Genomic DNA, 142,577 nt, shown 5'->3' with positions numbered 1-142,577 from the left:
ACTGCTAAAATATGTTATTGCAAAATATTCTGTACTCTTTCAAAAATATGTCCAAACACATTTGATAAATATGCAGAGCAAGATAATTACATAATAATAATTACACCAAACTTATGGTCATATATTTAATCGATGTTATAATATTAAATTTAATTGTTTAAATAAAAGAAAAAGTAAAAATCAGATTTAATAAATGAATATAAAATTTAAATTAAAATGTAAATAACAAGAACATAATGGAACGCCCAATTAAATGTTTTCACAGGGTAAACAAAGTAAATAAAATAACCTCTCCAAAATACTACATAACAGGCATCATACACATTAATATAAAACTAAAAAAGCCAAGCTACTTAATCTATTGGCTTCATACTGCAATTACGGATGTGTTTACTCTCTTGTTTTTAAATGACAAAAACTTTATAAACCTTCCCTTTGTATCTACATTGTTGACAAAAACAACGAAATTCTTCTCACTAAATCCTGAGTTGGAATTTGAATCAGAGTAGAACCGATTAACTCTCATTTACTGCCTATTAGTATCTAAACATAATAATATTCGAATTATCGTTTAAAAAGTTTATTTTTGAAGCTATAGCATCAACAAAAGCATTATTTTTAATTTTATTTATTCAGATAAAAAATCTATGAGGATGGAGAAGAGAGTTAGATTAGATCTAATTTATTACTTAAATTTTGAGTAGCACTATTACTAGAAATTATAGGAGGATGAACATAATTAAGCAGTTAAAAAAAGCACTCTGTCTTCAGGCCATGAGTGGCCTACTGGGACCATCTGACTGCCGTGTCATCCTCTGAGGAGGATGCGAATAGGAGGGGCGTGGGGTCAGCACACCACTCTCCCCATTGTTATGATGGTTTTCTTGACCGAAGCCACTACTATTCAGTCGAGTAGCTCCTCAATTGGCATCATGAGACTGAGTGCACCCCGATAAATGGCAACAGCACATGGCAGCTGGATGGTCACCCATCCAAATGCTAGCCATGCCCAACAGTGCTTAACTTCGGTGATCTCACGAGAACCGGTGTGTCCATTGTGGCAGATGCATTAAATTACAAAATACTGTTCAAATAAAAATTTTATTTTATTGTATTAAAATAAGAACACCAATTTTCACAATTATTTTTCTAAGTATTATTATTTGAGCTTTTGGAGAGTCACTTCAAACATTAGTATGAGCAACTATGATGAATTATTGGTTCACTACTTGTAAGAGAAAATGTTAGTGATCAGTATTGTATAATAATTTTTAAGACTAATTATAGTCTTTGTATTTAAACAAATGGTTTACTACATGAATTAAATTTACTCAGCACGAAAAAAACAGAAATAAAATTTATAGCACTTTTAAGCTTACTATCATTTGATGATTAGCCATCATTTGTTTGATCCTCACCAAAGTGAATTTTTATATGATCATCAAAAGACAATAATTTAGTAAGCATAAAACAATTATAGAAGTATTAATGCCTAAAACATCATACTACAGTATATGAATGCTGCTTTTAGCTCTTAATATATTATATACAAGAAGTTCATGAACAGTAAAATTTAAGTCTCAAAAACCAAATTTTTTATAGCAAGGGCCTAAGTTTAGCTACTGGTGGTTTTTAGGATTATTGTTATAATATTGCTCTTAATAGCCCTAGAAAAATTTACACCTCTAGAATTGCAGTCAACAGTTATAACCAAATATAAGACCTAGTTAATGATAAGAGAGACAAATTTCTTACAAAAGGATTTACAGTGTTTTGCCTAATATTGAAGCCACCTTTCTGCAGAAATGACTGTTCTCAACAAACTAAATAGACATTGTTACTTCATTTTTTATTTATAATATAGACAGAAATGTCAGTATCAATAAGCATACTTGTTTGAACCAAATTATGTCAGTTCAGAACTCTAACTGGAGGTGTAAAATATATAATGCAATTATTACAGCCCATTCATTTTTGATCATTATGTTTGTAACAATACCAATTGTAATTCATGGATCTTATAATTCACTTGTAGCATCAATATATGATTTAGCACTTTTTACATTCTCTGTAATAGGTACATGATGAATCACTTCTCCACCAATAGCAGATGCTCATAGAGGAGTGTAAGTACATTTCATATTATTATTATTAAACATAGAAGGTATTCATTTTAGGTAAAGTCAATTTCGTTACAACAGAAATAAATATATGACCAGAAAGCAATCTGCTACATCAAACACATTCCATTTTGTATGCTCAGTAACCCATTGTCTTCCACTTTCAATAGCTGCATTTGCAAGGCATGACTTCAGGCAATGGCTGGTAGTGATTAACGGAATTCTGCCAACACGACAGTACATAACAAACATTTTGCATCCCCATGTGACAATATTGTGGTGCAGTATTTAAACAGGGCAACGCTCATCCACACGTGGCACTTGTCTCTATGAACTGTCTGCGTGATGTTGAGGTATGCAGGAGATCTTATGCGAAGTTGGGTAGGTAGGATATGATGTACAAGATGTGCAGATATGTTCATGATAGAAGATGTGTGGGTCCAGCTCAGAAATCAACTCTGTTGCAATGCTGAGGGTATCAAGGATCAGTTCCAAAGTTATGAGCCAGCTTGTCTCAGGAGATGGTTCAATGGCTTTATGACACCCTTACCAACCAAATCAATGCATGCAGCCATGCCAGAAAGGGGTGGATGTAGCAGCAACATTCTGATAAGTGGGCTCATACTGCCAAGTGCTTTGTAAATCTGACTTGATAGTGTAATAACTGAAATAACACCACATATCCTCTCAATCCATGAAGTTTCATTATGTTGCCTCCACCACTTCTGGGTATTTCACTGTTTCCTCAGTCAGTACAAATTATTAATATTATGACAGATATTTTGCAGTGATAAATAAAAGTAAATGTAAAAACTTGGACTCTCTGCAGCGTAGTGCTCGTTAAAATAAATAGTCCTGGTAGATTAAAACTGTGTCTTCTGCTAGGGTCTGAACTGGGGCCTTTGCCTTTCATGCTATGCTATCCACATGTGACTCACGACATGGCCTCACTGCTTTACTTTCGCCAGTATCTCAACTCTTACCTTCTCAGTTTCACAGAAGTTCACCTGCATACCTCACAGGACTAAAACTCCCAGAACTGATGCTGCAGAGAGATGGCTTAGCTTGATCCAGTAAACAGTTTTAATCTGTCATGAAGTCTCAAATCACCACAAACTCCATTACGTGTGAAAATTCATTCTGGAAACAATGCCCCAGGCTGTGGCTAAGCCATGTGTCTGAAATACCCTTTTTCCAGGAGTTCTAGACCACAAGTTATGCAGGTGATGACGTGGAATTAAAGCTGTGAGTACTGGTCACAAATGGTGCTTTGCTAGGTTAGTAGCTGCTGGCACAGTAGCTCAGCATGTTTGGGCAGTGGACTAAACCACCCTCTGCAGACGAAAAAGACCTCAGTGAAATTCTCATTGATGGAATTTGACTGATGTCTTGTGACATCTTTACGGAACCACTAACAAGAAAAGATGAAGAAACGGATTGGAGAAATACTTGGCAGAGCATTTGTACATGAAAGGCGAAGGACCCAAATTGAAGTCCCAGTCTGGACAGTTTTAATCCACCAGGAAATTATTGTTGTGCATAAACTTTGTAACTTGCCACCAGAAACTTCAGTAATATCCCACTTGAGGAGTACCGACAACAGATTTATGGTATATGCTTCTTGCAAATACTTATTTTGGTAGGCATATCGAAAGAAAGAGGCTGAGTACGTACAGAAGGAAGAGCCAGCTGGTACCCGAGAGGAGGCTTAATAGAGTTAACACCTTAATAAGAGAGCTTTGTAGCTTCAATGTCAAGGGGTGGCGGAATTTATGAAATAAATAAATAATCAGGGTAGTCAAAGCAGAGGAATCTTTTGAGACCAGAAAGGACACAGAAATCTCAATTTATTGATGAATGCTTAATTATTATTAACTTTGTGTGTGACGCTCGTACAGAAGAGAGATACTAAGTAGTTAGTGACACTACGTAAGTATAGACTAATCGTAATTTCCACAAGTATGGTGTTTTCCGTTAAAAATAAGCCTTTATGGGAACCTGAACATTTCCTCATACACTGCAGTGCCAGAGAAACTGGTATAAGGTTGCGTATTCAAATACAGAGGTATGCAAACAGCCAGAATACGGCGATGCGGTCGTCATCGCCTATACAAGACAACAAGTGGTTGGCGCAATTGTTAGATAGGTTACTGCTGCTACAATCGTAGGTTATCAAGATTTAAGTAAGTTTTAACGTGGTGTTACAGTCGGCGAACGAGCGATGGGACAGAGCATCTCCGAGGTAGCGATGAAGTAGGGATTTTCCCGTTCGATCGTTTCCATTTAGTGAGCGTACCGTGAATCTCAGGAACCCAGTAAAACATCAAATTTCTGACATCGCTGCGGCCGGGAAAAGGAACGGGACCAACGACTGAAAAGAATCGTTCAACGTGACAGAAGTGCAGCCCTTCCGCAAATTGCTGCAGATTTCAGTGCGAGCAAGCCATTCAACGCGACACCATCGACATGAGCTTTCCGAACCGAAGGCCTTGATGACTCTACGACACAAAGCTTTACACCTCACCTGGGCCCGTCAACACCGACACTGGACTGTTGATGACTAGAAACATGTTGCCTGGTCGGACGAGTCTCGTTTCATATAGTATCGAGAGGATGGACGTGTATGGGTAAACAAACAATGTCATCAATCCATGGACCCTGCATGTTAGCAGGGGACTGTTCAAGTTGGTGGAGACTCTGTAATGGTGTGGGGCGTGTACAGTTGAAGTGATATGGGACCCCCGATACGCCTAGATATGACTCTGACAGGTGACACATACGTAAGCATCCTGTCTGATCACCTGCATCCACTCATGTCCATTGTGCTTTGCGATGCACTCGGGAAATTCCAGCATTTTTAAGCACCTTGTAATACTGTTTGTAATGGGCTACTGTAGCTTGATTATGACTACTTCTAACATTTTGATATAATTTGTTCTACAAGATATCCTTATCCCACTAGTCAGCCACCCGGGCTGCCTATTACTGCTAGTAAACCGTTTAGAACGTTCTAATGAACAGCAGCTCTCTATCTGCATATTGGTCGGAAACGACTCAGCGAGGCATAAGAGACCAACTAATCAGTTTACCCAATTTTGAATACTCCGGTTTTCCAACTATCACCCAGTTTTTTGAGTACATGGACCAACAAAACCAGTACCTGACCAAACTGTATAGTCAATCTGCGCTCATACAATTATGCATCTCGATACTACCACGTTCATTACGAGTTGCCCTTCTCACCGGATAGCAAAGAGAAAGTATTTCAGCATTCACAGACTTATTACAATTAATAGAAATTCAGCAATGGGACTACTGATTTGCAAATAAGAACTTGAACAACGGCAATCAAGGGAATAATTCATTGGCTTACAAGGAGCAAGCCCGCCCATTCCATAACAAGAGAAATAAAAGTTTTGATTCCGATAACGATCGTTATGGACATGCTACTAAGAAACAACATTTTGATAACCAGTGCATGCAGCAGCAGCAACAGTATCAAAATTTCGACGCCCCCAATCACAGTTTCCAGCCGCAATTCTTGCCGCAGCCGCAGCAGCCCGGAAATATTCAACAACATTACGGTGTACAAGCTCAACCGAAGGTTAGTGTGCCACTGTCTAGTTTCGCCAGTACATCCAAGTTTAGTAATTTTACGCAACTGCAAGGGAATAGCTTCTCCGAAAAAAACCAGTGGTCGCAGTCACACTGAAACGATGAACAGCAAAGAAATTTTCACCACGAGCATGATGGGAATAATCAACAATTTAAGCGTAATTTTGGCAACAGCAACCTTCGTCACAATCAGTACAGAATGAGACTTTCACTCTGCAGCGGAGTGTGAGCTGATATGAAACTTCCTGCCAGATAAAAACTGTGTGTCGGACCGAGACTCGAACTTGGGATCTTTGCCTTTCGCCTCCTTGCAGAGTGAAAATCTCATTCTGGAAACATCCCCCAGGCTGTGGCTAAGCCATGTCTCCGCATTATCATGTCTTCCAGGAGTGCTAGTTCTGCAAGGTTCGCAGAAGAGCTTCTGTGGAGTTTGGAAAGTAGGAGACGAGGTACTGGCAGAATTGAAGCTGTGAAGATCGGTCTTGAGTCGTGCTTGGGTAGCTGAAATGGTAGAGCACTTGCCAGCGAAAGGTTTAGGTCCCGAGTTCGAGTCTCGGCCCGGCACACAGTTTTAATCTGCCAGGAAGTTTCACAATCAGTACAATTCATATAACTGAACCACCACAGCAACCTTCTTCCGTCAACCAGCCCACTAGTAAAGCATGACTATGAACTACTGACGCTGTTCAACAGGAAAACGCACATTGTTATTCTGCTACTCATGATACCATTCAGCAAAACGTCATAACTTTCGACAACATAAGGGACACACTATTACAAAAGAGGCACCAGACTCAAAAGAATATTTCTCATTCCATACTTGAAATTAAAATTGGCTGATAGATGCAACAGCATTTCAAAATATAATGCCGACAATACCTGTCCTACTTTTCCACTTGGTAAAACTAAAGTTCGAGGCGCAGTCTCCAACAAGGTAGTAGATGAGAAACTGCAAACTCATCTATCTTTTATACTTGCTGATCACACATTTCATGCTAATTTCTGGATCGTTCCTCTCTTAACAACCGGCGTCATACTTGGCATGGATTTCCTTGTGGAACATGACGCTGTTATCAACTTTAAGAAGTCATTACTTACATTGAAATCCGATACGCAACAACTATCTGTCACTTTTCAGGATTCTTTGTCAGCTGAGGAGCGAGTACAGGTCATTTCAGCATCTAAGAATACTAATTGGCATGCAACATTGTTTACAGACCGTATTTCCTTAGTAACAATACCCCTGATGAATTTGGCTACGACGTTGTGCAGACGATCAACAGTAAGGTAAATGAATGTAAAGCTTCGACCGACGATGAGCGCCAACAGTTACAGAATATTCTTTTACAGCACTCTGAGGTATTTAACAATGTACCGGGAACCATGTTCAGTTTTGTTTACGAATTCCTAGTAAAACTGCATTATACATTTAAGGCAAAACATTATTCCATTCCGTTCATCATAGAGATCAAGTCAAGCAAGACCTTCAGGCTATGTTAGAGGTATCATTGAACCAGCCGTTATTCAATATATTAACCCTCTTCACGTTGTTAACAAAAAAGATGGCTCACTTCGTCTTGTGTTGGATTCACGTCAGATTAACGAAATCATTATTACTGAAACCGATCGTCAGCAATGGAAGAGCTCTTGCAAAAATTTCATGGAACGTCAATCTATTCTACTCTGGATCTAAAATTTGCATTCCGGCAAATTCAACTGCATCCTAGTTGCAGAAAATACACTACTTTCCTTTTTTCGGTAACTGCTATCAGTTATGTAAATTATCTTTTGGTTTAACAATTAGCTCTTCTGCTTTCATCCTTGAGATGAATACTATTCTTCCAAATGAATTAAAAGACAGAATCACCACATACATTGACGCCATTCTAATTGACGAACCTTCTTGGTTGGAATCTAATTTTGTTCTTTGCATGCTATAGCAAACTTTTTTTTTTTTTACAGATGTTGTCGTGAACCTTAGTAAATCCATTAAATTTCTAGGTAACATAACTTCGTCCCGACAAACTACAAGCCATCCCTGACATTACAATTCCGTCTACAAAAAGGCAACTTAGCAGGTCCCTCCGTTTGATTACTTTTTTTCGCCGTTTCATGCACAACTCTGCACTAGATACCCCTACTTGTGTCATCTTACTGGTAAAAATACTATCTGGTAGTGGGACGACCAAGCACAGTCTGAGTTTCTCAATCTGAAAAAGACTTAACGCTTCTTACTTCTATCACATTCTGTCCCGACAAAGAATTTTTCGATTGCTACAGACAGCTCCAAGACTGCTCTTGGTGTCCATGTATTTCAGTAAATAGAGGAAAATGGTACAGCTGTTAAGAAAAGCATTGCGTTTGCTAGTCGCATCCTCACATCGGCTGAAAGAAATTATTCAATCACCGAACTCGAAACGTTATCTGTTGTCTGGACTTTCACTAAATTTCGTCACTTTCTGTACGACAGACACACAACAGATCTCAGAGCTATTCAATTTCTTTTATCAGCTAAATTCACACGTGACAGACTTAGTCGTTGGAAACTGCAGGAATTTGATTTTACGATTGTCCACATCCCAGGAACCTAGAATACTGTAGCAGATGCGCTTTCTCGCTTACTGTGCAGTAACCAGCAAGAAATCGGTGCTAGTTTCCGTCAAACTAATTTCAGCATTAAACAGATAGCTTTTGAAATTTTTATTTCGGCATCATTAAAAGACATCGCCATAGAGCAGAACAAAGACGACATCTGGAAACAGAGTGTGACACGAACCAGACAACAATCAGAACTTACTACACTGTCCACAGTAACATTGTTTCGCGGTGCTCGCCCTGAGAGCGATAATTGGACTCTCTGCATACTTGAAGAACACTGGTATACACACTGGAGCTATGCCCATAATGGTGCCCGCAAATGCTTTTAGATACTTCGACAGAACTGTTACTTCACAAATATGGAAAAGCGTATTCGACGAGTCTTAGCGACTTGCAAAATTTGTCAAAAAGCTTTATCTTTCACAGTATCTCACACTGCCCCTCTTTACCCGATTGTACCCACGACATTAAGACATATGGCAGCTGCTGATCTATTTGGATCCATCCAAGAACGAATGAAGGTTTCTGTTACATTTTAGTTGCTGTAGAACTAACTTCGAAATTTGTATTTTTTTTTTTTTTTTATTTATTTGTTCTTTGCCCATGGACTCCAGCTGAAAATCCAGCTGAGAGTATTGGGTGTGTCATACAATAGCCTATTAACATCAAACTTGATTTCAATATATATATAAATGAAACAAATGATTAAACAGAAATAGTCCATAATCATACAAAGGTTTTACATGTTTCACATTATATGTACACACAAATCAAAAAAACATACAGAAATGATAATTTTTACAGGTACATTTCAGTAATGATATGTTTAAACACATCTTAGTATTCACTCAAACTGTATATACATTTCTCTGTGAGATATAGTTTCAAATGATTTTTAAAACATTTTAGATCTGTTTCTTGTTTAATGATTTTGGGGAGTTTATTAAAAAACCTTTTGCCTGCTTCTTCTGGGGCAGTCATAGACAGTTTTAGATTTCTGTTTATCATGTAGTAATTTTCATTTCCTCTTGTACCGTGTTTGTGTACATCTTTATTTAGGAGGTGTTTATCACTTGACCTTACCACCATAATGCTTTGGTATATATACAGTGAATATACTGTCATAATATTATAGTGTACAAAAGCTTGCCTACAGGTCTGTCTTGGTGGTATTTTTGCAGTGCATCTCACTGCCCTTTTCTGAATTGTGAATATTCTTTTTAGGTAGCCAGCTTGTGCATTTCCCCATATATGAACCGAATAAGACAAATGTGGGAAGACAAGTCCATAATACATTGATCTGAGGACTTTATCATCCACAGTCTTAGCTGTTTTATGCATGATGAAGATCTGTTTGTTTATCTTTTTACACAGTGCATCTATGTGCTCCCCCCATGCCAAATGTTTGTCTATTATAGTTCCTAGAAAATTTGTGCTGGTTACTTCTTTAATAGTGTTTCCATTTATATTAACATTTATATTATAATTTTCACTATGCTTGGTCTGAAATACTACATTCATTGTTTTAGACTGATTCATAAACAGGTTATTTTGTGTTAAATATTTATTTGCATTTTCAATAGTCAGGAGTGCTTCCTTCTCAAGCTCCTCCTTTGTGTCAGCTGTGCAAATGATTGTTGTGTCATCAGCATACATTATAAGTTTCTGATTTATATAGTTAGGGAAGTCATTTACGTAGAGTATAAATAGTATTGGCCCAAGCACAGACCCTTGCGGCACACCGTGTTTAACTGTTTGTAATTCTGATATGTAGTTTGTTATGTTTCCCCCACTAGTATGTCTGATTTCTGTGCATTGTTTCCTATTTGTAATGTATGATTTAAGTATGTCATAGCATTTTCCTCTAATTCCATACTGATATAATTTCATCATTAATTTTGAGTGGTTCACACAATCAAATGCCTTAGATAGGTCCATAAAAATCCCACAAGTCTTTTGTTGCCTGTCAAGTAAATTAAGAATGTGCTCAATTATATCTGTTGATGCTGTTTTTGTTGACTTCCCTTCTCTGAAACCATGTTGTGATGAATGCAGTATACTGTACTTTGTTATAAAACTTACAATTCTATTCTTTATTATCATTTCATAGATTTTAGCAAATGTTGAGATCAATGATATTGGCCTGTAATTTCCTAATTCATCCCTGTTCCCTTTCTTAAATATTGGCTTCACTTTACTTACTTTCAGTGAATCTGGAAATATACCTTCTTCTATCGCAGCATTCAGCATGTGTGTCAATGGTTTTAATATACATTCTCTGCATTCCTTTATGAGATGTGATGTGACACCATCCAAGCCAGAAGAATGTTTAATTTTAAGTTGTTTTATTAGGTTTGACACTTCTGCATCTGTTGTAGGTATGAAAACCATAGTATGATTTGTATGTGGGGGGTTTAACAATTTACTTACTGCATTTGTTTTATTTTGACTTATTAATTCGTCTGCTACAGTAATATAATATCTGTTAAAAGTATTGGCTACTTCTAGAGGGTTTGCGTTGCTTTTCCCACTCATCAGTGGGCAGATGTCCTCTGCCCGATTTGTTACTTTTCCTCTCTCTCCATTAATGAACGACCATAAACCTTTTGAGTAGTTCTTTCCCTTATCTATAGACATCCTGATGAATGATGCTTTAGTTTCTCTGATAAAACTACAGTACGCTTTCTTTTTTATTTTATACAGTGTGTTGTAGGCCTCATTATTTTTTTGTTTGGAGAGGTCATAATACACTCTCAGATTATTTCTGGCATGGATTACTTCTCCAGTCACCCAGCTTTTCTTTTTTTTGTTGCTGTTTGACAAGCCTTTTACTAACAGGACATGTAACATCATAATAATAATTGAATAAAGAATAAAACTGGTTCCATTTGGTGTTTGCATCTTTAGCTGCATATATTGTTTCCCAGTTTTCTGCCTCTAACATCTTTTTTAGCAGATTTATGTTATGTGGGTAGTTCTGTCTTCTCATTTCCCATATCTTCTGCACTGAATCACTAGTCTTTATATTTATGTCTATCATGATTGCAAAATGGTATGCTAATGTGGAGTTTATTACCTGTGTGTCACAATAGCATGTAGGAATATTTGTTATTACATGATCAATAATAGTCTCACTATGCTTTGTTACTCTGGTTGGTTTATCTATTTTTATTTTTAGATTGTATATGCACAATAAGTCCAGTAGGGTCTTAGTATTGTCTGTATTTTTACTCGTGTCTATGTTCAGATCTCCTATAATGATCAAATAAGCATATGTTTTTGAGAGGTGTTGGATTATATCTTCCAGCTGTTCAAAGAAGGTTTTAATTATACCATTTGGTGATCGATACAAACCTAATACACAACATAAATTCCCAGCAATTTTAGTTTCCAGTGCTGTAGCTTCAAAGCTCAATTCTATAGCATATTTTGTTATATTTATGGCTTTAGTTGATTTATAGTTAGAAAAAATAGCAACCCCACCACCTTTATAGGAAGTTCTGCAAAAACTGGCTACTTTCACATAATTCTTCAAGTTGTACATTCCTATGTGATTTTCTTTTAGCCCATGTTCTGTAACTACTAGAATGTTTGGCCTATACTCCTGTAATATTACCTCTAGTTCCTCTGTTTTATTGTTTATGTATTGAACATTTTGGTGAAGTATTCTAACAGTTGGCTTTAAATGTAATAGTTCCCCTTCCTGTAATATACTAAGCACTTCACTTGGTCCCTTTGCTTCTGGTACTATGCAGTGATTTTTTTCAGTTTGTGTCATTAAACCTGGAACGTATCTTTGTCCGGTGTTTATATTCCTCTCACTATTGTCACACTGATATTTAAAATGGACAGTTTTACTTACATCTTTTTCCATGTTCTCTTTCTGCTTACTCGGTACCATAAAAAATTTTCACTTAGTGTAGCAGATCTCCTAGTTCTCAGGCATCTGTCTTGATTGGAAGCTGCTTCTGCTGTTGATCTCCCAGGCCTCAGGCACCTCTTCTGTGTGGTTGCTGTTGCTGGTGGCTCCTGTGCTCGCCGACTTGGTGACTGCCCTTCTTTGTTAGCTGCTGCAGCTAATGACCTTCGTATGTTTTCCTCACATGCATTTTCATTGCCTTGAGGTAGTATTATGGGGTCTGCTGTTCTGGATGCTGCTGCTGATGACGACAGCTCTGCTGATGATTGTGGTGATTCTGCTGCTACTGGTTTATCAGACACTGCTGCTGAGAACATCTGAGCCTTTGCTGCTGCTGCTGGTGTTTGTTGTAGCTCTACTGCAGATAATGATGGTTCCACTGTTACAGACAACTCTTGTTTTGGCGGAATTGGGATTGGAGACACTTCCATTACAGATGACTCATTAATAAATTTAAGTATTTCGGCACTAATAATCTTTTTCCCTTTTACGTTCATGTGGAGACCATGTCTTGTGAAGTGCTCTCTGTGAACACTGTTTATCTCTACAAAAGTCGTATTCTGGAAACCTCGACATATTTTCTCAAATAGCCTGTTTGCTGTAACAATCTCGATGTTTACGCACGAGTTTTCCATCAGATCGTGCCTCCTGGGGATACTAACAATGTAGAAATGCACTTGAGGCATCCTTTTGATTGTTTCCTTTAGGATTCTCGTTGCACGCCAAGTTTCATTACAGTAAACATCATTTGCGCCTCCTATTATGATGCAGCTGTTACCCGTCGTTAATATGTTGTCACTGTTTTTCAGAATTTCGCGTAATGGCGCGCCTGGTTTGATGATGCCTGTTACATTAAGGTCTGGGTGATTTCTTCTCATAATTTCCGTAACTCCTCTCCCATGACTATCTGCAAAAATATATGTCTGTTGCTTGTATCCTTGCTTATGCATAACGTGGTTGTTTACTTTTTTTTCCTTACGAATATTTACCTTGTGTTTTTCTCCGTTTAATCCACTTGTATATTTTTGTGTGGATAGTTTGTTCATATTTTTATCCATAGATGCACTATTAACACTTTCTTTTCTTGCGTTTAATTCACTTGTGTATTTTAGATTGATCAGTTCGTTCATATTTCTAGTTACAGTCGTACTGTTTACACTTTGTACATTTGGTTGTGCATACCTACGAATTTTATGGCTAGCATTAATGAGATCTTGTTGCCTGGACGATTCAAACAGTTCCCGTATTGTTAGTACCACATTTTCCATTGTTTTTATATATTTTTTTATAATGTCAAGTTCTTTTTGAAGTTCGTCGTGCACGCTATCTTCTATTCCCGCGTAGCACTTTTCACTCGCGATCTCGCGGCCGTTACACTCTGTCACATTTACACTGTATTTGTAAATCTTCTTGAGCATAACAGCGTGAATGGCACCATTTATGTTTAAACACGCATATCCTAACTCCATTTAGCACTGTTTCGTCACAAACAACACACTTGATTGAAATTAAGTCCTCAAAAACTGCAGAGCGGTTTAAAGTTACGTGTACACTTGCCGCCATGTTCCAAACTTCATTCGGTTAAGAAAAGCCGCTACTATAACTGTTTCTAATGCTTTTACTAACAATTTTTTGCTTCATGTTGGACATGTTCAGAAGGCAATTTCGATAAGTAATATGGAAACACGCCCATTTTTTATTACGCCCATTTTTATTTCCAGGTATCAACCATTTGAGCGCATCTTGAAAGAGATTGGAAAACTTTGTCGTCACAAAAAATACACTCCTGGAAATGGAAAAAAGAACACATTGACACCGGTGTGTCAGACCCACCATACTTGCTCCGGACACTGCGAGAGGGCTGTACAAGCAATGATCACACGCACGGCACAGCGGACACACCAGGAACCGCGGCGTTGGCCGTCGAATGGCGCTAGCTGCGCAGCATTTGTGCACCGCCGCCGTCAGTGTCAGCCAGTTTGCCGTGGCATACGGAGCTCCATCGCAGTCTTTAACACTGGTAGCATGCCGAGACAGCGTGGACGTGAACCGTATGTGCAGTTGACGGACTTTGAGCGAGGGCGTATAGTGGGCATGCGGGAGGCCGGGTGGACGTACCGCCGAATTGCTCAACACGTGGGGCGTGAGGTCTCCACAGTACATCGATGTTGTCGCCAGTGGTCGGCGGAAGGTGCACGTGCCCGTCGACCTGGGACCGGACCGCAGCGACGCACGGATGCACGCCAAGACCGTAGGATCCTACACAGTGCCGTAGGGGACCGCACCGCCACTTCCCAGCAAATTAGGGACACTGTTGCTCCTGGGGTATCGGCGAGGACCATTCGCAACCGTCTCCATGAAGCTGGGCTATGGTCCCGCACACCGTTAGGCCATCTTCCGCTCACGCCCCAACATCGTGCAGCCCGCCTCCAGTGGTGTCGCGACAGGCGTGAATGGAGGGACGAATGGAGACGTGTCGTCTTCAGCGATGAGAGTCGCTTCTGCCTTGGTGCCAATGATGGTCGTATGCGTGTTTGGCGCCGTGCAGGTGAGCGCTACAATCAGGACTGCATACGACCGAGGCACACAGGGCCAACACCCGGCATCATGGTGTGGGGAGCGATCTCCTACACTGGCCGTACACCACTGGTGATCGTCGAGGGGACACTGAATAGTGCACGGTACATCCAAACCGTCATCGAACCCATCGTTCTACCATTCCTAGACCGGCAAGGGAACTTGCTGTTCCAACAGGACAATGCACGTCCGCATGTATCCCGTGCCACCCAACGTGCTCTAGAAGGTGTAAGTCAACTACCCTGGCCAGCAAGATCTCCGGATCTGTCCCCCATTGAGCATGTTTGGGACTGGATGAAGCGTCGTCTCACGCGGTCTGCACGTCCAGCACGAACGCTGGTCCAACTGAGGCGCCAGGTGGAAATGGCATGGCAAGCCGTTCCACAGGACTACATCCAGCATCTCTACGATCGTCTCCATGGGAGAATAGCAGCCTGCATTGCTGCGAAAGGTGGATATACACTGTACTAGTGCCGACATTGTGCATGCTCTGTTGCCTGTGTCTATGTGCCTGTGGTTCTGTCAGTGTGATCATGTGATGTATCTGACCCCAGGAATGTGTCAATAAAGTTTCCCCTTCCTGGGACAATGAATTCACGCTGTTCTTATTTCAATTTCCAGGAGTGTATATTAATTGGGAAGAGCACATTTCAGATTTTCTGGGCGTCATCAGTTCCACACCAAACGACTGTACCATGCTTTCGCCGTATCGTGTGTTAAAAAATATAGATCCACCTAACAAAATTCGTGAAATTGCTTCTTTTCTTTTGACAAGAAGATTACGTCACCATGAAGTTATAGACATCGCACTTACCAATATAAAGCGTGCAGCACAGCGCCGAAAACGTCAACAAAAACTGGTGAGTAACCTCCAGGAATTTTGCATAGAACCAAAGGTGTTGGTACACACTCACTACCTATCCAACAAAGGAAAAAGCCGTTGCAGTAAATTTGAAATTTTTATATTCTGGACCTTTCAGGATACGTAATCTTCCCCACCCCAATGTGGCTCAAACTGAAACTTTACGGACGAGAAAATCGCGAGGCAATCACCACATCAACAACGCCAAGCACTTTATAGAATAAATGTTGCTTTGAGGCAAGACATTATTACTGCTGACAGTTATGCTGTTGTCTGATGAATTATATTGCATTTCTTGTTAGGTTAGTCACTCTTTGTACTTTATAATGTTGCCATGTTTCATTTATACCCAGTCTTGTGCTCTAATTTGTTGTATATTTGTTGTACTTGGTCATGTCACTAGTTTGCTTGCTTTCACCTACGTAGATTTAAGAAATCAATGTACCCTGTAACTCATGTCCATTGCATATACTTATCCATTTCCTATATTTTGCAGAACCAATGTACTGAAGTCACATTGTTTCCAAACGAGACAATATGCTCATAAATAGAAACACATGGAGGAGCAGGAAATGCAGTACATAGAAAGCACGACATAAACAACTTATATGGAATACTGAACACCACTGACACTTCTCACACTGTTTCCTAGCAGTCTTTTTTAGCCATTTTCCTATTGGTGTAATAGGTAAATTGGGAAGATTGCCTATAAGATTTAGAATTAAGGATATTTTTTTCTGCATTTAGTGTTAGGTATAAGAATATTGTTAGATAATTTACTGAGTGTTCATGTCATGTGCTGCACCATATTTTTGGAATAATGATGGTATATTGATGTTTAATGAGTGTTCATGCCCTGAGCTGCACTCCAATAATGAGTATTATATTGATATAATGATGAGTTTTCTATAATGATATTGTATGTTGCTAGTACCTATTTTGTGTGTATTGTGTCCTTTCTAGGAAAGTCTGTCTTACCTTGTGCCACAAAATTGGAGGTGTTTGTGAGACTGTCACAGAAACTTTACACCTAAACATTTTTTTCGCCATTCCCTATGAGACTGCATATGATACTGCCTTCTTATGTTAGCATGCATAATTGTCTTTTTTTCCAGGTTACCACTCACATTTAGAGGTGCCAATATCTCTGCACTTCACCCCCATCTTTGCATATTTATCTCTTGATTTACTGTGGTATGTTAAATTTATATAGTCAGTAAACTATATTGCACTTAGTACTCCAGTCTTTACACTTGCATATACTATAATCAAACTTTTTTCTTTGCTGTGGCCATAGCAGTTCTTGATTCAAGACGAATGATGATACACTGTTAATAATTTTTTTTTACAGATCAAGTGCACTGCCCACATCAATCAATCCCATATCCTTCCCTGTAGAAATACGCATTGTTAGAGATATAGATCATTTAATGGATAATTTTATGAAGCCCCCAGGGTGCTACACAACCTATAAATATTGTGTCTTTTCTTGCATGATACCGTACTGTGACTCTATGATTCTATTTGTCTAATATGTGCTCTTACAGGGCATACAGAGCTGTACTCTTATATAATACTGCTATTTATGGACTTTGTTCTCTTAAAAGACATGCCGAGCTGTGTATTCTCATTATGAATTATGCACAAGCCTCTGAGTGCCACATAAAGTTATAGGTAAATGATATTTTATGATACTTTCTAAGCTTTGATGTTTATGCTACGTAAAACTAGGGCACCTTGAGCCAGAAAGATTTCTGTCACATTTGTTATTAAGGTCAGCAATTACTTCATGTAGAAATGCCACTTGGAGTCTCTGATTGATATTTTCTCTATAATTGTTACAGATATTAAGATTCGCATGTAATACTAGGCCACTTTATAGCTAATAAGATCAGTATTTATGTATTTAGAAAGGCCACTGGGAGCCTCTGATTGATATTTTCCCTACAATTGTTTTAGTTATTACGATATGAACGTATTATAAGTACACGGTCACCTGGAGCCACTCAGTTCTTGAGTTTTCTCTTTGATTTTCTTAAGTAATTATAATACAATATTGCATATAAAAGGCCACTGAGAGCTGCAGTATAATGTTATGAACCAGTGATGCCCTGTGTACTGTTAGGTTATTCTATGTCTAATTGACAGCCTGATGCCACACTTATTAATATTGTCTTATTCGGAATTCACTTTCAATTTTGCCTATTCACTCTGATGTAAAGCATTGTTGCTTCATCCAGCCTGTAATTTCATTAGGATGCTGAACTTTTTCTGATCAGATAGATTACTCGATGTTGACATAGGCAGAAATGGTTGTGTTCCACTACCTTACCTTCGCTACATTTTTGTACCTTCCATTATCCAGTCTCCTACCTCTGTTCATGGTATTGGAACAATTTACTACTGGTATTCATACTTCAACACAAGTGACTATATGTGTTGTTTGGGTCTCAGAAGAATCTCTGCTATGAAGACCAGAGATGATGCTGGTCATCATGTTCCTGATATTATGGTAATAGTCAACTGTGGTTGCTGGCAATCTGTTGCTGAATACTTCTTGTATCTCTGCACATGAATGAGGAAAATAATATGGAGTTCAGATGTATTGGTACACTGAATGTAATACACATCAGTCACTACTAAGTTGTTGAACCTGTACAAAATAAAAAAGAAATTGACTTTATGATGCAGTCACTTCAACATGCTCATAGGCTTCAGCCATGATTCTTCCTTTCCCTTGCCCAATCGTATACCATTATCTTGACGATTAGGATTGTATACTGATTCTGCTTTACATGACTTATTTGTCAGCAACCTTGTTTACAAGATGCTTTACTCATACTATAACCAGATTATGATTTATACTATCAATTCTTTCGAGTTTAATGAAGTTATAGAGTTAGATAAATTTACCACACATTTGTTGTACAAGGTACTTCCAAATATGTGTCAAATTTGTTAAACCCCTCTGGAGGGTTGTGAAAGGAGTACTCTGCTGCACATTTTTATGTGGCACCCGAATATGATTCTATAAGCGATGTATGTATTTGATAGGCTTTATATTGCAGACTCAGAGATACTGCTAGCGTTGGAGTAAAAGAGCACTTAGGGTACAGTTGTAGGTAGCTGTCTGTGAAGGTAAGACGATGGAGTAGGCAGTTTTTGTGGTGTGCTGTGGAAAGCCACCATGAGTTAGATTATGGAGTTCAGATGTATTGGTACACTGAATGCAATACACATTGGTCACTAGTAAGTTGTTGATCATGTACAAAACAAAAAAGAAATTGACTTTATGATGCAGTCACTTCAACATGCTCGTATGTTTCAGCCATGACTCTTCCTTTCCCTTGGCCAATCGTATACCATTATCTTGACAATATTGTTGAACTTGGAAGCAGAAGTCTCCATGTAAGCAAGGTAAAGATGTTAAATAATTATGATTTCCGTTTTTGCCAGCGCATTAGTATAGATGAGTTAGTTGATAATTTGTAATTGTTGAGTAACCCCAGAATGTACGTAAACCATTTTGATAAAACAGGCTAGTTAGATATTTCATTTTTGTAATGCTTCTAAGATTTGATAATAGAACTATATTTAATTTGATTTGCATTTATGTTGGATTAATGTAATTTTCTGAGTAATGTAACTTTAATTGTCAGACGTTTTTGAAAAACCAAACTTAACTTGCAATATAATTTTGCTAAACAAACTCAGTGTTAGTAATTCACCACACTCAGTACTGTGTCCCTTTCCAGGTCACATATTTTTTAAAGAAGTGAGTTTTCAAAAATGTTTTCGTTTATCAGACAAAAGAATTTCATGTGTATTTCAAGTGTTATGACAAAATTTGCACGCTGCTAAGCATGTAGCTAGCATATTTTTATGTTTCACGAGAGGCCACAATATATAGCGTTCTACCAGCGCTGCTCTAGAGATAAGACAATTTAATTTATTTGTTATGTGCACCAAAGTTATCAGTTTTGAACAGGGCCATATGACTCATTGCCTAAGGGGCTGAATGTATTTTTGCAGTGATTGTATTTCTTTTTGGTATTTGGAGTTGCATTGCCCAATCAGTTCACATAAAGTTTGCTAACAATCACACAGAGTAAGCACACCACTTGCACTTACAACACGCAACACGACAATTCGAATTCAGAACCCATTCCACAAATCAGAAATTCAAACAACGTAATCGTAGAGTTTATTATTTCATTTATTTAAAGGACGTTACAAGGTTTTAAATAGCACCCAAAGCTAGTGGTCGGTCTCAGTTCGGTAGTCTATTTTCTAAGGGGGATGCCAGTCTTCTACGTTTGCTTCAGTCTGTTTCCAGACCACATGGACCTACAGCTTAGGCAAGAGTACAACTGAATGCCTAAGAGATCAGAAGCTAAGGCGTAGAACTGTTGGTTTTGTCGAGCAAAACTATTTACAGCTATACCGCTCGTTAGTCATGACAGTTAAGTATAACGGAATTACGATGGTAGCTCGTAATCGAGGCCACACCTACACCATAGACGCCTCTATGCCGCCGCTAACATAGGCAGTCTTCTACATTCTATCCCTGACCTCGTAAGATCTGGTGCTCTGCTAGCATTACTAGACGTAATACATCTCCCTCGGCTTAATTTACACTTTAGATTTTTCTTATTCATCTATGTTCCATGATGATTTCGTGGGTGTGGTTTTTCTTTAATGACAGAGTGCTGTCCGTCAGTCCCTTGACCAATGTTTCTTTACAATAGCAGCACTTTTGTCATTTATTTCAGTAGTTCGTAATTTATTAAATGTGTGAGTCTTCTTATAAATGTATTTGCAGGCCTCTATGAACAATATCTTGTTTAAATGAGCCTTTAGTCAACTATTATTGTAGTGGATTCCTGCTGTCTGATTCTGTACTTAATTTAATCGTGCTAAGACACTATCACTGTGATCAAGGCGAATTAAACCTGTTGCACATAGGAGAAAATATGCTGATTTGGGCAATAATCACGACAGTGAGTTGGGATGGTAGGAATGCTTGTATTAAACCATGCTAAACGAAAACTCTGTCTTTACGCTTTTCCCATTATTTATTTCAATCTTTGGCGGTGTGAGTTAAAATTGTAGTGGTAGCTTGTTTCGCTTGTCGAGAATATCCACTACGATCGCCCCTACATTATTAAAAGCAGAAAGGGATTGTGTAAGCGTATTGGGACAGGAACATTTATTTTATGGAATGAGAGAGTAGATCAGACATTCTAAGTAACCGTTTATTTTATTACAACCGTCAAAAAATAAATAACCGAAGCACTGAAGCAAGAAGGTGTAGCTTAAAATCTTGACAGTGAACTATGATTTTGATTGGTACTATGACCTTCCGGAGGCTGCCCCCAACCTGCTGGTGGCTGTGCATGCACTTTCTAGTAATGTGGTTGTCTTTTCATATTTTACGAGCTGAGGGTAGGTCCAATACGACAATGTGTATTCATCCAGATTACATCCTTCACTTGTTGCCTTGGACTTGATACAGCATGTTGAAGAGAGAGTACGAGCCATTAAGAATCTGAAATATCAACATACATACACATAACGTAAAGTTTAGTAGGAAGGAAAATACAATTTATGGATGAGTGTGTGAAAAAGAATATTGGAAAGTGTCATTCAAGTGCGATTTTATACGTAAACATATACAGAAGTTTTAAATTAATTTATTTAGATAGTGTTTCACCAAATATTTAGATCCTATGTAATGCGCTTAAGGGGGGTACGATGTCAAACGTACCGACTTCGAGAAGGAGAGGCACCACAGGATTTTTTATTTTAATTTGCACTGTCTATACTTTTACAAATAAATACATAAAACTTTGTTAGCATGACAAGGAAGGATGCAGGAGTCACACTCATAGCAGTGGAAGTTCAAAAACATGACAAAATAATATTTTTTAAAAGTGAAATTTCATCATTTTTTCGTTTAGTATTGACTGCATTTGTTGCTGTAGGTACACTTTTCCTCATAAGTAAGAGAGATTCCTCGATGAATTTTGCACATCTTACAAAACGTACTTACAGGTGTATGAAACTCTAGAACTTATTTAATCTATGAAAAAATGAATGGGCTGTTACATTTTAAACTTCGTGTTTAGAGAAAACTTGAGTTTTATAGTTAATTGTCTAAATTTTTACCCAGTTTTTAACAGATTTGGGAAATTCTAGAGTGTCATACATCTGTAAGTATGGTTTGTATGCTGTGCAAATTTCATCGAAGAATCTCTCTTACTTATGAGGAAAAGTGTACCTACAGCAACAAATGCAGCCAATACTAAATGAAAAAAATGATGAAATTTCACATGTAAAAAAATTTGTTTTGTTATGTTTTTGAACTTTGTAAGTAGGCTGTTTAGGTTTTTTTATTGGTAACGCCACCTCTGTATGAAAATCACTGGCTGTTCTGTGTGCAGTCTGTGGCTGCTTTGCATTGTTGTAATACTCGCCATTGTAGTGTTGGGCAGCTGGGCTGTTAACAGCATGTAGTGTTGCGCAGTTGGAGGTGAGCCGCCAGCAGTGGTGGATGTGGGGAGAGAGATGGCGGAGTTTTGTAATTTGTGATGAACTGCTATATATATTATGATTATTAAGATCTATTAAATAATAATTTTGTAATCCACATTCTTAAAAAAAAGGAGCACTTGGAAAGGAAAGAACAATAAGAAGGGACTAGTAACAGTAACTGGACACATAATTTTCTTTTCAAGTACATGGTAATATTTTTTTTACAATAAGTTGTTGTGGTGCACCACTTTAATTACATAGACATTAAGATGTGAATATACATTTCCCTTGTCTGCATTGTTGTCTTTAATGTACTATTTTTTCTGCTTGAGCTTTGTCATGTTTAGATATAATTTATTACCTTTGCTTCTGCTGCTGGTTGCCAGGCATAGTGCTACTGAATTTTAATTTGTGTTACTCTGCTAAGCCAGATTTATTTTTCTTGTTTGCTGCGCATTGCCTCATATTAGTTGTAATGTTGAATTGCTTGGTAATTTAGATTTACTGTAGCTTGCTTTGCAAATTTCCATTTTTTTCATTGCTGTTTGTGTTAATTGTTTTGTGCTGCTGCATTGCCTCGCCCCTTAGTTTAACATCTGAGCTCAGTAGATTTAAGTTAGCTTAAGAGGGGGTAGACTATATAAGAGAATGAGTTGCGATGATTTGGAAGAAATGCATTGAGAAGCTATAAGAAACAGATTTGGCAAAAATGAGTATTGTGCACTAAGAAATAATTATTTTGCAAGAAATATAAATAGAATACAGAAACCAGGTATAGATAGGACTTTTTGGGAATAATGATGTATGAAGGGAGATAGTAAAGAAAATTTTGTTTGCAAAATACTGCAGTAAAACAAACCCTGTCCTTTCCTTTTGTATTATTATGCTATATGTTTGTGTACCCTTGTGTATTTGTCTTTTTCCTGTGTTTATGTGTTTAGCTAATAAGATTTATGTTGTAGAATTTTTCAAATACTATGTTATTTTCTTTGTGAAGATGTTTAGACATTATTTATTCTGTTTTGTTTTAATGCTCATGTGTGAAGTTGATGTTTCAAAAGTTATTCCGATCTTTTATGTATGTACTTATGTCATAATTCCTGTAACACTGATGTATATGTTATTTCGATACAAATGTTATCTGTACTGTTACGTTCTTTAATGATGTATTTTGTACCTTTGTAATTGTATTTTCATGTTGTAAATTTATAATTGTATAGACACCAGTTCTTCAAATTAAGTTACATTTCACTGCACACGTTTCTGTTGGTCATAGTATATGGACAATATGTGAGAAGTAGGGACTGATAGTGTTTGCATGTGTGTTAATAATTCAGCAAGGGACTGGATAACAGCATTGCTGGTTCTAAGGACAATTTCAAAAACTTTGTGAGTTCACAAGTGGTGGTTTATGGACTTGCTGTATTGTCCGTAAGATCTTCGATGGTGATTGTGCACCTGCACAGTTGCAACAGATGGCTGCTGGCCGTCTCTACAAGGACTGCAGTGGGTCTGCATCTTTGATGGCCCACCATTACCATTATTTCTACAAGGACTGCAGTGGGTCTGCACCTCTGGTGGCCCACCAATATCGTAATCTCTACTAGGACTATAGTGGGTCCACTCTGTGATGACCTATGTACCAATATTCTTCAAAACTTCGACTGACTCTGCGGTGGGTTAGCTCTGTTGTGGCCCATTACCTGTCTGCATGTCAAGAGTCAGTACTGTCTTTTCGTTGGAAGGACAACACTATTTCTTCAAGACTGCATGGAAAGCCACTACTTCTGTGTGCATTTTCTTTTACTACTCAGACTTTGAGAAAAAAAAAGACTGTAAGTTCACTGTGATGAATGATCAGGACTGTCTTTATGGACTGTGAGAAAGTTTAGCTTTTGACCAACATTGTATCAATAAGTGTGTGCAATTGATATCTTTGTTATTGTAATTATGAAAAATTTTATCAAATCATTATTGGCCACTGCCCAAAACAATTTGTAAAATTTTTTGTGGGGAGCATGGGGGCTATGTAAGTAGGCTGTTTAGGTTTTTTTATTGGTAACGCCACCTCTGTATGAAAATCACTGGCTGTGCTGTGTGCAGTCTGTGGCTGCTTTGCATTGTTGTAATACTCGCCATTGTAGTGTTGGGCAGCTGGGCTGTTAACAGCGCGTAGCGTTGCGCAGTTGGAGGTGAGCCGCCAGCAGTGGTGGATGTGGGGAGAGAGATGGCGGAGTTTTGTAATTTGTCATGAACTGCTATATATATTATGACTATTAAGGTAAATACATTGTTTGTTCTCTATCAAAATCTTTCATTTGCTAACTATGCCTATCAGTAGTTAGTGCCTTCCGTAGTTTGAATCTTTTATTTAGCTGGCAGTAGTGGCGCTTGCTGTATTGCAGTAGTTTGAGTAACCAAGATTTTTGTGAGGTAAGCGATTTGTGAAATGCATAGGTTAATATTAGTCAGGGCCATTCTTTTGTAGGGATTTCTGAAAGTCAGATTGCGTTGTTCTAAAAATATGGTATGTCAGTTTAAGCACAGTCATGTATAAATTGTTCAAAGGGAACGTTTCAACTTCCACTGCTATGAGTGTGAATCCTGAATCCTCCTTCGTCATGCTGACAAAGTTTTATGAATTTATTTGTAAAAGTATAGTGCAAATTAAAATGTCCTATGGTGCCTCTCCTGCTCCAAGGCCGCCCGTTTCACGTCCTACCCCCCTTAAGACTGACACAAATACCACGATTTCGCAATTATTTTCCTGAAAATTAAGGTGCGCTATTGGCAGTCAGAAACACATCTTTGATTAATTTTTTTTCTTAGTACGCCATTAGTAACACTCTTCTACACATACATACACACGAAGTGAAGTGTAGTAGGAAGGAAAAAACAGTTTAAGAACGAGTATGCGAAAAAGAATGTTCGAAGGTGTCGTGTAAGTTTCTGCGATGGCAAGGAAAATCACAGAAAAGTAATCAAGATACCACCTCGTTTCAACATACGAGATGAAGAAATTAAAACTGACCTGAAAATTACGAAGCAAATAACAGTCTCAACATTATTCAACTGCGGTGCAGCGTACTGATAAACGATTCCTGATACAAAATGACGCGTGTTCCGTGAGGCTGTTAACTCCCTTGCTGTGGCCGTTGAACGTCGAACGACGGTCGTAAACGGCTCGCCACGGAGTTCCCTGAACGTAGAAATTGACTCTACATCTAGGGGCGGAAAACTGCAAACTACAGGAATTTAATTGATATCTCAGTGCCAGTGAAGGCAGGCAGTAAACATTGATCCTACTTGCAGAGGAATCCTAATTAATTAGAAAATTGAGGAAATTTAACAGAGGATACAACTCTAATTAAAACAGAGTGAAGTGTAATAATGGGATATATTACCCTAAAATTTATAAACGTGTAACCGACAGCAGGCGTCACTGAAAAGATAAGCTACAGATGAAAAGAGACAGTAATCAATATATATAATTATAAAAAAATTAACGCACCCATGAATTTTAAAGAACAGGAAAGAGCTGAATTCATTTGGGGAGAATACTAGCATATCACAGAGACAGCTAAATATAGGGTCGACATTTTTATGATCTGCTCAAGATAATGTGCTGGCAAACATTAATCTGACTCAAGGCGGCAAGTGCTGACATTTCATTACGCCCGCGCCGAAGTGATCTTGGTGCAACAACTGGTCCGAAGAGAAGGTGGCAAACTGGGGCTGGGGCGGGTGCACTCTGAGATTTTGACATCTGTTACGAACACACGAACTCCGATCAGCTCCCGACCTCAAAAAGTGGGCCGTGTACCAACTGCAAGCAGAGGTAGTGGTAAACGACTGCCGGCTGGGACTTTGAGACCTGAGAAAGACTTTTGACCACAGAGGTTTGCCATTCTGCATTGACAACTGTCGAAACACAATCTTTTTGTAGCACTGCGTCCCGTATACAAAGAAGAAGAGAAGTTTTTTTTTTCCTGAAATTAACAGTTGCCGACATTTTGAGCGAATAATCAGATTCTCTCAAAATGAAAGCATTGGAATTTAGATTTTGGATTACTGACAGTATCTGTAGGGACAAGCTCTGGGATGTGCTGAACGCAAAAGGGATAGATGAAGAGATTACACGAAAAGTCAGAAAAATGTATGAGGGAAGTGAGAGTTGTGTGAAAGTGGGGAGGGAACGTACTGCATGGTTCAAGCTGGAAAATGGGCTGCGACAGGGAAGTGCACTTTCGCCTTTATTGTTTATTATTGTTATGGATGAAATCCTACAGCAAGTATCAGATGCAATTGGAGATCATAAAATGAAAGCAGTGCTTTTTGCCGATGACCTGATGTTATGGGGAAATTGCGTGAAGGAGGTGCAAGAGCAGTTAGATGCATGGGAGGCAACGGCAGCACAATATGGAATGCATTTCTCTGCAAAGAAAAGTGAAATAATCGTAACAACAAGGAAGAAGAATAGGCCAAATGTGGATATAACTTGTGGAGGGGAAAAACTACAAGTGGTAGAGAACTTCAAGTACCTGGGAAGCGTGATTGAAAGTAAGGGGGGAAACGCAATGGAAATAAATGAAAGGTGCAGAAAAGCAGGGCAGTTCTACAAATGCATTAGGGGGCTTATTTGGAGCAAGGAGGTGCCACAGAAATCCAAGGGAATTATATACCGAACCTACTTTGTCCCCACATTGACATACGGAAGTGAGACATGGGTAATGCACAAAAGCGACAAAAGTAGAATACAGGCTAGTGAAATGAAGTTCCAGAGGAGCAGGTTGGGTGTAACAAGACGAGACAGATTGCGAAATGTGTATGTGAGGGAAAGACTAAAGGAGGAACCAGTACAGGACAGGATAGAAAAATCAAGACTGCAGTGGTATGGACACATGAAGAGAATGGATGAGGGAAGAATTCCAAAGAGGATGTTTGATCTGCAACTGGAGGGGAAGAGGCCCAGAGGAAGACCAAGAGATAGATGGGTGAAGGGAGTGAAGGAATGTGTGATGAGAAGAGGAGAGAACTGGACGAAGGTGGAAGAGGGGAAATGGTGGAAAGACAGAACACGATGGAGAGGCTTGTGTTCCCGACAGACCCAGCCAGTGGCTGGAAACTGTCCAAGATGATGATGATGATTACTGTCCCCTTATTAGGGCTCTTTCCTCTCTGAATACTTAATCTGGAGAAAATTAGCATTTAATGTTTGGAGAATTTGAAATAAAGTGGGTTATACGGTAACAAGTTCGCCCGTGAGTAACTCATTAAAAATGAGTCGGGAATTGATTTTTGCTGATCTAAGTTTCTTTGTAAATGGCCTCTCGAAAACGAATACGCTGGCGTCCCCACGTCGACGCGCCTTGCTATGGTTGCGTTATAAGTTCGCGCACTCACGTTAATTGAAACAGGCCTCACCTGATGAAATGAAAAGCTGAGGAGCCAAATGTCCAAGTATCTTTTCGTTCAGAGAACGAAAACGTACAGCTTGGTCTGGAACTTATATGGACTAAGATGCAGGTCCTTTCCTACAATGTTCTAATGGTTGGCTAGCTCCCACATGCACAGCTAATTAGCATTTCTTTTGAGTCGAACTTATTTGGAACATATCTTTCACTTGGGATACGTTTTCTGGTGTTCACACTCGTTTCGGATAGTATTCCGGTGATCGCTTTACGTTTTGGATTACATTGGCTCAAAAAAAAAATCCTTTGGGACTATTTTTTAATGCCACATGTACACTTGCGGGCATTAAAATTTTAACACTATGAAGACGGAATGTTAGAAACTTCCAATTCGCATGGAGTGTACTAGATGATCGGATTTGCAAATGATTTACGACGACAGAAAGAACACAGGCGTAATGCCATCTAAATTATTATATAATGGAATACCACACTTGGCCTTTGTCATAGAGAAATCGCACTCTATTGTTGTTTGTTTGTGAGACGAGTGTGTTACGGCGTGTCCAAGGTGGAGAAAGGCATGAAATTTGAAATTGACGAGTTCAGGAGAACTACACTCATGCTCATAAATTAAGAATAATGCTGATACATGGTGAAACAACGCTCTGGTGGGCGGTTTGTGGGTTTAAATCACCTCGGGGTATGACCATGCGGTGCATTTAACCTGCGGTCGTCGCACGGTGGCGCTGGCAGCAGTCCACATACGCAAGGGTGTGTTGGGGCCTGTCAGTGTACGGTGCAGCGAGTAAGTTTGCAGACGTTTTCAGATGTGCTAATGGTGACTGTGTGTTGAAAATGGCTCAAAGAACACATATTGAAGACGTTATGAATATTAGGGCCACTGGAAGCTGGTCAAACAAAGCAGGTCGTAGCACGGGCCCTCCGTGTGCCACGAAGTGTGATCTCAAGATTATGGCAACGATTCCAGCAGACAGGAAACGTGTCCAGGCGCTACAGTACGGGACGTCCAAGGTGTACAACGCCACAAGAAGTCCGATATCTCACCATCAGTGCCCGCAGACGGCCACGGAGTACCGCAGGTAGCCTTGCTCGGGACCTTACCGCAGCCACTGGAACAGTTGTCTCCAGACACACAGTCTACAGACGACTGAACAGACATGGTTTATTCGCCCGGAGACCTGCAAGGTGCATTCCACTGACCCCTGGTCACAGGAGAGCCCGTAAAGCCGTAAAGCCTGGTGTCAGGAACACAGCACACGGTCATTGGAACAGTGGTCCCAGGTTATGTTCACGGACGAGTCCAGGTATAGTCTGAACAGTGACTCCCGCCGTGTTTTCATCTGGCGTGAACCAGGAACGAGATACCAGCCCCTTAATGTTGTTGAAAGGGACCTGTATGGAGGTCGTGGTTTGATGGTGTGGGGTAGGATTATGATTGATGCGCGTACACCCCTGCATGTCTTTGACAGAGCAACAGTCAGGTCAGGTGTATCGGGATGTCATTTTGCACCAGTATGTCCGCCTTTTCAGGGGTGCAGTGGGTACCACCTTCCTCCTGATGGATGATAACGCACGGCCCTACTGAGCTGCCATCGTGGAGGAGTACCTTGAAACAGAAGATATCTGGCGAATGGAGTGGCCTGCCTGTTCTCCAGACCTAAACCTCATCCAGCAAGTTTGGAATGCTCTCGGTCGACGTATCGCTGCACGTCTTCAAACCCCTACGACACTTCAGGAGCTCCGACAGGCATTGGTGCAAGAATGGGAGGCTATACCCCAGCAGCTGCTCGACCACCTGACCCAGAGTATGCCAACCTGTTGTGCGGCCCGTGTACGTGTGCATGGTGATCATACCCCACATTGATGTCTGGGTGCATGCGCAGCAAACATTGGCGTATTGTAGAACATGTGTTTCGGGACGGTTTTCTCATAAGTGTATTTAAACGGTCCCACGCTATTAGCGCCTGAAGGCTGTGGTGCGCCGAGTTACAACCATGTACATTGCAGGCGGCACTTCGTTGTCTCTTCAGACTAGTCTCGGTTCTGTATGGAGCGACACAATGGCCACACCCACGTGAGGAAGCTCCGAGGAGAGCGCACGTCGCCAGAGTAATATTAGACATCGTCATACTACAGTAAAACACTTTCGAGCAGTACTGACAGCTTCCGGAATCCAAAGATGGCATTGAGTATACACGTAACTTAAAAGTATTCCGTGTCAACTTTTTATTTGTAGTTTGTTTAGAGAACAAATAATGTGACGTCAGCATCTACTACTATCTTTTCTTTTGTTGGCACTCCTCCTGATTGCACATTTTGCAGAAGGTGGTTTCATTCTTTTTTGTATATTTTATGATAATTGTAAAATTAATGAGATGCAGTTGGTAATTACACATTATTTTAAAGATTTTCTTGTCATAAATTGTTTCTCTAAATGTTTTTACAGCAAAAGTTGTTTGAGAGTGTTAATCAAGTCGGTCGGCTTAATGCAGTAATGCCATTGGTCAGCCCTGTCATTATAGCAACTATAACTGCATATCGCAAGATCAGTGATAGAACCTGCCTTCGCTTTAAATTTTCATTATGAGGTCCGATATTATTTTGAACAGCCATTTTTCTACAAGGCCAATTTTGGCGCTGAGATTCTTAATTGTCTTCTCATGGTCACATATCACCTTATTAACGACTGACAGTTTACCATGGGTTACGCCGATTTTTCCACCCTCCTCATCAGTCATTTGTAAACTGCCCTTCCCTAATTTCTTAACTTTACCCATTGCTAACAATATTTCAAAAAATCGGTACAACAGGAAGTGTAGATTACAATAAAGGCACATCACCTTGGGTGATGGTATGGGGTGTCAGTACACAACACCATCACCCTTGGTTCGCATAGCTGTTAATTTGCAGAGTACCCGTTACATTTCTGACGTGTTAAAGTCGTTGGCTGAGCTCAGTCTTAGAAGTTATCTTTAAACAATAGTAAGACAAGAAGTGTTTCCCATGTTTTAATGACCTGCCTACGTACAGAGTTCTCTGCTGTTGCTCTGACCAGCACGTTCTCCTGAACTTTCACACACTGAACACATCTGTTCTTGGTTTGTCCCACCCCTTCACTCACGAGCCACTATGATTGGTAAATTGTGCGATACATCTATGTCGTCCAATCTCAGATCACACTCAACCTGTAAAGCTTCATTTCCTTTGCTCCTCCACTTCTGGGTGATTCACTCTTTCGGCAGGTGGTGTATACGCAATGACTTAGAAAATTTCATGGGACAGTGGGGCACCGATGGCGCAGGTAAGGAGTATGAGTACCGCATGGTCCCTGTGTCAGCTGCTATTGGATAGGAGACTTTCTGAGAAACGGTTGTGCAAGTGATATGTGTAACATGCAACATCGTCGTGAGCTGACGCCGCTCGAACGGGATATCGTGGTCGGTGACCGAGGGGTAGGAGTTTCGATATCGGCAGTGGTCCAGGAATCAGGCTTCACGCGTTCAACCGTGTCCAGGATGTATCGGAAAGGCTGAATGATGGTGTCACAGTCCACAACAGACAAACTACCGGCCTTCCAGCCGACCTCGATGACCGTCACCAGAGACATCTGAGATGGATCGTGAATAGTGACAGAAAGGCAACAGTGCAACAAATCACGCCTCAATTTGACACAGGACCTGCTAGACACATCTCCCAGTGGACAGTCCACAGGAACATGGGTGTTCCATGGGGTATGGGAACCGGCGTGACACACTGGTACCACTTTTTAACCCAACGTGATTGGGCAAAACGACTTGCACTTATCGCCAATCACCAGGGATGCGTACTGGAACACGCCGTAACGTGCTGTGGTCGGACGAATCGCTTTTCAACTGCACCATGCAGCTGGGAGGCACTGTGTGTGGTGCAAACGAAAGAGATCTAGTACAAGGCAATGGTGTCTCTGTTATGGTCAGGGATGCATTTTCCTGGCATGGAATGGACCCCCTAGTTTTTCTGGAGGGGAATTTGCACGATCCGCCGTATGTTGAGGTGCTCGGAGACCATCCATTTTTGCCCTTTCAACACCCTGACGGTTCTGCGGTGTTTCAAGATTATAACACACCACCACATTGCTTCCATGACATCTACATCTACGTCTACATTTATACTCCGCAAGCTACCCAACGGTGTGTGGCGGAGAGCACTTCACGTGCCACTGTCATTACCTCCCTTTCCTGTTCCAGTCGCGTATGGTTCGCGGGAAGAACGACTGCCGGAAAGCCTCCGTGCGCGCTCGAATCTCTCTAATTTTACATTCGTGATCTCCTCGGGAGGTATAAGTAGGGGGAAACAATATATTCGATACCTCATCCAGAAACGCACCCTCTCAAAACCTGGACAGCAAGCTACACCGCGATGCAGACCGCCTCTCTCGCAGAGTCTGCCCCTTGAGTTTGCTAAACATCTCTGTAACGCTATCACGGTTACCAAATAACCCTGTAACGAAACAGGCCGCTCTTCTTTGGATCTTCTCTATCTCCTCAGTCAACCCGACCTGGTATGGATCCCACACTGATGAGCAATACTCAAGTATAGGTCGAACCAGTGCTTTGTAAGCCACCTCCTTTGTTGATGGACTACATTTTCTGAGGACTCTCCCAATGAATCTCAACCTGGCACCCGCCTTACCAACAATTAATTTTATGTGATCATTCCACTTCAAATCGTTCCGTACACATAGTCCCAGATATTTTACAGAAGTAACTGCTACCAGTGTTTGTTCCGCTATCATATAATCATACAATAAATGATCCTTCTTTCTATGTACTCGCAATACATTACATTTGTCTATGTTAAGGGTCAGTTGCCACTGCCTGCACCAAGTGCCTATCTGCTGGAGGTCTTCCTGCATTTCGCTGCAATTTTCTAATGCTGCAACTTCTCTGTATACTACAGCATCATCCGCGAAAAGCCGCATGGAACTTCCGACACTATCTACTAGGTCATTTATAAATATTGTGAAAAGCAGTGGTCCCATAACACTCCCCTGTGGCACGCCAGAGGTTACTTTAACGTCTGTAGACGTCTCTCCATTGAGAACAATATGCTGTGTTCTGTTTGCTAAGAACTCTTCAATCCAGCCACACAGCTAGTCTGATATTCTGTAGGCTCTTACTTTGTTTATCAGGCGACGGTGCGGAACTGTATCTAACGCCTTCCGCAAGCCAAGGAAAATGGCATCTACCGGGAGCCTGTATCTAATATTTTCTGGGTCTCATGAACAAATAAAGCGAGTTGGGTCAAGAATGGTTCCAGGAACGTTCAGGGGAGTTCCAAAGACTGAGATGTCCATCCCAGAGCCCAGATTTGAACATTGAAGATATTTGTGCTCCATGCTACATGTCTTGCAACCATGAACAGACCAGAATTGGCTGCCGTTCTTCAAACAATTTGGTCAGCTGCTTCGAAAAGTGTACCAGGGACTTGTAGACTCACTTCCACTGCGTCTCATTGCAGTATACAGTGACAGAGGGGCCCCCACGCTATATTAGATGCCTATCCCCATGACATTTGCTAAGTCAGTGTACACTCTAGTGCTTGGGTGGGCGAAAGCGCTATTGTAGGTGCGGACTCCCGTGAGTGCCCACACCACCTGCCCGTGGGCGCTGTCAGCCAGCAGTTCCCCCTCCACCCCTCCGCTGACATCGATCGTTTGTTATCGACACTCGCGACGGTGATGCAAGACAGGCCTGCATACTTCGTGTTGTTAGTGTTGGTGGTGTCGAAGTCTCTTTGGCGATCGTGGTAGGACAATATTAGTGAGAGGAAAATGGCTAAGTAGACGTTAACGTCCTCAAAACTAAAATCGGTTGAACACCTACGCTCCAGGTCACAGTGGGAAGAATATTAATTTTTCATTGAAATGCAATCCGGCCCGCTGTCAGTGTCTGTTTTGTAATGCTAGTTTGTAGGGATGGGAGAAGTACCATGTGAAGCGACCGTTTCAACTCCTTCCTGAGAAATTAGTGATCACTTTTGATCATGGAAAAAGGAAGGCTAAACTTCTCGAGTTAAACAGGAAAGAGGGAAAGAAGAAAGTTCATGTAGATATATGTCACTTCTTGAAAACGTTACTATTATTTATAAAGCGTTATGTGGTTTTGACCTCGATTTTATCTTCACTTGTAATGGGACACCCTTTTGTAACATAATCTTTTTTTTTATAGAAATGACCGATACCATTTATACTATCGATCTCTGATCATTCGCGGAGCGTGACACAGAGTGTTGGAGGAAGTCCAATTACTGGCTCTTGGATGACTGGCACAGATATGAAGAGGTCACGATGTGGCTGGTGCACAATATGGGGATTCTCCATGTGGCGGTCAGACGTATTGGACCAGAACCTCGACGACGAATATGCCTGCCACCACGCTCCCATGCAGCTCATCATTGTGCGACTGTCTCTTCCTGATGTCCTATAACTCAGGTTATTGCACGATTCGACCAGCAGGCCAAACGGTGACCCACAACGAGATCCATTGCAAAATCTCATGCTCATAATGCTGTCTCTGACGAGTACATCTCCTCCACAGAGATCACTCAGTATCTGATGTGTTCACACTCATTACATATCCTACTAGGTATGGTAACAACACTAAATACGAAAAGCCCCAATGAACTCTGTCGCCATTCTACCTGCTACAGAGAATCACAACTCTAATAGTTTACTAACTGGCGATGGTGTGTGCGTTTTCTAAGTTACATTGATATCAATGAATCTCATTTTTCGTCAAGAAATGTAATTAATTTCAGCACTGTAAACAATGAGCAAGATAAGCTTTCCTCAAAGGCTGACCACCACAGTGTTTTCATAGGCATGATGTTACTGAATGTTGTCGAAAGGTAGTTCTCACAGCAGCAGCAGAACATTAGAGTACTGCGAGCTGACACAGCTTCTCATTAGAAGTGACTTATTTTAAATATCGTTAGTGTTCTTTAGCTCCAGCTCCTATATTTCGAGTGTGTTTGTATATTTATCAGGCACAGTTCTACGCCTTATTGACTGTTTACTGCACAGAACCGATGTTTAAATAGCACCAACCATTTGTTTTGTGTTTCAAGAGCCACTTGATAGCAGTTAGATCTTTCAGCCAAATGCTAACTTTCATAGCAGCAGCAGCCCATTAGAGTACTGGGAATTGACTTACTTAAAATTTCGTCACGTCTCCTCTGCTTCAACTCCTGTATGTCGTACATGTCTGTGTATTTATCATGCTGTCTTTAATATGGATATGAACTGTGACTGCTGTGTTCAGATGCGAGTTGAGCTGGTAACTTATTGCTCACAAGTCCAGGTGGTATTGACTTTGGTCACACATCTTGAGGCTGTTGCCAGTAGGCATCACTGTGGGAGGGGGGGGGGGGGGGTTTGGGCAGACAGGATAATCCGAGGGACATCCAGCATGACCCACATGTCTCCCAACTGGTTCACTACAGTGTTTGCCCTGGGTACTACCCGCACTGAAGTTGAACCCTGACCAGTAGTCAAGTTGGAGGTCATTCCAAGTTGTGGCTGGTAGTGAAAGACTTTCTGGCGGCCAATAGGAGGCCCACCCTGGTTCGTCTGACGAACAGGTTTGATATCTGTGATTGACGAAGCCCCTGAGCAGATGAAGTCGTTCGCATAGTTCCAGGGAACACCACTCAGCTGGCAAGGTCTGGGCATTCACAGAGAGTGGGATTCCTGGTAGGATTGTGTAGTTGCCAAAATTTCGATGTTGTCATACAACATACTGTGACCATTATCAATACAGTGATTTGCTGCTCCGAAAACCTGGAGTTAACAAAATTGCATGTGAATATGGCCTTTCTTACATCGGACAAACAACTCGTACTGTTCAAGAAAGATGTACAGAACAGCGGAGGTACACACGACTTTTACAACCTAACAAGACGGCAGTGGCAGAGCACTGTATTGATAATGGTCACAGTATGTTGTATGACAATGTCGAAATTTTGGCAACTACACAATTCTTTTGGGACTCGATAGTGAAGGAGGCAATTGAAATTCACTTGACGACGAATTTAATTAATAGAGATAGTGGCTTCAATCTTGATAAATCATGGAACCCGGCACTTGCTGTAATAAACTCACAAAGACATCGTCACAGTGTAGCTCACAATGATATATCGATATACCAACACAGATCGACTGTGGAGTCATAGATCCAACTTGCGCATTATGCACGTCTCTGCCGCCGACCAACGTCTCTGGCGCATTTGCATCTGTGGCGGCACGCGCAGTCGCGCGATACACGAGTATAAAGGGACGAAGCGAGCACTGGAGCGGCAGTCTTGCGGCTCACTCTAAAGATGGCTCGGCAGTATACACCCGAAACTTAATGGAACAGTCTTTGCGCCGCCAAAACCTGATGATTCACATCAAGTACCTCTGTATGGAGGAGATGCTTATGTGTGTTCAACGACTGGATAAGCTTCGACACTTGAAAGCAAGATTACTGAGCTCTAAGTTTTTTACTAAGGTGCCGTGACGAGGGCATAATTCCGAAGTTTGCCAGATTAGTACATTTTATAAAAACGACGTCTATGAATAAGATTTTACCAAAAGCTGGTTCTGCTATTGTTAAGGAGAGGATCCACTTTACTCGCCGAAAATTAGACCTGGTTTCTGAAGAACTTTATCGCCTGCACCTGAGGATGTCTGTGGAGATACTCTATGATTCTTGGAATTGGATTGATGGTACAACTTGGGCCAAATCAGACTGGATTTGTGAGGTGGCCACATCCCAACAGACTGCAAAATTTAGTCGACTGAAGACGACATCGCAGCGAGAAACTGTAATTCGACGCCCTGATATTAATATGACAGGTAGAGATTTGGACGTTGCTACGATGATGGTTTTGAGTAAGGGACTGAATTTTGCACCCACGCCACAGGTTCTGCCATTGCCTTCGTTTATCAGCGCCATGGAAGAAGCTATTCGACCACTTCCCTCGGATTCAGCAGAGGAAATAAGACGTGAAACATGCCGTGCAATTATGAAGGCTCGCCCACAAAGGAGCAATATATCTGTGGCAGAGAGGGCTGCTCTACGCAAGCTTCGCCTGGATACTCAGACGGTGGTACTCCTAGCAGATAAAGGTAATGCTACTGTTTTACTGTCTCGGGACGAATACCGTGATAAAATGTACAATTTATTGAGTGACAGCATGCACCGGAAGATCAGCAGGGATCCCACTAATCGAGTGGCGAAGAAAACTGTTTCGCTTCTGAATGATTCTCCCTTCCATCAGAAGTTGTTCGGAGATTGAAACCAAGTGGTCCGGTGCCTCCTACACTTTATGGACTACCAAAGGTCCACAAGAAAGATGTTCCTCTACGCCCCATAGTGAGTAACATAGACTCTCTGACCTATGACGTTGCCAAACATTTGGCATCAATGTTGAGGCCTCTTGTGGGAAAATGTACTCACCAATAAGAAACTCTGCTGACTTCATTAGTAAACTGAAATCATTGAAAATGAACCCGTCTGATATATTAGATAGTTTTGATGTGGTGTCTTTATTTACAAAGATTACCCTTCCAGAATCTCTACAACTTATTGAAAGAAGTTTTGACAAAGAGATTTCAGCTTTATTTAAACATCTTCTGACCTCCACATATTTCTTATTTAACAACGAATTTTTTGAAGAGACGGACGGAGTCGCCATGGGTAGTCCCTTAGCCCCTCTGGTGGCCAATTTATTTACGGAGGACTTCGAGGAGAAGGTGCTTGAATCTGCTGACTTGAAACCCACGGTATTCTGGAGGAATGTTGATGACACCTTTGTAGTTTGGCCCCATGGTGAAGACAACTTGCAAGACTTCTTAAGACATCTGAACTCCCTCCACGATCAAATAAAGTTCACAATGGAAACTGAAAAGGAGGGATGCCTTCCATTCTTGGATGTTTTGGTTTGGCACAGAGAGGATGGCACTTTGGGACATGAAGAGTATAGGAAGCCGACGCACACCGATTTGTATTTACGTTCAAATAGCTGCCACCATCCAGCCCAGACAATGAGTGTTCTCCAAACTTTGACCCACAGAGCGCATATTATTTCTGACGAAAGCAGTCTGCAAGATGAACTTTCCCACTTACAAAGAGTGTTTGAAGACAATGGGTACTCTCCACAACAAATACAGAGGGCACTGAAAATGAAACCGAAAGAGGCCACAAAGAAAGCAGATGAAGATGAAGAAACCTTTAAATCGATGGCCTTCCTGCCATATGTGGGTAGCCTCTCATCATAAATAGGACGGATTCTCGGCAGACACAAAGTAAAAGTGATTTTTCGTCCTCCACCCAATACAGCTGCACTCGTGGGCTCCGTCAAAGATGACTTGCTGCTCCAAAAACCTGGAGTTTACAAAATTGCATGTGAATATGGCCTTTCTTACATCGGACAAACAACTCGTACTGTTCAAGAAAGATGTACAGAACAGCGGAGGTACACACGACTTTTACAACCTAACAAGACGGCAGTGGCAGAGCACTGTACTGATAATGGTCACAGTATGTTGTATGACTATGTCGAAATTTTGGCAACTACACAATCCTTTTGGGACTCGATAGTGAAGGAGGCAATTGAAATTCACTTGATGACGAATTTAATTAATAGAGATAGTGGCTTCAATCTTGATAAATCATGGAATCCGGCACTTGCTGTAATAAACTCACAAAGACATCATCACAGTGTAGCTCACAATGATATATCAATATGCCAACACAGATCGACTACAGAGTCATAGATACAACTTGCGCATTATGCACGTCCCTGCGGCCAATCAACGTCTCTGGCACATTTGCATCTGTGGCCGCATGTGTCAGTCGCCCGATACACGAGTACAAAGGGACGAAGCGGGCACTGGTGAGACACCTCCTGTAAACTCGATCCTCCTCACCCGCTTGTCTACCCCATCCTCTCCCACCCCCACCCGCTGTCGCGCCTGTATTCCCACATCCCACCTGCTCTCCATCTTTCCACCCTCCTTACTCTCTGCCAAGGTGGCTTCTGCCAGCTCCCCCTCCCTGATGATGCCCTCCTCCCATCCATCTACCCCTCCTACCAACTTTGATCCTCGCTCCCCCTTCCTGTGTTTGTTCCTTTGGGCACCCTCCCTCCCTTCTCTCCCCCTTCCCTCCCTCCTCCATGTCTCCCCACTGCTCCCCCGGGCTTCCCCTCCCCTGTCCCTCTACTCCTCCTCCCATCTCGTTGGCATCTTTGTTCTCCCCTTCCTCCCCCCCCCTCACCCTTCTTCCCCTCTGGCAGGTCCTTGGACTCGCACACGCTACGTGGACATTCGCGTGCCGGAGATCATCGCCATCAGTGTCTCGTGTGTGCTGTCGTGTTTAGTGTTCAGTGTTCGCTGTCACACTCCATCATTCACCTGTGCCATCGACATCTGCAGTATTTGTGCGTCGTGTCAACAGTTTGTAGTGTGGTTTATCATCGAGTGTGATCGGCTCCGTGTTTGTATTTATGTGTCTACTGTTTTATAACCCGCCGTTATGTGTATTCTTTCTGTTTTTCTCATTGTTTATTCTATGGCTGAAGAGCAGCGTAGAATGCTGCTGACAGCCTGCCTGTTGTACAGGTTTTAAAATAACAGTAAAGAAAAAAAAACTGGAGCAACAGTCTTGCGACTCACGCTGAAGATGGCTCGAAGGTATACAGCCGAAATATTAGGAGAAGGAGATTTCTTGCGGCTGCACACTCGAAACTTAAAGGCACAGTCTTTGCGCCGCCAAAACCTGAAGATTCACATAAAGACTGCCAGTCTAGCTCGTGACATGAAGGTGGAGCTCACTATCTGTAGCATTGTCGACAGAACCGACTGTGTTTCTTTGGTACAGAGCTGAGTGGAGGGTATGAATCAGAGGCTCAGATGGTTCTGTGACCGTGTAGGTTAAGGATTCCTCGACTTGCCCCCTAGGGTGGTAAGCTTCCATGTTCCTCTATATAGGTCAGGAGTCTACTACATACAGAGAGGCGTTTCACAGTTAGCGGCGGCTGTGTGGTGGGGACTGGGCGGTTTTTTAAGGTTAGAGAGTCTTGAGAAAGTGCAGAAAGGGCTTCCGTTTCAAAGGGTGCAGGGTGAGTACAGGAAGAGGGTAGACATAACAACAGTCAATATCGTGGCTGTAAACGGTCGTAGCTGTGTTGGGAAAGAGCCAGCGCTCCAGATTCTAATACAAAGCACTGAATCTCAAATCGTTACAGGTGCAGAAAGCTGGTTAAAGCCGGAAAAAGTTCGGAAATAAGTTTGTACAAAGCATCTAACCATGTTCAGAAATGATAGATTAAATATAGTAGGTGGTGGAATGTTTATTGTTATCATATGTAGTTTACCTAGTAGTGAAATCGAAGTGGAGAGTTTCTGTGAATTAGTATTGGCAGAGGTTATACTAGACAGCCGGAATAAATTAATAACTGGTTTCTTTTACCGAGACCCGATTCAGATGATTCAGTTCCTGAACAGTTCAAAGAAAATTTGAGTCTCATTCCAAATAGGTACCCACCTATAAATTATAGTTGATGGTGACTTCAATCTACCCACGGCTTTCTAGAGAAATGCATGTTTAAAGTCCATGGTAGGCATAAAGCGTCTTCCGAAATCACACTGAAGGCCTTTTCAGAAAATTATTTTGAACAGTTAATTCAAGAGCTCTCCCGACGTGCAAATGGTTTCGAAAACATACTTGATCTCTTAGCAACAAATACGGAAAATGATGACAGAGACAGGGTTTAAGGAACACCAAGTTACTGTAACTAGACTGAACATCGTAATATCCAAAGCCTCCAAAAATTAATGCATCATACACCTATTTAAGAAACAGGTAAACATTCGCATGACAACAGTCTCGACTCCTTCCGATCTATGTAAGGGTAGACCAGATGTGGTTTAAATTCAGAGAAACAGCATTGACAGCAATTTCGAAATATATACCAAATAAATTACAGCTGGTACTGATCCACAATGGTACATAAAACAAGTCAGAAGACTGTTGCAGAAGCAACGAAAAAAGCATACCAAATTGAAACATCGCAAAATTACCAAGATTTACGAAATTTTAAGAAGCTGAAATTTAGCACGAACCTCAATGCAAGGTGCATCTAACAGTTTTCACAACGAAACTCTCTTTCGAAATCTTGCAGAAAACGCAAAGAAATTCTGGTAGTGTGGAAAGTACACCACGGCAAGATGCAAACAATACCTTTACTGCCCGATAACAATGATGATGTTATTGAAGACAGTGTCACTAAAGGGAACTGTTAGTAAACACAATTTTCAGAAATTCCTTCACAAAAGAAGGCGAAGTAAATATTTCAGAATTCGAATCAAGAAGAACTGCCATCATGAGTAGCTTAGAAGTAGGTATCCTCGGTGTAGCGCTGCAAATTAAAACATTTAATAAAGGCAAGAAGTGCAGTCCACGATGTATACCAGTCAGATTCCTTTCAGAGTATGCTGATGCAATAGCTCCATACTTAGCAATCCTATGCAACTGCTCATTCGTAGAAAGATCTGTACCCAAAGAATGGAAAGTTGTACTATTCACACCAATACCCAAGAAAGAAAATAGGAGTAAACCGCTGAATTACAGACCCATTTCACTAACGTCGATTTTCTGTAGGGTTTGGAACATATACTGTATGAATGAACATTATGAATTACTTTGAAGAAAACGATATGTTGACATAGAGCCAATAAGGATTCAGAAAATATCGTTCTTGTGAAATACGGCTAGTTTTTTGTCATCATGAAGTAATGAGTGCTGTTGACAGGGGACGTCAAGCTTATTCCATATTTTTAAATTTCCGGATGGATTTCAACACCATTCTTCACAAGCGACTTCTAATCAAATTGTGTGCCTATTTAGTATCGTCTTAGCTGTGTGACTGGATTCGTGATTTCACAGATCGTAATAATCGACAGAAAGACAACGAATAAAATAGAAGTAATATCTGGCGTTTCTCAAGGAACTGTTATTGGCCCTCTGCTGTTCTCAAGCTACATAAACTATTTAGGAGACAATCTGAGTAGCCATCTTAGATTTTTTTCGGAAATGATGCTGTCATTTAACGACTGATAAAGTCATCAGTGATCAAAGCGAATTACAAAATGTTATGCAGATGATATCTATGTGGTGCAAAAAGTGCCAGTTGAGTGTAAATAAAGAAAAGTGGCAAGTCATTCATATGAGTACTAAAAGGAATCCGCTAAATTTCGGTTACACGATAAATCACACAAATTTAATATTCAATTAAATACTTAGGCATTACAATTACACATAACTAAAGACTACAATTTATTAGCAGAACACTGAGAAAATGCAACAGGTCTAATAAAGAGACTGCCCCTACTACGTTTGTAAGTCCTCTTCTGGAGTATTGCTGTGTGGCGGGGGATCCACATCCGATAGGACTGACAGAGGACATCGAAAAATTCAAACTAGAGCAGCTCGTTTTGTATTATGGCGAAATAGGGGAGAGAGTGCCACGGATAAGATACACAAACTGGGATGGGAGTCATTAAAACAAAGGCGTTTTTCGCTTCAGCAGGACCTGCTCATGAAACCTCAATCACCAACTTTCTTCTCCAAGAGTAAAAATATTTTGTTGGCGCCTACCTACGTAGAAGAAATGGTCGTCATAATAAAATAAGATAAATCAGAGCTTGCACAGAAAGATTTAAATGTTCGTTTCTCCCGCGTGCTGTTAGAGAGTGGAGCGGTAGAAAATTAGCTGGAAGGTGGTTCGATGAACACTCTGACAGGCCCTTAAATGTGAATTGCAGAGTAATCACGTAGAAGTAGATGTGGTATGTTCCTCTGAACTGAATTAACTAGGCATCTATGGAGGGACCTACAGTTCAACAAGGACTCCGAACTACGGTACAAGTCGGCGTATTTCATGTATACAAGTCATTGGCTGAAACGAAAGAAGCTATGAGTGAGTGAACAATATCCTAGGATCATTTTGAGATTGAACCACAGATCTTTAGTCTCTGATTACGATTTTTGATAACATTAAGCCATTTCGTACAACCTTGGAAGACGTTACGATAGTATCAAAAATTGTATGGAGAAGAAATACACAGAAACGGATCTTATCTGAGCCACCTTTGATTTGCAGATGAAGCTGTTTTGTTTACTTCAGATCAAGAAGAACTTAACCGAAGGATGAGAGAAATGGACAGTGAAAGTTTGACGATAGGTCCATAAAATTAATTACAGTTAGAGTAAAACTATGTCCACTAAGTATGCCGGCAGGAAAAACATAAAAATTCGTGACGAAGTTATAGAAACAATCGATGAATTTATGTACTTAGGGCATTTGAAAATAAATGTGTATGGACAGCTAAATAAGCAAACAGGAGAGTATAAACAGCTCAAGTTCATTTAGGAAACTAAATGCCGTATTTAGAAGTATATTCCCCATTTGCCTTACATGGAAAACATAACCATTGCACAATGTTAGTAATAATTTACAGAAATGAATTATGGACGTTAAGTGCTCTAACAGTTCAAGAGCTAATGGTTTTCAAGCGTTTAGCGGAAAGACACGGACCGAAAGACAAACAAATGAGTAATAGAAATGACAGTACTTGAGGACTGTTAACGAAACTGAAATGGAGATGGCTGGGATGGAGATACAGCGAGATCAAATGGTGGGAGATGGACTGGGAAGGTGCTACGTTGGAATCTTTGTTGTAAGGAAAGATCTAGACGACTGCCTAATGGAAAATGAACTGATAAGATAAAAAAAAAACAAGCATGGCAAGTTAGATTGTTCAAAGCTAATTCAGTGTGTAGAAGTTTGGAAGAGCCCTATATCAACCAACTGATGATAAAAGGATGCTGCTGGATGAAGTCGTCAATTTTACTACACTTAAAAAAAGTACATCGTTGACTTCTTTCAACGTCTCAGAAACCCCTGTCTTTGGGGTCCACGGGAAGCAATTCATGTGGTATACTGTAACACATTTTACTTTCTCAATCCTCTCGACATTCTGGAATCATAGCAGCAGGGAAGAATTGGGTATACATTTCATTTGAGCGACAATGCAAGACGAGACGATAATGACAGAGTGTTACCTGGAGAAAGGTGTGCCTGGAGAGCGTGTAGGTCTTGCCCACGGTTAGAGTGAGGGGGTGGACGGCACGTGACGTCAGCAGCAGCAGCGCCCTCCGAAGACGCACGTCGCCCTGCAGCCAGGTGCCGCTGTAGGCCGAGCTGGACAGCCGGTCGCTCTGCATCAACATCAATTTATTTTGTATGTTCATCCTTTTAGCAGGAGGTCTCTGGAAGACGGCCGTTTACTATCGTGACAAAAAATAAATAAAAACACCTACACCCGTCCTTATGATTTAATTTATTTTGTCACTAACAGTTTCAACGCTTCATTGCGTCATCTTCAGGCTGTCTTTGATGCGGTACAGGTTGATATGATGCCAATGCTTAGCCCATCAGCTGCCAGCAATACTGGATGCGCAGATAATGTGTCAGCACTCCAATCATGGATGGTTCGTTGGACGGCAGAATACCACTGTGAGAGGGGTGGGAAGGATAGTAGGCAGGACATTTCTCATTTCAGGGCAAAACGAGAGGTAGTCGAAATCCTGGCGGAGAATGTAATTCAGTTGCTGCAGTCCTGGATGCTACTGAGTTACGAGGGGAATGCTCCTTTGTGGTTGGACGGTAGGACTTCGTGAGGTGGTGGGAGACTGGAAAGATAAGGCACAGGAGATTTGTTTTTGTACAAGGTTGGAAGCATAATTAGTGTTTGTGAAGGCTTCAGCGAGACCCTTTGGAAAGGGACCGCTCCCCAAATAAAGAGACTAATGATTGTGCTACATTCTCATGATTAAAATACAGCAGACAATCAAAAATACCAGTGACTGGTACAGTAACCTTGTAAAACATAAAATTAAAACAGAAGAAGAAATAATTAACTTTATACTATGCTATTCTATTGAAGCTTTAATAAATTATACACTTACAAACAATTTCAATCTCACAAAATTAACATTTAACTGTCTGTGCATTATTCAGTATAATACCCTGAAACTTATTCAGGTTCCATATGGGTATATATTGTCTCTGCTTGACATGAAACTAAACAAACTAAAGCCATACTTTAGAAATTATCCCCTAAAGAATAAATAGTTAACTGAAGCACTAGGTATCTTAATATATAACTAAAATAATTATGGCACATCAAGTGTGTATTAATTGTAAATAAGCTTCAATCAGATGAGTAGTTAAATGCTAAAATTTTGATAAAGGCTAGATGAGGTGCTAATATACAAAAATGTTATTTTCATTGACATAAATTAATTATTTCACAATCGACTTTAATACTTATAAAGTATCATAAAATATCTCTGTTTTACAAAACATTCTAATTCAGTAATACTAACAAAATTATTTCTATTAAATTTAAAAAAACAGAAAGCAACGATATATAATAAATATTCAAAGTATTCTGATGTGTACAGAACAAAGTCAATGTAAGTGAAATACTTCACTAGCAAGTTACATGTTGAACCTCTTTTTGTCTATAATTTACAGTACATCTACTTTGTTCTTATTTGCCTCATATAATCTGAAACTACTACAAATAACCATTAATTAAAATAGTCATAGTGAGAGGCAGTATCAGTTTGGTCACACCAAGGAGCTGACGTTACTTACACTAAAGAAATTTAATTGCTATCAGTAATTTCATCAACCATACGTTTGTTTGGTGTGAAAGGAAAACACACATAAAAGTTTTATAGTTTCCATTGAAAATCCTTAATTTAATTCCAAATTAATAAATAACTGTTTCAAATAATAATATTCGTTTTTCTGATGGCTCAAAATATTTTGGTGCTAAATATGTCTGTTAATTTCAAACAGACTTGATAACCATATGAAATTACTGGATAAAGGAAAACTCATTTTAACAAGTCTTTCATATATTTAGTGATAAATAATGGACGTATCAAACGTCTCAAAAATGAGATCGACAGGAAGAGCAAAATGGCTAAGCAGGGATGGCTAGAGGGCAAATGTAAGGATGTAGAGGCTTATCTCACTAGAGGTAAGATAGTTACTGCCTACATGAAAATTAAAGAGACCTTTGGAGAAAAGAGAACCACTTGCACGAATATCAAGAGCTCAGATGGAAACCCAGTTCTAAGCAAAGAAGGGAAAGCAGAAAGGTGGAAGGAGTATATAGAGGGTCTATACAAGGGCGATGTACTTGAGGACATATTATGGAAACGGAAGAGGATGTAGATGAAGATGAAATGGGAGATACGATACTGCGTGAAGAGTTTGACACACCACTGCAAGACCTAAGTCGAAACAAGGCCCCAGGAGTAGACAACATTCCATTAGAGTTACTGACAGCCTTGCGAGAGCCAGGCCTAACAAAACTATACCATCTAGTGAGCAAGATGTATGAGACAGGCGAAATACCCTCACACTTCAAGAAGAATATAATAATTCTAATCAAAAAGAAAGCAGATATTGACAGATGTGAAAATTTCCAAACCATCAATTTAATAAGCCACGGCTACAAAATACTAACACGAATTCTTTAGAGACGAATGGAAAAACTGGTAGAAGCCGACCTCGGGGTAGATCAGTTTGGATTCCATAGAAATGTTGGAACACATGAGATAATAATGACCCTAGACTTATCAAATAAAATAGTTTAAGGAAAGGCAAACCTACGTTTCTAGCATTTGTAGACTTAGAGAAAGCTTTTTGACAATGTTGACTGGAATACTCTCTTTCAAATTCTGAAGGAGGCAGGGGTAAAATACAGGGAGTGAAAGGCTATTTACAATTTGTACAGAAACCAGATGGGAGCTATAAGAGTCGAGGGGCATGAAAGGGAAGCAGTGGTTGCGAAGGGAGTGAGACAGGGTTGTAGCCTATCCCCTATGTTATTCAATCTGTATATTGAGCAAGCAACACAGGAAACAAAAGAAAAATTCGGAGTAGGAATTATAATCCATGGAGAAGAAATATAAAATTTGAGGTTTGCTGAGGACATTGTAATTCTGTCAGAGACAGCAAAGGACCTGGAAGTGCAGTTGAGTGGAATGGACAGTGTCTTGAAAGGAGGATATAAGATGAACATCAACAAAAGAAAAACGAGGATAATGGACTGTAGTCGAATTAAATCGGGTGATGCTGGGGGGATTAGATGAGACGCTTAAAGTAGTAAAGGAGTTTTGCTATTTGGGGAGCAAAATAACTGATGGTGGTAGAAGTAGAGAGGATGTAAAATGTAGACTGGCAGTGGCAAGGAAAGCGTTTCTGAAGAAGAGAAATTTGTTAACATCGAGTATATATTTAAGTGTCAGGAAGTCGTTTCTGAAAGTATTTGTATGGAGTGTAGCAATGAATGGAAGTGAAACGTGGACAATAAATAGCTTAGATAAGAAGAGAATAGAAACTTTCGAAATGTGGTGCTACAGAAGAATGCTGAAGATTGGATGGGTAGGTCACATAACTAATGAGTAGATATTGAATAGAATTGGAGAGAAGAGAAATTTGTGGCGGAACTTGCTAGAAGAAGGGATCGGTTGGTAGGACATATTCTGAGGCATCAAGGGATCACCATTTTAGTATTGCAGGGCAGAGCGGAGGGTAAAAATCGTAGAGGGAGACCAAGAGATGAATACACTAAACAGATTCAGATGGATGTAGGTTGCAGTAAGTACTGGGAGATGAAGAAGCTTGCACAGGTTAGAGTAGCATGGAGAGCTGCATCAAACCAGTCTCTGGACTGAAGACCACAACAACAACACCAATGGATGTATAAGCAAGAATAAAAAGTTAGTGGAAATAGGAATACTTGTAGTAATAAATAAGAAGTAATTAAACTTTAAGAAATAACAAATAAAAAAAGAATATAAAAAATTTAAGAACGGCATACTCTGCACTAGATGACCAAGCGAAGATCTAAGTAAAGAAAAAAAGATAAATTTTTCTTTCAATTACATAAATATTATTATAATGTACGTAATATTATTCATTCCTATCCTTTTTTACAAAATAATATAATATCATTTATTTTTGTTCAGTTATTTATTAACTTTATGAAATGTACTAATAAATAGTTAAGTATACTACATATATGTTACAGATAATTTTAATTTTTCAATATAAAATTATAATAATTGTACTAATAATTTTGAAAACTGTTTACATTGATTATGCAAAGCAGTATATGATATTTAATTACACTACTCTAAGTTTTTTAAGTGTTTTGTTATATATTCTATATTCTTTCTATGACTTAGGGAGAGAGAGATAGTGTCAGAGAGAGAGAGAGAGAGAGAGAGAGGGAGAGAGAGAGAGAGAGAAAGAGAGAGAGATAGAGAGAAAGAGTGTCAGAGAGAGAGAGGCACGGAGGGAGAGAGAGATTTGTTTCTATTGATTAAGTAGTGGTATTTATTAAATCATAAATCAATACTACAAAATATTTAATGACAGTACTGGAAATAACTTATTACATGCCAACCTAATGTGAAGCTGTAATCTAACCATATATCTTAAATATAAATACACTTATCCTCACGCCACATCAGCCAGGCGAAAAGAAAAATTATATAACTAGCTTCAGAAATTTAATTAGGAAAAATATTGGTAATGAACTTTCTCCTCCATAGAGTAACAAGGAATTCGAGTTTCACGAGACGGGTGTTTCAGATTCTTCAGCTGAAGAACAGTAAAGTACTAGAAGAGACGCAAGGCGTAGTCGGAAGCAGGAGCAGTACTGAGAGCTGTTTTTCCCTGCTCGTAAGTTCTTTTTCTCTATTCCATGCACGTACCAGGAGAAGTCGCAGTAGCATGTAGGCGTATCGGATGGTGCCGACGCTACACCCTCAACTACAAACGTCGGCTCACGTATCACAAACAAAAGGTGACCGACATCAGAAGTAATCGATAGTGAAACTAATAATCAACGAACGAGGTAGCAAAACTATGCACCTCTGTTTTTTGACAAGTTAGAGAGCAGGATTTCATGCAGAGTTTAAACGAAAACCATTATCTCTGTTTATAAGGTTACTTGCCTCTGTTTTTTGACGAGTTAGGGAGCAGGATTTTATGCAGAGTTTAAACAAAAACCATTATATCTGTTTATAAGGTCACTCGCCTCTCTTTTTTGACAAGTTAGAGAGCAGGAATTTATGCAGAATTTAAACAAAAACCATTATTTCTGTTTATAAGGTTACTTGCCTCTGTTTTTGACAAGTTAGAGAGCAAGATTTTATGCAGAATTTAAACAAAAACCATTATCTCTGTTTATAAGGTTACTTGTTAATTTAATTTCAACACTTTTCTTAATAACACTATCTCATTAGCTAGAAGTGCATGCCAGAATCTAGGTGTTGTTATATTCCAAAGGATGATCGGTGCCAAGACAATGTTCTGCAATGGCGAATTTGCTCTTTTGTTGTAGGCGTGTGTGATGCTTATGCTCAGTACACCGGTCCTCCACGGTCTTGATAGTCTGACCAATACATCTTAGGTCACAACTGCATGGATTGCGATAGACACCCGCCTTATACAAACAAAGATCATCCTATATGGAACCTAAAAGTATCCTGGCCTTAGATGGTGGTCGCAAAACACACATCACATCATATTTCCGCAAAATACGACGAATCCTGTTCGAAATGCTCCCTGCGTAAGGCAAACAGGCCGTAGACTTTGGAGCTACCTCGGTATTATCATCGCTCACCCTGTCCCTCAATTGGTCGATGGTGCAACGCACATATAATTTGTCTTTCACTATAACTATTCTGTCGAAAGGTGACTTCGAGATGGTCTAACTCAGCTGACAAACTCTCAGCGTGCGAGATGACATGGGGCCTGTGAACCAAGGTACGAAGTATTCCTTTACGTTGAGCCGGGTCCTCGCAACTATCAGCCTGCAGATACAAGTCAGCTACCTATAAACGGCATGTGCCAACGTACTATCCATCTTCCTCTTGGCCAGCACATCTAGGAAAGGAAGATTGCCATCCTTTCCTACCATCATCGTGAAACGAATGTTCGGGTGGACTGAATTCGGGTGTTCTAAGAAGCTGTTCACATTGTCTCTGCCATGAGGCCAAATAATAAAAGTATTATCTACATATATGAAAAAAAAAACACGCCGGTATTAAAGCCGACGAGTCCAAGGCTCATTCCTCGAAATCTTGCATAAGCAAACTGACAATAACAGGAGACAACAAGTTTCTCATCGGAACTCCTCTTTGTCTGTTCCTAGTACTAGTCATTGAACAAAAAGTAAGTGGCAGTCAACACATGTAGAAATAGGTTCAATAACTCAGCAGCAAACCTAACCTCAGTGAACCGTAACTAATCAGACAGGGGAATCCGAGTGAAGAGAGAGAGACAACATGAAAACTTGCAAGAATATCAGTTATTCAAACGTATTCCCTCTAATCGACGTAAGAAATCCGCCGAGTTCTTAGTGTGGTATTCCCACCGACTTACAATTGGGCTTAACAGAGTGCCAAGGTCCACACACGATATGTCGGAGTAACAACGTTACTCACAATCGGATGAAGAAGAACACGTTCCTCGTGGGCTTCAGGGAGGCCATAAACCAAGGGGAACAGCACAATTAAGAACTGAAACTCTTGATAGCCTCTTGTGATAAGTAACTTTTCTTCAGGAGGCTGTTAGTCTTTCTCTTAAAACTTTTTGAGGGGTCAACAGCGATCCTATGATACTCTGAATCAGACAGTAAACACTGCATCATTTGAACGTGTGGACAAGTTACAAGCGTTTTACTGTTGAAAAACGGCAAGTGTGAATGAGTGTTATCTTTCTGGAGTTTCTCTGAAAACTGAGTTTTTAAATTCGCTTGCACAGCGCTTAGTTGCTGCAGTTTTGTCTTGAAAATGCCAGGGCGTTCTTCCGTCGAAAAATCAGCGGTTGTCGGCGATGTCACCAAGCTGCATTCCCGTTGATTACTTAACTTACGGGAATGCAGCCTGGTGACATCGCCGACAACCGCTGTTTGTCCAAAACAATGGTAGCATTGTCCATGTCCGCAGGTAAAATGACAATACCTGGATCAACTCTAAGTGATATCAGTTTTGGGTGGGTGTACCCTTGTCAGCACACCTTCCTAGCCTCCTCTGCAACATCACGAGGTAGTTTAAAAATAGCCTGTTCATTACAGCTAGTAAAATCAATCACAGGCAAACGCTTGGGAGTCGATGGAAAATTTATATCTTTGCCTAGCACGGATAAAACTGCAACTGCACTGCATTTTGTTAAGGTAATACTGTGGCCAGCAAGATCCCGAGGTGTGTCCCCACAAAATATGTGTGACACCAGCTCAGACGCCACTTCATTCCAGTGGCAGTATCCAGAATATTAAGTTGTAGGACAGCTTGTATCAGAAGACGATATAACGGCTACACGACACCCTTCCAAACAGAGTCAGCGCTTGCATCCGAACCGGAGGAAGCGCAATGTGATACTGGTAACTGGGCTCCTACTGCCAAGTTCTTTGCAAATCTGACTCGATTTAGCAATCGCTGGAGTAACATCACATACTCTCCAAACCTGTGAAGTTTCATTTTGTTTCTTCCTCCCCTCTTGGGTGCTTCAATTTGTTTGTCTGGCAGTATAATATGTAACCAACACCTCGAAAAGGAAAAGAACAACTAAGGTACAAAAGCAGTTGACGATATTTTGTATTTTTTGGTAAATGAAGAACTCAGAAAAAGAGAAAAACGGGAGAGTAAAAATCGAATGGAATGTTTTTGGTACACTAAACAGTACTGTTTATAGAGAGACGTGATGAAAGAACTGAGGGTTTCTCAGCGAGCATCAGAGAGAAGGATGTTGGGAATTGCGTGTGAAATCTTATGGGAGTTAACTGCTAAGGTCATCAGCCCCTAAGCTTACGCACTACTTAACCTAAATTATCCTAAGGACAAACACACACACACATGCCCGAGGGAGGGCTCGAACCTCCGCCGTGACCAGTCGCACAGTCCATGACTGCAGCGCCTAAGACCGCTCGGATAATCCCGCGCGGTATTGTTGGGAATTATTAGGAGAGATAGGCAAATACAGAAAAGCGTCAGGGAATAGGCCGGAGTGTCAGACACAATCATGACTGTAGTGAAGATGAAATGGAGGTGGGCACGAGAAGTATGCAGCCGAATGGATGGTAGAGAGGCCAAGGAGGCGATTTTCCAGATTTACTCTGAGGTGAAAAAAGTCATGGGATACCTCTTAATATCGTGTCGGACCTCCTTCCAGCGTAGTGCAGCAACTCGACGTGGCGTGGACTCAACAAGTCGTTGTAAGTCTCTTGCAGAAATATTGAGTCATGCTGCCTCTACAGCAGTAAAAAAAAAAATGGCTCTGAGCACTACGCGTCTCAACTTCTGAGGTCATTAGTCGCCTAGAACTTAGAACTAATTAAACCTAACTAACCTAAGGACATCACACACATCCATGCCCGAGGCAGGATTCGAACCTGCGACCGTAGCGGTCGCTCGGTTCCAGACTGTAGCGCCCAGAACCGCACGGCTACTCCGGCCGGCCCTACAGCAGTCCGTAAGTGCGGAAGTGTTGGCAGTGCAGGATTGTGTGCATGGACTGACCTATTATATCCCATAAAAGTTCGATGGGATTCATCAGAATGTTCTTCAAACCAATCACAAACAACCCAGTGACATGACGCATTGCCATCCATAAAAATTCCGTTGTTGTTTGGGAACGTGAAGACCATGAATGGCTCCAAAAGGTCTTCAAGTAGCCGAACATAACCATTTCCAGTCAATGATCGGTCCAGTTTGACCAGAGAGCCCAGACCATTCCATCTACACACAGTCCACTCCATTACGAAGCCACCACCAGCTTGCACAGTGCCTTGCTGACAACTTGGAACTATGGCTTTGTGAGGTCTGCTCCACACTCGAACGTTACCACCAGCTCTTACCAACTGAAATCGGACTCGTCTGACAAGACCAAGCTTTTCTAATCATCTAGGGCCCAACCAATATGATCACAAGCCCATGAGAGACGCTGCAGCCCGTGCCGTGCTGTAAGCAAAGGCTCTTGTGTCAGTTCTATGCTACCATGGCCCACAACGCTAAATTTCCCTGCACTGTCCTAACGGATACGTTCGCCGTACCTTCCACATTGATGTTTGTGATTAATTACCGCCGTGTTGCTTGTCTATTTGCACTGACAACGCTATGCAAATGCCGCTGCTCTCGATTGTCAAGTGAAGGCCGTGGGCCACTGCATTGTCTGTGGTGAGAGGTAATGCCCGAAGTTTGGTATATTCGGCAAGTTCTTGATACGGTGGATCTCGGAGTGTTGAATTCCGTAACGATTTACGAAATGGAATGTCCCAAGTGTCTAGCTCCAACTGCCATACCCCGTTCAAAGTCTGTTAGTTCCCATCACGCGGCGACCATCACGTAGGAAACCTTTTCACAGGAATCACCTGAGTACAAATGACTGCTGCACCAATGCACTGCCCTTTTATACCTTGTGTACGTGATACTGCCACCATCTGTATATGCACATATCGCTATCCCATGACTTTTTGTCACCTTAGTGTAAAGAGATAAGAAAGACCAAGACGACGACATAATGTAAGGGGGCTGGATTGCATTGTAGAGACTGCAGGGGCACTATAGGAGCGTGTAGCTGCATGTGAAAAGTCTAGAGGAGGGCTTGCACCTCCGGGATAGGCCAAATGGTTGATGATGCTGCTGACAATGATCGCTGAATAGTTGAGAATTCCCTAATGGCTGAAACCTGTCGTGGTGAGATGCAACCAAAGGTGTGGATTATTGAAAGTGTGATTCCTGTCTTTCTTTGGTCAAGGGTTTGTGCATGTATTCATGTTTGATTCTGAAATGACGCTGTCACGTGTGCTTATGCCAAACCACTTATGTCAGTAACGATTTTGCTAACAATTTATTTATCTCCGGTGACTACATAAGATTACTAACATAGCGAGGTGGCGGCAGGAATCCTGATCTGGGTTTGAGTGTTTTCACCTAGTGATATCTGCCTGAAATGAGAATGTCCAACTGCAGCCATCTGACGGTTTAGTCCAAAGATCCTCGTACATTTCTTCTTGTCTAGTTACAAAATGGGTACTACGAAGTGTCGCTAAAATGCAATAGAAAATGCTTTCTCAGTGTGCACTCATGTAAAATATTACATTCGACTTTCTAGGTCCTGGAGAGGAACAAATTGTTCTGTTTCAAAACCAGTACAAAAACGGTGCCTTTTCAAAACTCGGAGATTGGCAGCCTGGTTAAAAATTGATTTGCTTTATTTTCACTAAGCTTCACTAACTCACTCCGTGCTCGTACACAACAGTGCGATGGGTTGCAGTAAAAATGGGTAAATTAGCTACACACTGTATTAGCCAAATCTTTGAGTATATTAGCTGGTAAAATGAAATATCCCAAATAATATATGCAGGTGGTTTGAAAAATTTCGGAACGGAATAGAAAAAAAGCACTTACCTCACTGAAACTTTTTTTATTTTTCAGTGGGGTCTCCTTGTAGATCAATGCACTTGGTCCAACGATGTTCCGGTGCCTTGATCTCATCTCGGAAATGAATTTCTTCCAGGCCTCCAAATAGTTATCAATTCCGGCTGTCAATTCTCCGTTTGAAGTGAATCTTCGTCCACCCAAAAAAATTTCAGTTTTGGGAAGAGATGGAAGTATGATGGAGCCATACAAGTTGACTAAGGCGGGTGTGGCAACAATTCATAGCTTAGTTCGCGTAATTTTTCCATGGCGACAGCACATAAGTGCGGGCGCTCATTGTCTTGATGGAAGACGACTTTCTTACCTGCAAAACCTGGCTTTTTTTCGCGTATCTTTTGTTGCAATTTGTCCAGGAGTTTAGCATAGTATTCTCCAATAATCGTTTGCCCAGTGGGGAGATAATCTACAAACAGGATCTCCTTCGCATCCCAGAACACTGATGTCATGACCTTTCCCGCCGAAGGAATTGTTGTTGCTGCCTTTGGTGGCGGAGAATCAGCATGTTTCCATTGCTTTGACTATTGTTTTGTCTCTGGGGTATAGTAGTGCACCCAAGTTTCATCTTCGGTCACAAACAGGCGCAAAAAATCTTGTTCGTTTCTTCTAAAACGGGCCAAACGTTGTTCCGATATGTCCATTCTCAGGCGTTTTTGATCCAGCGTCATGAGTCACGGCACCCATCTTGCAAATAATTTTTTAATTTCTAATTCTTCATTTAAAATGTGAACTATCCTTTCAGATGACAATTTCACGCACTTTCAGTTGGCAATCCTCCATGACCATTTTGGGCACTTTTGCAATAATTTCTGGAGTAGTGACACATCTTGGCCGACCACTGCGCTGCTCATGATTTAAGCTCTCCCTACCAAATTTAAATTAATCTGTCCACTTGGCAACAGTTGAATATGAAGGAGCAGAGTCCCCCAGTGTATTCTGGAAATTGGCGTGAATGTCCTCTGCTTTCGTACCTTTCTTTACGAAGTAGTTAATCACAGCTCGAATCTCGAGTTTTTCCATCTTCGCAAATCACTACGCAGGAACAACAACAGAGCCACGTCTCCGCCACAGCTCTCTTCCGAGACCACTGACGTGGCACGCGTTTATAGGCAACAGTCCAATGAGTATCACGTGAACAGCTCGTTGCGCCAGCGCTACCTCTCGTGGTGATTCCGAGAACTTTTAAAACCGCCCTCATACATGCCTCTTGAACAAAACTGAAATCACTTGTTCAAATGTGCCACTACTGCTGAATGTGTGTGTGTGAGTTCCTAAGGGGCCAAACTGCTCAGGTCATCGGTGCATAGACTTACACACTACTTACACTAACTTAGGCTAAGAACAACACACACACCCATGCCCGAGGGAGGACTCGAACCTCCTGTGGGAGGGGGCACGCAATCCGTGACATGGCGCCCCTAACCACGCTGTCCACTACTGCTGATAAACACTATGAAGGAACTACGTAAGCATTCCTTAAGTAGAAACTGATTTTAATATATGCAATAGCACTTCTCAGCACACAGCGAAATGCAACTACAAACTACGTACCTGGCGGCATAGAGACATGCGCTGCAAATGTAACAGCATATTTTCATCAAATGTCGTGTTCTCAAGAAGACTTCTGTGTACTACATATGTTAATTTTGACAACAGCGAGTCTACGTCTACATCTACATTTAAACTCCGCAAGCCACCGGACGGTGTGTGGTGGAGGATACCTTGAGTACCTCTATCGGTTCTCCCTGCTATTCCAGTCTCGTATCGCTCGTGGAAAGAATGTCGGTATGCCTCTGTGTGGGCTCTAATCTCTCTGATTTTATCCTCATGGTCTCTTTGCGAGACATACGTATGAGGGAGCAATATACTGCTTGAGTCCTCGGGGAAGGTATGTTCTCGAAACTTCAACAAAGGCCCGTACCGAGCTACTGAGCGTCTGTCTTGCAGAGTCTTCCACTGGAGTCTATCATCTCCATAACGCTTTCGCGATTACTGAACGATCCTGTAACGAAGCGCGCTGCTCTCCGTTGGATCTCCTCTATCTCTTCTATCAACACTACCTGGTACGGATCCCACACTGGTGAGCAGTATTCAAGCAGTGGGCGAACAAGTGAACTGTAACCTACTTCCTTTGCTTTCGGACTGCATTTCCTTAGGATTCTCCCAATGAATCTCAGTCTGGCATCTGCTTTACCGACGATTAATTTTATATGGTCATTCCATTTTAGATCACTCCTAATGCCTACTCCCAGATAATTAATGGAATTAACTGCTTCCAGTTGCTGACCTGCTATATTGTAGCTAAATGATAAAGGGTCTTTCTTTTTGTGTATTCGCAGCAGTCTTTTATAACGTGACGGATAATGAATTTCAGCAACAATGTTAGTTTAGTATGTTAGCAGTGCCTTTTTGTTAACATTTGCAGGAACAAACCCACAAGATAATTTGCAAAGGTAGGAATTATTCGAGTTATCCTTGGATCATCTAATGAAATATTGCAGTATTCTGTTGTTCTTGTAGTTTCGTGTTACAATCAATGGCATAAGGTTTGCAACCAGGAATGTCGAAGTAACCCTGAGATACAACTTCACGCGGTACCAGCTGGGGGTCTTACACATAGTCCCGGAAGGATAGCCGTTGGGAATCTCATGAAACCTTGGCTGATGCCTAGCGACCCACAAAGGCCGCCCCACAGACATTCGCAGAGTATGTTTATTCAACGACCTATGCATGGAGGTAAAAGAAGAAGGAAGTGGTGGTTACGTCACAAACTTGAAGCCGACGTCCGCCATCTTAAGTAACCCAAAACATTAGGTTCAACGCATTCATACTTCACAGCGGTGATACTGCCCCTTGACGTCTCGCTGACTGCCCGTGACTGTTTCGACCGTGTTGGGCGCTTTGATTGTGTGGAGACGTAGATGTTTCATGAAAAATACCAGCTTGATTTGTTTGCGGATACAGGCCAACTAGTCGAGCCGATCGTAGTCTAAAGTCTAGAGGAATCGCATTTCCTTCGTAAGTGGAGCATCTCTAGCAATATTTTCTTTGTATACGTGAATTATAGTTGCATTGTTTGCTTTTATCGTAGTGGTTTTATTTCCGTCATTTGACTTTAGATTTGCCTTAACCTACTCAGTGTCTGTTCTTTCTCTTCTTTCCTGCTTTTTTCATTGTCTTCCAAACCGCAAACACTCCGACATCCGAGCCACACTGTATCAACGGTCTCGACCCCGCAGAGCACTCGGCTACGTAACCGCGCTGATTGTTGGGAAAGCATTTCGTGCCCGACATTCCTCCCACCAATAATTATTCATTGCTCTCATTTACTCCTTCTCTTAAAAAAGATTCTAGCTAGAATAACCGGAGACAGCGGTCATGTGTGTGTGAGTTTTGCGAGTATGATTCTATAAATGTGTTTGTGCCTGCGCCTTGCCTCCTTTCTGAAGAAGGCTTTGCCCGACAGCTTATGTTTACACAGTTTTCGTCGTGCCTGCCTGCTGCTCGGAGCGTGAGTAGGAATGTAACCACTTCACAGTATAGTTATTCCCTTGTGAAATGTGTAGTAAATAATCCCCTGCACTTTAACACGAACAGTGATGTACAAGCTACAATATCAGCAGAAAAAATTACACTCATTACGCCACATTAAGGCTGTCTGTAGCACAAACAGGGGTTCGCCGCACGGCAGCCAAAACTTTTGCTCATTTATGCAATGATATAAAATGTCTGAAAGACAGCCGGCCGCGGTGGTCTCGCGGTTAAGGCGCTCAGTCCGGAACCGCGGGACTGCTACGGTCGCAGGTTCGAATCCTGCCTCGGGCATGGATGTGTGTGATGTCCTTAGGTTAGTTAGGTTTAAGTAGTTCTAAGTTCTAGGGGACTGATGACCACAGAAGTTAAGTCCCATAGTGCTCAGAGCCATTTGAACCATTTCTTTTGTCTGAAAGACATCAAAGTAAAATTTGAAATTTTATGACTACTGGTAGGTGGCGCTCGGTGGTAGTGTGAACCGGCCGTGAGGCGCACCGAGATACACTGTGCAGTTGTGATCGCGGGTTTCGAGCTGGTTACCGCACCTGCCAGGTAAGCAGGAGATTCTGGGTTCGTATCCCGGTACGGTACACATTTCCTTTTGGCGCCGCTGATTCCGCTTAATGTCCTGCTGCAGCTGACAGCAGTGATCTCCCTTCCATTTAAATATAAAATTTTAAACTACACTGAAAACTTTTCTACTTGACAACTCCTATTCCGCAGAAGTCTTTCTACGAGGTGCGACAATAAAGCAATGAGACTTATTTTCTATGCAACATGTGACAACCCTGCAAGCTTGCGTAGGCACAATATCTTTGACCTTAGTCTATAAGCTGCTTCTAGTCCAAATGGCACATCAATGCAACTGCTCAGTCGTGAGTTGTGACGGTATGCCATTTCTTTTTGCGTAAAATTGGGTGAAAACCCGACGACAACTTACAGTAAACTTCAGAAGCCTTTTGGAGAAGAGGTTATGACAAGAGCTCAAGTTTTTCGTTGGCATAAAATGTTTAGTGAAGGCAGAACGAATGTTGAAGATGAAGAACGCAATGGACGACCATCAACCTCATGGACGAATGTCAACTTGGCCAGGGTGCGTGAACTCGTACAATCTGATCAAAGATTATCCGTGAAAATGATTGCAGAAGAACTGAACATCAATCGAGAAACAGTTCGTCTAATAATAATTGCATTCTGCATCACGATAATGCGCCATTCCATACTGTTCTGTTAGTACATAAATTTTTAACCTCAAAACAAATTTCAGTACTATCACAGCCACCTTATTCACCACATATCACTCCGTGCGACTTTTTTCTATTTCCAAGAGTCAAAACGGAGGTCAAGGGACAAAAAAATGGTTCAAATGGCTCTGAGCACTATGTGACTTAACTTCTGAGGTCATCAGTCGCCTACAACTTAGAACTAATTAAACCTAACTAACCTAAGGACATCACACACATCCATGCCCGAGGCAGGATTCGAACCTGCGACCGTAGCGGTCGCTCGGCTCCAGACTGTAGCTCCTAGAACCGCACGGCCACTCCGGCCGGCGTCAAGGGATACCATTTTCAAATAACACAAGATGTCCAAAAAGCTATGATGAGGGTCTTGGAGGATATTACAGAAGATGAGCTCCAGAAATGTTACCATCAATGGCAGAAGCGCTGGACAAGTGTGTGCAATCAAGAAGGGAACTACTTTGAAGGAGACAACACAAAACTTGACAAAACGGTAAGCAACATTTTTTTCACATGAGTCTAATTACTTTATTGTCGCACCTCGTGTTATTTAATGTATAAATGCTGATGACTACGAATTACTGACTAAAATCTGCTTGTCTTTAATTACAAAACAAAAAACTGATAAATGATCAGTGTCGAAGCATATTTACAGAAATATTGATGCTAATATAAAATGACTCGTTCCACATCATCAAGATTTATCGTGCAAATGATACACTGAATATGAAGCTAATTACTCATTGGTATATCACAAACCATGATACGGAGCAAAATGAAATTAAAAAGTAAAATGAAGCGAATGATCAGAGTAGACGTACGTTCCAATTGTGATATGTTTGGTTATACCTGAAAAACTGATAAGAGTCAGTGAGTTAAGTGTCTAGAAATATTCCGGGAAAAGAAGCAAACAGGTTACTGTTGGAAAGATAGGCTTATATGTTACACAGATTCGGCTATCATTATTTAAAAAATTATTTACATACAAGTTAAAGCAAAATATTCATTCCACAGGGTCTGAGTCTGAAACCATCTCCTTAATCACATTTATAGTATTTCACAATGTTGGAACATGCTTAAAAAGCTGTATCGTTTTTTAACGTTATAAATTATTATTATTGGTCATACACTGAATGTCACAACATAGGTAAGACTTGAAAGTGAGAATATGTGCAAACTACAGTGAAACTAATGTACTGACAATCTAATAAAACAAGAACTCTATTCTGTATGGAGGTACACCTCTATGCTGTTCTGTTTCTTTTACATTTTAACAACCATTCACTTATTTGCCTAGAACAAGGTGCGTCTTCCCTCATTGCACACGTTTATGAGCTAGCAAAGAACACGTAGGTAAGCTTTTGCAAACGTGAACATTAAAAACGTTGTGCCTACTAGCTAAAAGCTCAAAATGTAAGGAACAAGGAGCAATACCAGTAAGCAGACAAGCATTCGTTTCGGAGTTACAGCTTCATTTGCTACCGATACAAATATAGTAAAAGCGAAATTAAATAGATTACGGAAGCATACTTTTCGTATCATTTCCTTCTCTTCTTGGTTATTCAAAATATATCATCAAACAATAAATTACATTGAAGAGGCTAAATATGTCAAATTACTGGAGCAAATATGCATTTCAGAACAGAAAAACGTTCGAAATTTCCTTCCTGACGCTTTGCTTTTCATGAAAGCGCTGCAATTTTTAGTACCTAAAACAGCTGCTGCCTGCACACGACAGAAATAATGAACAATAAGCAGTCGTAAATGGTAGTCGGTTTAAGTTTTGGTGGCAGCAAGCCCCGCCCACTACGGTTTCAAAACAACATAGAGATTGTTTTTTTAACTCCACGGACTTATGGTGCACACCAGTGATCTCTGTACAAACTGGATGTAGAAGTCTGGTCTCTGAGTATAGAACTGTAGCCTGTCTGCAGATTCATGTACTTTGCATAGTCCGCCATGTTATAGTGTGGCAGACAAATTTCCATCCGACTGAAAGTCACAAAGAATTGCAGACTGATTTTTTATTTTGAACTTTATGTTAACATGTGATGTAATAGGCTGATTCGGGAGTGGAATCGAAAAGTATTTTCTTTTTGTGTTCTAGTAAAATTTCCTAACAGTCATGTTGTAGTTTGGCAAGAAACAAAATAGAAGCTTCTATGGCAGGCGCCATCAGACAGCTGATGTTCAACATCCAGATAGTATAGAGATCACTGGTGCACACTTACACTGATATATCAAAGATTATTATGTCTCTGGGTGCACTTACCTGGTCGATAATGATTTGACCAAACACGCAATAAAGTCCAGTCTCATACAGATAAATCGGCAGCGTGAACAACACCTTGAAAAGCGTTGTCGAGTCATTGTCCTTCTGCAACAGCTGTTAAAAACACCCTTGACACAACAGCTTTATTACGAACTGTGAATCAGCACAAAATTGTTACCAGAGAAAACCTTTGTCCTTCAGCAACAGCTCTGTTAGAAAACCCTCTCGACACTACACATTTATTATGAAATTTGAATCAGCATAAAATTTTTACTTGCGTAAATTTTAATTTGATGAACGTCGTGCGATAGCAGATTGCAAACAATGTTGTTTCGCTCATCAATGCTTAGGCTAATTTCATTCTATTTTTCATTCCCGTCATCTTAATTTCACTTTTATTTATGTGCATATTACAGTAATCATATGTAACACGTTTCATTTCATTAAGCACCTAACTCAGTTCTTATTCGCTTTAGATAATCATTGCTAACTCATCAACTAATTGCACAACACTGATTTTCGGTCTGTTAAAAAACTACTCCCGCATCGAGAAAGTTCTTTACTTCCCCCATCATCTCTTCAATGTGCAGATGCGCTGATCAAATAAGAGAGATGAGAACAAGCAGTACCGCCTTCCATCTTTCCTCTTTTTGCCCTCTTGTATCCTTCCGTCAGTGCTGACTACTTCAGTCTCACATAATGGCAGTGGTTCACCCTTGTTTCCCTATAGCTGATTCCATACTACCTAAGGATGGGAAGCATTTTATTCGAATCCATGTTATTAGCAACCTTCTCCAAATATGAGAACGCTATCTATCTTTCCTTGCATTTTTCTAAATTCGTTCGTTATTATAAACTATAGTGCGAAAATTGCTTCCAGCATGGATCACTTCAGCTAATACCGAATTGGTTCTTTCCTTTCGGTTTATCTCTTCCATTCTTCGATAAAGTACTCTGGTACTTGAATATGATATTAGAATGATTGTTCGGTAATTTTAACGTTCTTCTGGTGTTGCTTCCTGTACAGGTATGATAATTAAATTCCTTAAAAAATTTGATGGAATTTCCGCAGTTACATAAAATTCATCCATGAACTTACAATAGTTCTTGTCTCGGCCCTTGGCCTGACGCACACGCGAGTTTTCGCTGGCAATTATTAATAAGTGAGGAATTTGTTCCTTCCAAGTTCGCGGAAAGAATGTTGAAAGTCATAAATAATATACTGAATCTCCCCTACAATTTTCTTGCATCGGATTCTTATTTTCAATCAGCTTATTTTCTTCTGGGTAACTATAAAGTTTCTTAAAGTATTGTTTCGATCTTCTCGCCTTATTTTCAGCTTCCGTTGCACAGTTTTCTTTCACCATCTCTAACCTGTGTAAGTAATGAGTGGTGATTTAATCAAAGGTGAGATGATTAAAACGGCAAAGTGTGAACAGTGCTTTGTTTTGGAATTACTCGTATGTTGTAGTAACTCTTAAATAACTGAATATGGCCACACGAATAGTATCCGAAAATGAACACGTGCCATTCACATGTTGGTGAAAACACTGCAACCACTTTTCCCGTTGTAGAGATGTGCCAGCAAGCGAGTGCGTTCTTTGTACCAGCAAGCACTGCCCAGGTGCGTGTGCAAAGGTTCACTGGACTCCCAGGGACAGGAAAAACGTAGCATCGTCTCATACGCGACTCCAGGTTATGCGGCCTAAAGGGAGTTCGACTGTGGGATAGAGTCTGTGCAACAATGGACTATATTTGTTGCCAGCGCACTTCGATTATAAATATGTTTTAGATGATTTGGTGGAACTGAAAATATGTGTGAGTTGAAACCCTGTGCGCAGATTGTAAAATTCTTGCCCAATTACGAAACCTCTTCAGTGGCACGTTTCGTTAATTACAAGTACAGGAATATTCATCTGAACAATAGCTGAAATACTTATCTTTGTGGTCGAGTGTATGCTCCAGGGTCAAATATTAAGAGATTCAGTAACTGAAAATTTTTGTTTCTTGGTACGATTCATTAACTTATAGAATCACAGAGAACTTATTACGCATTAAAGTAAACAAAATAACCATCTTCCACTCTAACTTATGTGGCGACATACCTGACATGTTACTAATCTAAAATTCCTAAAAATTATATACCACAAGTCGACAGCAAACAGTCGTATTGCTAGTGAGAGAGCTCAGCACGAACTGAACTTCTGTCTGAAGCTGTTGTACGTAAAAACAGCACTAATTATACCATTATTTATCGTCGTTGCCTGAAGCGCAGATTCAACCATAAATTAAAATGATTGCTACTTCACACAATGACTACCAGGGTTTTCCAGTCCTTTCGTTAACAAATCATTTAACAGAATTATTTGATTGACTGGGTTGTAAGAAGAAAATGGGTGAAATTTAAAAACGAAAATAAACACATTATTATCAAACAAATAGTTTTCTGATGCATGACATTCATTGACATCTCAGACGGCAAAGTTGACTTTGAAAACTTCCTGTTATGTAGTTAATTATTTAATGTAGATATAGTACACCACTGGCCATTAAAAGTGCTACACCAAGAAGAAATGCAGATGATAAACGGGTATTCATTGGACAAATATATTATTCTAGAACTGACATGTGATTACATTTTCACGCAATTTGGGTGCATAGATCCTGAGAAATCAGTACCCAGAACAACCACCTCTGGCCATAATAACGGCCTTGATACGCCTGGACATTGAGTCAAACAGAGCTTGGATGGCGTGTACAGGTACAGCTGCCCATGCAGCTTCAACACGATACCACAGTTCATCAAGAGTAGTGACTGGCGTATTGTGACGAGCCAGTTGCTCGGCCACCATTGACCAGACGTTTTCAGTTGGTGAGAGATCTGGAGAATGTGCTGGCCAGGGCAGCAGTCGAACATTTTCTTTAACCAGAAAGGCCCGTACAGGACCTGCAAATTGCGGTCGTGCATTATCCTGCTGAAATGTAGGGTTTCGCAGGGATCGAATGAAGGGTAGAACCACGGGTCGTAACACATCTGAAATGTAGCGTCCACTGTTGAAAATGCCGTCAATACGAACAAGAGGTGACCGAGACGTGTAACCAATGGTACCCCATACCATCACGCCGAGTGATACACCAGTATGTCGATGGCGAATACACGCTTCCAATGTGCGTTCACCGCGATGTCGCCAAACACGGATGCGACCATCATGATGCTGTAAACAGAACCTGGATTCATCCGAAAAAATGACGTTTTGCCATTCGTGCACCAAAGTACGTCGTTCAGTACACCATCGCAGGCGCTCCTGTCTGTGATACAGCGTCAAGGGTAACCGCAACCATGGTGTCCGAGCTGATAGTCCATGCTGCTGCAAACGTCGTCGAACTGTTCGTGCAGATGGTTGTCTTGCAAACGACCCCATCTGTTGACTCAGGGATCGAGGCGTGGCTGCACGATCCGTTACAGCCATGCGGAGAAGATGCCTGTCATCTCGACTGCTAGTGATACGAGGCCGTTGGGATCAAGCACGGCGTTCCGTATTACCCTCCTGAACCCACCGATTCCATATTCTGCTAACGATCATTGGATCTCAACCACACGAGCAGCAACGTCGAGATACGATAAACCGCAATCGCGATAGGCTACAATCCGACCTTTATCAAAGTCGGAAATGTGATGGTATGCATTTCTCCTCCTTACACGAGGAATCACGACAACGTTTCACCAGGCAACGTCGGTCAACTACTGTTTGTGTATGAGAAATCGGTTGGCAACTTTCTTCATGTCAGCACGTTGAAGGTGTCGCCACCGGCGCGAATCGTGTGTGAATGCTCTGAAAAGGTAATCATTTGCATATCACAGCATCTTCTTCCTGTCGGTTAAATTTTGCGTCTGTAGCACGTCATCTTCGTGGTGTAGCAACTTTAATGGCCAGTAGTGCAATTAATTCTACACTCCTGGAAATGGAAAAAAGGACACATTGACACCGGTGTGTCAGACCCACCATACTTGCTCCGGACACTGCGAGAGGGCTGTGCAAGCAATGATCACACGCACGGCACAGCGGACACACCAGGAACCGCGGTGTTGGCCGTCGAATGGCTCTAGCTGCGCAGCATTTGTGCACCGCCGCCATCAGTGTCAGCCAGTTTGCCGTGGCATACGGAGCTCCATCGCAGCCTTTAACACTGGTAGCATGCTGCGACAGCGTGGACGTGAACCGTATGTGCAGTTGACGGACTTCGAGCGAGGGCGTATAGTGGGCATGCGGGAGGCCGGGTGGACGTACCGCCGAATTGCTCAACACGTGGGGCGTGAGGTCTCCACAGTACATCGATGTTGTCGCCAGTGGTCGGCGGAAGGTGCACGTGCCCGTCGACCTGGGCCCGGACCGCAGCGACGCACGGATGCACGCCAAGACCGTAGGATCCTACACAGTGCCGTAGGGGACCGCACCGCCACTTCCCAGCAAATTAGGGACACTGTTGCTCCTGGGGTATCGGCGAGGACCATTCGCAACCGTCTCCATAAAGCTGGGCTACGGTCCCGCACACCGCTAGGCCGTCTTCCGCTCACGCCCCAACATCGTGCAGCCCGCCTCCAGTGGTGTCGCGACAGGCGTGAATGGAGGGACGAATGGAGACGTGTCGTCTTCAGCGATGAGAGTCGCTTCTGCCTTGGTGCCAATGATGGTCGTATGCGTGTTTGGCGCCGTGCAGGTGAGCGCCACAATGAGGACTGCATACGACCGAGGCACACAGGGCCAACACCCGGCATCATGGTGTGGGGAGCGATCTCCTACACTGGCCGTACACCACTGGTGATCATCGAGGGGACACTGAATAGTGCACGGTACATCCAAACCGTCATCGAACCCATCGTTCTACCATTCCTAGACCGGCAAGGGAACTTGCTGTTCCAACAGGACAATGCACGTCCGCATGTATCCCGTGCCACCCAACGTGCTCTAGAAGGTGTAAGTCAACTAGCCTGGCCAGCAAGATCTCCGGATCTGTCCCCCATTGAGCATGTTTGGGACTGGATGAAGCGTCGTCTCACGCAGTCTGCACGTCCAGCACGAACGCTGGTCCAACTGAGGCGCCAGGTGGAAATGGCATGGCAAGCCGTTCCACAGGACTACATCCAGCATCTCTACGATCGTCTCCATGGGAGAATAGCAGCCTGCATTGCTGCGAAAGGTGGATATACACTGTACTAGTGCCGACATTGTGCATGCTCTGTTGCCTGTGTCTATGTGCCTGTGGTTCTGTCAGTGTGATCATGTGATGTATCTGACCCCAGGACTGTGTCAATAAAGTTTCCCCTTCCTGGGACAATGAATTCACGGTGTTCTTATTTCAATTTCCAGGAGTGTATATTAGGTAAAATATAACCTCACATTTGATTTCGATTTTTGTACTGAAGTACTTAGACACACTGGATTGTCTGGAACAGCACAGTGTCCGATATGTAACGTAACGAAAATGATTTCTTGCGATCTACGAACATCGTCACGTATAGATTAGGCCAGTGAAGCAGTCCCTTACAAATCCCGCTCTGATACAGTGAGCTAGGTGAACCTCTGTCTTTCAGTGAACATTGGTATAGTTTTGTTATTGTGGCCATCATCCGCAGCAGTTGTATAATATAGAAGGCAAAATGCGCCTGTAACGTAAATATGTATGAGTATCCTAAAAGAATGTTATCATAACAGCAAAACAGAGTAATGGTTGTGTCTCTTGGATTCGGTTATAGATATCCACACAAGTAAAGTAAATGTATTGTGTCCAGCGTCAAACAAATCACAGACTCGTAAGCAATAGGAAGGGGATCTTAAAACCATATGTTCGAAAAATCAAAATTTAACTGAAATACCACTAAATCTGGATTATTAGCCATAGACATTTCAGCCTACAGGAATCAGTCAGTTATCGGTCATTTCAATGCAATGGATGTTTTGCACATGAAAGTCAGCAGGTAACTGGAGTAATACCTCGAGCTGCGATAGTTTTCATGAGCATTAGCAAAGCATGACATGGCTACGATGATCGACAGACAGGGATCTCATCAAACATATTCCCTAGTTTATTAGATATTTTACAAGTTAGTTCTGCACTAGCCCAGCAAATGTGGTCAAATACAGTGCACTTCGATGGGTCAATGCAGGTCCTGCCCGGAGGTGGCAGGAGTCCTATGATCTTCGTCATATTATTGCAAATTCATAAAGCAGAGACTGTAACATTGCCGTAAATGCGCCCCCTACATTTCGGTTACAAGATGTTTGTTGTTTACAACATTTGTTACTTAGTCCATTAGGGTCGACATTTCCCCATCATTGGCAAACCAAAGAATTTTTCTCTCCTGCTCGTCAAATCTAAGAGAATTTCTCTACAAAGCCCGGAAGCGGAGGCGAAGACCATATGACAACATTAGAAGCCGACGCGATTCCAGTACTGTCACCATCATTTTTTCAAGCCATCAATATTTCGACATTTGATGCTGTCAAATCTTTTCCTAACTTTAATAACGGTTCCATCTTAACGTAACCGTTACACTCTAACACCTTCTATAATCTGTTATGTACATTCTCTTCTCACAACTGCCTCTTGCAGCACCAGAATATCTACTTCTGAAAGTGGTAGCCTGTATTACATATCTGACCCTCATTCAAGTGAAGGATTTTCCATAGACTTCTTTCCTCATTTTTTCTTTTCAGTACTTTTTTACTTCCTACTTTATCTGCCTACATCACATTCAACATTCTTCGACAGCATCACAGTTCAAAAGTTTTCAGCTTCTTCTCCGGCTTTTCGATGGTCCCACTCAATGTTTTGCTCTAGATGTGCTCTTTCAGAAACTTCTCCCTCATCCCCATATCCCTAGTAGCAGTAGAGCTCTTTTAACGAAGGAAGTTTTGTCCACATACACAGGGTGTTTCAAAAATGACCGGTATATTTGAAACGGCAATAAAAACTAAACGAGCAGCGATAGAAATATACCGTTTGTTGCAATATGCTTGGGACAACAGTACATTTTCAGGCGGACAAACTTTCGAAATTACAGTAGTTACAATTTTCAACAACAGATGGCGCTGAAAGTGATGTGAAAGATACAGAAGACAACGCAGTCTGTGGGTGCGCCATTCTGTACGTCGTCTTTCTGCTGTAAGCGTGTGCTGTTCACAACGTGCAAGTGTGCTGTGGACAACATGGTTTATTCCTTAGAACAGAGGATTTTTCTGGTGTTGGAATTCCACCGCCTAGAACACAGTGTTGTTGCAACAAGACGAAGTTTTCATCGGAGGTTTAATGTAACCAAAGGACCGAAAAGCGATACAATAAAGGATCTGTTTGAAAAATTTCAACGGACTGGGAACGTGACGGATGAACGTGCTGGAAAGGTAGGGCGACCGCGTACGGCAACCACAGAGGGCAACGTGCAGCTAGTGCAGCAGGTGATCCAACAGCGGCCTCGGGTTTCCGTTCGCCGTGTTGCAGCTGCGGTCCAAATGACGCCAACGTCCACGTATCGTCTCATGCGCCAGAGTTTACACCTCTATCCATACAAAATTCAAACGCGGTAACCCCTCAGCGCCGCTACCATTGCTGCACGAGAGACATTCGCTACCGATATAGTGCACAGGATTGATGACGGCGATATGCATGTGGGCAGCATTTGGTTTACTGCCGAAGCTTATTTTTACCTGGACGGCTTCGTCAATAAACAGAACTGGCGCATATGGGGAACCGAAAAGCCCCATGTTGCAGTCCCATCGTCCCTGCATCCTCAAAAAGTACTGGTCTGGGCCGCCATTTCGTCCAAAGGAATCATTGGCCCATTTTTCAGATCCGAAAAGATTACTGCATCACGCTATCTGGACATTCTTCGTGAATTTGTGGCGGTACAAACTGCCTTAGACGACACTGCAAACACCTCGTGGTTTATGCAAGATGATGCCCGGCCACTTCGCACAGCCGACGTCTTTAATTTCCTGAATGAATATTTCGATGATCGTGTGATTGCTTTGGGCTATCCGAAACATACAGGAGGCGGCGTGGATTGGCTTCCCTATTCGCCAGACATGAACCCCTGTGACTTCTTTCTGTGGGGACACTTGAAAGACCAGGTGTACCGCCAGAATCCAGAAACAATTGAACAGCTGAAGCAGTACATCTCATCTGCATGTGAAGCCATTCCGCCAGACACGTTGTCAAAGGTTTCGGGTAATTTCGTTCAGAGACTACGCCATATTATTGCTACGCATGGTGGATATGTGGAAAATATCGTACTATAGAGTTTCCCAGACCGCAGCGCCATCTGTTGTTGACAATTGTAACTACTGTAATTTCGAAAGTTTGTCTGCCTGAAAATGTACTGTTGTCCCAAGCATATTGCAACAAACGGTGTATTTCTATCGCTGCTCGTTTAGTTTGTATTGCCGTTTCAAATATACCGGTCATTTTTGAAACACCCTGTACCAGTCCAATTCTGATATCTTCCTTGTTTCGGCGACCCTGTATTGTCTTGCTTCCAAGACAATTCTTCAATTTCTTTCACTGCTCTGTAATCTTCAATTCCCATGTTTAGCATATCGTCACTCGTGTCTGTAATTGTAAAAGACATTTGTCTTCGCTCTGTTTATCCAAATGCTATATTCTTTTTTTTTGTACGCTGTTTATTCTTATTACAATCAGCAAGTTTTGTTAGTCTTCCTTGTGCAGAAGAGGTACATCGTCTGTCCTTTGCAGTTTGGTTGCTCTTCTGAAACTTCTTTCGCTTCTTCCACCGCTATTTCAGAGTACAAGTTGACCCCTACCCTTCTTAACGTTACTGATGGGACAACAGACTGTTTTCAACAGCGGATAGGCTAGTCGATTGTTTTTTCATTCAGTCGATTTTTTTTAGTCGAATGTAACACAATCGAATGAGAAACTGATTTGCGGCCATCACTCCAGGTTTGAGTGATTTAAGTGAATGTGAGACAACTGACACAAATATTGTCGGTTACGTCAGTTATATGCATGTTTTCACTCAGTCTCTGGGCTTGAGTGATTTTCATTCACTTCTTTACATGTTTTTTTTCCGTGGTGGTCGTTGGGGCGGGAGGTGTAGCGCCACCGCCGTAGCCGTCTTCTGCGGCTGGCAGAGCCAGGGGTACAGCCGGCCTGAGGAGGTGGCGCAGTTGCCGGTGTGAACTTAGCACTGCCAGGACCTGAGCTAGCGCTGATTGGCTATGCGCCACCTCCTCACAGCAAGACTCAAGTTTCACCCGCAATTTGCAGTCAGGTGGAGTCACGTGACCGGCCTTTGGCCGTTGTGGATGGGAGACTGCAAATTCCGTGTGAAACTTGAGTCTTGCCCTCCTCACACAGGGTTGCCACCCTGGCCATGGCAGACGCAGGACGCTGACGTGGAGCGTGCGTGACGCAGGCGTAGGGTTGCCACAATCCAAGGACGAAAATCAAAGACAAAATTCGGTGATTATAAAGACGTGGTTGAAACACGGACCGATATGTTGCGCAAGTGACCATTGGTTTGCATCAGTATTTTCTTCTCGAAAGTGTACTTTTCGTTTCGACATTTTAAATTTCAAATTCTGTGCAATAACAGCACCAGAAGTACACTTCGCACAGCTGAAGGTTAACTTTATACGACCAAAAGAAATATCAGATACCGACAGCAGAGACTTTGTAAACCAACAGCGGAAAACTGAAACAATCGCGAAGAATCGATTATTGCACTGCTTCCACAGTGTGTTCTGAAAATAGCCGAGCGATTCTGAGATGCCACGGAATATCAGCACAGGTTTCAACGGCTATCGTCAAGTTTGCAGGAGTTATGAAACACTTGATAGGTGGCCAGTGGCAAAACTTGCGTAAAAAAAATTTTTTTACTTACTAGCCACTTTTTTTCCGGACTTTTTTTCTTCGTCCAGGACACCTGTCTTCGAGCATAAAATCGCGGACTGTCTGCGAATTCCGCGACGTATGGCAATCATACGCCGGAGCAATCGCAAATTTTAATTTTAGTTGATGGACATCATCTCTTTCCAGTAAAAAGTAATGCAAAGAGTCACAAACAAATGCGACAATGTTCCTTTTTTCTTCATATATGTACCCCTAAGAGAAGACCTATGATTGCTCAACACTGTATTCCTAATGAAACTCTATTAGTTACGTGTTAACTGTACTGCAATCTATTAATCAGTTTTAAAAGGAAAAGAAGAATTAGCTTTTCAGCACATAATGAAACGAATGTGTTTATTGCTTGTCTTCACAGACAGCTGGAGATATATGCACCGCAGTTTATATTGTATACCACTGATTTACTTCTTACTTTACTTCATGGAAGTAGACAGACTGTTTTGGATAACTCGATCAGCTAAACCGCTGAACAGTTTTCAGTTGACTGAATGAATGAATGAATGCAAGCTTCAAGTAACAGAAAAAGTACCGACTGGGTTCACACAAAAGAATGAACGAATAACTCAGCCGATACGTAAAGCTACAACCAAGTGAGTCGATTATTTTCCAACAATATACTGAATCGGCTGTTTTCATTCGGTTGTTCTCATCACTGCTTAATGTGTACTTGTCTTTCTTGACCTTGTAAGCGCCTCCCGCACTGTTTCGGTATGTATCGGTACTATTTTTAATATGATATTCGACCGCTTTGCATTTACCTGTACATGGAGCGTTAGGAAATAAAAAGTGCTGTTGCAGTTTTATGTTCATTAATGTCCAACCAGATCACGACGCAGTTTATGTCGGTCACTCACTTTTCGACGGTACCTAGGCTGCAACCGTTCACCGTCCATACTGCCGAAGATCGTACCTGAAAGTGTTAATTATATGGGTAGCAAGGCGAGTTCCGAATAATTTACCACAAACCCGCATTTATTCAGAAAATCCGTAGATGAAAATAACATATTTCACTCATATTTCGCCGGCCGCGGTAGCCGTGCGGTTCTAGGAGCTTGAGTCTGGAAGCGCGCGACCGCTAGGGTCGTAGGTTCGAATCCTGCCTCGGGCATGGATGTGTGTGGTGTCCTTAGGTGAGTTAGGTTTAAGTAGTTCTAAGTTCTAGGGGACTGATGACCTCAGATGTTAAGTCCCATAGTGCTCAGAGCCACTCATATTTCACTTTGCGTTTGATGACAGTTAATTAGACATCTATAGCCTTAGCTAACTGCTGATTGTTCATTATTGTATGAGGGACCGATGACCGTAGCAGTCTGGTCCCTTTAATCCCACGAACCAACCACTATTGTACGAGTAAATTTGTAACACCATAGCTCTAATGCTCTACTGATTTATTTTGCCTTTTGCTTTATTTAATGTTAGATCGTTGAGCTTCTGTAAATTTGTTCGATTGAATCGATAACACAAAATTGTATACTCCTTTCTTTATAAAAACTTTGATTTCTTTTAGAGTGTAGGAAGTGTAATCTCTGTAATATGTACAATATCAGCAAATTATATGTTTTGTATGTCATATAATCTCTTTGGTTATCTTTTAAATTAAATAATTTTGTGTAGAACTAGCAATATATGCAAATGTTCCGTTTTATTTAAAATGTTTGTTTGCTGTTATGTAAACTGCTGACCTTCACTCAGGGTTCTTAGTTATTTTGTATGTAAAAGTTGTTGTGGTTCCCCTCGGGAACGAACTGTGTAGCGCCCGCAAAATGTGGTTGGCATGGATAGAAAGGTGGAACAAAGAGGCCGCCGGGGACGAGCTACCAAACTATCAACTACTCATGTAAAATTTGTGTATTGTGCTGGTTCCGAGAGAGGCTTTTCCTGACGCTTTCCAATGCCTCGGATGGATGGATAAAGAGCTGGAACTATTCTGAAATTGGTATCTTATCATCGCCACCAAGAAATGACAGAGTCCAGCAATTCTACCTGCAAATCCACCTACCAACATGCAATCGCCACCACATTGCGCGATCACTATAATGGAACACTACAGTAATGTACAGTGAAGGATCAGCTCATAGGATGTTATAGTATACCCAAATATAAGGTAAAATTTGACTGAACTCTTGTACCTACCGTCATTTATCCTTAGTCACATATCCACTTAGGGTCCCTCCCACGCTAAAGTGTTTGCCGAGTGTTCTTTATTGAAGGCATATTAAAATTAATATGGCAATAGACTGTGCTAAAATTAATATTGTTTGTTAAAAGAATCTTACAAATATCTCAGATTTGTGTTTCACTGCAGTAAAAGTTCGGAACTGCAACTGTTGAGAGTTAAATGTTCATGCCTGCTAAGTACGTGTTTCTCTAGTGTATTGAAAGTGTGTTTAGTTTGCTCTGCTACAGAGGTCAAGATTAAGGGCCCCCCTCCATTGAAAGTAGTTCAAATGCACCAAGTTACTTAATTATAGAAAGTTTCAATTACTCTTGCTGTTCAAGTCAAATTATGTACGATATTGGGTTCCTCTTGTGTATTAAAAGTGCATATTAATGTTGTAACAAGATCAACAGTTTGTCTATTGTGCTTATGCTAGGTAAGAAGTAACAGAAAAACCACTATCTATGAAAACAGTACCTTTTTTTTAAAAAAGGACAGTGAGAAGTAATTTGTTAGTGAACTCCATTTAATTTTCATTCTAAGTAGAAAGGTATTTAGTATTGAGAGACTTAATCTATGTACAATAACTAATTTTGCTGTACACCATATCTATATTTCATGTCAGATAGGAATATGTTTGAAAAGTAATACTAAACCTATGTCCAATTCACGAAATACTAAACCTATGTCCAATTTACGATTCTACAGTGAATATTAATGGTAACGTTATTGAGACCATTCAGTTTGACTAAGTCCTCAAGGTAACAGTGTGTTTTGTCATCTGTTATATTTATGCAAATAGTTTGTTCTGATCTGTTAGCTCCAACCTTAATGTGGACATACTATATTCAGGTGCCAGAGTTTATCGCACTCGCGTGTGGCAAAGTACAGGTCGTGTTTGTCCGTTAAAGTTATTCATACCTAATTTCTTAAACAAGAACGTTAATCTTTCTCTTGCCTTATTAGGCTGGCGACCGTTTTCCTTGTTCTTTGAACAGTGTAGATAGGCAAAATATTATTTGTACTGTTCAAATATTTACGTAATTCTGACTTTCATTTCCGATAAGCCATCCCCGTTAGGTACAACACGGTCAACATAACGAAATTCCTCTCAGAGGGTAAGACTGCTCTGTTGCTCTATACCATAATTGCATGAATAAACATAATTTCATTGTACGAACTGCCTCCAACTTTAAGGTTATGGTATAGCAGCAGCGCACAGTAGTGTTATAAGTTCAGAATATTTTTGCGACGTCTTACTGCCGGTAAACCCGTTTAAGCACAAGAACCACAGTTAACTTTATTAATGTTACTGCAATTTCGTAATGATGCACACACAAATATCTTGGTGATAATTATTCGTGCTTGTGTGTATATAAATACTGTGATTAAACAACACTTTCCGAGAGTTAGCGAATACAGCACGCTTCTAAAAATATTTCGTCGTAGTTTTCACAATATTCAAAGCACATTGGAATAAGCCTTTGATAGAAATATTACTGCTTACCGCATAACGTGATTTACGTTATGATAAGGCAGTGTCTAGTTGCTCAAGCGAGTTCCTGACACAGGCTGACTGTCTCTGTGTGCTGGGAGTGACCAGCTCCAGCGACAATGCCTCAAACAAATTACTACCGCCGGCGTGCTATTTGAATGTTCAAATATTGGGTAAGGCGCAGTGATATAGTACGGTTCCGCTTTTGTAGCTTGTTGATTAAAATGGCTCCAGGCACTATGGGACTTAACATCTGAGGTCATCAGTCCCCTAGACTTAGAACTACTTAAACCTAACTAACCTAAGGACATCACACACATCCATGCCCGAGGCAGGATTCGAACCTACGACCGCAGCAGCCGCGTGTTTCCGGACTGAAGCGCCTAGAACCCCTCGGCCACAGCGGCCGGCGCTTGTCGATTATTTGTCTGTCTGTAACACCAAACTTCTAAGGAATGTCAACATCTCATTCTACCTTACACGGTAGAAGACTTTCTCTAGATCCACAAATGCTAGGAAGGTATCGTGGGTTTCCGTTAGTCTGCTTCCCATACTAGGAGGAACGTCAGACTTGCCCCTACTTTCTCCTATCCGAAACCAAATTAATCTTTGTTCAGAACGTCTCCAATTTTCTCTCTGTTCTGCTATATCCGATTCTGATCAGCAGTTTACAAGTCTGTCTTGCCAGACTAACTGTCCGACAGTTATTACGTTCATCTGTAAATGTCGTTCTCCGTAAAGGGATTGTCATGCTTTTCTGGAAGCCTGGTGGTAACTCATACGTTTCATAGATTTTTCAACACCAAATTAATTCATTTTTTAGTTCCTACATACCCCACCGATTTTAGTGCCTCTTTCTCCGCTCTCGTCATTTAGTGCTCTGACGAACTCTGGCTGTATTGTTGGTTCACTTACTTCTTCCAAATCTGTCTGCCCTTTCTTCATAATTCGATACAGACTTTTATTGTTTTCAGTTGCACTCCTAAGCTATACATCTCTTTTTGGAAACGACTCTGCCACACGACTGATTAGTATTTTTGTTTTTCCGCAGTTTGCAGATTATTAATACCAGTACTGCACTGTCGTCTCTAAAAGTTCTAAAAATAATGAATATTTTTATAGCATTTAGATACGTTCACAATAGACAAGTACAATATCTTCGCTATTGCCATCACTTAGTAGATCTGATGGGCATAGAACGCAAGAACCAAGCCTCCCGTACCTAGGTAGGCTTAGCAGGTAGCAGGACCTGTATCTGCGGAAAAAATCCAATTATGAACGGGTAGTAGCCCCGAGTCCTTCCAGTATCCTCTGGGTAGTAGTTTGTGAGTTAATGTTTCAGTCTACAGTGGACCATTTCATAGTGAACATGTCCTATGATGCGATCGCAGGTACCGGTACATTTAGTAGAATAGGAAAGAAAATGGTGCTTCAGAAAGGCTACGCTATCGGATTCCAAAAATTGTTAAAAGGTGTAATACAGATGTGTTCGAAGCTCAAGACGACTAAAACCACATGGAAACAGCTGGCGACATAATTCAGAGGCAGAGAATAGTTTGTGATCTGACGCAGAAGCTGTAGAAGATACAAGAGTATCTGAAAGACTATCAAAACTAATACACAGGGTGGTCCATTGATAGTGAATGGGGCAAATATCTCACGAAATAAGCATCAAACGAAAAAACTACAAAGAACGAAACTCGTCTAGCTTGAAGGGGGAAACCAGATGGCGCTATGGTTGGCCCGCTAGATGGCGCTGCCATAGGTCAAACGGATATCAACAGTGTTTTTTAAAATAGGAACCCCCATTTTTATTACATATTCGTGTAGTACGTAAGGAATTATTGGACCACTTTTTTCGCTTTGTGATAGATGGCGCTGTAATAGTCACACGTATAAGTACGTGGTATGACGTAACATTCCGCCAGTGCAGACCACAGAACAAGAAAAAAGAGAAACGCAACTCCCGTGTTAGAAGTGGGAAACACAGACCGGCAGCAGCGCCTCAAGTGGTATGGAGATGAACTAAAATATGAAAACATTGCGGGTTGCATCCCCCCCCCCCCAGTTAAGTTGTAGGTTTTTATTTTTCTTTTAATTCTATTACCTTATTTTTCTTGGCGTGCTATGTAATTATTTTGGCTGGCATCATAATAAAATAATTGAAACACAGCTATAGCACACTGTACTAAAGCAGAGAGAAACTTATTCAGTAATATTTTCAGTCTGTTTTTGACGTTTGCGTCTGACAGACAAGAAAACATGATAGGAGCAGCGACTGTCAGGCGCAAACGTCAAAAATAGACTTTTAAATTGACATGCTTATATTGTTATCTATCAACATGTAAAAGCTCCAGCATGTTTTATGGCTCATAAGAACTAGATGCAACACTTGAAACTGAGAGTAAGTCGAAACAAGCTTGTAGTGTAAATAATTAAGGCAAAAGAAAAACAACTTTGTAGCAGCTAAACTGGACTACAAATATTCCTGAATAATGTCATAATTTTTATGTCATACAAGCTGCTGGATCAATGGAGAAAAAAAGCCTATTATTAAGAGAATAAGCAGCAGTTAAAGAGGTTCAATTAAGAAATATTTATCACAGTATTAATTAATGAAGAATTCTAAAATTTGTTACAACTATGTTTCACGACTATAAGTTCTGAGTAACTGCCCAGCAAACTTGCACTACTGAGCATTAATTTCTTAAAAAGGTTCCTACATCTTACTACTGTAAATTCTTCAACACAAAAAAGAAAACATCAATACCAAATACCAAAAGCAGGAAAGTTGGATAAATACAGTGAAATGAAAACAGTGAAATGAAAACAAAACTTACTTTTTATTTCTCAAGCACACAAGAAAAATTTTCTTTTAACTGTTATAAAGCTTTAAACCGTTTACTGAATTTGTCTTTAACAATATCAAGTCTTTTATTACTGATGGTGTGTTTCCAATCTTTCACATACTTCTTGCCTCTTCGCCCATATAGCTTTCACACCCCTTGGTGCGGACGGTATTTGCTTCGTGATACATTATCCGCGTTAAAATGGACCGTTTACCAATTGCGAAAAAGGCTGATATCGTGTTGATGTATGGCTATTGTGATCATGCCCAATGGGCGTGTGCTATGTATGCTGCTCGGTATCCTGGACGACATCATCCAAGTGTCCGGACTGTTCGCCGGATAGTTACGTTATTTAAGGAAACAGGAAGTGTTCAGCCACATGTGAAACGTCAACAACGACCTGCAACAAATGATGATGCCCAAGTAGGTGTTTTAGCTGCTGTCGCGGCTAATCCGCACATCAGTAGCAGACAAATTGCACGAGAATCGGGAATCTCAAAAACGTCGGTGTTGAGAGGAATGTCGTTACACGTATTGCCAAATTCATTGAGATAGACGGACATCATTTTGAGCATTTATTGGATTAATGTGGTTTTTACAGGTAATCACGCTGTAACAGCATGCGTTCTCAGAAATGATAAGTTCACAAAGGTACATGTATCACAACTGGAACAACCGAAATAAAATGTTCAAACGTACCTACGTTTTGTATTTTAATTTAGAAAACCTACCTGTTACCAACTGTTCGTCTACAATTGTGAGCCATATGTTTGTGACTATTACAGCGCCATCTATCACAAAGCGAAAAAAGTGGTCCAACTAAAACATTCATATTTCTTTACTTACTACACGAATATGTAATAAAAAGTGGAGGTTCCTATTCAAAAAAACGCAGTTGATATCCGTTTGACCTATGGCAGCGCAATCTAGCGGGCCAACCATACCACCATCTGCTTTCCCCCTTCAAGCTAGACGAGTTTCGTTCTTTGTAGTTTTTTGGTTTGACGCTTATTTCGTGAGATATTTGGCCCGGTCACGGTCAATGGACCTCCCTGTATAATGAACTGACAGGAAGCCACACGAAAGAAATAACCATGTCGACTGCTTACATAAATCCATTTACAAAGGTAGACAGCAAATTCTGCCTAAGTTACCTACTAGTATTCAGGAGGGTTATATTGTAGTTAACACATTAAACGTGAAAACTACATAATGATGCTGACAAAACCACTGTAATATTCTGTAAAGTTGAAAACCTCAAATTTCTTAGTATGGCGCACAATATGCGTCGACGGAACTTTTAAGTATTGCACGAAGGTTTTTTGTAAGCTATTCACGATCTAAGGCCTTGTCAATGGACATTTGCTAAACGATAAGAAAACTTCATGTTATCAATAAGTCTTTTCAACAGTTTCTGATAAATGTGATAATCTTAAGTTTGAAATTATCTCCATCAACAATGTTTTCAAACTTTGTAGAAAGCTTTATGAAAGTGTGGACTTACGTAGGAACCCAAAGATGTAAATTTGATCTAACGCAGAGTTGGTCTCGAGATAGAGAAACACAGAGGCTTGCTCATGGCTGCTATTCAAGAAATGAAGTAGAAAAGTTTTTATCTTATATATTTTGTTTGCCTGTGCTGGAACCCTGATTGTTTGTTGTTTATTCTGTTGGATACTTAATGTAGGCGGTGCCTTTGTCTGAAAAACTGCAAATGTTTTGTGACTTCTTAGAGGATAGTTAATAGACGAAAACGCACTCTTTCCTCCACCCACGTGGGCAGAACTCAGTTGCAGTACACAGAGAACCATCAGTGCTTACGAAAGTTTCCACAGCAAGTACAGTGTTGTTGTACTCAGCCCAAATCTACGCAGGTCTCTTGAGGTACTAAAGCGAATTCAGCTCGACACAAAAATTGCAACCATTCCTCAAAAATCAAGAAAATGGAAAGGTTCTGTCCGAGTTTAGAATTCATGAAGCAGCAAGTGGCGAACTTCAAAGCTGAAAAAATTACAGGAGTGTAACATATGAAATTAGTTTCCTATAAAATAAAACCTGGAAGTGCAAAGTAAAATGATTGTAAGTTTTGGAGATGGGCATACATAGTACCTAGGCCCTGGGAGTAGACAACATTCCATTAGAACTACTGATAGCCCTGGAAGAGCCAGTCCTGACAAAATTCTACCATCTGGTGATCAAGATGTATGAGACAGCTGAACGGATTGGACAGTGTATTGAAAGGAGGATATAAGATGCACATCAACAAAAGCAAAACGAGGATAATGGAAAGTAGTCGAATTAAATCTGGTAATTCTGAGGGTATTAGAACAGGAAATGAGACGCTTAAAGTAGTAAATGAGTTTTGATATTTGGGGAGCAAAATAACTGATGATGGTCGAAGTAGAGTGGATATAAAATGTAGACTGGCAATGGCAAGGAAAGCGTTTCTGAAGAAGAGAAATTTGTTAGCATCAAGTATAGATTTGTCAGGAAGACTTTTCTTTTTGTATGGAGTGTAGCCATGTATGGAAGGGAAACGTGGATGATAGTTTAGACAAAAGAAGAATAGAAGCTTTCGAAATGTGGTGCTACAGAAGAATGCTGAAGATTAGATGGGTAGATCACATAACTAATGAGGAGGTATTGAATAGAATTGGGGAGAAGAGAAATTTGTGGCACAACTTGACTAGAAGAAGGGATCGGTTGGTAGGACATGTTCTGAGGCATCAAGGGATCGCGAATTTAGTACTGGAGGGCAGCGCGGATTGTAAAAATCGTAGAGGGGGACCAAGAGATGAATACACTGAACAGATTCAGAATGATGTAAGTTGCAGTAGGTACCGGGAGATGAAGAAGCTTGCACAGGATAGAGTGGCATGGAGAGCTGCATCAAACCAGTCTCTGGACTGAAGACCACAACAACAACAACAGTACTCTAAAAAGACATAAAACTGTAAATCTATTTCAAAACAAAAAAAGATGTGAATTCGTAAATATTTTGGGGTGTTGGACTGTACAGGTATGCTTCCTCATGCTGCACTCTGGGTAACACTAGACTATGTGGTAGAAAAACTACTAATTTAAAGTTAATCATTGGAGGCTCATTTTCTTCTGATCGCGACATGTAGGATAAACAGAGCCATTTTTCCTTGTTACTAACGACAGACAAGAAGACTGTTTTACGGCTTCTGCTAGAAGTATACAGAGACCTGCTTTGAACGGGAGACTGGGTCATATATCTGATCTCGGGAGGCGTGGATCTAGCGCCCTGTCCATAAGCACGTTTAAAGGACAAGAAGAACAAATTTCGCTTTTAATCATGTTTACTTACGAGAGAGGTGACGAAGATCTGTGCGCAGATGTTCACCATGTGTAGAAACAAAAGAACGAAGATCGGCAGGTTCATTATAGCCTCCAGTTCCTTGACACATCTGTGAAAGATAATCAGAAGCAGCACTTTTAGGCGTAACTTATTAAAGCAGTTGCTAAGTATATAGAAGTATCTGAGACAACAAATGAAAACTCTTTATGCTCAACGATTATAGCAAGCTATCGCCTGGAAAGCAGAATAAGTTCAGATGACCCATTAACTGAGTACAGGTGAGTTCACTACCTAAGCTGTGTTTCAAGGTGGCTCATTCGGATTCGGAGAAGACGTTTTGTGCATTCATCAAGACAGGTGGTCCTATTATGTATTAAGTCATTTATATAATGAGCGACATCAGAGGTAGCTCTATCGTGCTTCATGCATATTATTCAATGATCATGCGGTTATTTTATTATCAACTGGACGTCTGGAGCATATTTTCGGTTAGTTTGGCACATGGTTACCATCGATGTTCATGCATTTCATCAGACTACGTACTTGGTCTGTAGAAATGCAACGAAACACCTACACTCATGCTCGCAATTTAAGGATAATGCTGATGCATGGTGAAAAAACGCTCTGGTGGGCGGTTTGCGGGTTTAAATCAGCTCAGGGTATAACCATGCGGTGCATTTGACCTGCGGTCGTCGCACGGTGGCGCTAGAAGCAGTCCACATACTCAGAAGTATGTTGGTACATGACAGAGTACGGTGCAGCGAGTAAGTGTGCAGACGTTTTCAGATGTGCTAATGGTGAGTGTGCCGGCCGCGGTGGTCTCGCGGTTCTAGGCGCTCAGTCCGGAACTGCGCAGGTTCGAATCCTGCCTCGGGCATGGATGTGTGTGATGTCCTTAGGTTAGTTAGGTTTAATTAGTTCTAAGTTCTAGGGGACTGATGACGTAAGATATTAAGTCCCATAGTGCTCAGAACCATTTGAACCATTTGAATGGTGATTGTGTGTTGAAAATGGCTCATTGATGACGTTATGAGGGGTAGAATACTAGGGCGACTGGAGGCTGGTCAAACACAGCAGGTCTCAGGATGGGCCCTCCGTGTGCCACAAAGTGTGATCTCAAGATTATGGCAATGATTCCAGCAGACAGGAAACGTGTCCAGGCGCTACAGTACAGTGTACACCACCACAAGAAGACCTATATCTCACCATCAGTGCTCGCAGACGGCCACGGAGTACAGCAGGTAGCCTTGCTCTGGACCTTACCGCAGCCACCGGAACAGTTGTCTCCAGACACACAGACTACAGACGACTGGACAGACATGGTTTATTCGCCTGGAGACCCGCAAGGTGCGTTCCACTGACCCCTGGTCGCAGGAGAGCCCGTAAAGCCTGGTGTTAAGAACACAGTACATGGTCATTGGAACATTGGTCCCAGGTTATGTTCACGGACGAGTCCAGGCATAGTCTGAACAGTGATTGTCTCTGGATTTTCATCTGGCGTGAACCAGGAACCAGATACCAACTCCTCAATGTCCTTGAAAGGGTCCTGTATGGAGGTCGTGTTTTGATGGTGTGGGGTGGGATTATGATTGGTGCACGCACACCCCTGCATGTCAGAGGAACTGTAACAGCTCAGGTATATCGGGAAGTCATTTTGCACGCCTTTGCAGGGGTGCAGTGGGTCCCACCTTCCTCCTGATGGATGATAATTTACGGCCCCACCGAGCTGCCATCGTGGAGGAGTACCTTGAAACAGAAGATATCAGGCGAATGGAGTGGCCTTCCTGTTCTCCAGACCTAAACCCCATCGAGCACGTCTGGGATGCTCTCGTTCGACGTATAGCTGACGTCTTCAAACCCCTACAACACTTCAGCTCCGCCAGGCACAGGTGCAGGAATGGGAGGCTATACCCCAGCAGCTGCTCGACCGCCTGATCCAAAATATGCCAACCCGTTGTGAGGCCTGTGTACGTGTGCATGGTGATCATATCCTATATTGATGTCGGGGTACATGCGCAGGAAACAGTGGCGTTTTGTAGCACATGTGTTTCGGGACGGTTTTCTCAACTTATCACCAATATCGCGGACTTACATCCTGAAGTATAACTACGGCAGTTGGATGTTAGAGATGGAGTGCTTACAGATGTATCTGAGTAGGCCCACTCATCACATAACAACAACACATCACTTAGAAATGTCACCATGTACGACGTGTCTTCATAAAGTGTTTAAATACAGTTATACAGCAATTAACTTTTTCATGGTCAGAAACGAAACCAAAGTTAAGAACAGTTTATATAAATCCACCTGTATGTTTATTATGTGCTCCAAACAATGCGCTCCTGATGGTTTTCTAAATCTCACCTACTCTACAAAAATGACTTACATATTTTCAGAGTTTGGAACAGCGAAATCCTTCCGAAAATTCTGCATACTGAAATGGTTCTACAGATCCACTGTCGCCACCATTCAATAACATCGCTCTTTGAGTGCTTCAGTGATGGGTGAATGGTAATGAAATTTTGAATAACCTTTGTCTTGCTTAAAATAAGTATAATTTCCTAAACTCAATAAACAATGCATTTTGTTTTTCTATTTCCCTAATAGTGTGTTTAGGTTACCTGGAAAGAGTAACTTTACAGACTTAACTTCCATTTTGTTACAATGTATTTGAAAGCATATGCGGATTTGGGTGATCACAGGGAAATGGGAAAACATTTTTCCTTTCTATCTTACTGCTGGACCTTTCTAAAAGTTGCTAGCGACCTATGCCCCTGTTCTCTATTACTTCCTGCTTTTTCGAGGAAGAGGAAAACAAATTTTCAAATATTTTGTGTGAATTTTCTACAAAAATTTGTAATGATTTTATAATGGTTTTGATATTGGTTCTGCCGGAACTTGGTTTTGGAACTTGAACATATTGCAGGAATTAACGAAATGTTCTGGTTTTTGGAACGGTTCCATCTGTCTTGTATAGAATTTACTATTTTGAATAATGATGCTCATATATTTCTTGATAAAGTGGTTATTTACACATACAAGGAAGCTATAAATTCTTGTTCTGACTGATATAACTTAACAACTTTAATTAGTAGTGTTATAATTTCTAAGTATGATACTGGATCAGTACTGTAGGTACTTTCAAGTTTTCTTTTGCTACCCCTTTTCTTAGGTTGTGAGTTCGAACTGGTGTCTTCTCCTTCCTCTTCTACGACAACTTCAAAATCTGTGCCTGGAGTTTTAGGAGGTTCTTGATCAGTAACCCCCTCACTATCAGAGTAGTTTGAAGATGAAACAGTAGCACTAATTTTATTATTGAAAGGTCAATGTTAATTCTAATCTCATTTCATACAAAATTTTGTCGACCTGAAGCTTTAATCTCATTGCGTTTTTGATAAAGCAGCGGTATTTAGCATTTTTCACTTCAGGTCGTAGTTCATATCATGAAAATCCCAACAAAACCAATTGGTTTTGACTACTATTTCTCTTTTGCATTAAAATAATGTATATAAAAAAACGAATATCATTATCTGCATATACATGCGCAATAAATATTTTTCAGCAGTGAAGTTCATTTAGTGCACTTTTCCTCGAAAGGCTTAAAGTACAATGACGCCACATTCAACTTCTACAACATCAACAAGTATGGATTCAAGGCAGGGGGACACGATATTTTAATTGACCACATGTCTTACCAAATCTGAGGCAGTAAGCTACTTGCCAAGTCTTACATTGTGTATGTTAATACTTGTGCAGTGCAGTTGAAAAATAGAGGTACTGCGTGACAAGAAGCTCTAGGTTTTTGGGATAATGTTAAGATACCCATCAGACACATTAAAGATCATACGTGCAGCTGAAAACTTTATCATATCGGGTGGTTGTAATTACAGTGCACTGCTCACGGAGGTTCCAGTGAGGAGTGTAATTATCGTAGGGCAGCGAAACTTGGTAGATATGCTAATGCGTTAATGCAGAACCAATTTACAATGGAAAAAATGAGTACCACTTCTAGCCACCAGGTGCAAATTTGGCACTGTGAATGGATGAAAGGTATATAGAAATATTTCCATACGTAATGGATTAGGAACTGGATGTAGGAAGAAAAAGTCAAACACGTGAGAGAGGAATAATGTTGACTTTATTATTAACCGCTGCTTACACAATTTTTTCGGTACGAGCGTCAGAGACGCTGCATCCATAAAAAGACAAGATCAAACTTTGCTCGCAGCAGTTCCAGTGGAATCTGAGCAACCTGTTCCTGTATACTGGCCTTCACATCAGGTAGAGACTAAACATGTCCCTGGTAAGTACCTTCTTTTAGATATCTCCAGAGCCAAAAGTCACATGGATTTAGATCGGGCTATCTTAAAGGGTATGCATCTGGAAAACCTTTTGAGATAACACTTTCGTAGAGAGCTACATTAAGCAGATCTTTCAATGGGCCAGCGACAGGAGATTTTGTCCCATCTTGCGTGAAAAAAGTGGTTTCCATACAGCTGCGCTCTTCCAAAGCAGGAATCACATGCTGTAAAAGGAGGTCTCGATAAGTTGCAGACATCACGGTACATCTGACAGGTCCTCTGGGTGTATTCTCTTCAAAGAAGAACGGACTGAGAAGTTGCTTGTGTGTTCACACCACACACTTACATACGGCGAGTTCAGTGCCTCTTCGTGCACAACACGCTGTTTAACAGCACCCTAAATTCGGCAGTTTTGTATATTCACTGCACCCTGTAATGTAGAGTGTAAGTCCACTGAAATTTGCCCAGCCACATATCAACTCCGATCCATGCCAGAAACTTAAGAATATATTCAGAAAGTTATTGCTGATCATGATGTTTCAGTTGCTCCGCTGTCTCGGTCTTGTACGGGTACCGTTGCAATATAGAGCGCAAAATTTTCCGTGCTGTAGACCGTGAGAGGGGCAATTATCGTGACATTACACACTAGCACTACCCTGGGCATGTGCTGTGTGGTTAGTTACAGCGACAACAGCCTCGTCAATAATTTCACCGGAATACACTATCTTCCTCTTCCAGGCGCCACACCAAGCTCACCCGTGTTTTCGAATTTAATTGTCATCTTCTTTAAATCATTTAATGACGTTAGACTTCTCCTCAGACCTTCCAGTCGGTGATATTCTCTCAATACAGCACTGCAATTGGTTCTGTTCATATGAAACAGATTCAAAACAGCACTTTAGGCTTGTCACATGACAGCATGGATGTCATACCAACGCCAGATTTGCATCTGGTGGCCAAAACTGGACCTAACTTTTTTCTCAGCGTAAAGTGGTTCTTCGTTAATACATTTGCATATCTACCTCGTTTCGCTCCCATTTAATAATTGCGTTCTACAATGGGATTCTACGAGTAGCTGCAGTTTAATTACAATCACCAGTTATGTGAAGAATGCTGCAGTAAAGTTAAATCTGCAAGCTCCATTCAGAATCGAAAAGTAGAACCTTTCAAGTCAATCCTTGACAACCTACATGATGGTGCACAATTAGATGCATTTATGAAACCTCCGTAGGACACAGATAGTTTTTGTTATTCAAGGGAGAAGAAGGATGCCCTGGATGCATGAGAGGTGTAGACAGGAAATTAGTTCAAGTTGAACAATGAAGGGAAAGAGGTGAGCAGCTGAGATGGCAGTATTGAAAAATTCAGTAATTTTGGATTAGAGTATTTTACGCAATATTATTTAGTGCTATTTAGACTGACAATTAAATATGAATTAAAACATATTTTGTTTTAGAAGGTGAAGAACATACAGCCCTAGAATCTGTACCAAGCACTAGCAGCACGTAATATGAAGAGTAGTAGATAGAAGAACATACAGATGATATTTTCCACTCTTAGAGGATGCGGGACCAATAACAATAAAAGGAGGTACTGAGGTATTGTTTGTATTTTTACGCTGGTGTAATTTTTCCGATAGAGACGTGCAAGGATAATATCAATCGCAGCAGAAACCAATTATGCTCTCAACATATGTTTTCAGATATTAATTTTTATTAATAATTCAGAGGTTTATATATTTATGTTTTTTATTCATAATTAATATACATGTGGTCAACACATGTGGGTCAACATCCCCAAACCACTTCAACCGCCAAACAATACCCACAATTAATTTTTTTTTTTTGTTAATTACGATATAGAAAGAGGTTGGAGACAAGGTAAGTGATGAACTGTCTGTGGTATCTCAGCTTGGAGAAAGTTTCATTGTTATGCTTCACTGATACTTTAGGATGCAATGTCACAACACGACTTGTTCGAAAACTTTTGATGTATTACGAGTAGGATACACCAAATTCTTTCGAGCAAATCGCGTTTTGTGAGTAGAAACCCCGCCTCATGAACCATGGACCTTGCAGTTGGAGTGGTGGCTTGCATGTTTCAGTGATACAGATAGCCATACCATAGGTGCAACAACAACAGAGGAGTATCTGAGAGACGAGGCAGACGTATTGTTCCTCAAGAGGGGCAACAGCGTTTTCAGTAGTTGCAGGGTCAACAGTCTGGATGACTGACTGATCTGGTCTTGCAACATCAACAAAAACGGCCTTGCTGTACTAGTACTGCAAATGGGTGAAAGCAAAGGGAAACTATGTTCATTATTTTTCCCAAGGGCAAGCAGCACTGCTGTATGGTTAAATGATGAGGGCATCCTCTTGGTTAAATATTCCAGAGGTAAAATAATCCTCCACTCAGATCTCAGGGCCCGGAATACTTAGGAGGATGTCCTCATCAGAAGAAGCAAAACTGGCATTCTACGGCTCAGAACGTGGAATGTTAAATCCCTTAATCGGGCGGATAGGTTAAAAAATTAAAGATGGGAAATCGGTAGGCTGAAGTTAGATATAGTGGGAATCAGTGAAGTTTGGTGGCAGGAGCGGCAGGCATCTGGTCAGGTGAATACAGAGTTATAAATACAAAATCAAATAGGAGTACTGCAGGAGTAGGTTTAACGAGAAATAAGAACCTGCTATGAAGAGCTCACTGAACGCCTTATCCTATCCAAGAGAGACACAAAGACCACATCCTCCACAGTAGTAGAAAGTTTATATGCCACCTAGCTTCGCAGATGAAGAGATTGAAGAAATGTATGATGAAATAAAAGCAATTATCCAGTTAAGGGAGACCAAAATATAGTTGTGATGGACTGGAATTCCATAGTAGGAATAGGAAGATAAGGAAAAATAATAGATGAATACGTTGTGGGGGAAAGGAACAGTATAGGCAGACGCCTGGTAGAATTTTATACAGAGCATAATTTAATCATTGCCAATACCTGGAAACATCGGATTAATTGTATAATGCTAAGACAGATTTCGAAACGAGATCTTAAACTGTAAGACTTTTCCAAGGGCAGATGTGGACTATCACCACAATTTATTGGTTGTAAACTGCTGACTGAAAATGAAGAAATTGCAAAAACATAGGAAATTAAGGAGACGAGAGCTGGATAAGTTGAAAGAACCAGAGGTTGTTGAGAGCTTCAGAGGACGCATTAGGCAATAATTGACTAGAACAGGGGAAATGAATACAGTAAAAGATGAATGGATGGGTTCGTGGGATGAAAATGTGAAGGCAGCAGGGGATCAATTAGGTAAAAAGACAAGGCCTAATGGAAATCCTTGGATATCACCGCAGGTATTAATTTAACTGTTGAAAGGAGAAAATATAAAAATGCAGTGAATGAAGCAGGGGAAAGGAAATACGAACATACAAAACATGAGATTAACAGGAAGAGCAAAATGGCTAAGCAGGAATGGCTAGAGGAGAAATGTATATCATTGGGAGGAAAAGATAGATAATAGCTACAAGAAACATACAGAGACCGTTGGAGAAAAGCGAAGAAGCTGAATGAATATCAAGAGGTCACATGGAAAACCAATACTAAGCAAAAAACGGAAAGCTGAAACGTGGAAAAGTATGTAGAGGGTCTATAAAAGGGAGATGAACTTGAGGGTAATAACACAGAAAGGAAGGTGGACGTAGACGAAGATGAGGTAGCAGGTACGATACCGCGAGAAGAATGTAACAGAACACTGAAAGACTTAAGTTGAAACAAGGCACCGTCAGTAATACTGATAGCCTAGACTTAAAGAAGAATGTAATAATTTCAGTTCCAAAGAAATAATCTGCTGATAGGTGTGAATATAACCGAACTACAAGTCATGCCTGCAAAATACTAACACGAGTTCTTTACAGAAGAATGGGAAAACTGGTAGATGCCAACCTTGTGGAATATCACTATGGGTTCCGAAGAAATTCAGAAACACATGAGGCAATACTGCCCTACGAGTTATCTTGGAAGACAGATTAAGGAAAGTCAAAACTACGTTAACAGGATTTGCAGACTTAGAGAAAGCTTTTGACAATGTTGACTGGAGTACTCTCTTTGAAAATCTAAAGATAGCAGGGATACAATACAGGGAACGAAAGGTTATTTACAGCTTTCACAGAAACCATGGCAGTTATATAAGTTGAGGGGCACGAAAGTTAAGAAATGGTTGAGAAGAGAGTGAGACAGGATTGTAGCATATCCCCGATGTACATTTTGACCGTCGGCTAGCAGACGGTACTTCCCGATGTAAGCGAGAAATCAAGCGAAAATCATCATAAGTATAAACCAACATATTGTTAACGAACTATTTTTCGATCTTAAAGCAAATCAAAATGTAAATAACTTAATTATAGACCACTTATGAGGCTTTACCTCAATAAAGCGAAACGCATCTGGTGAAAAAAACACGAATTTTTGTATTTCTAATGACAGAACGAAAATACCATCAAGAATTGTAAAGCAACTACTAACGACATGGCCATACAAATGAAAAATTTAGAGAAAGCTTTTGAAGATATTGACGGGAATACTCTCTTTGAAATTCTGAAGGCAGCAGGGATAAAATACACGAAATGAAAGGCTATTTACAATTTGTACTGACACCAGATGGCAGTTATAGAAGTCAAGGGGCATGAAAGGGAAACTGTTTGGGAAGGAAATCAAGGTTGTAGCCTGCTGGCCGGCCGGTTCTAGGCGCTTCAGTCTGGAAACGCGTGACCGCTACGGTCGCAGGTTCGAATCCTGCCTCAGGCATGGATGTTTGTGATGTCCTTAGGTTAGGTTTAAGCAGTTCTAAGTTCTAGGGGACTGATGACCACAGATGTTAAGTACCATAGTGCTCAGAGCCATTTGAACCATTTTTTTTGTAGCCTGATGTTATTCAATGTGTACATTGAGCAAGCGGTATAGAGAACCAAAGAAAAATTTGGAGTAGGAATTAAAGTTCAGGGAGAAGAAATATAACCTTTAAGTTTTGCTGATGAAACTGTAATTCTGTCAGGAGTTCAAGAGCAGTTGAATGGAATTGACAGTGTATGAAACTTCCCTTTGAATGTAAAGAACGACTGTGCTGGAAAAACTTCTACATTACTTGATTTTCAAACTCCAGAGTGAAACTGAGACAGTTTTCTCTTTGCTTATTCTGATCATTACTAAACTGACACGCAATATTTTAGAGCAACGCAATCTGACTTTTAATAATCCCTACAAAAGAATAGCCCTGACTAACAATAACCTATACCCTTCATTAATATATATATTCGTGACATCCAGTTTAACAAATATCTTTTTCTGACGGACACACATCCAGATCGTCGGCCCATACTGACATCTCAGAACTCTGGCATCTCTCTCCCCACATTTACTACTGCTGGCTGTTCACATCCAACTGCCCAATACTACACAGACGAAAAACTTCCAACAATGAGTCTAACCAGCCACAGACTGCACACATCGCTGTCAGCGATTTTAATACAGAGCGCTACCTGGCGTTACCAACATAAAAACCTAAACAGCCTACTCACAAGTGTCTTGAAAGAAGGTTATGAGAGTAACATCAGCAAATGCAAAACAAGGTTAATGGAATATAGTCAAATTAAATTACTTGATCTTGAGAGAATTAGATTATGAAAAAAGACACTTAAAACAGTAGATCAATTTTGCTATTTCAGCAGCTATTTCGCTATTTGAGCTGCAAAATAAATGAGAATAGCAGAAGTATAGAGGAAATTAAATGTAGGCTGGAAATTGCAAGAACCATTTTTTTAGAAGCGGAATTTATTAACATCGAATATAGTTTTAAATGTTAGAAAGTGTTTTCTGGAGGTGTTCATCGGAGTATAGCTATGTATGGAAGTGAAACGATAAACATTTTAGACTGGATGAGAAAGAAAGCTTTTGAAATGCGGTGCTACAAAAGTATGGTAAAGATTAAGTGGGGAGCTCGCGTAACTAATGAGGAAGAACTGAATAGGATTGGGGAGCAGAGAAGTTTGTGACACAACTTGGCAAAAAGAGGGGATCGGTTAATACGAAACATTCTGAGACATCAAGGGATCACCACTTTAGCGTTGGTGGGAAGTCTGAGGGGGAGGGGGTGGGGGATAAATCGTAAAGGGAAACCGAGAGATGGATGCAGTAAGCACGTTCAAAAGCATGAAGCTTACAGTCATTATTCGAAGATGAAGAGGCTTGCACAAAACACAATAGCATAGAGAACTGCATAACACAAATCTTCAGGCTGCAGATCAGAACAGGAAAGAAGGAGATTACAGACGCTCAACGTGCAGACTGCAATATAGGGTCAGAAAATGTTTTAGATGATTGTGACGACACGTATGCAAGAGCTACACATAATCTATAACAAACTGAAAATTTAATGAACACAGGAGTTATCTTTTTGTTTCTGCTTCATTCTCGAAGTTTTCTAAGCGACTTGAAGTCGAAACATATTTTTAAGAACTGACCCCAATGTGTGATGTAAAAATCAACGTGATTTAAAAGTTAAGAAAACTGTGAAAGATTAAGGGATTTTTAGTGACACAACTGAAAAGAGGATAAAATTAATCCAGATTTAGCAAAAGGCAAATAACAACATCAGTGTTCCACTTGAATGTAGACAATTTTTTCAGACTTCAAAAGGTAGTTGATTGGGTTATATTTTAAAGAAAAATTAATTGAAGTGAATATGAACACTATTTCAAGCAATTTTGACACACTCCTTGCTATTGTTTTTCCCAAATAGTGTCATTCGCAATATCGCTTTTTAAAAAAAAAAAAAAAAAAAAAAACACATCAAATTAGTTTCTTTTGTAATGAACAAAATGAACGACACAAAAAATGTTCTTGTTTGGTCTTCGGACTACACTTGATTGATACAGCTCTGTTCTGTTTAAGTCTCTTCACTTCTATGTAACTACTCCAAGCTACATACATTTAAGTCTGCTTACTGAAGCTGAGCCTTTGTCTTTCTATACAGCTTATACAGCTTTTTACGCCCCTCTCTTCGCTCTATTACAGAATTAATGATACTTCAGGATATGCCCTACCAACTGAACCCTTATTTTGCTTAAAGGTTCAGGAGAGTTATCGCAGAATAGAGTTAGTATACATTTTAATTTATTCCTCAAACAATATGAAAGATAATTTCACGCAATTTATTGTGTAAAGAAATACGTACACAGGGAAAGAGAAAAACTGATAACTGGATAACTAACTAGTTTGCAGATATTTTAAGTAACAAATAAAATTTTACCTTGCAACGCTGTTGATTTTCATAGATTCCTTGATAAATTGATATGTAACAAAGATTTTGCATTTATTCTCGTTTGGTTTTATAGTTACAATACATAGGTAGAACATTCACTGGGATCTTACAGTCATTCCTTATGGAAATAGCTTTATAATAAATTGAGTCAGCTAACAACTTTTTGTACCACAATTACATTACACGACTTTCTGTCATGTATACAATAAAAAATCACGAGAACTAAGAGAGATATTGTTCTGCTCTCAACTTTAATTACAAATTCGATATGTTGATTACATTTCATTTGCAGATCTGGGTAACCTAAAATCAACTACATGCAGATTATACACAGTGCATTTTACTTGTGCAAACTCTTAAAAATTTCGTTCACTCGTTTACTTAGTTTCGTGCAGCACGGTAAAAATGGAAATGAGCGTATGGCATTGTGGGCCGGGAGTCCCCAATTCGGGGAAGTCGGCCGCCGAGGGCAAGTACTTATTGCATTCTACGCCACCTTGGGCAACTTGCTCGTCGGAAATGGGGATGAAAAGATGATGAGGACAACACAACACCCAGTCCCTCAGCGGAGAAAATGTCCTGCCTCAGCCGGGAATCGAACCCGGGCCCCTTAGCGTGGCATTCCGCCGCGGTGACCACTCAGCTAACGGGGGCGGACCTGCAGCACCGTAACTAAGATAAATAACGAAAAGGAATCCACTCCTTTATCGGGTGAAGATACCAGGCTGTGAAATGGAAAGAATCAAATTTTTTCACCAAATAGTTTTCTTAAAAACCGGGTGATAAGTATTTCGTAGGAAAAGGTGGCTTCGCACCAGGGCTTCGCCGGAAAGACTCATAGCTGGTGCTAGCACTGTCGCAAGTGCTGCAGCGACAATATTCTAATATGTTTAATTTCAGAATTGCCAATTACAGAAGACGACAGACAGCGGCATGAATATCGCCAACCTAGGACACTTCCTTAGCTTTACCCGCGGCCATGTTTTGTTGGCTGAAGCAGTTGTGCACAGTCAGTTGCTAGAGTCGCTTACGCAGGACGCGGCATTGGACTCACAGTGATAGCGTTCCGCTACGAACATCTATTTCGGATTTGGTGTTCATTACCAAGCTATTAGACAGTTTGCCTTGTCCGACTTACGCAAGAAGTCTTGTTGTGTTTATGTGACTGAATGACTGCAACCCTTCTGGTTTTGTGAGAAGTGTCTCTTTCATGTTACACCAAACAAAGTGTGTGTTGTTATACATCTAGCTTGGGGCTTGCTGTCACTTAGTGAGACATTGTCACGTGACTTCAGTCAATGGCGACTAGACTTATGAGTTTCACTTTGTAAGTTTCCCGTAACTTCTAGGCTAGACGGTGCGCGTAAGACAGTATTTAGCATATGTAATGTGCTAACACTCAGTTCTCGTTGTAGAATGTCTGGTGTCAAGGCAGATGTGACTACCCAAGTGTTCTCACTATTGGAAAACACGCAGCAAGCGCCATATTGGAAAGATACCACTATCACAGCGTCACCAGAAGTTTCCAACCAACTTTCATGAACCGACACCATGATAAAACGATTCCGGTCGTCACTGCTACCATTTCCTACTTTTGACGGGAAAGCAGAAGAACTATGGGCTAAGTATATCACACACTTGGATCAGCATTTCATTGCACATGGAATCTCTGGTGATATCCATCAGCACTCTCTGATAAGCATACTTAGGTGCTGATATTTATCACAGTTGAATCCTGATGTCGAACCTTGTAACTTGTTTTAATGTCAGTATAAAACTAAATTAATGAAATATTTTGTTTGGCAAATCCATGTGTCAGTTGTCCACCACAAATTCTTAAGGAGTCATAAAGGAAATGGTCTAATCAATCAGGAATGGATCGTGCAGGTGTGGCACCCCATTCTTCTGAGATTTCGACCAGCTGTGCTTCCCTGAAGTTGCAGTTTTGCAGTAATTCTGTTATTTCTCACCAATAGCAACAGTACTATTTTCGAAAGGTAAAATGTTCATTTTGGGGAAAATTGGGTTACAATGTGGAGGTATGTAGCTCCATGCACAAGATGAATGTGGGTAGAACACGTCTTCGGAACATGGTTTCAGAAGCTGGTTAACTGCTCTTAAGTCTGCGTATGTTATATGAAGAAGCTGTGTTCCCTATTTGGAATCGGTTATTGATATTGGAAGTATCCCTTAATAACATTCCAGTCACATACCACATCAACACAGCATCATCCACATCCATCATTAATTTGCCAACTTACAGGCAGCTTGGCTCATTATCACTTCAATCATTTACTGATCAGCCAAAGAGTTATAGTAAAAATACCATTTAGGTGACAGGCCAATTTTGCTCTACCACCAAATGTCACAATCCTTGTGTTATGACTGGCTTTTTATTCATTGACACCAAGGATGGTAGAAACATTCTGCATTTGGATCTTCCCACGATCTGGCTTTGGAAATACATTTCTCCTGGTGGCACTAGGTATTGCTCCCCAGTGCGGCACGGTGCAGGACAGGACATGGCAGGACAACATTGGACATGACACCAGCTCTGAGAATGGAACATTTGCTCCTGCATGCACATCTAGTTGGCGCCTTGGGTTCCTTACATTCAGCTCCATGTCAGATCAATGGCAAAGTTTTCCAATCACCCCTCCAGTATTTTTTTCAGATTTTCCGTATTCCAGTTCCAGGTGGGTTAATTCTATGCTGCAGCAAGATGGGGGAGCCTAGTGGGAAGGGTACATGGCCACCCTCAGCGCTCCCAGCTGTTCACTGTGAACCCTTTAGCCTTTGACCACCCTTCCTTTGGGCTGCATTACCATCGCTATGTATCCACATTGACATGTGATGAATGGTCTTTTCATGGGCTATGCATCAATGGGTTCCAACATGCATCAACTGCTACCTCAGCAGAACTTTGGTGGAGGTCCAGCTGCAGGATGAGTCCCCATCATGCAAGCATATCAATCAACTGTGCCCCCACCGGCCACCAGCATTTCAACCTGTGGCTCCACCTCTATCACTGTTCCAGATCTCTCAAATCTGATGTTTGAGCTAGATCAACCATAGTTGCAGCAGCAGTGCCCTACCGAATGGGAGGCCACCAATCAGCAATATGTCAGCATCCTTGATGGTGTGTCAACTGCTGCTGATGCATCCGTTCCAATAGAGGTTGATTGCAAGGGCTCAAAGCCTTTGCTTCTGACGGTCACTGACGCCAATCTAGGCAGTCAACCATCTCTCCTGCAGATCTGGAGGGAGGGAGAGGTGCAGTGTTAGTCCACATATTCTGCTGACATAATAAGCCTGTGCAACGAGTGGCCAAAGTATGCTTGTCATTGTGAATCAAGCAAAAAGAGTTCTGGAGGACAGCGGAAACAATGGCTCATTATTAGAGGCGACTGTTGGAGCTGCTGCTGCAGCCAGAGGCATCCTCTTCACCAATAGTTGGTGGCCACACTGCCAACAGGAAGCATGGCAATTACGGCACTAATTGCCTCTGTGATGTCATATGCCTGCAACTAGGTTGTGCTGTATTGCTCTCTTGGCACAGTATATAGGTCGCCGCATGTCCACAGCCAGACAGTTGATGCTGGAACAACATCTTGGATACCATTGCTTTGGAAGCCTTCTGTGAGCCACCAGGCATCTACAATGAACAATGCTCGTTGACCATGGCCTCTCAGGACTAAGGCACCAGACTCTGTTATCCACCAATCTTAGACTTTTTGTGATTGTGATTTTCGCACAGCCATTCAAACTGTGCTTCGTCTGGACATACATTTTGTACCATTACAATCACAGTGATAGTGTTACGCTATGAATCTACCATTTCTAGTCAACTATCGCTAGTCTGGCTTGCCATTGATTATCAACATATAAAACAGTATGCCAGTTCTGACTGGACCAAGAGGTCTTGTTGTGTTTCTGTGACTCCAAGACTGCAACCCTTGTGGTTTTATATGAAGTGTGTCTTTCATGTTATACCAAATAAAGTGCTTCTTGTTATATGTCTACCTACGACCTTGTTCGTGTTTAATGAGCCCTTGTCAGGTCCATTCACAAATTTTATTATACTTAGCCCTGCTGGTATTTTTAGCCTCTCAGTAACTTTTGATCTTCCATCCATCCAATCATTAAAAGTAATTACAATATCACAGATCTCCAGTCTCTGGACATATCTCCCAAATTTTGGAATGGAATGAATGATTAGCATTTTAAGTGGAGCAACCCACACATCTTTTTAGCGATTTTGGACCACAAATGTCATGAAATATTGGTTTCATCATCGCCACTGTGAGTTTATTTTCGTGTTTAAATTTATCCAAAGTTTTTTCATGTTGTGCATTTTGGTATTTCCACCATGTCAAGCCTCAATTAGCATTAACTACAGGAATGTTTGGCTTATGAGGAGCTGCTTGAGCAGTATGCCCCATTCTTTTTAACTCTCTATACACACTCACTGTGTTAGCTGCAATGCTGGTAGATCTGGGAAACTCACAAGTGATTCCCTCTGCTGATGTTGTGTGATCCTTTACAATCACTCTCCATAAGTCTCAACATCTCTACCTTTCAGTACCTGAAGTCTGCCTGGTCTTTGTTTCGGTGTGGCTGTACCTTCACATTTCCACTTGACAATCTCATTATGAACCGCAGTCTCAGGTTGCATTGGAATGGTTGAAGTGTCCTTGGTGGATTGTTTGCTCAAGTGAAATTCTATGACTAGTCTTCGTTTGAAGCCACTGAGTTGTTCTGATAGACCCAGTCTGCTGTTACTGATTCTGTAGTGATAACTAAATACTCCCACCCTCTTTTATACCAGCAGTTTCCCTCCCACCACATCTAGTGGTCAATTCCATGTTAGGATGATTTTGATCAGATAGTGTATGTACGCATATCAGTACTGCTGAATTGGTATAATTGTGCAATATGTTATGTGTAACAGAAAGATAATTATCGAAATGAGAGCGGGGTTGGGTCAAATGTGATACTCACCTTATAATCAACTGATGATGCCGAATGTTGTTCGCCAAGTCGCAATACATCTGTCGCTGCAAGTGGCTTCTCTCAAAACTGGTGACTGCGCCATCGTTTGCAGCATCTACTTCAGTAGCACGGTGGCTTTCCATCGTGGACAAACTGTGTTGTCGCCAGGGAGACCTGGACACCTGCCCACTGTTCCCGGCAATGCTGTCGTTGAGCACGTGCAGCTCGGCAGCGATGCTGAGCATGAGGACGAGGAAGAAGATGCCAGTGAAGACAGAGGTCTGCAGGACCACCAGCATGGAGAATACCTGCAGCCCGTACACCATCTCGTAGGCGGGTGAACTCTGCAGCGCCGGCGGCAGCCACATGGGCAGCGGCGTACTACGCTTGAGCGCAGGCTCCGTCATGTTGGAGAGATTCGCGACGCTGCCACCAGGCGGCACCAGCAGCGGCTGCAGCGACCACAGCAGTGTCGGCGCGCTCAGTATCGCCTGAGGACAACACTGCGCTGGACGCACGCCTGTTGTGCCACCAGGAAGACTCGTTCTCTTCCTGTTGTCATGACATACATACACTACTGGCCATTAAAATCGCTACATCAAGAAGAAATGCAGATGATAAACGGGTATTCATTGGACAAATATATTATACTAGAACTGACATGTGATTACATTTTCACGCAGTTTGCGTGCATAAATCCTGAGAAATCAGTACCAGAACAACCACCTCTGGCCGTAATAACAGCCTTAATACGCCTGGACATTGAATCAGACAGAGCTTGGTTGGCGTGTACAGGCACAGCTGCCCATGCAGCTTCACCACGATACCACAGTTCATCAAAAGTAGTGACTGGCGTATTGTGACGCGCCAGTTGCTCGGCCAACATTGACTAGACGTTTTCAATTGGTGAGATCTGGAGAACGTGCTGGCCAGGGCAGCAGTCGAACATTTTCTGTATCCAGAAAGGCCCGTACAGGACCTGAAACATGTGGGCGTGCATTATCCTGCCGAAATGTAGGGTTTCGCAGGGATCGAATGAAGGGTAGAGCCACGGGTCATAACACTGAAATGTAACGTCCACTGTTCAAAGTGCCGTCATTGCGAACAAGAGGTGACCGAGACGTGTAACCTATGACACCCCATACCATCATGCCGGGTGATACGCCAGTATGGCGATGACGAATACACGCTTCGAACGTGCGTTCACGGCGATGTCGCCAAACGCGGTTGCGACCATCAAAAAAATGGTTCAAATGGCTCTGAGCACTATGGGACTTAACTGCTGTGGTCATCAGTCCCCTAGAACTTAGAACTACTTAAACCCAACTAACCCAAGGACATCACACACATCCATGCCAGAGGCAGGATTCGAACCTGCGACCGTAGCGGTCGCGCGGTTCCAGACTGTAGCGCCTAGAACCGCTCGGCCACTCTGGCTGGCGATGCGACCATCATGATGCTGTAAACAGAACCTGGATTCATCCGAAAACATGACATTTTGCCATTCGTGCACCCAGGTTCGTCGTTGAATATACCCTCGCAGGCGCTCCTGACTGTGATACAGCGTCAAGGGTAACCGCAACCATGGTCTCCGAGCTGATAGTCCATGCTGCTGCAAACGTCGTCGAACTGTTCGTGCAGATTGTTGTTGTCTTATAAACGTCCCCATCTGTTGACTCAGGGATCGAGACGTGGCTGCACGATCCGTTACAGCCATGCGGATAAGATGCCTGTCATCTCGACTGCTAGTGATAGGAGGCCGTTGGGATCCAGCACGGCGTTCCGTATTACCCTTCCGAACCCACCGATTCCATATTCTGCTAACAGTCATTGGATCTGGACCAACGCGAGCAGCAATGTCGGGATACGATAAACCGCAATCGCGATACGCTACAATCCGACCTTAATCAAAGTCGGAAACGTGATGGTAGCCATTTCTCCTCCTTACACGAGGCATCACAACAACGTTTCACCAGGCAACGCCGGTCAACTGCTGTTTGTGTATGAGAAATCGGTTGGAAACTTCCCTCATGTGAACACGTTGTAGGTGTCGCCACCGGTGCCAACCTTGTGTGCATGCTCTGAAAAGCTAATCGTTTGCATATCACAGCATCTTCTTCCTGTGGGTTAAATTTCACGTCTGTAGCACGTCATCTTCGTGGTGTAGCAATTTTAATGGCCAATAGGATAAATGGAGGCTGGCAATCCAGTCTAAGTTATGCAGCTGTAATCGCCCATAGTTGTATCCTTTAAGGTGGAGGAATAATCTTCCGAAACCTGTATCCTGTGATAATAAAAATTGAGGCAGAAATTAATTTTATTTACTTCAAATAAGAAAACATTAGGATGGCAGTTAGGCAAAGTCCATGCCCAAAATATCGTCTTTGTAACTGCAAGACAGGGGAAAGGGGCAGCTGAAGTGCCAGTGAAATGAGCATGTTGCATTGAGAGTTACCAGAGCTGGATGATGTGTGCTGTTCGAGTAACACAAGGAGCACTAAAGAAGTTGTGTCTGCAACAGCCCGACACACATCAAGGACAGCGTTTAAGTTCCCCCTCTACGACACTACCTCAAAGACCTATGACAACGCATTGCAGCAGCTGTTCTTACCATCCCTCCTGATATAGAGCAAGTCCAGAAACTAAGTACCGTTTCGTCCTACCGCCACATACTCGCACCCATCCATCTGGTTTGTTGTCTTTTCATTGACGCCATTACAGCCAGATTGTGTTGTGTTTAGTGATCGTTCAAAATCTTTAAGACAATCTCCAAACCCGCCGATTGTGAAGTGCAAAGTGCGTTCTGTAACACGATTTTTGAAGGCAAAAAATGTTATGCCAGTCGAAATTCATCGTCCATTTGTAGATATTTATGGGGAAAATGTAATGACTGATGGAATGATGAGAAAGTGGGAGAGGCAATTCAATGATAGATGAACAATGTTTATGACAAAGCATGGAGTGGGTGGCATTCTGTTGAGAAAGTGAAAGGAAAAATTCGTGAAAACAGACGGTTCACAATAAGAATGCTTTGTGATAGGTTTCTACGAATCTCAAAAACTGTTTTGCACAAGTTTGTCACAAATTATTTTAATTTTCTCAAATTGTGTTCCCATTGGGTTCCGAAAATGCTTACAGATGTCCACAAAAAAAAGAACAGACTTGGCAGTTCTTTGACATTTCTTACCCAGTACAGCGATGAGCGAGAGAATTGTGACCAATGGTGCAACTTGGATTTGTCATGCCTTTCCAGAATCAAAACAACAGTTGATGGAGTGGAGGCACTAGGCATTCACGAGCCCCCTAAAACAAAAATTCAAAACAACATTGTCAGCACAAAAAGTCAAGTGCAGTGTGGTCTGGGACGGTTAGGGCATTCTCCTTGGCGAACCCCTTCTCAAAGGTGGAACCGTCAATGCGGTGTGATACTGAGAAAACTTCGGAGCTCAATTCAAAACAAAAGGCTTGAAATGCTCAGTCTATGTTGCTTCATAACAACGCACGTCGTCATTCTGCTGGTGTCAGAATTCAAGAATTCGGTTGGGAGTAGTTCGAAAACTCGCCATACAGCCCCAATTTGGGCCTTCTGACTGCCACTTGTTCTTGAACTTGAAGGGTGATTTTATAGGGAGGCACTTTCACAGTGATGACGACGCAAAAAACAATATTCGGCAGGGACTGTCTTCACTGGCGGCATGTTTCCATGAAGAGGGCATAGAAAAATTAGTTTCTCACTACGACAAATATCTGGAGAATGGTGGCAAATACGTAGAAAAGTAGTTTAAGGAATGCTCCTTCCTGTAAAAGTAAGGTTTCGTTTGAAGAAAATGTTTTATGAGTTTTTTTTCCAAAATGGTACTTTCTTTCCAGGCATGCCTCGTATTATGGGTCGGGTATGGATGGATGTCGACTACCAGTTAGATGTGTGCTGTAGCCGAAGAGTGGATGCACTGAACATTTATAAACTCTGTAAAAAACCTCTGAGAGTTCCTCATTAACATACTGTAATATTTGCTAAACTGTTCTTGACCATTTATCTATACCGATATTTTGAAATATTTCATGGACTTTATAATTGCCTCGTATATATGTATATGATTTAACATAAATGAATTTTTAAGGGATTATAGCAGGCGTTAAACTGGCTTTGAGAGGTGGAAACTCAGGCTGGATGTGTATCAATCTTATTACTCATTGGTAACCTACATAAAGTAGTATATTACGAGCAGCCAACAGAGTGGCTATAGTACGGGTGCAATAAGTTCTCCGCCAGCCCCATGTGGAATGCTTTGTGTCAGCTGTTCTCTGTTGCAGATTGCTACCAGCCCAACTACCCTAAAGATGTGGCACTGCAATTGCTCGAGGCAGTGCTGTATTGTCTGTTTGAGCAGACAATTAATTGATTAATAAAGTAATTGTACTTATATTTTAATGCATTATGTAGAATGAGACACGATCACAAATGTTTACTACATGTGTTAAATGACATGTTTCTTCTATTTATTGCATCATGCTTGATTTAATTTCATGTCCCTTGTGACAAAGACTCCCTTTGTCAGAGAATTTCTAGGACTTTTTTTTTAAAGATAGAAAATTTCATTTACCAGTAATGATCCTAGCTTCTGTCAAAGTAGACCCCTATACACTGTTGCCAACGCTGGTGAAGGTCTTGGAAGAAAGCAGAGAAATCTTAGTCTGCGATGCTCGTAAGCTCATTTGTCACAGCCCGTTGGATGTCCGCGATATTTTGATGAAGCTTTCCTATCAGTCGGCTTTTCATTCACGGAAACAAGAAAAACTGGCAAGGCGAGAGGACGGGCGTATATGGTGGATGTGCGATGGCTATAATAGAATGCCTGGCCAGATACTTGGTAACAGATAAAGCTGTATGGGGTCTTACATTGTCGTGCAGTAAGAACCAGTCCTGAGAATGAAATTGGGTGGCAACGTATAATTACTTGCCACAAATGCTTCAAGACTTCAATGTAAGAGTTTGGATTACTGTTTGAACTGTTCCCGAAGGTTGTCGTTTGACTTTTTTCGAGGCTGGTGATCCATGACTCGGTGATTCAGCGCTTTGACGCTTCATGTGGATGTCACACTGGTGGCATCAACATTCATACCCAGCAATAACCTCTGACAGCAATGGGGGACCACGCTTGGCCCTATCCAGTAGTTGAGCAGAAATCCTACGTCTTTCCTCTTTCAATTCATCTGTTAGTGTGTGAGCGACAACTTTTGCGTTAAGTTTCCGTTTTCCTAAATCTTCGCGTAAAATCTTATGACTCTTCACGATTCAGATTATGTTAATCTGATATCTCACCTACAGTTACGTAACTATCTTCTTGCAATAACTGCCTTACACGGACCACGTTTGCTTCGGTATGTGCTGTAAGCGGGCGACCAGTTCTAGGACCGTCTTGCACTGAATCTCTGCCTTTACAAAACCTTTCGTGCCACTCGTAAATACTTCTTGCAAGTGCCTCGCCTGCATATGCTTGCTTAATCATTGGCCACTTTTCACCAGCGATTTTCCAGAGCAAAACGCAGAACTCCAGCATCGTTGTCAGCGTTACTAATGCGCCGAGAACCCAAGGAGTGTGCTTCGAGGGGTGTTTTTTAAATAAGTACCGTTTTGAAATTAAAAAAGACGTGCTAAGATATCTCAATAATTTTAGTTTTACGAGAAAGCCTGTACCTTAATCTACGCACTGACGCCATTACAGTCTGATTCTTCCTTGTTAAGGTTGTGTACTGAGTGTTTAAAATGCCTCCGATAATCGTGAGTCTCGCCGACTGTGAAGTACGGGCTGTTACAAGATTTCTTAGTGCTAAAGGCCTAAAAGCGATCGATATTCATCGTGAGATCTGTGCAGTTTACGGAGAAAACATTATGAGTGATAGAATGGTAAGAGTGTGGATGAGGGCACTGAAAGATGACCGCACAAATGTGCATGATGAACACCGGAGTGGGCGTCCTTAGGTCGTTAATGAAGGTTTAGTGTAGGAAGCGGACAATAAGGTGTGAGAAAACAGACGCTTTACGATTTCCTCTTTGCGGGATGACTTTCCTAATGTTTCTTGTAGTGTTTTGTATGGCATTGTGACCGAGCACTTGAATTATCGAAAATTGTGCGCACGTTGGGTACCGAAGATGTTGACGGATGTGCACAAAACCAAACGTTTAGACAGTGCATTGACTTTCCTCGAGCGGCACCACAACGACGGTGATGATTTCTTAAGCCAAATTGTTACGAGCGATGAAACATGGGTGGCTTACGTCACACCAGATTCAAAGCAACAGTCCATGGAAGTTGAGCAAGGGCATAGTTTTGCTGCAAGACAATGCCCGTCTGCATGTGGCGAATCAGACCAAAGATCTCACCACATCTTTTCGATGGGAAACTCTAGATCATCCTCCGTACAGCCCCGATCTTACGCCCAGTGACTACCATCTGTTCCTGCACTTGAAGAAACACCTGGGCGGTCAGCGTCTTCAAGACGATGACGAAGTCAAAACAGTGGTGGCGTAGTGGTTAACAAGTCAGGCGGCAGACTTCTATGAGGAGGGTATTCAAAAACTGGTACAACGTTATGACAAGTGCCTCAATATTGACGGAAATTATGCAGAAAAATAGATTAAGGTACAGGCTTTCATGTAAAAATAAAATTATCGAGATTTCTTAGCACGTCTTCTTTTAATTTCAAAACGGTACTTACTTAAAAAACATGCCTCGCACTAACAAGGGAAACTCCCCATCGCAGCCACTTCAGATTTAGCGGCAAGATGGCCCATTGAATAGTCCGTCAAAAACAGAACGCAGATCAAGCATGGAAACAGTAAGAAGGTTGTAGCGGGGCTTTGAATTTCGCCGCGCTACACTCGTTCCCTCAGATAAAAAATATCTCGTCGCAGCGGTATGAGCGCTCGACGGCAGAGAAACTACTAAAATTGTTAACTTTTTTTGTTTTTTTATTCCGTTTCAATTGTCTCTTGATAGCCGTAGCTTAAGGCAGGCGTGATCGGATGCTGACGTAAAAACTTAATGGCTAATCTTGATCTGATTGTAATGTGTAGATATTGTGGAAGTTATTAAGAAATTCGTTGGATGGAAGTAGCAAAGTGAATTAAATTGCATACAGTATCAAGATGATTTTAATTGGTATAAATTAGTGATCCCTGGACTATTACAAGATTTCGGAGCAGATTTTTTCACGCTGAAATGAAGGAGATTTTTGAAGACGTGGACGCCGCCCTAAAGAAGATAAGTTAATCTGGTAAAGGATGATCTCTCGTCTACGCCACTTCCCCCTGTCCGTTACATTCTGTTATTCTCTGTTTCTTTTCAATAACTTTTGTAGTGAAAATTGGTTTAACTTTTGCTCAAAAACGCCACAAGGACCACCCCAACAATAGCTTTTCCGAATAACGAAGTCCGATAGCTTTTCTGTAATACAAAGTCCGATTTGCTTTTCATTCTTTCCCTTTTTCACGGTCTCTCTTCTCCCATTTTTTTTTTTATTAACCACTACAACTGGCTCCCGCGACTGGACGCAATTTTCGGATGTGTCGTTTTTGAGCAAATTTGAAACTTTAATTTGTATTTTTCCCAACAGAGAATAAAATCCTGAAGTTTAAAGGGTAACGAAAACACCAACTTTATTGTACCTAAGCAAATGATAGCACAATATTGTAAAGAATTTTTGTAACTAATTCAATCTGTTTTTCTTTTCATGGCATATATTGATGCGAAACTTATTTTGAGGACTTTTGGTGATTATCCGATGGAGATGTATTAAGAAAATCCATATTTTGACGAATACGATTTACGCAGAAGTGATTGACCAGCCGTTGCAGGACAGAAAATTTAATGGTGAGTCACACAATTATGTTTCATTCAAGCATTCAATAGCCAACTGCAGAATCCATTTTTCCTTTTCCACACATCCTGTAGTTTTCTTCTAGATTTTTACAAAATTATCTATCTCTATTGTAGTTTGTCTTAATTATAGTATTGTTGTAGCATATGAAGATCGTGAATTTGACCGCCAAACAGTCATTTGTTACGAAAAATTTTGTCCGCCCTGCTGCATCTTTCTCAACCATTGTTTGCAATAGAGCAATCATTTACATTGACGAGAAAATATTTCAACCTAAATTTGAGTCAAATCTTTATTAATCAGACTTATATTATTCCCTTTTTGACTTACTATTATACATCCTATTACAATGGAACGTGGTAAGGTAGAGATAGTTAAGTGAAGTAGATTCATCTTTCAACCAACAAGAAAGTCCGCGTTTCCCTCCATGGACGAGTTCACAGATCAATGCAATGATTTTGCCTCAAACTCGCAACATTTGTGATAATACACAGATGGCGACTTTAAATGACGAAATGTGGAATGGACGCAAGGCTAGACCGTCAGCACCATTGTTAACATCAATGTCAGAACCGAATATGAGACAAATTCAGCAATGTGACACAAATCAGACACAGGAAACTGACAAACTGGACCGACTATTAGAGTTATTTGCAGACATGAAACGAGACGTTAGTCAGAAAATTGACATATTAAACCATACTATGACCGAAAATTTTGAACGGACGACAAAACAGATGACAGAATTAAATAACACCACTCAACAGCTCAGCCAGTTTGAGACATTGTCCGACCGAGTCACTAAACAGGAAGAAACTTTGGTTACATTCACACACGAAACAAAAAACAATATCACCCGATGTGAGAATCAGTTAACTCAAATAGTTAATGTGCAGCAGGAAGTGAACACCCGTGTGGAAGAGTTAGCTCAGGTCCACACTTCAGCTAGCTCCACCCAAGAAAAGCTGACTGAAGAAGTGGGAAATATTACCCAACAACTTACAATGGTAGTTCTTGAACAGACCCACCTCAAAGAAAAGATAGAAAAGTTAGAAGATCGAGCGGACCTCGCGTCACTAAACAACGACACAAACAGGCCGAGAGAATTGTACATGAATGTAAATTGTGTGACGACTATCTGGACAAAAAACTTGAAACAATTACACAGGACATACTTTCAAAAACAAAGACACATGTTAAAGACGAGACAAAACACATACAAGACGAAGTGACAAAATTACGAGACAATGTTGTGCCGTGTTTGGCGATAGGTGCAAACGCATCGTCAGGAAACGACAAAACAGCTAAAACCATGGCTAATGACACAGACAGAACACCACCTATTGTGGAATCACCTATTTCAAATCAAAATTACAATGTGCCGCTTTCTTTTCCACCGAACGAGCAATATTACGTTACCGGCATGGCCGATGACACGTTTGTAAGACATGGGTATTTCCAGACATTTTCCAGTGAGGACAAGCACAAAGTCCACCCTATTGTGTTTATTAGATCATTTGACGGTGTTTTTCCACGTAGTTGGTCAGAAGTCGATAAAATCAGATACGTCACCAATCTCATGAGAGGACGAGCAGCTAAGTGGGGTGCCGCTATGAAGCGGCGGTGCCTTACGTTTGAACAGTTCGAACAAGCCTTCTTGGACGAATTCTGGTCCGAGAATGAGCAACAGAGTCTAAGGAGAGAAGTGTGCAACCCCGAAACCTATGACCCTAAAAAAGAGACATTAAGACAATACTTTGAGAGGTACTTAGACAAGACACTGTACTGGTCCAAACCAGCCGACTTGTCAGCGATAATCGACACTTTAAAGAGCCACTTACCCTTTCCATACCGGGACAGATTAATAGGAGTACCGGAGAATGACGTTAAGACTTTCTTAAACTTCTTAGATCAAATGGACGTAGTTTACAGAGGCGATTCACGCCATTCAAATTTTATTCATATTAGTAACCAAAACCAGCACCCACCCCAAAGGAACCGTAGTGACGGTGGTTGGTGGAACCATCCGCCTGCGCGCGAAACATATTCAAATGGAAACGTGTATGACAGTAGGAACAACCGCAGAAATTCGTGGAATAATAACAATAATTATCACCCATATCAAAATGGTAACTACAAGCAAAATGAAAATTACAGACAGTACAACAACAACAATAGGAGACGTGAGAATAACCGGTACAACCCGGGCTACTTTGACAGGAACATGACATATAACAGACATAATTACCACCAAAACAATACCAATCCCAACAATCACCGACAGAATATGTGGAACACACAAAATTCACGCATGACAAATCATAACCCTCCACGGAAACCGCCGCCGTTCCCCGGTATAGTTATGCACTCCCCGCCACGAAGTAGCAATAACAATTGCGGCGCGCCATCAGCTGACGCGTGGGCGCCAACCGGCCGGAATTTAAACATAGTGGAGCTGGTCAATGAACCCGGCCAAACACAGCAGACGACGGAAAACAGTCGACGACCGAGCTAAGCGCTCGTGCTTCGGTCGTGAGGTGTTGTAAGAGAGCAACGGCTGAGACGGTTTGTTTCCTCAGGTACGACGACAAAATGACAGCAAAACAGGAATTAACAAACCTATGAGGTTGATGACCTTATTCTGTTGCGTTCACATCCCAAGTCTACAAAATTAAAACAATTGAACAGAAAATGGCAGCTATTATATTCAGGTCCTTTCAGAATAGCAAGCATACCTCACCCAGGTTGTTACTCCCTAGAATACCCGTTATCTCACAAGCCGAGGGGGCTGCATCCCCACAGACATTTGAAACCCTTTGTGCACTAAAACAACATAATATAATGATAACTAAGTTGAACATGAGCAAGTTGCTGTGAAAACGAGATCATAAATATTTGTATTGAATACACGAACATTAAGTTATACAGCCTAAGAACACAAACATTCATTTATGGAAATTATATACTGCAGTTACACTTGCACACGTAATTATGAAGAGAAGGTAAACCCAGGTGAGCACACTTGCTGAATGAGAAAAGATATTCATATAGGAATGAGGTCTATGCAGGTTACATTGGTTGTTAATTGTAAATTATAAGGTGAATCAACAACTAGTTAGTTATTTCAAGGCACTATAATGAGAGGAAATAATAGCTATTGACATCAGTAATGACATAGGTATGTAGCAGAATGAATGAGGATGTAAGAATGAATGATCAGTATGAATGAGTTAATATTTAAGTTAATATAAGAAGGTAAGTTACTGTGAAGTAGTTGATGGAGACAGATTATTTGAGGAAAATATTATTGGAGTTTTATGAGAATGGAAGTGCCAAATGGCCCCACGTATGTGATATATTAATGTTTGATGAGGAATATGTTTAATGTATAAGGATATATATATATATATATATTATGATGAATATGTGAGTAAGGAATGAGTGAGAATGTTTTGGTAATATTGTGCTACATGGAGAAGTGAGTAAACAGTTTACATCTTTAAGATTACATAAGAATTTCAGTTTGAAAGAAAACATTTCTGATGAGTTAGAACACGTGAGTACAAGACGTTAAATGTGAATCTATTTTCAGTGCCCTTGAAAAGGAATGAATGCAAGAAAAGCAGAGTGAACATAACGATGATTACAGCTGTGGAAAGAAGTGTAATAAGAATGTAACTTGGAAACACATTAGCTTTAATTTATTTCAGAAGTGTAACTTAGTAACCTTTCGTTAAGTTTTGTTACGCCATTGTGTGGAAGAAAACATTTATAGTTCGTGTTCAGACAGGAGAATGATATTTTAAGGAACTTAAGTTGAAACATAGTTTTTACACAGCCCTCATGTGAATGCATTTGTTAAAAAAAAAAAAAAAATTCGAAAGTGAAATTTAGTGCCATATTAGCCTTTATTATAATTACATATGACAGAAAACCCTGAGGAAGCAAAAGATAGGAGAGTTATTAAGGCCGTTTTGCGACTCGTACAACACCTCCACTTAAGCGAACAGATGACAAAATTACATCTACGTTGAAGACAACATTTGACTTTTCAGGTAATGCAAGGTAAGTGCAAAGGAGCAGTGACCACCCGTGCAACCGACGTCGAGCAACGGACAGTGAGAAAGAGACATTTTACTGTCAATTATAATAATATGTTCTTTATTTATGATTTATAGATAGAAATGATGTATATACACACAACATACATAATGTTTAACCTTCATTAAAGTAGAAGAAAGTTCATGGTTGAACTCTTGAGAGGAAATTTGATATGTTATCATATAATACACATTATGAGAGAGACAATCTCTGAGATACTTTTTCCATTTGTATAGACGGTATCCACAAGAAGTGGAGATATTGAGGAAGCACTGAGGGGACATGCGATTTACTCATGCAAGGATTTGTTAAGGTATAATACACTAAGTCATATGAACAGTCAGAACACAAACAGAGAATCTGTCATGATGTTACACTACACAGACTTGACGTAAGGACACTTACATTTACCCATGATTTGGTAAATTGTAAGCACCTCCTTTCACACACCCCTTGAAGGTGATGCAAACGTTACAATGTATTATATTCTCTTTTTTTTATGTATTAGCTGTAGGATTTGGTAGTTTATAGGTAGTGAATAGTTTCTTCCAGTCTATCTTTCTTTCTTTCTCCATTATCCTACCACATACTGCAGCTGGGTATTGTTTGTTTATGGAATGTAAGAATATATTGTGTGACAGTAAACTTTCAGGTATGAATAAAAAGACATGAAGAAAACTGAATATTGATGGCATTACAGGCCTGGTCAACCACTAGCCAGCCAAGATATGGAATCAAAGAAAAGAAATAAATAATAAATAAAGGAAAGCCCGTGCTTTTAAACATTAAGTCTTATATCCCTTGGCACGTCAAAACCTTAATAAAGAAAATCAAAATGACCATAAACCCCAATAAAAGAAAGCCAATGGGACTTAGTATAATTTTTTTTAGCGTAAATATTTCACGTGTAGATTCTTGTAAATTTATATGTATTTGTATATGTGTTAAAACTTTGCATATTGTCAACATATTTTGAAACGTGACCGCGAAATGTAAGCTTTCATAATTAACGATGTAAACATGCTTGGACAAAGTGAACTGTTAAAATGTAAATGTGGCAAAAAGTGATGCAAACTGTGTTAAACAGTGAACGTTATAAACGACGAATTTTGTGTTGTTTGTGAAACTTATGGCGCATAAACCAAATAACTGTTTATAAATCGATATAAACTGCAGTTTACTTTGACGATAATGAGGATTTTCACACTGCAAATGAACGTTTGTTGGCAAGTATAAACAATGTGGTGAAACACCTACCTTTGCGAACATCGACGCTGTTGTTCCTGGCCGGCCTTCAGATGCTTGGAGACAATAAACTCAGCACCTGTCGTAGGCGATGTGGAGGCTAAAAACTACATCGACCATATATGCCCCGGGAACAATAGTCATGAAAACACACAAGGACCTGGAGTGTTGTGTCGTAACAGAAGACATGGACGTTGCTTCAGATCACGCACACGCTCAATCTTATGGTGTCACCGAACTTAACACGCCATTTATGCTGGAATAACAACTTGTAATGAACACTATGTGAGAGTGAATACTGTTGAAGACTGTCATAACACAGCGATTTTGAAACTGCCGCACGCGAAATTCAGTGATGCTACTGCGCATGCGCAAAGACTACGTGCTGCCAGATGTGCATTGGGATCCAACGCTGGGAGCACACAACATTAACTGCTCTGGTGAACAGCTTGTTCAAACAAACTGTATGTATATATATATATATATATATATATATATATATATATATATATATATATTAATTGTGTAAAAAAGGATCCAAACTGTAATAATTGTATTTAGTATATAGGTTTAGAAAGTAAGTGTTCGTTAAGATTATCCCCTATGGATGCACGTGGCCTTTCCAATGAAAATTACATGTATTGACTTTTAGATTTGCTAGCCTGCCACGCTAAATGTTTTAGCGTGACAGTCGAGGGGGCGATGTAGCGGGGCTTTGAATTTCGCCGCGCTACACTCGTTCCCTCAGATAAAAAATATCTCGTCTCAGCGGTATGAGCGCTCGACGGCAGAGAAACTACTAAAATTGTTAACTTTTTTTGTTTTTTTATTCCGTTTCAATTGTCTCTTGATAGCCGTAGCTTAAGGCAGGCGTGATCGGATGCTGACGTAAAAACTTAATGGCTAATCTTGATCTGATTGTAATGTGTAGATATTGTGGAAGTTATTAAGAAATTCGTTGGATGGAAGTAGCAAAGTGAATTAAATTGCATACAGTATCAAGATGATTTTAATTGGTATAAATTAGTGATCCCTGGACTATTACAAGATTTCGGAGCAGATTTTGGAGCAGATTTTTTCACGCTGAAATGAAGGAGATTTTTGAAGACGTGGACGCCGCCCTAAAGAAGATAAGTTAATCTGGTAAAGGATGATCTCTCGTCTACGCCACTTCCCCCTGTCCGTTACATTCTGTTATTCTCTGTTTCTTTTCAATAACTTTTGTAGTGAAAATTGGTTTAACTTTTGCTCAAAAACGCCACAAGGACCACCCCAACAATAGCTTTTCCGAATAACGAAGTCCGATAGCTTTTCTGTAATACAAAGTCCGATTTGCTTTTCATTCTTTCCCTTTTTCACGGTCTCTCTTCTCCCATTTTTTTTATTAACCACTACAAGGTGTAATGGACTGTGATAAAAAGCAAATTGGAAACAGTGAACGGTCCAAGAACAAGAAGTGCAATAAGGAGCGTCCTTTAACAGCACGCGCCATTTATTTTATTTTATTTTATTTTTTTCAAAACATTATGAACTGTCCGTTCGGTCATTTAAATGTATGTTCTCTTTCTGTAGTCTTGCCAGTTGACATACTATAGTAGGGTGACCAAATTATTTTCAGTGGAAGTCGGGACACATTCACCCGGGTGCCAATGGACACCTCATTCCACATGTACCCAGGTCTCTTAATTTTAAATATTAATGTTTTGATGATTCATTTTGTTAACCCGATTATTATAACTAATAAGAGGATACAAAAGATTGATATAATCTAGATTATCTGTATAATTAAAGATATTTAATAAACGTAACAATAATAAAGAAATGTATTACGATTTTACAAAATTTTACAGGCATTCAACTTTTAATCAATTAATATTAACATGAGCTTTAATATTACTGAGCACTTGTAGATGGAATTGACTGTCCATGGAGAAAAAGGTATTTTTCACTGCCTCCAGCCTTCTTGATCATGGCTTTGTTCTTTGAGACACAGTGATAAAACTGGGCACAATCCATTTTCTAGTTGTACAGGATCTGCAGGATTGCTTCAAGGGAGTCCACCTCCATTCTGTTTCTTTCATCAGTCCACTGGATATTCATGGACGAAAATATTCTTTCCACATTGGCATTATGGGCTGGGATTGGAAATAAATACCTTGCAATTATTACCAACTCAGAGTAATTCTGAAGACAGTCACAGCTTTTAAAAAAACTCACCCACTTCTCATGACATTCCAATGGTGTTTTTTTCATCATTCCACTTGTGAAGACTTTCTTCAACAAAATTTGTCAGTATGCCGAACTGATCAAAGAAAATGGAATCATCGATTTCAATCTCTTTACTCTTCAAATAAGAAATTGCCTCTTCAACACTTTCCCTTTTTGCACTCTCTTCAGTAACATCCAATCAAACACCGGCGATGAGGGTAAATATGAGACGCTCCACTTGCTGAGATATTCTACACAAGTGTCATAAAACTTGTTAACTTCTTCTCTAAAACTCCTTTCCGCTGCTTCTGATACTTCTGCTCTTTTAAGGACAGATTTAACATTAAAAGAAATGAACTGCTGTTCACTCCTTTTAGTAACAGCTTCCAGAGTATTTTTCAAAACATCATTTACTCTTTTACACTTTTCGTGCTTCCCTCAATTTCCTTTATCCCATGCTGCAAAGTGCTAAGCTGACTGTGAATGAACCATAAGTAGGCTTCACTTAAAGGGTTACTGAAAAACTGAACCAATATTTTGGGGCTTTGTCTTCATTTAGGAAAAAATCTTTTAACGGTTCCAACAGGCGGATTACTCTTTCAACTGTTGTAAGCATTCATATATTCAGCTCCCACATAATCACAGAACTCCTTAAGCCTCTCTGCTCTAACACTATATATATGTAAAAGTGTGAGTATACCTTCATGACGATAGTTTCAATATCACAGCTTAAACTGTCAGCAGATGTCTGCACGCTATTGTGTAAAACATGTGCAGGGCACCCTATGCCTTCAATGTTTTCATGCAATGTTGCCTTTAATTTGGTAAATACGTTGCATTTGCCTTGTCTTTTTAAGCCACCAAAGTTTGTGTTGGTATTGTCTCCACAAAATGCCACACATTTACTTTTCTCAAGATCAAACATTTCGATAGTATTCATACAAAATCTTGAAATTTCGTCAGATATTTCATTAGGTAGGGAACTCATCTTCAAAAGTTTGGTCTGAATTCCCTGATTAATATCGAAAAACTGAACAACAAACGGAAATATTTTAGTGGCCTTATGATTGCTGGCATCAGTGGATATCCCGTAGAAAGAAGACTTTTTGATGTTTTCAAGGCTTTCCTTTACACTCTGGGGAGCAATAACTCCTTTCACTAAGGCTGACACTTTAGTTCTTGCTGAACTAAACTTTTTTGCAATGGAAGAATCATCAAACATAATGCTGTTAAGCTTATTAGTACAATCACTAGATCTATAAGTTTGGTGATGAATTACCCTGTGGTAGGCTAGTGTAAGCTCGGCTGCTCAAGCTTTCGTCTCTTCACTTGACTGATGTTTCACAAAATGATTTTGTAGAGTTTTACTGCACCTCGGTGCACTGTATCTGTTAATGTGTTTCTTTGAACTGATGTGATTAACTATGTCGGAACGTCCACTACTGATTATACTAATAAAACAGTTACATACGAAACACTCTGCTTCGTAATCAAAACTATCTTTCTTAATGAAATTCCATTCCTTGGAATAACAGTCACTGAACTTGCAGGCACGTTTCGGCATTGCGTTTCACAGTACTGCAGCAATAATATCACTAACATGAGAAAAGACTATTGCAGTTCATCTGACAAAACATCAACTACTACACTATTCTGACAATGAGTGTGTGAGTAAGTGGCGCGACAATCATAGCTCTGTTACAATAATACAACTTACTACTTGTTGGGCAAAGTACCGCTGAAAGCAAATTATTGCCTGAGTGTATCAATACTGATACTGTGATTACTAGTATGGGACAATGGAGGTTTTAGACAAATAAGCTAAAATATATTAATTTCTTGAGTTGTATTTCCTTAATTATAGCGAAATCCCAAAAATTTGAGGAAGTTTCACGAAATGTGTTTAAAAACTGAATTCCGGGACTTTTGAGCGTCCCGAAACAAATTTTTGGGACACCGGAACACAGGGATGAAAACCGGGACAATCCCGGTTTTCCGGGACGTTTGGTCACCCTATACTATACATTAGTTATAGAATAGGAGTCATGTGGCAAAAATATGTTACCATCGCAAGTAAACGTGGTGAATAGTGCGAGCAGGCACGATACCACATAGACGTCATACAGATATGAAAACAACAAATAAACGGGTCTGAACTATGTTTCAGCAAAGGAATTCAAGAGTCAAGACTTCCAAAACGGAACGCAACTTTAAAAACTTTAAAAACATATGTTTCGATAGAGCAAAGAGAAACTGAGTGATTGTGAAACTGTTGCTTTCATTTGTTGCCGTTTATGTGACAAACTATTATGTTTTTATTATTTCCTTGGGAGTGATCACATCCATATTCATACGAAAACCTGTATCGGGCAAGGACGGATACCTCACTCACTAACCAATTGTACAAATTTGGTGTGTCGATAAGAGATTCCTACCATTTGGCACACCTGCTGTCACTAGTGCCGTGTATAATACCAGATGTGTTTTCCGGTGGAGGGTTCAGTTGACTTGTCACCTTGTCTTCAAACGTTTGCCGTTCCCATTCGAAAGCCACTTCCTTTCTGCTGCTAATAGAGTTGTGCAGAATCAGCTGACATTGCAAACGGACGTCACACAACGACACAGACACAAATTTGAATAAAGCTAACAGCGAGGGAAAAAAAGGGCACCATGGAGGTTTCAATACGGCTCGGCCTCTTGGTAGTCTGACAACGTAACCACGACGTCATTTGTCTTCTCGATTGCACTTCTTCTTCTTGAATCGCTCACTGTTTTTGTTTCGCTTTTTTTCACAGTCCAGTACACCTTCTTCCTGTTTTCATGCTTTATCTGTCTTCAGTTTCTGACAGGCTGTCCACTGGGTCCTCTTACCACTAAATCTGAGGGAGGTGGGGGGGGGGGGATGCGGTAGGGTGTTTCCTTTGTAAGCACTGCCCTGAGACCTAGTTGAGTCTGCGCGTGAACATAACCAAAGTCATTTCAAGGACGCACGCATACCAGGTAATATAAAAAATTTATTTGTTCCTTTTTAGTATGGCAAACTCAGAAATAAAAAAGAAACCTCTCCTGGAAGTTTTCTGACAAAGGGAGTATGCACCGCATTTGAAGACGACTGTCTCTATAGTACGCATCCACGCAGGGATGAATTTTTACGTCAGGATCCGAAAAATCGACCGGTTAATACCGATATCGGTATTTGTTTGTTCTCGATTATAACAGGTGTTGTTATTTTTTTGTCAATAACTTGGTTAAAAACCGTAATAGCAAATAGCCATAGCAGCAGTCTATAATTTTTCGTTTTTAAACCTTTTTAAAGAAAAGTAATTTTTATTCATAAAATATGCATTGCTTTAAAATATTGCTTTATTATAAAAATGGAAAAACGATCAGTGCTATTTTAATAACAATGCGGACAGAAAGGAGCAACAGACCCATGATATAAGAACTCGTAACAGCATTGTTGAGACGACAATGTGCACTTGTCACAGCCGGTCTGTGTGGCAGTTTCTCACTGTCGTCATCGCCAGTTGTGTTAATGGAATGGCATCACCCCCAGTCTGGAAATTTTTACGAAGTGCGGCATCAGTGAAGTACAGTGCTCCATTTGCTTTAAAATATTAAAAAAGGGGGGAGCCACTACAAACTTGTGAGGTAGTCGTCGGCTGTAACTCGATCCCGAGTATGCAAAACTTCTTCCCGCATAGAATGAGCATTTCAACGTAACTTGCTGTGTTCCCGTTGGCTGAACAGACCAAACCTGGCTGAAATCATGCGTCCACACAAATCGCACTAAATCTTTGGAGGGCAGCAGAGTTATAACTGACGGAGCTTTCTTGCTTGTCGCTTGGCCTATTCGTGCCTGCGGCGTTCTCCTTCTAACAGGTTGACAGCGGTGGATATAGTATTCCTCCACAGCAAATGGTCGACAGCAAATTCTTCCCATGTTTGTATGTTTATGGCAGTCGTCTTCATGATGTGTTTTATCTGGTCCTTAAAGGGCTTGACCGGTGTTCCATGAGGTCTACTGCCAGAGCAGAGTCCACCATAAGGGATTTGGCGGGGAATCCTTGTGTCACTCACGCCATGCACATGGCCTAACCATCTCAGTCAATGAATGACCATGGTTGCCTCAATGCTGTTTAGATGCACTTTCTCGAGAACCACAGTCTGGACCACACCGTCTCCCCCGCCCCCCCCCCCTCCCCCACCACTTAATGTTCAAGATGTATCCGATCTTTTTCTGTTGGTGGAAGTGCTCAAGTTTCTTGATATCAAGGCGATACTGTGTCCAAGTTTCACAGCCGTACAGGAGCGTAGAAATCACTACAGCTCTTTACATCATGAATCTGGTGTGCAGCTTTCGGTCTTTATTCATGAAGACTGTGCATTAACCGCCAAAATCCTGCATGATCAGTCCTAATTTTTTTATCAGTATTTTGTACGCAGGTACACCGACTGGACAGAATACTTCCAATATACAAAAAGTGCTCGTCTTGTTCTAGTGATGTGTCTAGGATGGAGATATTTAACACATGGAGAGTTAATCCTGGGGAAGGTTGTGCGAGTACCTTCGTTTTTCCGGCATTGATAGTAAGACCTAATACGTGACATATCATAAGGATAACTAAAAGGAGAAAACTTAACAGTTCATTGACAGTTTAAAATGAAAACAGAAAGCAGCTAATGTGCTGCCTGTGTCTACATAATATGCCTTTTTCGCTTGGAGCCTTTAAAAACGGACAAATTAACACGAAAAATAGAGTTCCTCGACCCTAGTTTTCATCCTTTAGTACTGGCTATTCGTAATGTCCAATTAGTGGTATGAACGCCGTTTAAAACATGATTATTGAACAGAGTTTCAAAAAATTAGAATCAATAAGAGAACACGGCTGATTTTTTTTGTAGTAGTCAGCAATTTATCACTTTTCGAGAAAAGCAGCGAACGGTGAACGGACTAAGTTTTCTTTTATTTGCCTATTTAATATTTTGATTCTATCTATTTAGAAATTGAAGGAGTCAAAATTTTTCAATCTTTGTCTGATTTCTACATTTGTTACAAGAAATAATAGGAAAAAACGAAAATCGGTTATTTTGACCAGTATTAACAGTCTAGTTAAACTGGCGTTGAAAAAAAAAAACGATGTAACTGAAATGGCGGTCACAACCGTGTTTTAGCGAAAACCGCCAACACTAGTTTGACGACTGCTAGGTCAGGGGCTCACGTTCGCCATGAACCCCATCCCCCAACACTTTGGACCGGCTCCCAAGTACTGAGGTATCTCGACAGACGGCGCAGCCTCCCTAGCCGCTAGTTTTGGAATAACGAGTTGAGAGCACAAGCTGGAGAAGTGCGGCCCGCCAGACCTGCAGGTAGAGGAAGACCTCGCGGCCGCGCTGGCGGTAGCGGCGGCGCGTCTCCGCCCCCACGTCCGGCCGCAGTCCGCCCCCGCAGAGCTGCGTCGCCAGCTGCAGCAGCCGGGGGCGGTATCTCAGGAACATGGCTCCCTGCAACACCACAGCACACGCACCAGCTATACGAAAAGCGCGGGACGAACTGAAAAGCTTTTCGTGGAGATCCTTGCAATTGCAAAGAACGAGCAGGATGAAGTCGTACTCAGAGGATATGTAGAGGAAACCTAATATGGACCCTCCCCCCCCCCCCCCCCAAAAGCAAACCTCCTGGACTCTTGGTTGTGCGTTCTCCTGAACTCTAGTGGGACCAAGTGTAAACACACCCTAAGAAGAAAGAAAAAAAAATCCGCCCTGAAGAAATTATCCAAATGGGAATGGAATCGGTAGATGTGATATACATGTACAGGCAAACACAAAATTAAAAGTTCAGAAAAATTAACAGGGTTGCTGGATGTCCTCCTGAGGCATGCCGTGCCAATTTCTCTCCAAGTGCTGCATTAGTCCGTGAAAATCCCGAGCTGATTGGGGGGCCCTGCCTGTAATGCCCCGAACGTTCTCAACTGGGGAGAGATCCGGCGACCTTGTTGGTCAGGGTAGGCTTTGACAAACCCGAAGACAAGCAGTAGAAACCTTCGCTGTGTGCAGGCGGGTGTTATCTTGCTGAAATATAAGCCCAGGATGGCTGCCATGTAGGGGAACTATACGGGGTGTAGAATGTCGTCGACATACCACTGCGCTATAAAGATGCAACAGATGACAATCAAAGGGGTTCTGTTACGAAAAGAAATGCACTCTTGGCTGTCGGGCGACGGCCATGTTGGTATCCTATCTCTGTGCATGGCGTCTACAGACACGTCTTCGCTTGTCGTCGAGGCTCAGAAGTGGGACTCATCACTGAAGACAGTTTTACACCATTCAATGACATTCCAAGCTGAGGATGTGTCTGGTGACACCCCAGGCGGAGGTGGGTACCAACCTGACTGTCACCCACTATATAGCCCGACAACCAGAAGGGATGGTCCGGGGTGTCCTTTGTTTTCATAACAGGTCCCCTTTGGTTGCGTCAGTGGCAGTACCTTGATATCCTACGCCCCGTTTCGCTGCCCTTCATGGCAAGCCATCCTGGGTTACTGAAGACCTTAGCAGTTAAGTCCCATAAGATTTCACACACACACCCTGGGGTCACACGTCAGTAAGGTAACGGCCACCTGCACGCGATGAGAGTTTATACTTCTTGTCTTCGTGCTTGCCAAACCCTGCTTTCCCCAGCAATATCGCTGGATCTCTCCCAGTTTAGAATGTTTGGAGCGTTATGGGCTGGGTTCGCCAAACAGCTCGGAATTTTTGACGATCGTGCCATCTGGACACAATTTGATACGATATCCTTCAGGAGGGCATCGAACAACTCTATCAATCAATGCCAAGCCGAATAACTGCTTACATAAGGGCCACAGGTAGACCACACATTACTTCTATGTCCATCCTTTTAGCAGGACGTCTCTGGGACGACGGCCATTTACTATCGTGACAAAAAATAAAAACATCTACAGCCGTCCTTATGGTTTTATTTTATTTTGCGCTACCAGTTTCGAAGCTTCATTGCGTCATCTTCAGGCTGTTTTGATGCGGTACAGGTTGATACGATTCCCATGCATAACGCATCAGTTGCCAGCATTACTAGATTCGCAGATAGTGTGACATTATCTGCAAAGGCAGTATGTCCTGTTGACATGCCGTTTGCAACATCAACTCAGCGCTAACCTTATCTGTTCTATCCCGGTAGAACTCTGACACAATTTTAAGCCTGCCCAGTAAAGTTATTTTGATGCGCAACACCTCAAGCAAAAACTGTGCCGAATAGTTGGAAGAAAGCATAGACTGTACTGATCTACATAAAGGGTAGCAGAAGTGACCCATAAAACTAACGCCCAATATCCTTGACATCCATTTGTTGTAGAATCTTAGAACTATTCTAAGCTCAAAGGTAATGAAGTACCTTAAACGGAATGACATCATCCATACCAACCAGCATGGTCTCCGAAAACATCGATCATGTGAAACCCAACTTGCAGTTCTCTCACATGCCATCCTGAAGGGAGTCAGGAAGATGCAGTACTGTCCGATTTTCGAAAAGCATTGGCTTAGTACCACATGAACAGCTGATATCGAAAGCACCATCATATGAGGTATCAAAAGACATTTGTGACAGAACACAGGATTTCTCATTATGGAGAATGTAGTATATCTTGGATGTAGACTTGTACGTTACGGAGCGAGGTCGTGCTGTGGTTCGCACGATGGACTCACATTCAGGAGGACAACAAATCAAAACCACAGCCGGCCATCCAGACTATGTTTCCCATGAGTGTCGGCATGGCCGATTTCTTTCCCCATCCTCTCGTAATGTGAGCTTTTGCTCAGTCTCTAATGATGCCACGTTCACAGTAAACAAATCTGCCACTGACAAAAGCTATACAGTACAGCAGTTTCGGTGTCTTACCTCATCATCAGGTGTATCTGAAATCTAGGAGTAATAGGACGTCATGTCCACGCACAAACAAGTAGGAGGCAAACATCTACCATGGGTGGACCGTCATAATAGTATCCCAAATTGCGGCTACAAAGAACTCCAGTTCGCACTTGAAAGTTGGTACCTTTGTTGTTTATGTTGCATATTAATGCTTTACAGGCGGTATTAATAGTAACCTGTAGTGGACCTGGGTGACAGAGGCCTGGCCACCCCTGCCCCAGTCAGTGGCCACCTCTGTGGTAGGTAGAGGCCAGTGCCGATGGAAGAGAGACACCCCCCCCCCCCCCACACACACACACCCCCAGCCCCCACTTTGTTGTACGTTAGAATGTTCTTTTGTGCAATTAACATGAGGAGAAGGAACAAGTTATTAGTTCAAGGGACGAAGAGGACATTTAGATGTCTCTACATGACGGAAGACACTAACGTAAAATGACAATATTCAGTTTATTAAGGTAAAGAAAGCATTGCTGTGAATGCATTTTAATGTTTGCGTGTGACGATGGAAGTGTGGGAAAGATTTAGCGGAACTGGAAGGGAATTTTAACACAGGAGGAGGAGGTGACAAATGGGCAGAACACAGAATGTCTGTTCTTAACTGGCGACGTGGTGTTTCCCCAGTGAATGAATTCCATCCACAACAAAGGATGCGTTTGGTCGTCCTGCCATGGGAAACGCGGGCGGCACAAAACCATTAACAAGGGAGTTTACCAACAATTTGATAGCCGGAGAAGAAAGTCAGCCAGCCAATCGCGTGAATGGCCACGCCCAGGGACACAACACTGGAGGACATGAAGAGATCGCCTTGGAGGCACTTGTTGGCGAGACGGGAAAGAAGACGCTTTTGACCGAGACGGCACTGCACACACCACACGCGCTGCCGACAGATAATCGTCAATCGTCTGCAGGACGCCTTCTTGCTACCTTCACGCAGCCGCGAGACATGTCAGCCGCCCCACTACGTTGCAGCATCTGAGTCCGCTTGCCACTTGCAACCACAGATTAAAAACTGTTGTAATGATCATGACATAGTTGTCATTGACAATAGGCTTATTATTATTTCCCTTTATATCAGTAAAACTAATTCGCAAACTGCACCTGATAACTGTGATCCAAAGGCACTTCGTCCCTAAAAAGAAACCTTCGTCATCAGCTCCTTTAAGTCCTTGTGGCTGGTGCTGCTAACCCTTTCACATAGTTTGTAAACGTCACACTCAAGTGCAGTTTAAGGTATTGTGATTCAGTTTTATTTAAAGGGGGACGTTCATGAAAAGCACACTATTCACAAGATGCACCAAATCCCCAATTTTGAACATACAGAAATGAAATTTTGTACCGTGCTTTATGATGAAATTAACACCTCTACTTTTAAATTCCTTGGATTATATATACGGTGCACACTAGCACATCTGTTTACATATGCTAGACACATACTAAACAGCGCAAATCCACTTTAAATGGCGTATAAGGTACAACTAAGAGCCATTTAAAGTGGATTTGCACTGTTCAGTATGTGTCCAACAGCCAAAGGCCTTGCTGCAGTGGTAACACCGGTTCCCGTCAGATCACTGTAGTTAAGTGCTGTCGGGCGGGGGTAGCACTTGAATGGGTAGCCATCCGGTCTGCGGAGCACTGTTGGAAAGTGGGATGCACTCAGCCCTTGTGAGGCAAACTGACGAGCTAATTGATTGAGAAGTAGCGGCTCCAGTCTCGTAAACGGTCATAGGCTGGGGAGAGCCGCGTGCTGACCACATGCCCCTCCATATCCGCATCCAGGGGCGCCTGTGGCTGAGGTTGACACGGCGGTCGGTCGGTACTGTTGGGCCTTCATGGCCGGACAGAGCTAAGTTTTTAGTATGTGTTCAGCATATGTAAACAGACGTGCTATAGTGCACCGTATTTGTGTCATGTAACAAGCATCTGTGAGCAATATGTATATGGATATTGCCTTTTGGACAAAATGCTGTGTGTTTTTAGGTATTTTAGCTATGACAAACGTTTATATGTGCTGAGTTTTATCCACTTGACATCTTGTGCATGGAATTCAGCGTAAAATGGACGTGTTCTACTGCAAAAATGTGTAAGACCTGACGATTACAGCTAACACTGTTGAAACCAGTTGTCTTGAATAAAAAATATTTTGTGGGAACTTGGCTTTTGAATAGTTTTTAACAATTTATCTATCGTTTTCTCAGAAAACATTCAAAAAATTTCTACAAAATTTTCTCTGTTTAATGTCTCTGGATATAGGAAGCTTCTCTCATGGGATTATTTGGAAACTGGAAATTTGTGGTAAGTTCCTATGGGACCAAACTGCTGAGGTCATCGGCCCCTAGGGTTACACACTACTTGATCTAACTTAAACTAACTTAGCTAAAGACAACACACACACCCAAGCCCGAGGGAGGACTCGAACCTCCGACGGGGGGAGCCGCGCGAACCGTGGGAAGGCGCCTCAAACCGCACGTACACTCAGAATTTCATAATTTACTCCTGAGAACATTATTGCATTTATAGAAATAAGCGTAGAAAATTTCATAATTCTAGTCTTCATAGGTTCGGAGAAAAAGGCACTTAAACTTTAAAAAACATAATTTGAACTTTAACCTAACGTTTTCTTTTATGTCACCTCTTCAGAAAGCCCTAGATTTGTACTTTGGGTCCTCTTTCCCTTCGAGACTTTTCTTCTGGTTTCGTGTTGTCTGATTTCTTTCCTTTGCCAGGTCTTCAACTGACTTTGCTGCACCAGTGAGCCACCGTAAATATATTATTCTCAAGATGTCTTGAGTCAAATTTCCTACCTTAAAGCTCATTCTCTTAAATATCTTCATCCTCCACACATTTCCATCATTCAATTAAAGAATGGCACAATAAGTTACAATTCTGACAAGTGTAGCAGATGAAAATGCGATTTTAGGGCATGGTTCCATACGAGTGAATTTAGAGACTCATTTGGATTCTGGGTTTTGCCATGAAAACACTTTTTTAGCAGTTCTGGATCGTCCAGAAACCTGTAAGCGGGCTTGACAACATCTAGGATTCAATCCCTCTGAGTCTGTAGATGTTTACACCAACTAATGTAGCACAGATGATGAATGGGACGTTCATCTGTTTATTCCATGTAGAAATATGTAGCCCATACAGCACTTTTCATATCACTTACACTGGATAGGTTCTGGCTGACAAACTTCCCATACTACGCTTGAAGAGTCTCTATCGCCTTCTTTGTGGTCTGTTGTGTCCAGCTGGTTTCTTATTGTTTCTAAGATACAGAACAGAGTCACAGATGATCTATAAAACCAAAGAGAATAAATCGCAGCCTACTAGATATATCCCACGCAAGTTTGTTTGAAAATAATCCACAGAATCGTTGTTTACTGAGCTGGTATTGAAGTGTTGCTTCAAAAAGTGGGCCTGGCAGGAAAGTCGCAACACACATTCAATTATTTTCAAATACTTTAGATGCCATTTCGTCTTTGAAACTTTGGGAACTTATTGTCCACGGGTTTCTGCTAATAAATAAAAAATAAATTGGAAATTAACATTTGCGCTCGATTTCGTGAATGTCCCCCCTTAATTTACAAATTCCACACACAAGTTCGGTTTAAAATATTGTGATATTGCCTTTAATGAGATTAAATATGCAAATGACACATTCAGGTGCAACTTGATAACATATTGTATAATTTCGACCACTACAAACCTCGAGTTTTTCGCATATGCAGCAGTTGTCTGTAATGAAATACTGTATGAAAAAAGCTGCGCAAATATTCTGTTGCATCTTGACAAGATTTCAAAGTGATGACAACTTGCTTTAAATATCGAGAAATGTAAAAGTGTGCACTTTATAAAACGAAAAAAACATAATATCATATGACTACAGTATCAACGAGTCACCATTGGAATCTGTCATTTCATACAAATGCATGGGTATATCTCTCTGTAGGGATATTAAATGGAACGATCACATATGTCATATGTCAAGCAGGTGGCAGACTCAGTTTTTTTTCCAAACACTCTTCATGAACTACATCTGGTACTGGTAGATTTTAGTGTTGATATTTTACCAAATAAAAAGCAGAAATTAGGAGAAGCAAAGGAAGAAAATCGCAGAATATATTAAACCAAATATTATCCACTATGAAGCATTTGTGTCAGTCTGTATTCCTCTGATCCCAGATAGCTCCGGAATCAAAAATAGCTGAAAAAAGTCCTGCTCAAAGTTGTCACTTGTATGTTCCACACTTGAAATTGCCTCATAGGTCCAAAAACAAAGCAAACCCTACTCTCCACGTATGGTGGTTTCATTGGAATATACAGAAGGACAGCACGAATGGTCACAGGTTTTTTTGCTCATCGAAGAGCGTCACAGAAATGCTAAAAATCCTGAAATGGCAACCTGAAGATAGATGCCATCCTCCAAAGCCTATCTACAAAGTCTCAAGAAGCGTAAAGATGAATATACTGCAGCCCTGAACGCATCGCTCCTGAAGGGAATATTTTGTAGTATGGACCATACGAGATGTACAGGAAGAGAGCCAGTGAGGTTCTGGAAGGTGCAGACAGCCATGCAGAGCCATGCTGATTCCATTGCCATGGCTGACTTCTTGGTTGAGCATCATGACGCGCCGGCCAGTGTGGCGGAGCGGTTCTAGGTGCTTCAGTCTGGAACCGCGCGACCGCTACGGTCGCAGGTTCGAATCCTGCCTCGGGCATGGATGTCTGTGATGTCCTTAGGTTAGTTAGGTTTAAGTAATTCTAAGCTCTAGGACACTGATGACCTCAGATGTTAAGTCCCATAGTGCTCAGAGCCATTTGAACCATTCTTGATCATGGCGCAAAGTGCCTGAGCTGGATGAGGTTTAAATCCAGGAAGTCTGGTGGCCTGGGAAGTGTGGTAAAATCCTGGTGCTCTTTGAACCAAGGCGAGTTGTGTGACACAGTGCATTGTCCTGATGGTAGATGCCATTGTGCGAAGGAAAAACCAGCTAAATGTAGTGTGGACAGGGTCACCAAGGTTGATGCATATTGTTTTGATCCATTGCACCTTCCAGAATGACGGAATCAACCAAGAATGCCACAAAAACATATCCCAGACCATAACCCAGCCTCCTCTGCCCTGATACCTTCCAATGACTGCCGCAGGTTGTTTGTTTTGACTTTTCATGCGATAAACTTCAGCAGCTATCTGTCTGATGAAACATAAAATGTGATTCATCTGAAAAAGCCACCTGCTGCACTCAGTGGATGTGCAGATTCAAATCTTAGTCGTCAATGGACGTCAGGATGGGTGCATGAACCAGGCACTTCTGTTGAGGTGCACATGCAACAACATGGTCGTTGAGGAGACACTGTTGGTAGCTACTTGGTTCATCTGGGCGATCAGTTGCTGAATAGTTGCACGTCTCTACTACTGTACACATCTCCACAGCCATCATTCACCACATTCACCACAATCATCTATGGCCCTTGGTGCCAGTTTTTGATAGCGCCATTTCGCCATGCACGATATACATTAACCATGGGAGCATAAAAACTGGTTACAAAGTAGTCATTTCAGAAGCACTAGCACCCTTAGCCCGAAAGCTAATGATCATGCACTTTTGGACGTCAGATAAATCGCTCTGTTTCCACACTGTTTTCTGTTTCCCCCTGACACGCTTTACATACCATCCACTGCTAGTGCTGCCACCTGTCGTCTGTGAGTAGTTATTGCATGTTGTAGCTGAACACAGGTGGTGGTCATATTACAGTTACTGGACTGTGAATAAGGTACAATGGGAATAACACTACCATGCACTACACAGTTGTTTGCTGAGTATGAATAATGAATGCTTATAGATGTAAATGTAGAAAGCCTGAGAACACGCATAAACCAGGAACAGCCATCTGAATAAAAACACCACTTTAATAACCCAGATTGGCCAAGACCACTATGGGTTGGGGAGCCAATTAGTGGTAAGGAAGCGGTTGGATGCTATGCCTGAGGGCGTCAATAACACTGTCATAATTGGAATGACATTTTATTGTCAGGACAAAGACACAGCGTAATGAAAGTCTCTCTCAGCATAGTGCAACATACAGGCCCCAGTACAGACTGGTGGGTAACAGTAATAAGGGGCATCAGATTCGTGATACTGGTTTGGCTTGGGTCTGAGCACTATGGGACTTAACTTCTGAGGTCATCAGTCCCCTAGAACTTAGAACTACTTAAACCCAACTAACCTAAGGACATTACACACATCCATGCCCAAGGCAGGATTCGAACCTGCGACCGTAGCGGTCGGGCTGTTCCAGACTGAAGCGTCTAGAACCGCTCGGCCAATTCGGCCGGCCGTGAGACTGGTGCCAAGGATCACTGAGCACAGTGGATGTGATGGTGTGTGGCCTACAGTGGGGAAGATGAGTAGATGTCTGTTGCCAGATGTTTTGACAGCATAGGGCTGTTCTACACCTCAGCAATCTTGCAGACAGCCTGTCCTGCTTGTCATGTAGGAAAGGCTCTGGTCTCCGATGATGGGGTGATCAAGACTGCAACAGATGCTCAGAGTAAGGTCAAGGGGCTGTGCGAACTTGCCTTGTTTGAATCGAGTGAGGATGACGACTTGCATATCAACCACGAACGGCCCTCATTAGGAGGTCATCTGGTGGCACACCAGCCTTCTCCTCATCTGTGACATCCAAGAAGTCTGCAGTGGCAGACCACGGCTGTGGCTTGCAATTTGATGGCTTTGTCTCGGCATCGAAGACAGCAAGTAGGTGGCTAACAGACCATCATCAATCAGCTTGTTGTGATTTCATTGTAAAACAATAGACAGTAGTTTCCCATCGTGATGACAAGGATGGAATGGTGACACGACTAAATGTGAATGTCAGCTCCAAAGGCCCAGTTACTTAAGCAGCAGAACCCATGCCTATGACTCAGCGGCTCTAGGTGGATGAGTGAATTTTTCTTAGTCTACTGGACTCATCAGGGTGCTTTGCTCGTTGTGGTAATTTGGTATTTATTCTGGGTTGTTGTGATCGCGTCTTTCTGTAATATTTGACTACCGCAGTGGCGCACTAGTGCTTGGAGTTACGGAGCATTACTTCATATTACCTTGTTATGATGTATTGCGGAGTTTGCTCTTTTCCTTCCCTCTCTCGGTTGTGTGGCAACAGTCGACTATTGCCTTGCCTTCTACTACTTTAGTGGCAGGACTTATTGATATATCGATTGTCATACCAGTACCAAGCTGGCCCTCTTTGCTCTGAGTTAGCAGGTAGGAACTTCAAAAAATATGGTGCAACACAACCAATAAAAGCTTAGGCTGCGGAACGGCTTGATATCCTCATGCTGCGAGAGTTGTAGTGAGCAGCAATGCGATGTAGCAGGCTAAATGAATCGGTAAGACTTGGTAGGTTGGTTTCAACAAAACCATGTCTACAGTGTGCAAACAGTGAGACTGCGGAATAAGCATGCCCATACTCAGGACCGTTGCTAGGTGTTTTGTCGCCCTAGGCGAGAATTGAAAAATGACGTCCCCTCTTTTTTACTGCCATAGGTCTCCCTGACTCTCCCTCCCTCATCCACAACCACCAGCATCCAACTGCACAGCAATGCAAATCTCCAATTATACTTCTAGTCATTAAACTAATGTGACCAGACGCTCTCCATTTCTGGGGACAGTCCTCAGTTTTCATTCTTCGTCCTCAATGCCTTTAAAACTGATTGAAGACAACAAATGTCCTCAGTTCCTTACTTTTTGTCCTCAGTTTTTGAAATTTCTCAAAATAATTGAAATAGGAAGAATATGCTGAACATTTTTGATGTGTACGAGTGGTCTGGGTAGAACGGCTCGCACACGTTGTATTATGTTGAAGTGCTCCAAGGAGGACGGTGGAACTGCGACAGTGCAAACAAATTAGTGACAAATACAGAGGGGTCCAAAAATGTATCCACTGTTTAAAAGTCCATAACTTGCAAACTAATTTGACGGAGTTCTCATTTTTGGTGAAAGTGTAGCTTAAAGTCCAACTTACAGATATCACTGTAGATTTTCGAAGTGGTCACCATTAACATCCACACACTAACGATGCCGCCGAACTGCAGCACGAACTACTGACTGCAACGTGTTCAGTTGGATATTTGCACATGAATGTACCGGCACAGTTACCGGTGAGGTGTACCTTCAGGAGCTTCATACATCCATTTTACCTGCCATCCGAGACTTGTATGGAGATGGAAGAGTTTACTTTCAACAAGATGGTGCCCCAGGCCACTACCAAAATCGTATTAGGGCATATCTCAACGAAAATCTACCAGGAAGATGGGTAGGCCGTAGAGGTGCTGTGGAGTATCCAACGTCGAGAATCTGGAAAGACTTCCGTATGTCGATATAAAGCCTATTGTAACTTTATTTTTGGTTCATCTATCAAATAGGCCAATTATACCTAACTATCATTAACTTCTACTCCTTTATGACTTAAGCTTTGCTTAACCGTACATGTACGCTCATCGTTACGATCCATTGTTGTTCTACCCTCTCGGACCGATACTTTCTGCATATTTTCCACTTCGGTTTTAGAGTCTTCAGCACGACACGACGTATATCAAAGTTAATTGGGCTCGCTGATTACTTGCTGCGAAGACAAAGTACAACTATAACAATATATCTGTAAAAAAATAAATAAATAAATAAAACGCGACTTGTTTCGAGAAAACATGATCACATCAGTTTGATGCTGTGTTTTTAAATTAAGTAAGTCACACATTTGGATAACTGATGTGTCGTGTCTCCATACTGCGTACTGAAGTTTCATTGATGTTCATATGACTGGAGCAACCAATTTGACGACCAGTACTTTCATTCTAAACATCGAGATGTTAAAAAACAGACATTAAAAATAGCTGAGTGATGTGAAAAACTTTTTTCTTTCTCACAAGTAGTAGGCGAACTTCACCCACATTTTTGTGAAAGATTAAAATGAAACACGTAAATACATTTTTATAAAATAGCATATCATTTTTGCTTTTTTAATTTGTGTGTGTGTCCTGTTTGTTGCCCCAAAATGAAATGTAAGTTAAGTTTTCTTTGGACTTATTATTTTGATGTTCAGCGTCATTAGCTTGCCGCGTTGTTACTGTGTATTCTATGAGACTCATAAATTAAGTTTATGTATTTTTTTTATATTACTTTAGACATACGCGTTTCCTTTTTATGAATTTGGATCGGTGTAGGTATTTCTATTACACGACTGTGTCTAGTGGCTACCGTAGAGCACTCTGGTGCCTGATGTGCGAACTGTTTGTGCTTGAGCACTGCCAGATGCAGGAGCTGTGTATGGGCTGCTTTAGACAAGGTACCAGCCAGCCGCGAATAACGATCACATTCGAAGGCAAATTGTACCACCATGAACGCGTATAGCGCAGTCAATGTTGACTAAAAATGGTCGATTAGGGGAAAAAATTGTGTAAATTAGTTGAAAACTTTTGCGCAGTGCTAGGAGGGAGTGTCCCGAACAACATACTAAATATCCTGGGGTGGGGTGCGTTTAAAAGTCACTTTCTATGTTTTTCTCGAATAACTCGAAAACCGCGGCTTCTAGCAAAAAATGTTTCTCAGTACAAAATTAAACTGCTTTAATTGTCCTACAAAAAAATCCTGTTAATTTTTTCTATAGGGCTGATAATTTACGCGTTACAGGAGATGGAGACATCACAATTATTAAAAGATATTCTGTTATTGTGTAAAGGTAGCGTTTATGCCTAAAAGAAGTGTGTTAAAAATATTAAATGTGTGTTCCTCATCTAGGCGCAGAAGAGATGTATTAAGAGACAAATTGTGTTTCGGGGATGCAACAGGTTGAGGGGGGGGGGGGGGGGAGATGGGACCTGAATAAGTTCAAAGAACCAGAGATTCCTGAGTGTTTCTGACTGAGCATTAGGCAGCGGTTGACTAGAACTGTGGAAGGGAATAGAGCAGAAGACGAATGCGTAACTATAAGAGACGAAATAGTGAAGGCAGCAGAGGCGCAAATAGGTAACAAGAAGGACCAGAAGAAATCCCTGGATAGCACAAGAGATATTGAATTTAATTGGTGAAAGAAGAAAATATAAAAATGCAACAAGTGAAGCAGGCGAAAGGGAATACAAGCGTTTAAAATGTCACATTGACAGGAAGCGCAAAATGGCCAAAAAAGAATGGCTACAGGACGAAATGCATGAATTTAGAAGTATCTTTTATTAGTGTAAATATAGAAACCAGCTACAGGAAAGTGTAAATATAGAAACCAGCAACGGGAAAAGTAAAGAGGCCTTTGGGGGAAAGAGAAGCAGCTGTATGAATATCAAGTGCTCAGGCGAACGCTTGTCCTGAGTGAAGAAGGGAAAGTTGAAATGTGGAAAAGGGAGATGAACTGGAGGGCAATGTTATAGAAAGGGAAGTGCACGTAGATGAAGATGAGAAGGAGTGATATGATACTGCGAGAAGAGTCTGACAGAGCTCTGAAAGATCTAAGTCGAAACAAGGACCCAGGAGCAGACGATATTCTGTCAGAACTACTCGTATCCTTGAGAGAGCCATCCTTAACAAAACTCTGGTGTCCAAGATGTTTGAGACAGGCGAAATTCCCCAACACTTCAAGAAAAATATAATAATGCCAAAGAAAGCATTTGCTGGCAGATGCTAAAATTACCGAACTATCAGTTTAATAAATCATGGTTGCAAAATACTAACACGTATTCTTTACAGATGAATGGAAAAACAGGTAGAAGCCGACCTCGAGAAAGATCAATTTATATTCCGGAGAAATGTAGGAACACACGAGGCACTTCCGACCCTACGACATATCTTAGAAGATAGGTTAAGGAAAGAAAAACCTACGTTTGTAGCATTTGTAGACTTAAACGAAGATTTTGACAACGTTGACCGGAATACTCTCTTTCAAATTCTAAAGGTGGCAGGTGTAAATACAGGAAGCGGAAGGCTATCTACAATTTTTGCAGAACCAGATGCCACTTATAAGAGTATAGAGGAGTGAAATGGAAACAGAGGTTGAAAAGGGAGTGAGACAGTGTTGTATCCTATCCCCGATGTTATTCAATCTGTGCATTGAGCAAATAGTAAAATAATCCAAAGAAAAACTCAGATTAGAATTAAAGTTCATGGAGAAGAAATACAAACTTTGAGGTTTGCTAGTGACAGTGTAGTTCTGTCGGAGACAGCAGAGGAGTTGGAAGAGCAGTTGAATGGAACGGACAGTGTACTGAGAGGAGGATGTAAAATGGACATCAACAAAAACAAAATCGAGGTAATGGAATAAAATAAAATTACATCAGGTGGTGCTGACAGATTATGAGGAAACGAGACATTTAAAGTAGTAGATGAGTTTTGTTGTTTGGGCAGCAAATAACTGTTGATAGCAGAAGTAGAGAGGACATGAAAGCAGACTAGCAATGGAAAGAAAAGCATTTCTGAAGAAGAGAAATATGCTAACATCTAACATAGATTTAAGTGTGAGGAAGTATTTTCTGAAGGTATTTGTCTGTAGTGTAGCACGTAAGGAAGTGAAAGATGGACGATAGGCAGTTTACACAAAAGGAGAATAGGAGCTTTCGAAATATGATGCTACAGAAAAATATTGAAGATTATATGCCCGTGTGGAGTTGATAGTCTCCCATCGGGCGCCTCCCCAGGTGGCGGATAGGGGAATGCTCTCCAGATATGGAGGGTTCCGGGGAAATTATATACCCGGGGTGAACCAAACCTATCAACCGAAATCCACTAGGGTCTGCCTGGTATCCAGCGGTTAGGGGTCAGCGTCTGTTCGCCTAGATGGTGCGGCTGCAGCAACCTTCTTGATCTCAACAATCAAGTCGTATTCCTCGTGATCTTTCCTCGGAAGGACCACCACCAATTTAGTTTTCAACTTGAAAACCAAACATGATGATAACACAAGGAATGAATCCACTACCCCGGGCACCAGTCGCAAGGCTGGCTTTACCTGGTCATCGGATTCCGGGGGACCAGGAGCATCATGTTACGCCTAAGGTTGAGAACCAGACGACGTCCAAATTATTACACACAAAACAAAGACACTTCATCGGTACACTTAATACTAATACTCTTTTCAAACTGGACAAGATCAAACAACTTACAGACGTGCTGCAAAAATTCCAGATCAAAATCCTTGCAATCCAGGGAACACGATTTACGGACGAAAACCATTTTGATACAGACAACTACAGGATCTACAAAGGAAAACCAGCAGTTAAAACTAATGAGAAAGGACTCAAACAGTTTGGCACAGCATTTGCAGTCCACAAATCTATCAGCGACTCTGTCATTGACTTCCAGTCTGCCTCAGAACGTATATCAACGCTCTCCGTCAAATCGGCCAACAAAGCATATACCTTGATCAACGCACACGCACCCACAAATAACTATAACAAGAAGAACCGCCAGAAAGTGGATGACTTCTGGAATGACTTTGAGGAGACGACAAACAAAATTGCCAAACACCATGTAATAATCTTGTTAGGCGACTTTAACGCACAATTAGGTAAAGAGAAAAAATACAGGAAAATCACCGGAATCCAGACAGCTCACAAGACAACTAACAAGAATGGGGAAAGATTGATAAGCTTTTGCGAAAATTTCGGCCTCGTAATTATGTCAACACAATTAAAAAAACCCAACAAGAAACTGTATACTTGGAAGTCGCCCAACACAATGTTGGGTGAATTCCAGATAGACCATGTGGCCATCTCCAAGAGTAACACAGCAGAAATTCTGAATGTGAAAACGAGAAGAGGATTTTTTGACTCAGACCACCATCTTCTACAGATAAAGACCAGATTACAACCCAATAGAAAAAAGCCAAAACTAAAGAAAGTGCTGAGACCGGACCCCGAATACATAAAACTCAACAAGGAAAACACATTACAGAAAATTAGTCAGACAAACTCCACAAACTGGACAGAACTTGTGGACGTCCTCAAATCCACGATGAAATTGGGTCAACCCCCGAGAAGGAGAAAACACAGGTGGTGGAATATAATATGTGACCAAGCAATAGAAGAAAGGACCAATGCCTGGAAAAACTTCAATAGTCACAAAACATTAGAAAAATTGCAACAATTTCTAGTAATCCGAAAAAAAACATCGAAAACTATTCGGAGGGAAAAAGAAATTATGACAAACGGCGACTAGATGAGACAGAACAAGACTTTAAGAAGAGCAACACCAGGAATTTTTATAAGACGTTTAAAGAACACATTGCAGGATACCAGCCACCCAATCTTTGTTTCAAGAAACCGGATGGTTCACTAGAAAGTAACACGAAGAATAACTGCCAAATCCTCGCAGACTATTTCAACAAACTTCTCAACAGCGAAAGACCTACAGAGGATATTCACTACGAGACGTCTACACCAAATCCTGACGCTAAACCGCCAACCATCAACGAAATAGTAGAAATTATCAAGACACTCAAAAGCAATAGAGCCCCAGGAGAAGATGGAATTATTGCAGAACTGTGGAAACTAAATGATGAAAGATTAACAGGAAAATTCACAAAATCATAGTAAACATTTGGGAAACAGAACAGACCCCTTCTGACTGGAAATGCGCACTCATCCATCCACTCCACAAAAAAGGGGACAAAACTGAACCAAATAATTACAGGGGTATCTCACTCGTACCGGTCACATATAAAATCCTGTCAAAAGTTCTCATGAATAGATTAGAAGAACAAGCTGACCCACAAGTAGGAGAATACCAGGCTGGTTTTCGCAAGGGACGATCATGCATAGAGCAGATCTGGAATCTGAAAATGATTCTCCAGATGAGAAACACCCGAAACACAGTGCTCACTTTTGTAGACTTTAAAAAAGTCTACGACTCAATAGACAGAGTAGCGCTCTGCAAGACGCTGGAAGAATTCAGCATTGACAGAAGGACAAGAGCAATCATTCGGGAAACATTAACTGACACAGTCTCCAAGGTTAAATTTATGGGGGATATCTCGGAACCATTTGGAACCCAAACTGGAGTGCGACAGGGTGACGGACTTTCACCATTACTCTTTAATATCATTCTTGAAAAAATTATCAGGACATGGGAAAAAGAAGTCAAAGGAATCCAAATTGGCATTAGAAAAAATAGATTCAATGTGAAGTGTTTAGCTTTTGCGGATGACCTTGCAATCCTCACAAATAATAGAAAAGAAGCCACTAACGCCATAGAGAAGTTACACGAAATTGCACAAAGAACTGGCCTGCAAATCTCATATGAGAAAACCCAGTACATAGAGTGCCACAAGACAAATTGCCTATTGTGACAATCCATGGGAAAACCGTACAAGTGCGACATTTTAAGTACCTGGGAGAAATCATCCAGCCATCAGGGATCAACCTAAAGGCCAATGAGGAAAGAATAAAAAAACTACAGAAAGCATATAAACTCACGTGGAACTATTACAACAAAAAGTCCATATCCATTAACGCAAAATTGAGGCACTACAACACTGTCGTACTTCCGGAGGCACTGTATGCATCTGAAACAACACAAATAGGTGGGCAAACTAAAATCAAAGAAATAGAGAAACAAGAAAGGAAAATTCTCAGGAAAATTTTTGGCCCGATACAAGAGCAAGGAATCTGGAAGAAGAGACCAACATCAGAATTATATAAATACACAGACAAGATTACGGATACAATAAGGAAAAGAAGAATGCAGTTCTACGGACATATCCACAGGATGAATGAATACAGAATTTCAAAGCGAATTCCTAAAGTCATCAACTCAGGCAGGGGAAAACAAAATGGATAAAAGAAGTTGAAGAGGACCTCAGACAAGCACACATAACAGTAAACGATGCAGAAAACAGAACTGAATTCAGGAACATCATCAAAAAACATAAATTTGACACCACAACACAGAAGAGACCAGGATGCAAATGGACAGCGGAGCGAAAGAAACACAGTGAACACATGAAGAAAATTTGGGCTCAGAAAAAACATAAACAATCATCATAAAGGAATTCAAGTTCAAACGCTCTCTTAAATGGGAATAATCGAAAAATAATAATAAGTGAAGATTATATGGGTAGATCACGTGACTAATGAGGAGGTGCTGAATAGAATTGTGGAGACAAGAAATTTGTGGCACAGCTTGACCAAAAGAAGGAATCGGTTGACAGAACACATTTTGAGACATCAAGGGGTCAACAATTTAGGAGGAGGAGGAGATTAGTGTTTAAAGTCCCGTCGACAACGAGGTTATTAGAGACGGAGCGCAAGCTCGGGTGAGGGAAGGATGGGGAATGAAATCGGCCTTGCCCTTTCAAAGGAACCATCCCGGCATTTGCCTGAAGCGATTTAGGAAAATCACGCAAAACCTAAATCAGGATGGCCGGAGACGGGATTGAACCGTCGTCCTCCCGAATGCGAGTCCAGTGTGAACAATTTAGTACTGGAGGGAAGTGTGTGTGTGTGTGTGTGTGTGTGTGTGTGTGTGTGTGTGTGTGTGTGTGTTTGGGGGTAAAAATCTTAGAGACCAAGAGATGAACACAGTAAGCAGATTCAGAAGGGTGTGGGTTGCAATAGTTATTCGGAGATGAAGAGGCTAGCACAGGATAGAGTAGCATGCAGTCTTCGACTGAAGATTACAGTAACAAGAACACTGCTTAGGTGTCTATACATGAACTAAACCGCTGGTTACCATCTGCATGATTTTTTTTTCTGTAGTGAAACGATATACCGGGTGATCAAAAAGTCAGTATAAATTTGAAAACTTAATAAACCACGGAATAATGTAGATAGAGAGGTAAAAATTGACACACATGCTTGGAATGACATGGGGTTTTATTAGAACAAAAAAAAAAAACAAAGTTCACAAAATGTCCGACAGATGGCGCTGGAGAGCAAAACGTCAGTTACTGCGCATGACAATCGTGTATAAAAGGAGCTGTAATGAGAGAGAGAATCAGATGCGCCAGCAGTCGCAGCATGTTGACGTTACGTGAAAAGGCGCTTTTAGTGAAGCTGTATTATCATAATGGGGAATGTGCTAGTTCAGCGCTACGATCCTAGGAAGGGGATTCGAACGGGTAAAGATCCGTTGACAAATGCAGCTGTGGCGAGAATGATTTCGAAGTTCGAAGCCATGGGTTGTTTAGACGATAGACTCCGTAGTGGCCGATCGAGCACGAGGCGTAATGCTGCTGAGACAGTTCAGGAAGAAACGGAGACTGTAGCGGGTTCGTCTATGCACGGGGAAGTCAGCGCTCGTGCAGTCGCACGTCGCACCGGCATTCCATACACTACTGTACCCTCCGATGCTATCCGTACAAAATCAATCGGCATCATGAACTGTTACCTGGCGATTTAGTGAAGCGGAGGGCACTTGTGGTGTGGGCGTTTCAAAAGATGGCGGAAGATGACGATTGGTTGAGTAACGTGTTGTGGAGCGACGAAGCTCATTTCACGCTGCGAGGATCTGTCAACGCCCACAGCTGCAGAATTTGGGCTACCGAAAATCCTAGAACTGTCGTGGAAACTCCATTGCACGACGAGAAAGTCACGGTATGGGTTGGATTTATCACATCTACCGTTATCGGACCTATTTTCTTCGAGGAAATGCGTGATTCTGGTTTTGTAACTGCTACCGTGACGGGTGAGAGGTACGCCGATATGTTACAGAATCACATCATCCCCAGCCTGGCTGATAAACACCTGCTGGAACGTATGATGTTTATGCTGGATGGCGCTCCACTCAATATTGCTAGGCGCGTGAAAGATCTCTTGCGCCCGTCGTTTGGTGATGATCGTGTGCTCAGCCGCCACTTTCGTCATGCTTGGGCTCCCAGGTCCCCAGACCACAGTCCGTGGATTATTGGCTTTGGGGTTACCTGAAGTCGCAAGTGTATTGTGATCGACCGACATCTCTAGGGATGCTGAAAGACAACATCCGACGCCAATGCCTCACCATAACTCCGGACATGCTTTACAGTGCTGTTCACAACATTATTCCTCGACTTCAGCTATTGTTGAGGAATGATGGTGGACATATTGAGCATTTCCTGTAAAGAACATCATCTTTGCTTTGTCTTACTTTGTTATGCTGATTATTAATATTCTGATCAGATGAAGCGCCATCTGTCTGACATTTTTTGAACTTTTGTATTTTTTTGGTTCTAACCAAACCTCTATGTCATTCCAAGCATGTGTGTCAATTTGTACCTCTATCTACATTATTCCGTGATTTATTCAGTTTTCAAATTTATTCTGACTTTGTGATCACCTGGTATGTATTGGTTTCTGAGGTTCCTGGATAATATTGACATTCAATGTTGGAAAAAACGTTTTATTTTCCTAGATATAAAAAAGTTTAGACCCATTTTTGGCGCACCATGCATGTTAAGGTGCAACATCTAGCAGTTCGTTGTTCTTAGACTACTAGTTCGCTGCGCGACATAACTACTACTTTACTCGTGCTGTCCAGTGGCACAAGATTTACATAATATTCGTTTGCTCATGCAGTGTGGAGCATTTGGAAACAGATTTCGTTCTTAATCACACACAAATGAACTTCACAATTCAGAAACTGAAGAAGGGATCTATTTACTCTCGCACTGTGGAAATTTGCATCGCTGTCCATCGCCCTGTAAAGGTATGTGTTCAACATTGGTTCACTTGTACGTGAATAAGGACATTGTTTCAAAATGAGTTTGTTTGCATGGCCTTCATCCGCAGCAAGCACAGAAGTATTTGCTTTTAGATAAAAACGCCTTCTCTTGCTGCACTGTATTTTATTCTCCCAGACACGTTTCGCATTTTTTCACTTTAAGACATCAGTGTGTGTGTGTGTGTGTGTGTGTGTGGAAGGGTGAGGGGGTGGGGGCGAATCTTAGAGAGAGATACAGTTATAGCATGCTTTTATGTTTCGAACATTTTTTTTCCAAATTTTCATTTTGTTTGTCCCCGTTGTTGTGATTCACTATAAGTCTTCTGTCACTAACACAGAAATTTGATCGAAAACTTATTTCAAGACGAAACTACTTTTAGGTCACGTGCTCGAAACAAAAGCATGCTTACGTTTAGTAATTAGAGCGGTAGTGCTACCTCCAGCACGTAACCAGATGAGAGGAAGCACACATGCCAACTAAAAACGCGAAGAACTGTAACCATTTATTTACACAAAAAGCGAGAAGTGAACTGTTTTGTGATCTACGAATAACACATATCAAAACCAAAGTGTATCATAACTATCATTGTAGATCCAAACTGTTGATGCCTTAAAGTGGAAAAAGGCAAAACGCGTCTTGGGGAATAAAATACAGTGCAGCAAGAGAAGGCGTTTTTTATTTACATAACAAATCTTTCAAAATGTTCCATACTACAAGATTAATGGAGTATTGATGTGGGTCGTGTTTCACCGGGCATTTATGTCTCATAGTAAAGTAGTAGTAAAACAAGGCAGAACTGCTAAATATTGCTCCTTACATGCACGGTGTGCCAGGGATGTGCCAAATCATGTTTTCTTATATTTTGGAAAATATAACGTTTCTTTCAAAATTTCATGTCGGTATAGTTTAATAATTTCAAAAGACAATTAAAGCGATCAGAGTACATGTGCCCTAAATCCACAAAAAGTGTGTTTTGAGAACAGTACACTCTGCATTACGGGACCTTTTCTGCAGACTAGTGAATGAAGTCCCTAGTTGAGCTGTGTGGTGTCTTATGGCAGCACTTTACGTGGTGACTGAAACACCTGTTTATTATTTCAGAGGACAAGTGAAGCAAGTCCGTATTGCATGCTGTGTTTCAAAGTTTTGTATTTCCATTAACGTAACTCAAAATGTACTGCGAAGCATAGGTCACGTTTTTAACATTTACACAATTTTAAGCAATTTTAAGCATGGAGACAGGGGTTCAATCAGTGCTTATTTGCAATTGTTAAGTGAGCTAGTACAGGGTGTTTCAAAAATGACCGGTATATTTGAAACGGCAATAAAAACTAAACGAGCAGCGATAGAAATACACCGTTTGTTGCAATATGCTTGGGACAACAGTACATTTTCAGGCAGACAAACTTTCGAAATTACAGTAGTTACAATCTTCAACAACAGATGGCGCTGCGGTCTGGGAAACTCTATAGTACGATATTTTCCACATATCCACCATGCGTAGCAATAATATGGCGTAGTCTCTGAATGAAATTACCCGAAATCTTTGACAACGTGTCTGGCGGAATGGCTTCACATGCAGATGAGATGTACTGCTTCAGCTGTTCAATTGTTTCTGGATTCTGGCGGTACACCTGGTCTTTCAAGTGTCCCCACAGAAAGAAGTCACAGGGGTTCATGTCTTGCGAATAGGGAGACCAATCCACGCCGCCTCCTGTATGTTTCGGATAGCCCAAAGCAATCACACGATCATCGAAATATTCATTCAGGAAATTAAAGACGTCGGCCGTGCGATGTGGCCGGGCACCATCTTGCATAAACCACGAGGTGTTCGCAGTGTCGTCTAAGGCAGTTTGTACCGGCACAAATTCACGAAGAATGTCCAGATAGCGTGATGCAGTAATCGTTTCGGATCTGAAAAATGGGCCAATGATTCCTTTGGTAGAAATGGCGGCCCAGACCAGTACTTTTTGAGGATGCAGGGACGATGGGACTGCAACATGGGGCTTTTCGGTTCCCCATATGCGCCAGTTCTGTTTATTGACGAAGCCGTCCAGGTAAAAATAAGCTTCGTCAGTAAACCAAATGCTGCCCACATGCATATCGCCGTCATCAATCCTGTGCACTATATCGTTAGCGAATGTCTCTCGTGCAGCAATGGTAGCGGCGCTGAGGGGTTGCCGCGTTTGAATTTTGTATGGATAGAGGTGTAAACTCTGGCGCATGAGACGATACGTGGACGTTGGCGTCATTTGGACCACAGCTGCAACACGGCGAACGGAAACCCGAGGCCGCTGTTGGATCACCTGCTGCACTAGCTGCGCGTTGCCCTCTGTGGTTGCCGTACGCGGTCGCCCTACCTTTCCAGCACGTTCATCCGTCACGTTCCCAGTCCGTTGAAATTTTTCAAACAGGTCCTTTATTGTATCGCTTTTCGGTCCTTTGGTTACATTAAACCTCCGTTGAAAACTTCGTCTTGTTGCAACAACACTGTGTTCTAGATGGTGGAATTCCAACACCAGAAAAATCCTCTGTTCTAAGGAATAAACCATGTTGTCCACAGCACACTTGCACGTTGTGAACAGCACACGCTTACAGCAGAAAGACGACGTACAGAAAGGCGCACCCACAGACTGCGTTGTCTTCTATATCTTTCACATCACTTGCAGCGCCATCTGTTGTTGAAAATTGTAACTACTGTAATTTCGAAAGTTTGTCCGCCTGAAAATGTACTGTTGTCCCAAGCATATTGCAACAAACGGTGTATTTCTATCGCTGCTCGTTTAGTTTTTATTGCCGTTTCAAATATACCGGTCATTTTTGAAACACCCTGTACGTAAAAGGTTCAGCAGCTGTAGCTATCAACTGGCAGCGACACTGCATAGCCTATCGCAAGTGTTACTCGCCGTCAATGTGTATTCGACATTGTCGACTTCATTGCCTCCGCTATCACTAGCTGGAATACTTTTCACACCATGAGGGATGTCAAATGCGTCACCCCTGTCTCAGATCTCCCAATATCTAAAGCGACAAATATGCTTAAAAGCATCCCATTGCAACAGAGGTAGGTCATCAAGGCGTTGTAGAACTTCAGATATTCCAACGTTAGGTCAAGCAATCCATTACGGCAGATTACTGTTCTAGACTTGGGCGTGATCAGTCCCATTCCATCAAACATTTCACACCATGTTGGTAGATGTAACTTGGATATTGTGTTGAGCGGCTCCACTCAGACTACTCTACAAGATGAATACATAACTTGGCACTGAGGAGCACGTAGGTGCGAAGCCGGATGTCTCAAGCTCACAGAAGTTACACAGGCAAAATCTGTAGCGGCTCGCCCACTATGAAATAGAAACAATGCTGCTTGGTCGTCTACTCGGAATCAAACGGGCTGAATCTGGAGCGGCTCTCGTAGAGCTGCACAGCGCAGGTTAGAGGGCGCTGTCGTCAGTGTGTGTCGTAGTGCCAACCTAAGAACTTGTACCTACGCCGAGGCATCGTAGCTATCGATACCACACTACCAGTAATACAATTAATTGCGACACAAGTGCAGTAATTTTATGGTCGTTCATTAATTCACCGCCAAATGACTACAACACAATTACACGACTTTGCAATACGCTGTCAATGATAGGCAGCAGCAATATGTCACATTTAGCAGACCAATCCCTGTCCCACTAACACTATATTGGTCACTGACAACATCACATTTACAGATTCAAAACTTATGAGCCATTTTTTTTTACAGGAACGTGATTTACATAATACCTCACTTAACACCTGAAAAAGGACTCATGAAATAAACTCCACTGTATAAACACTAGCTCACTGTAGTTGTTTTGGCTACT

The 142,577-nt window shown here is 41.3% G+C and overlaps 1 protein-coding gene across 1 annotated transcript; it reads right to left on the bottom strand.

Annotated features, from left to right (window-relative positions):
* Positions 1-21,107: 21,107 nt before the first annotated feature.
* LOC126475110 (odorant receptor 45b-like) lies at positions 21,108-97,820 on the bottom strand. The gene is made up of 5 exons (XM_050102694.1): positions 97,689-97,820; positions 81,077-81,176; positions 61,320-61,433; positions 43,806-43,961; positions 21,108-21,239 (listed from the first exon to the last, which is right to left on the bottom strand). Exons 1-5 carry the CDS (start codon positions 97,736-97,738, stop codon positions 21,180-21,182), a joined length of 480 nt encoding a protein of 159 aa, XP_049958651.1. The 5' UTR covers positions 97,739-97,820; the 3' UTR covers positions 21,108-21,179.
* Between the last annotated feature and the right edge of the window lie 44,757 nt (positions 97,821-142,577).

This window comes from Schistocerca serialis, chromosome 4 (assembly GCF_023864345.2).
Source record: "Schistocerca serialis cubense isolate TAMUIC-IGC-003099 chromosome 4, iqSchSeri2.2, whole genome shotgun sequence".
NCBI lineage: Eukaryota > Metazoa > Arthropoda > Insecta > Orthoptera > Acrididae > Schistocerca > Schistocerca serialis.
This window is presented reverse-complemented; position numbering and strand designations above follow the sequence as displayed.

Coding starts and splice junctions, on each gene's coding strand:
- LOC126475110 (XM_050102694.1), bottom strand. CDS start 97,738: ATGTATTGCGACTTGGCGAACAACATTCGGCATCATCAGTTGATTATA. Junction 81,177..97,688: donor CATCATCAGTTGATTATAAG/GTGAGTATCACA, acceptor TATCTTTCACAG/ATGTGTCAAGGAACTGGAGG. Junction 43,962..61,319: donor GTCAAATCATTATCGACCAG/GTAAGTGCACCC, acceptor ATGTTGATGCAG/AGCGACCGGCTGTCCAGCTC.